The sequence below is a fragment of the Halichoerus grypus genome, chromosome 1 (genome assembly GCF_964656455.1).
Source record: "Halichoerus grypus chromosome 1, mHalGry1.hap1.1, whole genome shotgun sequence".
NCBI classification, from domain to species: Eukaryota; Metazoa; Chordata; class Mammalia; order Carnivora; family Phocidae; genus Halichoerus; species Halichoerus grypus.
In genome coordinates, this window is record NC_135712.1 from 195,498,640 (window position 1) to 195,603,348 (window position 104,709).

The following is a 104,709-nucleotide window of genomic DNA, read 5'->3' on the forward strand; positions in this document are numbered from 1 at the left end:
TCTGCTCTTTTCTACTTGCTGGGTGGGACGCTGCCCAACTCATGACTCGTTGAATAGAGCCAGTTAGATCTTCGAATTTACTCAGGTGAATTTTGTTTTTTAACACAGGTAAGCACAGAATTGCTATATAACCTACTCCTAGGTGTAAACCCAGAGAATTGAAAACCCATATCCACAGACGTTTTTACATCACCATTCAAAACAGCGTTTATTCATAACAGCAAAAATGTGGAAGCAACCCAAATGTCCATCAACCCATAAATGAATAAACCAAACGTGGTGGATCCCTACAATGGAAAATGACTCCTCAATAAAACGGGGATAAAGCACCACTATGGACTACAACACGGATGAGCCTTGATCACATTAAGTGAAAGGAGTCAGTCCCCCTAAACCACATATCGTAGGAGTCCTTCTATCTGAAATGTCCAGAATAGGCCAGTTCATGGGTTCAGAAAGTAGCTTAGAGGTAGCCCTGGCCTGGCGGGGAGGGGAACGTAGGGAGCAACTACTAATAGGTGTGGGCTTCTACTTGCGGTGATAAAAAATGTCCTAAAACTAGATGGTGGTAATGATTGCACAATTCTAGAATTCTGTGATTGCACAGTTCCAAAAATCACAAACCTGTACACTTTAAAAGGGCGAATTTTGTGATGTGTTAACTATATCTCAGGGAAGCTATGATTTTTTAAAAAGAAGCATTACATACATGAGAAAGGAAGGAGCCACACGTGCTGGGTGAGTTACCTCCTGTCTCCAAGTTCCCTTCCCTACAGGTGCCTCCCTCACGTGGTGCTCTCCCCCAGTGCCCAGGACCCCAGGCTCTGCAGATGTCCTGGAGAAAGCCATCTGCAAAATTCAATTCAGAATCCTCTCTTCTCATCGATCTTCCCTTGGCATCCGGGCCACGAGGGTCCACCACCTCTCAGCGCCAGCACAACACTGCCAGGAGGAGCTCACAAGCCTGTGAAAATGACAGTAGCTGTCCAGCCCTGCTCAACTCAGTCGAATTGGCGTCCTCCAGGCAGAGAGTAGCCCCACGGGGCTCTGACCCAGCTCTCAGAGCCTGGCGCAAAGGGAGAACTCAACCTCTGTGTTGCAAGAATGAGCCCATTTTCTAGATATTTGGAAACCACAGGCCTGAGAAGGGCGGGGATCCACCCAAGGCCATGAAGGTCTCCGATTCCCTCCTCCACTCTCTCCCCTGATCACACCCTGGGACCTCTCCAGTGAGAGACAAAGGTGACTTGAGTCACAGAACCACTTCCTAGAGAGCTCTTTGCCAAATGTGTATCAAGAGCTCTAGAAGAGTTGCCACCCTCTGACCCAGCACTTTCCCATTTAGAACTCTGGTTCTGGAGACAACCTGCCAGGAGGGCAAAGGTTAGGTGCCAAAATGTTTCCTGCAGGATAATACATAATGGTGAAAAATGGAGACACTCCAAACATCCATCACTGAGGGATGGCTAGTAAATGGGGACATAGCTCTATGATAGGACAATACACAGCTAGTAAAAATGATGTCTTGGAAGAATTTTAGAATGCTAGTGGGAAAATGTAGGAGAAAATGGCAAATTGTATATGATCCTGACAATGTGTTAAAAATAATAATGTTTTAAAAAGAACCCACAAGAGCAAACATATATTGAGCAATGACTACCTATTTTCAGCCTCACCTGATACCTGAGGTCCAGATGTGCCCTGCTCCCATTTTCCAGCCCCTCTCCAGATCTTGACCCTTGACCCTGTTTTATTTTCTTCATAACAATCCTCATAAATCAGTATTTGTCAAAGGAACGAACCACTCCAACAGTGGTCCTCTTTGGGTGGGATTACACATGATTTTAGTTTACTTTTAAATTTTCTATACCTTCCAGGTAAAGCATGTTTTACTTTTATATTTAGGAGGGGAAAAAACTGTTTTTAAAAGCAAAAGCAAAAACAAAAGTCAACTAAAAAAAACCCTCAGAGTTCTCGTGAGTGAGTTGAACCTTCCTGGGGGGCAACATTATTGAAAGAAGCATTTTCCCAAAAATGCCGAAGGAAATTTTGGGCATTGAGAGAAGAGATGGATTTATTAAAACTTAATCAATTTATAAGCCTGTAGGCGCGCCTGGGTGGCTCAGTTGGTTAAGCGTCTGCCTTCAGGTCATAATCCCGGGGTCCTGGGATCGAGTCCCAAGTCGGGCTCCCTGATGCTCAGGGGAGAGTCTGCTTCTCCCTCTGCCCCTCCCCACCTCTCACTCTCGCTCTTGCTCTCTACCTCAAATGAATAGATAAAATCTTAAAAAAAAAAAAAAGGTCCAAGCCTGTAGAGAGTGCCCACGAGTGGGCCCTCTACTTGACATTGGGGGGCGTAAGGCTGGACTCAAACTCACACAGGAATTATCCCAGGTCCCTGCAGGCCACAGCCCTGGACTGCAGTCAAGGAATGTGTCCCGAGGACCCAGACTGGGATGCCGGTTTCACTGCAAGCCCAGTGCTGGCTTGTGGCCCTCCATGCCCGGGCCAGGCGTGCCCCAGGAGACACCCGCAGGCCTGGCCCTGCCAAAGCAATGCCCAGCGCTGTCACTCAGGAACACAACTGCTCGCGGCCGTTCACGCCTCATCAGTGCCCGCTCAGGGGACGTGCAGGAGCACCTCAGGGGAGCTCTGCCCTCAACGTCACACGGAGAGCAAAGCTAGGACAGGAGGGGGAGCACCCAACGCCTGGGGGTTCGCTCCCAACCCAAAAACATCCCAGGGTGGCAGCCAGGCTTATGAAACACGGGGGCAGCTTTACATAATCATGGGAAATCATGAGAAAAAGCGCCTTCCTAAAAATGCATCCCCCCCACCTCGACGGTATTTTTCTCAAGATGGAATTTTGTTTTGCCTTCTTTGGTTTGTAAGAGTCGACCATGTTCACTGGCACTAAATTCCAACAGAAGAGAAATCTGTAAAGTAGAAACTGAGAGTCCTCCTCAGTCCCATGCCGCAAAATCCCCGACGGGTCTGTCCTTATAGGCTCTTCGCTTCACCCACACAAACCTGCAAACACACACGGACGGGGGCATGCATGCACCCACAAATGCGTGCACGGGCATGCTTTTTATTTATCTTTGACGGAAATAGGATCACGCTCTACCTGCTGTTCTCTACCTTGCTTCTCCTCCGCATCACAACATCTTCCCACCCCGTGCCGAGCTTTCAGTGTGTGGCCGGCTGTAACACACCAGCGCGGGGGCAGTGGGGAGGGCACCCAGCAAGGCATGGACCCCAGGTCTGTCCTGCTCCGGAACCCAAGTCCTAATGGTCTTCCCCATGTTTGCCTCTGAGAGTCTTAGAACCCCCAAACAGCATTGCCTGAGAGTCTTAGAATTGCAGGCCCCACCCCAGAGCCTCTGATTCAGAAGGTGAGATGTGGTACCCAGGGGATCTGCGTTCGGAATAACTACGTCAGGCGACTCAGACGACCTCGCTAGCTGGGGGACTGTCGTGTCCAGTCGTTGGGGCCATTAAGGAGCTACATTTCCCCACAAGGTGCTGCCAATTTCGGCCCCCAGTCAATATAGTTTGAGTAAATGAGTGAGCCCATTGCTCAGGAGGTCAAGTCTTCACTGATCTGGGAAAATGACCAGTCGGGCCCCTGCCAACCCCTGCCCTCTGCCTCCAGACCTGTTTGTAGCCGGGGTTTCCCTCGGGATCAGCTTCCAGGCACGGAGTTCAAAGTCTAAGGGCATGAGCATTGTGGGGGGGCCTTTGTCCTAGAAGGTCCTGCTGCGTGCCACGGGCTGAGCAGCCGGAGGACCTGGACCTGGACCTTGGCCAAGGCACACAGGTTTTACAGGGGTCCACGAAGGTGCTGTGATGATGCTGCCTGCACGCTCCAGGGCAGGCAAGATAGGAGGGAAAGAGTGTGAGGGAGCTCAGTGTGTGTGTGTGTGTGTGTGTGTGTGTGTGTGTGTGTGTGTGTGTGAGAGTCACATGGTTCTGGCAACTACAGCTCCCTCATGCCTGGCCCGGCTCCCGCAGTACCCAGCCGAGGTGGGAAATGCTTGGCCCCACACGGCCAGGCTCCCATACCAAGCGCCTCTGCCCAGCATTGCTGATGGGTCCTGGGATTTCCTTCTGAAATGCAGCTCAGAACTCTGTGGTCAGCATTCAGCTCCAGGCAGCCGTTACAATCCATCAGCACTGTCACCGTGACCAAAAGCTACTAGCCTCGATGATAGGGCTAGGCTGTACGTTATCCCTCAGCACGCCAGGTTCCCTCTCAAGCCCCTTCTGGTGATCCTGGAGGTCCCTGGGGAGCCGGCTGTGGGGACTCCTATGAGGACTTGCTCTGCCCTGGCTGCCCCGAGGGTGCCTTCTCGCTGGGCGCTGTGTGGGTCCTGGGGATGATGGCCCAGCCTCCTGTACAGGGCTCTGCTTTCAGGTCACTATGGCCTTTTGCTGACACCTGTTGCTGGCAGGAGGATGTCTGCACCACCTTCTGGCCTCCAACAGAGCCCCTTTGTGTCTCAACTCCTGAAAAGGCTGGATAGAGGGCGTGGGCCTCAGCAGCCAGATTCCCTCCCCTGTGGTCTCCCTGCTGCTCTCGCCCTGGGTGTAGCTAGGGCAGTTGCTGGCTGTGTGACCTTGGGCAAATGCTGCAACATTATATTTCCATCCCGCATTTACTGAGCACCTACTGTAGGAGACACGGTCATAGTCTCTGGGATAGAGATTTCCTGGAGGTGGCAGAGGACAAGGCGGATGAGAAGGAGGACTGCTGTGGATCCAGGCCATGTGAAGGGTTCAGGAATGGCATTACCAGCTCAGGAAATAACACATGCAAAAGACTCTCAGTGGAGTGAGCTGACTCGGGACCTGGGGTCAGGAGTACCACCTTGGAGATGCAGAGTGTTGGAAACACCTCCAGTCGGCCTAGGATTCTGGTTCTGAAGTGGACCCTGGGGAGGACCCAGAGCCCCTGAAATATGGTTGAAGCCAGGATGAATGGGTCTCATTCATATGGACCCAGGATGAGAAGAAGCTGTCCCCGGGGGGGAGGGAGGGGCTCCATTACTCCTGGGTCTCCAGAGCCACTTTGAGTTTCCTGCCACCATCAGAGACCAGGGTGGGTACAGATTGGCAAGGATTAGTCCCCCTCGGCCAGATGGGGAAACTGAGGTTTGGGATTGGAAATCAGTGCTCTACAGAAAATAGAATTAGAAGACACAGCCCTCTCAAGTGGTTTCAAAGCTGTGTCTTCTTTTAACAAACTGTGAGCAGCCTGAGGGCAAAGGTGGCCCCTTCCAGGCCTCTGACCATGGTACACCCTGGGGATACCTCACCCTGATTCTGCAGCCCTCACCAGCTATGGGGCCAGCCTTGGGTGGGTGGACCTGTGCAGGCTAGCTGCTGTGACATGCCCCTCTTGGGGTCTGACCAGGCATCTGGGAACCAGACCAGTCGAGGAGCAGCCAACGAGCATCTGGGGTGGGGTGGGGGACTCATTGTCCCCCATGACCCAGAGCTCTGAATGTGGACTAGGCAAAGGCCACAGAGGGGACACAGGCAGGGCGTGTCCACTGGTACCTGCCTTGGCTCTCTCAGAGGCTCAGCATCAGGCAGTTCTGGTGCACGCCCCTGCCCAGCCACCAATTTGAGGGGCCCCTCTTTATCTCTCTGTAAAATGGAGCTTCCTTCTGTGTAAGGCATCCACCCTAAAAGGTATCAACCTCATGGGGCATGGGTGTTGAGCATAAACAGTGTCTGTGATGGCAGTCCCCTCCCTACCCGCCACTATGGGGAGCCCCATTGCCCTGGGGGTCAAAGGGTCTGGTAAGAGCAGAGGTGGGTGCACCTGTCCCTACAGACTTGGATCCAAACCCAATAGTCTCCCTAAGGGTCAGCAGTGTTATTAGGCCCTAATAATTTGTGAAAGGCCTACCACTTGTAATTTCTCAGTTAACGTCAGCTGGTAGTATCATTACTACTGCTGTGATTCTCATTTTCATAATCCCCATCCCTCTTACAGGCCCCTAAAGCCCCGGGCTTGCTCTCTTGGGGCTGGGGCTTGTAGATGGAGCCATTCTGCTAGGACAGAGCCCCACATCCACCAGCTCTGTGACCTTGATTGATCCTGCAGGTCTCAATTTGCTCATCTGTAAAATGGGTTACCAATGAGGGTTTCCCCCTCTCAATTCCACCCAGGGCTGCGTGGAGGGGAAGAAGGCAGTGAAGATGGGAGTCAGGCAAACTCTGAGCCCAGCCTAGAACCTGGAGTGACTATTATTATTACTTGTATGTGTAGTCAATTCTGCTTCAGGAGCCTGGCAGCCCGGGGGACGGGCCCAGCAAATGCCGGGGGACGGGCCGCGGGAAGGGAAAGTTAGGCAGGTGGATAGACTCGGGCTGGGTCCCTAGGCGCGCCCGGGCCTGGGCTTCCCGGAACCGCGCGCCGGAAGGCTCTGGCGCAGCTCGGGCGGCCGGGGGGCGGGGCGGGGCGGGGCGGGGGCGGGCCGAGGGCGGCCCGCCGCTGCTCGGAGGCCTGGGGTGATGCCGGCGCCCCGCCCCCCGTGGGCGGGCCCGGGGAGTCTTAACGCGACCCCGCGCGGTGCCGGGCCTCGGCCGCCGCCAGTCGCCCCCGGAGCCGCCGCGCCGCCTGTCCGTCTCCGCGTCCTCGTCCTCCCCATCCTCCTGCCCGCCCGGTCGCGCCATGGAGGGCTACCACAAGCCTGACCAGCAGAAGCTGCAGGCCCTGAAGGACATGGCCAACCGCCTGCGCATCGGCTCCATCCAGGCCACCACGGCGGCCGGCTCGGGGTGAGTGCCCGCCGCGGAGCCCGGGAGGGCGCTGTTCCGGAGGCCGCGGTCACTGCGGGCGCGCCGGCTCCGTGTCGCGCTGCACGAAGCCTCCTCGAGGGAGGCGGCCGGGGCGCGGTCAGGTGGCGGGGACGCGCGCCTCGCCTGGCCCGGGCCGGAGGCGCCTTCCGCTGCGGCGCGCGCTCTCGCCGGGCTTCCGTCCGGTGGGCCGCGGGGCTCCCGCTGCGCCTCGGGCCGGCCCTGCCCCTCGCCGGGCGCCGGCTCCCCAGCTGCTCCGCGGCGCGGGGACGGGGCTCGGGAATCCCGGGCGGGGAGGCCCACCGTGACTGCGCTGTCGCCGAGAGCCCGGCCCTGCGCGGTGCGCTCTGCACGCGCGGCCCTGTGTGGGCGCCACTGCCAACGTTCCACCTTGCGGATGGGGAGGGAAACCGTGGCCCCGAGTTTGAGTCAGTTGCCCAGTGTGACACACAGCGAGAGCTGGAATTGAAATGCAAGCTGCTCGACGCGAGAGCGCCTGTTTTAATCCCTCATTTTGCAGGGAGACTGGGGCCCGGTCCTCTCCCCACCTCACACGACTCCGCCCCTTCGCCGCTTCACGTTCCTGCCAGCCTTGGTTTGGGGTCCGAGTCTGGAGCAGGGCCTCTGCTGAGATGCCAGGCTTGGGGAGTGGGGAGGAAGGTGGCCATGTGGGTGCAGAACCCGGGCACGCGGCGTGCAGGGGAGGTCGAAGATGTGACCTGCGGCTGGAGGCGGGAGGAGTGGGAGGGGAGACTTGCAAGGCTAAGAGAACCGAGGACCGAGTTCCAGGGCCGGGCCCGCTGCCAGATGCACTTTCCCCAAAGAAGGGACAGGAGGCCCATCCCCCAACATCCTTTCCCGCCAGCCTTTCTGGCTCAGAAGGTGCAGAAAGGCAGCTGCTGATCCCGAGGAGCCTCTTCTGAAGGTAGCAGGGACGCTGTTGGGGAGGTGGTTGGGAGGGTGAGCCAGTGAGTTACTTCAGAGGCTGTTTCCCACTTTGTAAAATGGAAACAATAGTAGCTCCCATGCACTGGATGGTTTCAAGGGTTCCAGCGCCACCCTTGGGCCCTGGCATGAGGCCTGGGAGACTGCACTGTGTGGGACTGAAGTGATAGGGGGTAGGGGGTGATTTCCAGGAATCCTTCCAACCAAGCTGTGTCCTTGGAACAATGACAAAATTCTAGCTTCTGGCCAGTGTCATACAGGATATATTATTAATGAGTAAATCCTTTTTGACTTTCAGGATGGGTACTCACTCACCATTTGTGCCTTTAAGACATCCAGTTCTCAGAAGGGGTTAGACCTCTCCTGGCAGGCGGCTTCTCTCCCACCCCAACCCCATGAATGCTTTGGATCCATTATCTCCATTGGGATTTTGTCAAACTTACCCATTCTTTGTGGCGTCGCTTGCTTAGGCAGGGATTTGGCTTACTCGCGGTGCCCTCTCCATAGCCTGGCACACAGTAGGTCCGCATACCTTGTATTGCTTCCTGGGTACTACTGGGTCCCCTTCCCTTGACCATTTCAGGGGGTCACTCACCCCGAAGGGCTTTATTGAGCCCTACTGTGTGCTAGGAACTGTCTAGCCAGGCTCTTGGGGATCTAGCTGGAGAGACAGCGGTTACCTGATTAAGTAGTGTTACATATCTGAGCATCTTGCAGGGCTAGACATGACCTGCAGACAATTACAGGGTCACCAAGCACCCAAATAGGTATCCCTGGCGTGACACAGAGCATCCTTTATTGCTAATCTTGCCTCGTGCATTTTGAGAATAACTGTTTGAGGGAGATGCTATTACATTTCCTGAGACCAGGGTGTTCGGCGAGTTGCCCAAGCTGGTCTTTGGTGGCTGTCTGTTCCGTACTGCCCAGTGAGGGGCTTGTCTTGATTGTAAGACTTCTGGGGCTGGCCAGGCAGGGCCAGGCTGGACAACAGAAGTTGGAAAGGAGAAGACAGGTGCAGTGATGGAGGGTATCAGTCGGGTCAGCTTGAAGGCACTCGGAGAAGTGACCTAACATTACAACCTTAGGGGGCTCCCAAAGGGAAGTTGGAGAGGGGACGACCAGGTGCAGCAATAGCAGATGTCAGTCAGTCTGGGGGCACTCGGAGAGAAATAACGCAACATTACAGCTGTGGGGAGGCTCCCAAAGAAAGGGGTGTGGAGTGGGTCTCCTGGGACTTTGTTAGGTAGTTAAAAACCTACAGGCAAAAGATACAGTTTGTATTGGCTGAGAGTTACATGCAGGTTTACATTGTAATGCCTTTGGAGGAGCTCCCTGAGCTCAAAAGTGTCCAGTCGCCAAAAGAAAGAGAGTGTCTGAGACTGATTCCTGTGTGTTTGCCAGCGTATAAAGACGCAGGAGAGACTTAGAGAACAACCTTGTTTTTCCAGTAGGAAGTAATGCTGCTACACAACCAGTGTCACAAGAGGGGTGGTTAGCGGTGTGTGCGCGCCCGAGATGGCCACAGAGGACTTGGGGGCAGGGCGCTCTTCCGGTCCCTGGGTGTTCACCTTGAGGCCCTGGCCCAGTCTGGGCAGTAGCCACAGCCAAAGTGAGCCTCCCCTAGGATGCCCCTTTTGTGGGGAGCTGACGCCCTGGGGTCTTTCCGTGGTCCCCCCCAGGGGCTGCGCTCACACATTCCGGGTTCAGGATGCGGGGAGGTCCCGATTTCTTGGTAGCTTTCCCGTTCCTGTGCCATCGCTGACCCGATGTCCGTGGAGCTCCGCAGGCCCTCGGCAGTGAGGACACCGGCCTCTGTGTCGGAGGAGCTGAGGGACAAAGCCCTCACAGAGAGCCCTTTGTGGGGGCAGCACTGACAATGGCCGGAGCTGCTCCGGGGTCCTGTCCCTCCACGTGTTGCGGGAACGGTGGCAGGGGCCAGCTCGTCCAGGCTTCACAAAAGTGAAACCTGGTGGCCTCGTCAGAAGTGGCCCGGCTGCTGAGGCTGGTGATGAAGCTTTTCTAGTTCTCATCCACCCGGGCTCGGCTGTGGCGTTGTCCAAACAGCGCTAAGTGTTGGCTGTGGACCCCTTCAGAGTTAGGCCTGGGGGCCGTGCCTTTAACGAGTCCCCAGGGCTCTGACCCACAGTGTTGGGAGGGCTGCCCGGGGCTGTCATGTCTGGCCAGACCCGGCTGGTGGGCACCAGGAGACAGGAACCTAACCCCAGCTCTGTTCTGAGCGGCTGTGCCCTTGTCAGGAAGGCCCTTCCCATTCCAGGGAAGTTTCTCCATCTTTAAAGGAGAAGTCCATAGATAGGTGATTTTTCCAAGTGGATCCCTCAGGAGTGGGACTGGGGGAGTGGAATGAGCAAGCTCTGGGGTCCTGCCACCTGCTCTTATGGGCTTCACATCCTGGAGGCCCATGTGACTTTGAAGGGGCTGGAAGCACCTGCTCCCCAGCTCTGGCTTTTGGGGATGCTTTGGCTGAGTGCTCAGAGGGCCCCTTCATGGCCCAGGCCCCTTTGAGTCTCTGGCCCCACGGAAGCCCTGTCTTTCTGGCCAGAAAGCTGCTGCCAGGGCCTCCTTCTCCTTTGGGGCTGCTTTCTACCCCAGCTTGGTGCTGACTGAGGCAAGAGTACAGCCCGTTGAGATTGCCCCAGCAGCAGCATTTCCCAACTCGGTGTGAAAACACGAGGCTGTCCTAGAGTGACTCAGTTCTTTGCCTGAGTGACCTCTGAACTCAGCAGGGCTGGTGGTCCATGTTTCTTGAAACCGGAAATCTGCTTAGGGTCTGGCTGAGATGTTTTCATGGTTTCTCATCAGCCCTGCCTGCATCGTGGCCCCTGTCAGAGCGCTGATCCCTGGACTTCGTTAGGCAGGCCTGTGGTCACTAGAGCCTCGTCCCACAAAACCCGGAACTTTCTTGTTGCCACAGACCACCGCTATCTGCCCTGGATGTCTGGGGCACTCTGAGGGCTGGGACCTGCCCAGAGGTGGGTCCTTAGGCGGTCTCTGTGCTCTTGTCCTGAACGATGAGGCAGGGTCTGCTCAGAGTTGAGGGGGGCCTGTGGGGGCCGAGGTGATAGACTCCAGCAGCAGGTGGGTCTGGCTGACTAGGGCGTGCACTGTTTGGGCTTCTTGCTCAGAAGTTGCACTTGGAGCCTGAATGAATCTCTGAGGGCTGCACAACTGGACGGGGGAATGTGGACATTTGAGAACTTCCTCTGCTGGCTGCTCCCCATCTTTTATCCTCCTTTGAAAAACAAATCTGCAACAGCTCTGTTGAGGTATAATATGCAAATCATAATATTTTACGTGTACAGTTCAGTGGCTTTTAGTAAACTTAGTAAATTTTTTAAAGATTTTATTTTTTTGAAAGAGAGATCGAGTGCGAGCAGGGAGAGGGAGAAGCAGGCTCCCTGCTGAGCAGAGACCTGACTCGATCCCAGGACCTTGAGATCATGACCTGAGCTGAAGGCAGACGCTTAACTGACTGAGCCACCCAGGTGCCCCATAAATTTAGTAAATTAACAGTTATTTACAATAAGTTTTAGGGAATTTACCACATCCAATTTTTAGGACACTTCATCACTCCTGAAAGGTCCCTCGTGCTCATTTGTACCATCCCCAGCTCCCAGGCAACCACTAATCTACTTTTTGTAAATCTAATTCTTCCGGACGTTTCATATCAGTGGAATCATACAGAATGGGATTTTTGGGGTCTGACTTTTTTCACTTAGCATGTTTGGAAGGTCCTGCATATGGTCATGTGGCAGTACTTAATTTTTATTCCTGAATATTCCATTGTGTGGATATACCTCATTTTATGTGCTCATCAGTTTCTCTTAGCATTTTGCTTGTGTCCTCGCTCTTCTAATGGTAGAATTTGTGACCTTGGGCAAGTCACTTCCCTTCTGTGGGCCTTAGAGGTTCCATCTTCAAAATGAGGAAGAGGTTAGACTTAATCTCTGATACATTAAACGAAAATACTGAACAACTGCCATTTTTCTGGGAACTGTGCCAAGCTCTTTACACACACACACTCCCTCATTCGGCAAGGTTCTGTTAGTATTCCCAAATTCACTGAGGCTCAGAGAGGTCACATCCCTAGGATCTCAGAGCCAAGATACATCATTTATTCATTTGTGCACTTTGTGCCAGGTGCTGTTCAGGCCCAAGACTACAACAGTGGAAAGGCTCAAAGTCCCTACCTTTGTGGGGCTTGTGTTGCAGTAGGATAAACAGGCAGTAAATAGCCATGTCATGTCAGGTGGTGGCAAGTGTAAGTGAGAGGAAGAAGAGGTATTTGTAGATAGTGTGGTCAGGGAGGGCTTCTCAGAGGAGGTGGCATGGGGGTTAAACCTCGGAAGAATCGCTGTGAGGTCTGGAGGCAGAGTCTTTCCAGCTAGGGCAGTTCCGGGAACAGGAAGAACAAGGACTGCTTCCAAGGGTCACTTCCACCCTGCATGCTGGGATTCCCTTCTGAGTATTTTTGTTTAAATAAATATATACCTCAAAAAGAGTGTAAATGATGCACGTATGTTATAAATAATACACCTGGATGTGCCTACCACCAAGCTTAAGAACTAGGACATTGCAGTGCGTTAAAACTCCTGGGTGTCCCTCCTCCTCCAGAAAGAGCTACACCCTGAACTGTGCATTTTCATTCCATTGTTTTCCTTCTCATTTTATAACATTTGTATATTTCCATAAATAGGATGGTCTTCTCCGGTCTGCAGATCTTCTGCAGTGCACTTTGCTCACATGGTATAGTTGTGAGAGAAGGCTGGTGTTGGATCTGTGTAGTTCACTCATTGTCACTGCCCTGCAGAGCATTCTGTTCTGTGAGCGGAGTGTGATTACCCTATTATGCTGATGCACACGTGGGTGCCTCCCGGTGTGGCCACTGCAGACAATGCAAGGACGGCCCCTGTCCTTCCTGGAGCACATCTGAAGCGAGGCACGTGCACATTTGGCTGGGGGAGGGTTTCTGTGATGCAGTTGCTGGGCCTTAGGGAATGTGCATCTGCCCCTGCTGATTGGTTTCTTTGTAACCGTTAAAAGATGACTCGGGTTTTCTATTTCTTCTTGATTCAGTTTTGATAAGTTATTATTATTATTATTTTTTTTGGTAAGTTATTTTTTCCTAGACATTTTTCTGTTTTGAAATTTATTTGCATCAGGTTGTTTGGAGTAGCCTATCATCTGTTAGGCCTGTCCTTCCATTTTTGGGACTTGCCCTTTCTTTTTCTAGATCCTGCCTTATCAGAAGTTTACTAAATTTATACTCTCTCTTTTTTTTTTTTTAGGAGCTAACTCTTAGCTTTTTTTTTTTTTTGGTATATTTGCTTCCCATTCCATGAGTTTCTATTCTTTATTATCTTTCTACTGTCTTTTTAAGTTGTTTCTTAGCTATGGGTTTTCAATTCTTGTGGTTTTTACTTTCTTCGTTGGGTACTACATATTTCTTTTTCACAGCAGATTATTTCTCTTTGTGCTTCTACACACTGAGGCTTGCCTCCGTGAGGCTGTTGTAGGTGCTTGGCCTCACTGGTTTGTTCATTTGCCGAGGAGCCTTGTGGCTCCTTGCGATGTGGGCCCAGCTAGAGTATGGCAGGAGAGGGGTCATTTTATGGAGCTAGCAGCCATATGTCCTGGTAATGGAGAGCAGCCTCGCCAAGGGGTGAGGGACCTTCTCTCTACTCCTGCAGGGAAGCTGTTGAGCAGGTGGAGTGTGTGCTAAAGGGAGGAGAGTGGGAACGCCTGGAAGAATGTGTCTTCCGCTAGGTGAGACCTTTGAGACACTTAGGCCTTGCTCTCCCCATCAGTGCCCCCTTCACAGACTGACTAAGCTGGGACTGGGAGTGTACTGTTCGGGCCAGTGCAGGTTTGGGGCAAACTTGTAGCCCCCTGCGCATCACAAAGGGTAGGACGGAAAGTGTCCTACATCCCCCACGCTGTGCCCCCCCAGCTGTCTAGCCAGTTTGCATCCATGGGTGTGTCACAACACCGGGGGGGGGGCGGGCTCCACCCACAGATGTCCCCCTCCCCCCAGACAAGTTGGGGTCGCAGGGGAAGCCACAGGCCCCATACGCTCTTGGCCCTGAAGGCCCTGTAGTAGGTTGAGCTTACAAGTAACCATCTCATCTTTGGCTCGGTTCTTCCCTCCCTCCCGTCCTCAGGGCGTCACGGTTCGCACCAGCACATGAAGAGTTGGAAGCACCGAGCGGTTTGGCATCTGGTCTTCCAGGAGATGGTGGTGGCCAGTGATGAACTGGCTTCAGATGCATTATCTTAGAGGGCCTCCCCATGCCCCCACCTAGCATCCCCATTTACAAATGAAGGAGCTGAGCCTCAGGGAGGTGAAGCACTTGGTCTGTACGACTTGTCTCTGTGGGTACGAGGACAGGCAAGCAGTGAGGCCAGGATGCGGGCTCTGGAGGGAATAACCTTGTAGGCTCGCCCCTCATGGGCCTAGCAGGGAAGGGTTACTCTTCAGCTTCTGGTGTCTCTTCCTACCTGACCTTCTCCCTCCCACCACATCTCTGGCCAGGCCTGGGCATGCTTCCACCACGTGTAGAAAGGGCTTGTGCCACATCATCGATCCCTGAAGCCCCTGTGGGGGAATGTTGCCCTGGGCTCACCGGGTGGGCGGGGCAGGGGGAGCTCCTGCGTCTGTCTGCCGTCTGTCTGCCCGCCTTCTCCCCTGCGCAGGTTGGCCCACTCTCCACCCACCCCCTTCCCCAACTTCTCCTTATGGGGTCAGCACATTTCTGAGACAGGAGCCTCAGAGACTGGGCTGCCCTGGGAGGCCGGGGAGGCAGGAGGTCAGCCTGACTGGTGTTGACTGGGCTGTCCTCCAGCTAAGTTCAGCACGAGGGACGAGGGGAGGGGTCCCAGCCCCGCAGAGCAAGGTTTCCTATTTATGTCTCCTCACCTCCCTCTTTCAGGCCTAGTGTCTTTTCCCCATGACCAGGAGTTCATAGAGATGGCTAAGTATAAGCTGAGTGTGTGCTGGGAACGTGGTACTAAACCAGCATGGACAGTTCTGGGTTTCTCTACTAATGTGTCTGCGCTGGGAGTGACTCACCCCCTAACCCAGTATGGGGGGCCGACTGGCAGGGGAGGAGGGAGGCGCGTGAACTCCAGGTGCTGCATGTGCCCTTGGGTTTGGCATCGGGCATGTTTCCGTGTCAGACCCCCGAGCAGCCCCGAGGGCTGCACTAAGCTGCATGGAGCGGGCGGCTGGGAGGCCCGTGCCCCGAGGCTGTACCTGTTCACAGAACTGTGGACCAGGAATTCCAGCATGTCCTGGCCCCCCGACTGGCTGACTCACAAGGGTCCTAAGAGACCTCATCGAGTCTCCGCTAAGGTGTGACCCTTGCATTTTCTGTTGCTCATGCAAATTGTTATTTGCAAGGAACTGCATTTAGTAGAGCAAAAGGCGAAAAAAAAAAAAAAAAAAAGGAGGAGACCCCTTGACCCCACCACTCCAGGGCTGGAAGGGCAGCCTCTTGCTTTTGTCAGCAGCCCCTCTGCCCTTGTGACAGGCAGAAAGGGTTGTTGTTTTTCCATGATCGGAGCCTTTGTGGAAGATGAGATAATATGTGTTGCCTTTTAAATTCTGCACAAAAGCTTGGCTCCTAATGGCTAGCCTTTCCCATGCCAGTTGACAAACGGCCAAGTAGCTCAGTGATGCCTCGGAGAGTCCGAAGCCCCACTTTCCCGGCTGCCAACTCCAGGTACTGAGGCTGCTGGGAGCTTTGTGGCCATTCCATGAGCCTTCCCCCTTGCCGCCTGCCCATGGCCTGAGAGAACCAGCACCTCTGGCGGCTGGGAAGGCAGGGTGCCCCTCGCGAGTGGGCAGCGTCCTGAGCAGGGCCCCTGGGACGTAGCTTGCTGGTCAGACAGAGCGGGGCCCCCGCTCCTCGGCTGCTGCTAGAAGCCTAGGATCTAGGCTCTAACCTCTAGCCTCCGCGCTGCCTTGCACGGGGTCCGTTCTGGGCTCTGGGAGAGGGTGACCCCATGCCACCCATAGTGGCGTCCTTAGGACCCCACGCAGCCGTCCCAGGAGTAGGAGTGTGTGGCTCTCTGATTAGCCAGGCCTGTGGCTCCTTGGCATATGCACCCCTAGGTCCCCGTATGTGGGCCTGGGGTGAGCCCTGTCTCCCCAAGGCTCGGGGCCGTGATGCATGGATCTTGTCTCTCTCCTGGCCCACAGCCACCCGACGTCATGCTGCAGTGCCGCGGAGATCATGGCTGTCCTCTTTTTCCACACCATGCGCTACAAGCCCCAGGACCCCCGGAACCCCCACAACGACCGCTTTGTGCTCTCCAAGGTAGGAGCCCAGCCGGCCCCCCTTCACCTGGGCCAGGTGGCGCATGGGCCTGGAGCAGTGAGAAGGTGCTGGCAGCGAGGGATCTCTGAGGGGACCTCCCCCCTGGTGTCAGCCTGGCCCCAGCCCTCCCTTTCCACCCGCACTCCCTGTCTGCCGGCCCGGCCCGGCCCCACTCCTTGGTGCCTTACTCTGTGCTGACCCAGCCGCTATACTTAGGAAATAAACAGCTGAATCCACCGGGGACTGTGAGAATGATCTGCCGGATCTTCTGCCCCTGTTTCATATGAATAGGCAGGACTCAAGTGCAGGTCTGGGGTACAGCTTTGAGGCTTGGTGCACATGTGTTTCTGGGCCGGGCCGGCGCCCCAGGGCCCGCACTTGCTGGCTGGGGAGTGGGGGAGCACTGTAGCAGGCTTTGGGCCGAGGCGCCCGGTCCCACCACTCATGCATGAGACTCCCAGCCAAAAACCATGCCACGGACCCCTGAAATCCACCTGCGCCCAGGCCTGGCCCCGTGGCCTCTGGGCTCCCGGGGCAGGCATGAGAGCTTAGAAGTCTGTCCAAGTCTGCTCCCATGCCAGAAACCGGGGATTAGGGCGGCCGGCTGCCTGCTGGGGTTTTGGCATCGGCGGGCCTCACAGCTGTGCGCCCGCTGCACCTGTCCCAGGGCCCATTCGGCCTTGGCTGTGGTTAGCTTCGGGCTGCAGAGGGACGGAAGGGGGATGTGGCCTTCACTTGCCACCTCCCTGAAAGGGCTGACGGGCTCATCCAGACCCCACTTTCAGTGTGCCCCCAGTATCGGCGCCCCAGCTGACGCCCCCTCCGCCGCTCATCCCCCCCCCCCCCCCCCCCCGCCCCGACAGGGCCACGCGGCTCCCATCCTGTACGCCGTCTGGGCCGAGGCCGGCTTCCTGCCCGAGGAGGAGCTGCTGAACCTGAGGAAGATCACCTCTGACTTGGACGGGCACCCCGTCCCGGTGAGCACACCACACCAGGGGCAACACAGCCCTCTGTGTCCACTTCCTGTTTTTCAGGGCATGTGGGAAGGGAGGCGGGATGCCCGCTGAGAAACTGAGGGTGTTGAAAGTGGGAGAAGAGGGCGTTGAGGTGAAGAAGGAAGGAAGTCGGTGTCTCCAGGGCACACTCTTCACCCCAAGCTGGTGCTTAAGGGCAAGGCCTTTGGAGGCCCCAGCCCAGGGGTCAGCTGCAGAGAAGACCTCTCCCCGGCCCCACACGCCCAGCCTCCCTGCCCCCACGGGGCCGCCCTGGCCTCGTCAGCACAGCTGGGGAGAAGAGGTTCGCCGCGAGGTCAATAAGGGGGTCGCAGCAGGTGCTGGGGACACCCCGGGGAAGGGGCCCAGCTTACTCCCTGAGGTGCTGCCGCCTGCAAGTGTTTGGAGTTCATAGGTTACTATGAAAACTCACCCTCCATCTGGGCACCCGGTGGGGCTAGATGTTTCGTGAGTCTTGTCATGGATGGGGGTGAGTGGGTGATGTGGGAGCCTGAGGTCACCCAGCTCCCTTGTGAGCACTGCTGTTATGTGAACCGCACCCACCGAGACCGTTCCTGGAGGGTGAGAGCTCACAGTCCGGGTGCAGGCTGCCCTGGGGCTGGGCCTTCTGCACACCCAGCCCGCACCTGGATCACCTGCGGGGGTGGGTGGGTCAATGCTCCTGCCTGCTCTTGGCTGTGACTAACTGTGGCCCTCTTGCTATGACAGAAACAAGCCTTCACCGACGTGGCCACTGGCTCCCTGGGCCAGGGCCTTGGGGCCGCTTGTGGGATGGCCTACACGGGCAAATACTTCGACAAAGCCAGGTAAGGCTTCCACTCCCCAACCCTACCCTCAGTAGTTTTGGGAGGGGTCCTCAGTGACCAAGCCTTAACCATTGCCCCCCAGGTACCTCCTCTTGGGCCCCATGGCCCCGTTGTCTAACGAAGCGCCACATGCCCAGGCTCAAGCCACTTGCCTTTATCTTGGGGAAGGAGATTATGTGTTCTGCAGGGTTCTGGGCATCCCCGAGCCCCACCTGTCAGTCAGAGAAGAGACAAACATTGGGGAGAAGGACCAGCAGAGGGTGGGCAGGCAGCCTGGTCCAGCACGGGGCAGTTTGGAAGAGAACCCCGTTGTGGCAGATCTCAGTCACAAGGCTGTGTGGTGTGGCAAGATTTGGCCTGCAGACAGGGATCTTTATTGGTAAGGAGGGGAGAAGAGTTGGCCGCAGACTCTTAAGGAAAGCATGCGTCAGATGGCTCCTTCATTCCTTTACTGACTGGGACCCCGCGCTCAGTGTTTTATAGGGTTTCACCCCGATAAGCCCCCTGAGGGCTGGGTGGTGACATGAGTACACGTACCCCTCTCACAGATGGGAAACTAAGGTAAAATGCTTGCCTCGTGGTGGAGGCAGGATTTGAACCCAGGGTGTGTATCCAGAGTATAATAAGAGTCCCCAGGTTGCTCTGAGGGACCTGTGAGTAGGAGGATTCCTGGAAGAGGGGCTAGTGAAGCCTGGCCTACAGGTGGCAGGAAGGACCCAGCTCTGCAGCTGGGCTTCCCCAGTGCCCTACAGTCCACCCCACTGGCAAGAGAAGGGCCGTAGGCAGGGCAGTCATGATGGTGTGGTGGTGACCGTGGGCCCAGAGAAGAGAGGGACCACAGTGAGCACCTACTTTATGCGGGGGGGGGAGGCGGGGGAGGGAATCCTGAGACCGCTCTCTAGGAGTGGAGCTGAGGCTGTGAGGCCTTCCAGACCCTCTTGGGGCCAAGCTCAGCTCCACCAGAAGTGATTCACCGTGAAGTGAAGAAAGGCACAAAGAATGGGATGTATGTTTAAGAGTATTTTATTTGGCACAGAACCAGAGATGTGAGTTAATTATTCCCTACAGATGCTTGAAGTAATTCCCTGTGAAGGGTCATTTCCTGACCCTAACATAATGGAACAAGCCAGTGTAGGGAGAAGTTTAGCTGGGTTCCCAGCAGCCAGGGTTGGCTAAGGCTCAGGCCCTTGGACTACCTTGCAGGGAGGAGGGGGCGGGGCTGTCCGGGGAACCACCTGCTCCGGAGCTGGGGGCCCGATAGACTAGATCTGGCCTCTGGTCACGTCTCTCCTGTCCACCTACCAGGAGCGTAGGTCAAGCTGGCTCTCTTTCTTTTCTCTTTGAAATAATTTTGTTTGAATTATCGAATACCAGCTCGTGTGAAAAATATGGAAACGCATTAAAAGGAAATGAACGTTTTCCTATTCTCAACTACCTGCCATTTGAATCTCACTTAACATATCCTATTTCCTCCGTGTTATTGTGAGAAGAAACTTACGGATTGGTAACCTCGTGAACTCCTCAGTGGCCAAGCCTTAACCATTGCCGCCAGGTACCTCCTCTTGGGCCCCATGGCCCCATGGTCTGACGAAGCGCTTAGTATGTATACAGTTGTACATTCTTCTTTTTAGAAAAATAGAAAAGTCTAAACATGGTGCACATTTTCTCCCCTAACTGTCAAGAGCTGGTTTTAACGATTGCGTGATGGTCTTTCTGTTTTATGGATCTGCTGTAACCCGTTGGGCAGGCCTGTTGTGGTGGGACATTTGAGGTGCTTTCCAAACACGTCTGGGGCACACGTTAGGGTCCCTTGTCTTCAGGGTAGTTCATGACTGTGGGCCTTGGCAGCCCCCGCTCCAAATCCAGCAGCTTTAATACACAGCTTCTGCAGGCCTCCCCGGCGTCTCCTCGGGGACCCTAGCACGCCCTCCTGACCAGAGCCTGAGGCTGTGTCCACCCTTGGCCCCAGTCTGCCTTCCGCAGCAGGGGGTGCGGGCTTGGGAAGGCGGCCGTGTGTTTCCCTGGAATCTCTTCCCAGGTAAATCGGATTCCCTCCAGTCTCTCTGGCCTTGGTGCCGTTAGGCGGCTCACTCTGGGGAGCTGCTGTGCCAGACGCAACCCCCTGCAGCGTCCCTGGGCCCCCACTGCGGCGTGCAGAGGGGAGAGGAGACCAGCCGCGGGGACAGGCCCCTGCGAGTGCGGGCCCCGAGACCCCTGCTCTCGGCCCAGGCCCCGGGGGCCTGGCCTGCTGGAGGCCACAGAAGGGAGGGCAGGGCAGAGGGAGGATGCAGGAACCTCCCTGACCTGGCAGCCGCAGAAGTGCTGAGTCATGCTGACGGCGTGCCCTGGCGGTCCCTCCCGCCTCTTCCCCAGCTCCAGGGCTGTTGCCTGCTGCAGCGGCAAGGCGGCTGTGTCCCCTCTGAGCCTGTCCCTGTCCCTGCACGAGCCTCACCCCGTGGGGCCACACAGCTGGACGCTGGGCCGGGAGGGGGAGAACGGCCAGGCCCTGCACTGCCCCAGCTGTGTGCGTTCCTGGACAGCAAGGAGTGGACCACACGGGCCAGGCGGTCCGACCTGTGTTTGAATCCCCGCTCGGCTCCTCCCCAGCTGTGTGACCTTTAGACAAGTCCCTTGACCTTTGAGCCTCTTTTCTTATCTCTGTGATTTGGGAGTAACAACTGTACTTACCTCAAGGACAGGGCCGCTCGGCTCAGGGAGCCCCTGGGTGCCACGCGCCGGCCTGGGGATGATGGGGCCATGTCTGACACCCTCCCTGGGGTCCAGAGCAGGCTCTGTTCACTGGGTAACTTGCCCCAAGTTCAGTGCTCTTTTTACCAGGTCCCACTGCCTTTGAAGCCATCGTGGTTGCCTTGTTGACCCAGGACAAGGCCCCTGGGGTGGAAGTAGGGCTGGGCATGAATCTTGGGGTGAGAGGCAGCCTTGGAACCTTGGGGACAGCCCATCCTATGAGGCACTGTCCCCACCATGATCCCGGTCCTCAGCTGCCCTTGTTAGTGACCCATCTCCCACCTGACAGCTTACCCTGGGTTGCCCCTGGTGGCACATCTTGGCCCCCCCAGCCCACTCCTGGGATCAAGTTCCCAGGGCTCCCCAGTACTCCTAGTTCCTACATGGGTGGAGAGAAGCAGACCCACCCCATGCAGGTGGCTCAAGCCCTGTCCCCACAGTGAGAGTAGTTGCCCCCTCCCGCCACCAGTTCTTGCTCATTTTACTAGCGCCCTAATAACTCCTGTTCTCTGGATCTTAGAGAGCAGAACCCTGGATGTGGACGCGGGGTGGGCAGCAGGGACCTGACTGACGGCACTGTTGCGTGTCACATGTCACTGCTACTCCCGTCCCCAGGGGGACAGGCTCTCTGGGAGGGACAGTCTGGCAGCACGGTGCCCCGGGTGAGGGGGGCTAGCTCCTGACCCGCCGCCTCTCCACAGCTACCGCGTCTACTGCATGCTGGGAGACGGGGAGCTGTCCGAGGGCTCCGTGTGGGAGGCCATGGCCTTCGCCAGCATCTACAAGCTGGACAACCTGATTGCCATTCTTGACATCAACCGCCTGGGCCAGAGCGACCCCACCCCCCTGCAGCACCAGGTGGACGTCTACCAGAAGCGTTGCGAGGCCTTCGGGTAAGTCCGGGGCTATGCCCCGAGCTGGGAGCTTTTCAGGTTCAGGGCCTGAGTCAGCAGGAGGCCACGCCCTGTCTAAAGAAGGGGTCTGTTCTTCAGCGTTTGGCTCACAATTTCAGACTTAAAAGTGGCGACCCAGGCCACCAGCCTGGAGCTGTGGGCGGAGGCCCAGTGTGAGTGAGTTCCTTTACTGGTGAGGCTGTGGGACAGGATAGTCCTCAGAGCATCCACATCCACGTAATGTGACTGCACCCTTCCTCGCTTGGTCCTTGGCTGAGGTGGGACGAGGGGCCCAATGTGAACCGGGCCAGCTCCGTGAGGCTAAGGGACATGTGGCTCTTGAGGGTTTGAGCCTCCGTCTGGGGGCCGCCCCCTGTGCCAGCCTGAGGGGGCAGAACAGGCCGCCTCTCTAAGTGGGACACGGGGTTTTCCGACCTTCGCTGTGGGGCGTGAGTGGTTGAGAACTCAGAGTCCCATGTTACAAAGCAGGGAGGTCATCTGGGTGGGTGTTAGCCAGAGGGGCCCTCACCTCAGTGTCCCTCTCCTGCCCCAAATAAAAGCCTAGCTGCTCTTGGGGCTCCAGGGCACCTGGGCCCCCATGCTCAGCCTCAGCTGAGGAGTCTGAAAGACCCTGGGCCTCCGGGGCCACCCTTTGTAGATGAGTCTGCCTGGAGAAGGTCGAGGCGGGGTTGCGGTCCCTGGTTACACAGCAGCCGCGGGTTTGTTATCTCTGATGACTGACCTGATAGGGAAAGCGAGGAGAGGAAATACTCTGTCGACAGGGGAGGAAACTGGGCCGCCCGGTGTCCCAGGAGCCTCCTCAGGCCACACCGGTTGGGGACCTGGAGCATAACCCTGGCAGCGTCCCTGGGTCTGTAACCTGTGTCCTGAAGTCCTGGTTGTGTCACCAGCTTGCCTTGTGTTCTTGGGCAGGTTATCCCAACCTCAGTGTCAGTCTCCGTTTACGTGTCTATAAAATGGGGGCAGCCACAGCGCCCCAGGGGTCGTACTGAGGCTTCGGTGGGTTCGTGTGTGTGTGTGGCGCTCGGCCCGGGGCCTGCACAGAGCGGGCGCTCAGTACACAGTAGCTGCTACTTTATTACTCTTGGATGTGACCGAGGCCCAGAAAGGACTGCCTTAAAGAGAAAGTGTGCCCTGCCCCGGCTCCTTCCCTTACATGTTTGGCGGCCTGGCTTGTTTTTTTCTTTTCTTTTTTTTAAGATTTTATTTATTTATTTGAGAGAGAGTGAGTGAGAGTGAGAGTACAAGCAGGGGGAGCGGCAGGCAGAGGGAGAGGGAGACTCCCTGCTGAGCAAGGAGCCCGATGCGGAGCTCAATCCCAGGACCCTGGGATCATGACCTGAGCCGAAGGCAGACGCCTAACCGACTGAGCCACCCAGGCACCCTGGGCCGTTTGATAAATGTTTCTAGCACCTCACATCCAGCATCTGTGGAGTGACCAGATGCGTTCCCTCAACAAAAGTCAGGCCAAAACGTTCTTGAAGAATCTAACAGCAGACAGATTCCAGACCCAGGGCATTGTCCCCAATGCAGCGTTCAGGAAACACAAGTAGATCAGGAGCAAAAGAGAAAATAAATGAACCAAGCTTTGAAAGAGAAGAAAATCTTAAGAAAGAGAAAGAAAATCTGTTCAGAGGCAAGTAGGAGGAAGTAAAATAATTTAAAAAGGATAAAGAAAAAATAAAACCAAAAGTGGAAACAAAGTCTTCAGTGTTTTGTTTTTTTTTTTTTAAGATTTTATTTATTTATTTGACAGAGAGAGCGAGCCAGAGAGCACAAGTGGGGGGAGCAGCAGAGGGAGAGGGAGAGGCAGGCTTCCCGCTGAGCAGGGAGCCCGATGCGGGGCTCGATCCCAGGACCCCGGGATCATGACCTGAGCTGAAGGCAGACGCTTCACCGACTGAGCCCCCCAGGCGCCCCTTTAGTGTTTCCCAGGCCACAGCCGTGTGGCAGAGCGAGGGCAGCCCTTCCCGGGGGCCCGGCCCCTGCCGCTCACTCTCACCCATCTGTCCGCAGCTGGCACACCGTCATCGTGGACGGACACAGCGTGGAGGAACTGTGCAAGGCCTTCGGCCAGGCCAAGCACCAGCCAACGGCCATCATTGCCAAGACCTTCAAGGGCCGGGGGCTCCCAGGTTCGTCCTCATGCCCTTCCTCCCCCACCCGACCCCTGCCACTGGGCCCTGTGGCCAACCGAGGTGGTGGGGTGTCCCCTGGGGGCGCGTCTCTGAGGTCCCATGTCTGGGGAAGTGCCAGGCCTTTGGCACCTTACACCAGGTGCACTGGGCTGGGGAAGGGGGGGCCGGGGACGCTGTGCCCCGTGAGGTAACTCAGCGGTCCGCGTGGCTGAGCCAGGATTGGAGCCCAGGTTGGGCGGGAGGACCGCGGGTAAGGAGAAAGGACAGGTGTGACACAGTCCCCCACACCCTCCTCGGGTGTCATCTGCACCGCATCCAGCTGTCTGCCCTGAGCGGAAGGGCTGACACAGAGTCCGGAGAACCTGGGAAGACCGGGTTCTCCCCGAAGAGGTAAGCGGGGTACCCTGCACACCGTGGTAAGGGGCTTCCAAGGTCCTGTTGGGCAGAGAGCCCTGAAGGGTCTGGAGGGTGGTTCCTGGCTGGGCCTGAGAGTGGTGCTGCCGCCCAGCACGCAGGCCCCTTGGACTCCGAACCCCTCGGGCGGAGGCGGCCCCAGCCCGTTACACATGGGAAAACATGGCTAGAAGGGGTCAGGCACGTGCAGACCCAGCTTCTCTGTGCCACACGCCCCCCTCTGGCCCACCTGCCCACGTGGACATGCACTGCTGTGTGGGGAAGGTACATGGCTCTGGAACCTTCCAGGGAGGGGGCGGACGTCGAGGAGAGGACTCTGGGGTATTGTCGCCACCTGGCACGGATGCCTCAGGTGTTAGCGCCAGGTAGGGTCTGGAAACCTCAAAGCTTCTGGGGGCTCCTGGGGGCCTATAGGGGGGCTGGGTGCTATGTGGGAGAGTCAGTCCTCGGCTCTGCCTGGGCTGAGGTGACCTCAGAGGAGGGGGCTTGCTGGTCCCGACACAGCAAGGCAGCGTGCCGAGGGATGCCCTGGATGCCGTTCTGCCGCACACCAGTGCACTGGGGGCCTGGACAGTGCTCACCCCGCTCTGGGCCTCAGCTTCCCCTCTAACGGCCAGGCTCCCTCCTGACCACCCATTCAACAAACTGAGCGGGATTTCTGCAGCGGGTCCCTCCCTGCAGGTGGGGAGGTGGTGCAGAGGCTCGTGCGTGCCCCCCTCTCCCCCCCCACACTTGGCTGTGAGCCAGCTCCTGGAGACCTGGCAGCTGTTCGGTGGGTGCCGGGCACACAGACTCCTGGTCACCCGACCAGGGTCACCCAACACAGGGCTCTGCTTCACAGCATTCCTGCCCTGGCCGAGGCCTCCTGGCTTGCCCTCAACTGTTGGAGAGTCAGCCCCACAGAGCAGTTTCCTGGTCCTCGGGAGCTACGGTCTTACCGGGCCCTCTGCCCTCCTCTGTCGTACCCGCAGGGATAGAGGATAAGGAGGCTTGGCATGGGAAGCCCCTCCCCAAAAACATGGCTGATCAGATTGTCCAGGAAATACACAACCAGATCCAGAGCAAAAAGAAGATCCTCGTGACTCCTCCGCAAGAGGATGCCCCTTCAGTGAACATCACCAACATCCACATGCCCAGCCCACCCAGCTACAAAGTTGGGGAGAAGGTACGGAGTTGGGCCTTGCTTTTCTGGTCTGGCTGGAGTGGCCATGATTCTCTGGTTCCCTGAGGCTGGGGCCGAGGTGTGTCTCTGGGGGGCTGGGAAAGGGAGAGAGGAGACATTAGTTCAGGGAGAGGAGGAATCCTAGGTGTTGATCCTGCCATCTCCTCCGTGGGGACAGCCAACTGTGAAATTATATACCTGCAGAGGCTCAGAGAGGGCAAGGGACTGGCCCACAGTCACACAGCAAGCTACTGGCAGCGCTGGGATCAAAGCCCACAGCACCTGATCTTATCCCCTTATCTCTGGCCCTGTAGCCTGAGTCCCTAGGTCTGAGCTCAGGACTGCCCCGTGTCTGGCCTAGCAGAGCCTAGGCAGGCCTGTCCTGCTCCAGGGCCCTCCCCCATATGAACCCACACCAGGCTTCCGGACTGCCTGGCCCTCTGTGTATTCCTGTGCAGGGCGGGGTGAGCTCGGACCTCTGTCACAGGGGTGTTAGAACATCTTCTGCAGCTCCAGTGGCTCACAGCTGGGCTGGGAATCAGGGCCTCTAGGGACTTCGGAGACATCCAGCGTAGAAGTTCCCACTGGCAACCTTACAGAACTTAAATTTCCCCGGGACTGGGTGTTGTTGAACTGCCCTTTTCTACCCTTCTTTTAATCCTTTTCCTCCCTAAAAGCTGTGACCTCCAGGGGCTGACCCAGGCTTCAGGCCACATGCCTACCCCAGTGCTCAGGGCACTTCCCATGCTCTCCTCCCCACAGATAGCCACCCGCAAGGCCTATGGACAGGCCCTGGCCAAGCTGGGCCGTGCCCACGACCGCATCATCGCCCTCGATGGGGACACCAAGAATTCCACCTTCTCAGACATCTTCAGAAAGGAGCACCCAGACCGCTTCATTGAGTGCTACATTGCTGAACAGAACATGGTGGGTGCGAGGGGTGGGCAGGTGGGCACAGGGCCAGCCACAGCCTGGGGCTGAGGTCCGATGGGTGCGTGGCAGGGCTAAAGTCCTCCTGCTCCTCTGGGCTCTGTTGGCAATGCCAGGTGTGTGGTGGAGGCGAGCCCGGGGAGACCCCAGGAACAGCTGGGACCCGGCACTGACCCCAAGTCACTGCAGCGGCGACGGAGAGGCGTGTATGTGTGATGCTCGGAGCAGACGTACTAGATGAGCGTACAGACAGGAGAGCTGAATGGGCTGCACGTGCACACCGGAAGTGCTGTCTGTAGGCCACGTGTGGTGGTCGGTGGGCTGTCTCTTGGGGTAAAGGCCTTCCAGGTGGTAGGGCAGCCCCAGTCACAAGGCTGGAACATAATGGGTCCAGCAGCCATGGTCGTCTCGCCGAGGAGCCCAGCCTGGCCTGCAGGCCCCTAGCACCTGGAGCTTCCTCTCTCTGGAGGCCGCTGGGCCCTACCATATCCAGAGTTCCTTCTCCAGCTGTACTTGGACTTGTCTCTCTGGGGCTTCTGGTCCTGGCAGCTGGAGGGTTCAGACTAAATGGGCACGGTGTGTGGGCTGGGGAGGCCGCAGCAGGTGGCTCACGTCAGGTGGCAGGTTCCAGGGCTGATTTGGAGCCACGGCCTGCCGGGCTTTGGGTCTGGAGCTTCCTCAGGCATAGAAGTGCAGAGGGAGGACTGGTCTCCACAGAGGGCTGGGGTTGGCGAGGACGACGGGGACAGGGTTTGCAGAAGCCTGGGAAGGATGGAACATCTATGTCCGAGCCTCCTAGCCTACTCTGTGAAAGGCCTTCCTTGTTTGCTAGGAAAAAATGATCCGCAGGAATATAATTTTAAAGAATTTTTGAAGTGGTCATTTCAAATCAAAGGAGTTTGAGATCGGACAGACTGTGGAATCCATGCATGCACAGGAATCCCCCGCATGGGAAGAGGAGAGTTTAGTCCCTAGGATGACGGAATCCCCCAACCCTCAGGAGGGGCGTGAGCTCCTGGGCTCCCCGGCCACCCTCTCCCTCCTCTCTGGGGCTGACGCTGTCCCCGTCTGCTCCCCAGGTCAGTGTCGCGGTGGGCTGTGCCACGCGCAACAGGACGGTGCCCTTCTGCAGCACTTTTGGGGCCTTCTTCACACGGACCTTCGATCAGATTCGCATGGCGGCCATCTCTGGGAGCAGCATCAACTTCTGTGGTTCGCACTGCGGTGTGTCCATCGGTGAGTTGAACGGGCCAGGAGGCTTGCACCTGTAACTTCTCCAGGCTTCTGCACCAGGAGGTTGGGGGGCGGGGGCCGGCCGGATTCCATTCCATGGGTGAGGGGCTTACTTCCGCTGTGTCCTGTCCCGTACCCCAGGGGAAGATGGGCCCTCTCAGATGGCTCTGGAAGACCTGGCCATGTTCCGGTCAATCCCCACTGCAACGGTCTTTTACCCAAGTGACGGGGTGTCTACAGAGAAGGCGGTGGAATTAGCAGCCAATACAAAGGTTGGTCACATGGCCGTTCGCGACGTGGGGCTGGGGTCAGCATGCCGGCGCGGCGCTGGCCGTTCACTGCCCCACGGGGTGTCTCCTGACCTCGCCGCTGGTGCCTGTGGCTTGTGGAAGTTAGACCAGGAAACACAAAACACACGCCACGCTTTCTGCTGCGTGGCAGACGTTGCCGACCGATCGCTGAGCCCATGAGGATCCTGGCAGCCCGTGTCTGTCTGGCTGTTGATGCCTAGCTCCTCCCGGAGTTGGGTTCTCCAAGACAGAGAATGAGCTGGGAACTATGAGCCACAATGTCACGGACCAGAGCACCGTGCGGGGCGCAGCCCCACTGAGAGACCAGCGTACCTGAAAGAAAAGCCGTTTTCCGTGTGGGGCTTGGGGCTGGCAAAGCCGCGGGGCTGCTCTCCCTCAGGACGAGTGTCCGGAGGGGGTGCACACTACAGAGGACAAGACTGTCCCTTTTCCGGGGGGGGGGGGGTAGCCGGCATGAGGTGGGGACGCTGGCGTGGTGGATGTTTGCGAGTGAGAAGCAGTGGCCTTTCTAGAAAGAATCCACTCCCCAAGGCTGCCCATGCATGCCACGTCCTGTCATCCTTTGTCACTGTGTTTCATTCTAGGGCATCTGCTTCATCCGGACCAGCCGCCCAGAAAACGCCATCATCTATAACAACAATGAGGACTTCCAAGTCAAGCAAGCCAAGGTCAGTCCTGCGCACGCCCCAGTGAGACCCCAAAGCACGTCTGAAGCCAGGGCCTGCCCCCGGCCACCAGTCCCTGAGCCTCACTGGCCCCGGTGTCCTCCCCAGGTGGTCCTGAAGAGCAAGGATGACCAGGTGACTGTGATCGGGGCCGGAGTGACCCTGCACGAGGCCTTGGCTGCTGCTGACCTGCTGAAGAAAGGTGAGGGGGGACCCAGCCGGTCTTAGATCAGGGGCCGACGGCGTACACGGTCCTGGGAGTGAGAAGGAATTTCATTCGATTAAATGCTGATAGTAATAAAAGGCACCTTGTATCAACACAGGGCGTGAACTCACGACTCTGAGATCAAGAGTTGGACGCTTAACTGACTGAGCCACTCAGGCGCCCCACTGAAGCCACCTTTTGAGCACTTTTGACTGTGCGGCCAGTGTGATGGGGAGAGCCGGGGCTGCGGTGGCCACAGGCCCTGCCCCTGCCCCATGGCCCTGGGGTGGAGGTGCCCCAGCACGGTGGTCCGATCAGCAGTCCTAGAGCCTGCCAGTAGGCCTGAACTGATTATTCAGCATCTCCATGCCTCAGTTTCCCCATCCATAAAGTGGAGATAATGTCACCTTCCCAGGAGGGCTGTCCTGAGGATTTAATCCATGTGACCTAGCATTATTATTATTATCATCAGCATTGCAGGCTCACAAACGTCACGTACTGACACGGTAGGGGACGTAGGAGCTCCACAGAGTCACAGCGGCCGCCGCGGTGTAGCCGTGCTGAGCAGGAAGGAGAAGGCAGACAGGGGTGTCCTTGGGAAAATGACCTCAGATGCGAGTAGGAATGATAAGCAGAGGCCCCGGGCAGAAGGAACCACGTGTCCAGAGCTCCAGGGAGCTGGAGAGAAGCCAGGGGAGGCCCAGCCCTGTCAGGGATGGAGATCCCGGGGGAGGGCTTGAGGAGGCATGGCAGAGACGGACTCGTCCTTCTGAGGCCGTTCGGCTGGGTCCTCGCCCGACCTGGCCCCTGTACCTGCAGCCGCAGCTCCCCTCCCCTCCTCCGGCGAGCCCCTGGCCCTGTCTCACATCAGACACTGGGAACTGTCCTCCGGCTTCCCCTGCATCTTCAAAGGCGTCTGGGAAGATGAAGTGAAGCTGTGTGGGCCCCTGCCAGGCCACGCAGTGTTCTTTGATGGTCCAAAGGCTGAGATCCTCTGGCCCCGGATGTGAGGGGAGAGAGAAGGGCATTTCTCTTTGAGACCAGACGCTCCAGAATCAGTGGGTGCAGGATGCTAGAGGACATGGGCATCACAGATAAGCAGAGGGAGGGGGCAAGCCACTGGGGGGGCTGCCCAACACCACCCAGATGATGGGAACAGAACGACAGCTGGTCTTCCCAGGATAGGGATAGGCCCAGGCTTTTAACTGTGTGACAACTCTTGGGACACCCCCACCGACCTCACCCATCAAGGACACCCCCACGGCACCCAGCGCCTCCCCCTCAGCCACGCCCCTGTTTTCTCTCCTCTCACAGAGAAGATCAACATCCGTGTGTTGGACCCCTTCACCATCAAGCCCCTGGACAGGAATCTCATTCTTGAAAGCGCCCGTGCTACCAAGGGCAGGATCCTCACCGTGGAGGACCATTACTACGAAGGTAACAGGCCGTGGGCCAGAGAGCCAGGGGCAGACGGGTCAGGGAAGGGCTGGGGGCACAGGGCCACAGGCAAAGGGCCGCAGAGGGCTGCACGTCCCTCCTCCATCCTGCCCCAGGACGGCAGCTGGGACCTGGCCTCCTGTTGGCCCCAGGCTTGGCCGGGGACCCAGCAAACTTGGCTGCTGGCATGGCTCCTTGGAGCCCCTGCTGTCCTGGGAGCCCAGAAGGATCGTGACTTCGCTGCTAAGAGGAGAAGGGCAGCTTGTGTGCCTGACAGAGTTGAGCGTTCAGTCCGTTGTGCAGAAATTCTGTCTTCTACGGGTCCTTCGCAAAGCAGCCCTCCGCAAGCACACACCGCCCCTCCTCCAGGGCAGGATCCGGGGAGAGAGATGGGCTCAGACTGTGGGGTCAGGTACAAATGCTCATTCATCCAGGACAGCTTCCCAGAGCTTGGGGTTCAGAATGATTCAGAGGCCACATTTGGGCTTAGGAGGACGCATAAGTATCATGATCGATTGATGATGTCTGCTCTGGCTGCGGGCACGGGGGAGGGTGGTGGATGTGCTGTGTCCGCCCCCCTTGGGTAAGGGAAGAAACTCGGGTTGGCAAAGGGCCGAGGACGCCGCACCCACTGCCCACCCTGCGGCCGCGTCAGCTGACTCGTCTCCTTTCCTTTACACAGGCGGCATAGGCGAGGCGGTGTGCTCTGCCTTAGTGGGCGAGCCTGGCATCACCGTCTCCCGCCTCGCTGTGGGCGAGGTCCCGAGGAGCGGGAAGCCGGCCGAGCTGCTGAAGATGTTTGGCATCGACAGGGACGCCATCGCACAGGCTGTGAGGGACCTTGTCGCCAAGGCCTAGGGAGGGTAGGGGGATCGAGAGGGGGGAATCTCCACATTCCTGAAATTCTGGCAAAGGTGCTCAAAGATGTACGGAGAGGAGTGATAAAATATATGTTTTGAGAAAAATGAATTGGCCCGGAAGTGTTTCTTTGAGGAGAACGCAGCCGGTGCTGGAAGAGGCAGAGGTGAGACGTCCGAGTCTTGGGCGGTCACCTCCCCTGGGCCCAGCGTCTGCCCTCAACCACCAGACCTGCTGCTCCCCCCCAAGCACCACCGGGAGACCTTCGGCTGCAGAGGCTGGAACCCACTCTGGCCTCACCCTCAGCCGGCTGGCCCCCGCCTCCCCTTCCTCAAGGCCCCACAGCCCTGTGGTCAGAGGTCCCCCCCCGGGCAGGGAAGTGCATTTGCTTATAGGCCCAGCTCCTCCCCATAGCCTCCCGAACCAGTGACCTCAGAGGAGCAGAGGGAAACGGCAGTCCCCATCCTGGGGAAGGGGACCGTCAGGTTGGGTGGCATCAGAGCGGCAGGGGGCGAGGGAAACCGGGAGGCCCGGCTCCCGCCTGGTACCACCACCCAGAAGTTCTCAATCCCTTGTGCAGAACTGCCTCCCCTCGATTTGCTAAAGCGCAGGTCCCCGGGCCTTGCCTCTGCTGCCTGGGATCCCATCTGACAGCTGGCCCAGGAGCTTGTCACACCGAGAGGGGCTGGACGCCGCGGGGTCTCACTCCTGTGACCGCAGGATTATAGCGCCCTCTGCTGGCCGCGCTCCGCCGCCGGAGGCCTCGCTTGTGGCCAGACGCACCAACGCTGGGGAAAGACTGGATGCTCCCGGCCACTGGTGGGGGGGCCCCAGGAAATTAGCGCCCTTGGGGAGGAGGAGACGCATTTGTAGACATGTCCGCTTGCCCGTCCAGCTATCTGCTCCAGCAATATGAACCAGTCAAACCCACAGAGGGTGAACAGCCCCTCACAGAGCCCCTCAGCCTGGTGTGGCTGTACTGGGGGCCGTGTGCCCGCCTTCAACACCACCAGTTCCAGAAGGAGCCAAGAGCAGGGCTGGCCTGTTGTCCACCTCGGGGCCAGGGCTTCCCAGCCCGCTAGCATTAGCTGGAGGTGACCAGCACTAGGCAGGGGGGTCGAGGCAAGCGCCAGGCGGGCCCAGGGTGCCAGGCGCCGCACCAGGCCCACGTGGGGCTGGGGGGGCAGCTGTCAAGCCCGCTCTTCTTGCATGGGAAAGTGAGGTAGAGGGGAGGACAGTTCACAGCCAGAGCTCTGGGTCCTGACACAATTCTAATACCCCTTCTTGTATAATCCAACTAAGAACAGTAAAACCATAGAACGAGGAAATGCACAGCGGCGGTGGGTGCGCCACCTGGTGGCCATGCCTGGTACCGCACCGCCTGGTACCACGCTGCCCGGTACTGGCTGAGGTCAGCTGGCCCCACACCTGCCGCAGGACACACTCCTGGTCCCAGTGAAAGGCCCTCCCCAACCAGCTGGCGGAGGCGGGAGGCGGGGGACCCATTACCTCACACCACACAGTCACCACATGACGTGGCTGGAGGGGGCGTGGGGGGTCCTTTCCACAGTCCCCAACCTCGAAGGAGGCTGCAACTCGCAGAGCCTAACTAAGGGTGACAAAGCCTGGCCGAAGCCCTGCCAGTGTTCTGCTCCCCCCCGGGGCTCATCTCCCCAAACCTCAGTTTCCTCATCTGTGAAATGGGGCTGGCGGCACCTCGGAAGGCTGCCGCAAGGACGCGGGAAGGGGCGCAGGAGTAACCCCGTCGGCCCTGGGCCAGGGAGCTGGGCTCCGAAGCCATGGACGCGGACTCGGGGAGCACAGGCTCCCTGAGGAGGTGCCCACTTCCGGGCACCGTGCGGGGCTCTCAGCACATCGACGGAGTCGCGCGGCCATCACCACGGTGAACTGCAGGACACGTCCATCCTGAAAGAAACTCCGTGCCCTTACCGGGCAGCTCCACGCCGGCCTCCTCCATTCCCGGCCACTGTCGTGGGCTCTCGGTGGCTAATCCGTCCGCCTGTTCTGGACGTGCCAGTGAGCACGACAATACGCTGTGTGGCCTTCTGCTCGGGCTTCTTTCGGTTGGCGTGCGCGCCGGCGTCCCCCGTGTGTCGGTGCTCCGTTTGTTTTTATTGCCAAATACTACTCTGTCGTCGGCGAGGCCAGATTTTATTGCTGCATCCACCAGTTAGTGGACGCGTGAGTTGCTTCCCCCTTCCGGCTATTATAAATAATGCTGCTGTAAGTATTTGTGGTGGGGGGTTTTCACTTCTCTAACGGTAGAATTATATATAAACTAGATTCTATATACTTAGGAGTGGAATTGCCGGTGACCCTCTGTTTAACTTTTTGAGGACCGGTTCGGTGGCTGCACCCTTTTGCATTCCCGCCGGCAACGCGTGAGGGGCCCACTTCGTCTACATCCTCACCGCCAACATTTGTGGGTCATTTTTCTTTTTATTATTCGGTTGTTTGTGTCCCCTCAAAATGTGTATGTTGAAACTCTGAAAATCCCCAGGGTGACGGATTTGGAGGTGGGGAATTTTAGAGGTAATTACAACTCAATAAGGTCATGAGGGTGGGGCTCTCAGGACGGGATTAATGCCCTTTTAAAAGGGGAAGGGCTGACGTCACCCTCCTGCAAGCACCCGTCAGGAAAAGGCGATGTGAAGATGTAACTAGAGAGCCATGCAACACGGAGGACACTCACCAGATACCAAATCTGCCAACAGCCCCATCTTGGACTTCCCAGAACCAGGAGAAAGAAATGTTTGTTCAAACCAGCCAGTCTATGGTCCTATGTTATGGTAGCCCAAACTGGCCAATTGTAGGAGCTCTATATATATTCGGGATACAAGTCCCTTATTAGATTTATGGTCTGCAAATATTTTATCCCATCCTCTGGGTCTGTCATTTTTAAAAATCTTTTTTTCTTCTGGATTACAAACTTACAAGAAGTTACAAGGAAAGTGTAGTGGTCTCCTGACCCGTCGCCCCGCTTCCCCCAATGGTGGCATCTTACAGAACTAGCCCATTTCCAAACCGGGAAATAGACATTTTCACAATGTCTCAGGTGACTGCAGACTTTCCCAGCTTTCACCAGCATTCATGCCTTTCTCATTCATGGGGCCTGAAGCTTTTCCCTTCTCCTCTCTGCTGTGAGGAGGATGGGAAGACAGGGCTGTGAGGTGCATCACGGCAGCTGGGGGGGCCGCATGCTCCTTCCCCCCAGTGAAGACCCTGTGCTTCCTGGGCCTAAGATCACACAGACACCTCCTGCTGCAGAGCTGGGGTCATAGCGGTACCCCCGGATCCCTCCGAAGATTCCCTACCAGATGGCGTGTTGTAGGTAGGGACTCAGGTCCCATTACAAGGAAAACCACCACCTCAAACAGCCTCTCCTGCTTCCCAGGCTCCAGGCTCCAGGGTTTTGGAAGGTATTACTTTAATAACTGAAGCATTTCAGAGGCAGGCTCCAGCTACACCCCCCACCAGAGGATGGCCTGCCTGGGGCTCCCTTGTGCCCTCTCTGTCCCCCTCTGGGAACGGAGAGAGGTAATAGGAGATCAAGGGGACACTGGGCAAGTGCCCTGGGCAGGATTCCAGAAATCACTGACCCTCGGGAATCTGGGGGTTATGGATCTGCGGATTGGAAGTACAGATCACAGAAAATAACTAAGCACAGGAAGTGGGAAGAAGGCACAATCCTAAGGCTCCTTCCCCTGCCCCAAGTGGCAGCTCAGTGGGGCCCCCCAGGCCAGGTCTCCTGCTCCCACTGTCCACTCCAGAGAAAGGGGGTCACCCAGACACGGCCCCTAGGGCAAGAGGAAGAAAGTTTCCCCCGAGTTGGGTGCTGCCAAGAGGCCGAGGCAGCGGCTGCTTGTGGCCCAGGCTGGGCGCACAGGGCATGCATGTGCGGGTCCCGGCCGACACGCTCTAGGCCAGGCACAGTCGTGAGAAGAGTGAGCCTTGGGTCCAGCAGGAAAGGCTGGGGGAGCTTTCCAGGGCTGTCCTCAGGGTTGAGCGTCCTGCGACTGGCCCTATGGCCTGGGCCTGACCCAGGAGGTGTCCTGCTCCCAGCCCTTCTGGGACCTGAGAGGGACAGCGTCAGCGGCAGGGAGCCCAGGCCCCTGTGTGTCAGTCAGCTCGGGCCGCCACCACAAGATGCCTCAGGCTTGGGGCTTAAACAACAGAAACGAAGTTCTCACAATTCTGGAGGCTGGGAGGCCCCAGATGGACATGCCAGCCGGTTTCTGTGAGGGGCGATTTCGTGGCCTGTAGATGTGGCCTGCTTCCCTCCGCGAGCGTGCACCTGCGGTCTCTTCTCTAAGGGTGCTAATCCCGTGGGGTCAGGGTCCCACGCTTCTAGCCTCACTTAACCTCACTCACCTTCTTGGAGGCTCCATCCCCAAATCCAGCCACACTGGGGGGTTAGGGCTTCAACCCAGGAGTGTAGGAGGGACGTGGTCCAGTGCGTAGCAGCCTCCACATCGGCCAAGTTCACAGCGTACCAGCTGCTCCGGCCCGAGTCTCCATCCCTGCACCGAGAGGGAGTTTACTGGTACATGAGTTATACGTGACCCGTCTGTATGCTCTGGTCGGCGACTCCAGATCTGAGCATTCGATAAATACGCTTGTCACATCTTTTCGCAGCAGGGGTGGCGGGTGGGGGGCAGCTGACCAGAGTTTTAACAAAAACTTCCAGTCCGTACGCCACGCCTTAAATTCAGGAGGCTTCTACCGCTACTGCTCCATGCTCCAAAGGCTGGCGGAACCACCACCCAACTCGGAACTGGATGAGGAGCTTTATCCCCACGAGAGGGTATTTGGAGACAAGCCAGGGTCCATGATGGCAGGAGTTGGGTTGGGGGGGGTGTCTAAAGTTTGGACCCCACCTGGAATTTCACGCTAGCTGATCTCAAGCGCACCAGCTCAGCAGCTAGCCGGTCTGGCCATCCGCAGAGGTCCGGGTTGCGTTGCGAGGGGAGCAACCTGCGCCTGCAGGGCCAGGGAGGGACGGACTCATGGACCAGAGACGCCGGGCTGCAGCAACGCCTCCTGGCAGTCACACAGCACCGAAACTGCAACAGACATGCTGGAACAAAGAGGAAGCTTCCAGGCAGCTCCCCCCGCCCCTTCCCGTGAGGCTGCAGAGGGCTCTCCCCCACTAACTCCAGGTCCTCTTGAGTTTACTTCCTAAGTGACCCAACGTGCCACCTCCTGCCTCATCCTGGTCCAGAACTCCATTACCTCTCCCTGCCCAGGTGACAGTCAGCGGCCTCCAGCTGCCTCTTGACCTCCTTCCATGCCCCCAGCTCATTCTCTGTGTGGCAGCCCAAGGAACCTTCTAGAACCTGGCACAAGCACTCTCTTGTTCAACGGCCCCCTTCCCACGGCTCCCACTGGATGAGGCCCAGATGCTGGCTGAGGCCCTGAATGGCCTCCTCCTGCCCCCCCTCCAGCCTCATTTGAAACCATCTCCCCTGCGCTGTCCAAGCCCCAGCTCCAGCCTAGCCTCTCTTGGTTCTCTCCCACTTCCTCTTCTGCCTCCTACCCCTCCCCCGTCTGGGCGGGTGCCTGAACACTTAAGGGCTGAGGAAAACACAAGTCAGTGTGGCCCAGGAAGAGAACAGGGACCAAAGAGGAAGAAGCCAGAGCTTGGTGGGGGTGGGGGGTGTAATCAGAAGAGACTTCTGGGAGGAGGCGGCATCTATGGGACAGACTGGATTCTGACAGAATGAGCTGTGTGTAACCTGGGGGTGGGTGAGGGCTTTCCAAGAGGAGGGCACAGCCTGTCTGGGCAACAGTAAGCATCTAGTTTGACTAGAGGCCTCACGGAGGGGTGCAGTGACATGCCCTTGAACACTCACGTCATCATGCTTGAAAAGACTTCCAGTTTTACTTTTGCAGGAAGAAGAACGTCTTCCTTTCCTTCTCCAGTGTTTTACTGAATGCTTTCCGTTGCCCAGGTTCTGTGCAAAAAGGAATCCAAAGGGGAGCCAGCCCCAGTCCTCACCTTCCAGGCCCAAGGCTTCCGGAAGCTGGCTAGTGAACAGATGGGAGATCTCCACAGACATTGAGCCCTAGGCCCCAAGCCGTTCCCATGTGGTTTTCCTTCACAAAGACAACTCAGGCTAAAAATCTCCGAAAGGAGTTAGCTAGACCAAGATGAAATAAACGCAGAGAGCACTGGAAGTCTGAGATTAAATCCAATCTGGAGTCATCAGACTTTCCACAGGGTCCTGAACCTCCCACACCAGAGTCCTCCATCTTTCTGCTCGCCTCCCCCACACACTGAGAAGTCTGCACACAAGGCTGAAGCACCGTCATCATTTCCAGGGCCGCTCACCCTCTCACCAGATAGCTAATCTCCATATCCTGGTGGTGAACACGATCTTCCTCCACTCTGCTGCTTCTCCACCCCTTATCGATCCTCTCTTCTGCCTCAAACACAGTAGAATAACAGAAGGTGGGGGGGGCGGTGAAGGAGAAAGAAAAATTTTAATATTTCACCAGAAATTTAATATTTTCATCAGAAGTTGTCAATAAACGACAAATCAGATGCAGCCTTTCTTAATGAAATCTATCTGAATTCTCATGCTTCTGAGGGTTACCTAGAAAATGGCCTTCCTTAGATCTCTGGCTAGGAGAAATCTCTTCCTCCCCCACCCCCTCTATATTTCTTCCTTTCATAAGGGAATTATATTTATTACTATCATGGCGAAGTGTTCTGGACTGTGAAATCCTTAAATCCTGTGTAATCTTCTGGTTCATCTTTATTTTTTTTTTTAGAGAGTGGGAGAGAGAGAATCTTAAGCATGCTCCATGACCAGTGAAAGGCCTGACCCGGGGCTCAATCTCATGACCCTGAGATCATGACATGAGCCAAAATCAAGAGCCAGACGCTTAACCGACTGAGCCCACCTATGGGCCCCTGAATTTTACCTGATTGAGCATTGGTTATTTTTTTTAATTCCCATAAAAATTATCAGGCTTTGTTCTAGGATGTACTTTCTGGGTACTCTATATAGTAAACCCCAAATCATGAGGTTCTCCATTCTGGGCTTCTAGGAACAGGCCCTATTCCTAACCTGTGTGAGTTCTGAGGATCGTTAGCTCCAATCCACGCAGAGGGTTCTTTCCGCCAGCCTTGGGTCCTTTCCCTACACGCCTGTAGCTATGGGCACTCAGCTGAGTACTCGGAGAAGATCCTCGGCAGCTCTGCAGTCTTCTCTCTCTCTCATCTTCCGTGGGCTACACTGTGAATTCTAGTCACCTTGGCTTCCCTGAACTTCCAGCTTCTTCTTCTCAACTTGGGGAGCCCCTTGGGCGCCACCTGTGTTCCCCCTCTCTATCCTCGGCCTGGGGACCGTCTCCGGGCAATAAAGCGACGGCAATCACAGGGTTCACCTCCTTTGTTCCCCATCTCCAGGGAGTACTAACCTTCATTGCTTGATGCCCAGCATCTTGAGAACTGTTGCTTCATTGATTTTATCTTGTTTTTTAAGGTTTTTTTCAGGCAGGAAGGTAAATCCAGTCCCTTTACTCCATCTTGGCTGAAAGCAGGATTCCATATCATTTATTTGGATAAATGAATGGTGGTAAGTTTGTATGATGGAATATACAACCACGAAAAGGAATGCTTTAACCAGAAGATTATATATTGCATGATTCTACTTATTTTAAATGTCCTGAATAGGCAAATCAATTGTCAGAAAGTAGATTAGTAGCTCTCTAGAGTTGGGGTATAGGAGAATTGGGGGTAGTGGTTAAAGGGTATGGGGAATCTTTTTGGGTGATGAAATGGTTCTAACAGGGATTGTGGTGATGGTCACACAACTCCATGAACACACTGAAAACCACTAAATTGTACACCTTAAGTGGGTGGATTGTATGGTATGTGAATTTCAAAGCGCTCACAGAAAGAAAAAATGCACCTGAGCTACAGGACTTGGCAAAAATCAATTTTGAAATCATGCCAAGGGGATATCCAGGGGCAGAAGGATCCTCGGTACACAGATACTGTTCATATGAAGCTTAAAAACAACTCCCCAGACTATGTTCAGGGACGCAGAGAAGTGCTCCTCACTCTGAAAGCAGGTTCTGGTCCCTCCAGAAGAACACAGACAAAAGGAAGAGGCTGTGGGCTAGGGAGGGAGGTCTGAGGGGGGGTCTGGGGCAGAATCCTCTATACTTTCCTCTATGTCTGAGAATTTTCTTAATAGGATTACTTGTCAGATCAATCATGGCACATCCGGCTGACGTCAGTCAGGTGCACCTGCCCCCTGTGCTGTCCCCGCCCCGCGCCCAGGCTCTGACGTCCCGTCACGGACGCAGAAAGAACACCAAAAGTTTAAGAACCCAACCTTTGCCGCTTGAAGCTTGTTTTTTGCTTCCTCCAGAGTAATGCAATTTTGCAATCACCCTTGCACGTGCTGGGTCTCCCCCAACCTTCCGAAAGTCCAGGAAAACCTACCGAGCTCCTAAAGACAGCCACCAGTGGAACCGTGTGGAGTGTTCCTCTGCGCCTCCCCCAGGGCCGCTCTGCCCTCTCCTGCCTGCCCTTCCCCATTAGCACAGCCACACCCCACCCCCCACTCCAAGAAATGCCAGGCTCCCAGTAACCCCCACCTGCAGGCCACACACCCAGCAGATGCTGGTTGAACCACTTCTCGAAGCCATCCCCTTACCTCCAGCGGGTTTCCCTCTCGGAGGGCTCACCTTCCAGCCAGCCTCGTGCAGGCTTGGGGCTGAATCAGGCCTGGCCCTTTTGGCAGCTGGGGAGCCGAGGGCCCCACCACAGGTAGGCGGGGGCTGGGAGCAGGGCTGCCACTCAGAAGACCAAGTAGCCCTGGGCCCTGCATATACAGGGCTCTGCCCAGCTCCCAGGCCTCTGCTCTCTTCCATCCCTCTGCCTGGGACTGCTTCTCTGAACCTAGCATCTCACCTGCTCATTCTTTTTAACTTTTAAAAACTGAGATGTCACCTCCATCAAGAAAAGCACATAGAACAGATATACAGTGTTAACAAATCATTCTAAAGAGATACCTGGTCACCAGCAGTCAGGTCAAGAGACAGAACGCCTAGCTGGTCTTTAAAAAACACCTCTAGGGCTGCCTCAGTGGCTCAGTTGGTTGAGCGTCTGACTCTTGATTTCCACTCAGGTCAAGATCTCAGGGTCTTGAGATCAGCCCAGGGCAGGCCCCGTGCTCAGCAGGGAGGATGCTTCTCTCCCTCTGCCCCTCCTCCCTCTCTCTCTCTCTCTCTCTCATATAAATAATCTTTAGAAAACACCTTTAAACATTATGAAATGTTTTGAACGTCAAGATAGGCACAGAGATTAAAATAGCATCCACAGACCCTCCACTGAGTTCTATGAACCTCTAAAGGTTTTCCTTACATACATAAAACATTTGCTTTAAGAGGCAAAACATTACAGCCCTTCGGGTACCCTCCAGCCCTTCCTTACCCTCCAGTGGTGGCCAGGGTCCTGGCCCAACATTCCCACCACTGCTCTGTGAACTTGTACCTCACACAGAAGTGCAGCCTGAGCTCGGGCTGCATGATTTCATCACCCTGCACACTCGTCCTTCCCCATTGTGCTTTGCCTGCAACAGGGGTTTGAGATTTTATCAGCATTGACGCAGGTGGCTTTTTCCCACAGAGAAAGTGGATGAGCCAGTATTCTGCTGCCCGAATTCACCTGCAGCTCCTGATCTCATCTCCTGTTGAGGACATTCGGGCTACGTCCAACTCAGTATTCCATAGACTACGAGCCAATGCACATTCTTGCACCCGTGACTCTCAATGTCACCACCACGACTTTCGCCAGCACGAAAACTCTGGGTCTTCAGTACTCCCAAAGAGTGCCAAATTGCCTTCCAGGGGGAGGGGGCCAATGTACATCCCCAGCCTCGCTAACAAGGACCCACAGCTTCTTCGCATTTCAGCAATTAGCAGACTATAGGTGTTGCAGGGACCTACTTGTTCTATAGGTCTCCAGATTAGATATCTCTCTCTTCCTCCAGAAGGCCTTTCCCGGTCCCTGCTGCTCTCCCAGGAAGAGCCAGCATGTTCTCTGTGTACCCACAGCCCAGTGGGCGCCCCACCCCAAGCCCCGGTCATTGTCTCCTTCCGCACCTGCCTCCCCCAAGAGACCATGAGGCCTGTTCCTTGCTCCCTGCACAGGCCCCGAGATGCAGCAGCAGTTACTGAATGCTCACAGAATGAATCGAGTCCAGCCTTCATCTCAGATCAGGACCACAAATGTACAGGAAAGCCCCCAGCGCAGGATCTGACCTTAGTAGATACTCTAGAAACATCAGTGCAACCAGCCTGTCCGCAGCCCAGATGCCACCCGCAGCACATGCATTTGGGGGCCTCCAGCAGGGTCTCCAGCTCTGCCTCTGGAACAAGCTGGGGAGGGGCATGAGGGCTGAGGGGAGACTTTAGTGTGGGCTGTAAGACCCAATAAGACAGGGCAGCGAAGTCTCTGGGCGCTGGCTGTTCTTTCTGCGGCAGCCTTAACATCCCACAGAATTTCACGACAGTGATAATTACTGCCTTTCATATCATTTGGCTTTAACTTGAGCCAAGAATGGTGGCATTTGACATTCAAATTTTCTTTTTCATAATTTAAATCTACACGAGACCCACTCGCCATTCATACCATTCTTAGACACTCATTTTCCTGCTGTCGAGCTGGCTCCTGGCCCAGAGCCCACAGCGAGGGCAGGAGCGGAGCGAGGACCCTGCTGCCGGGTCTGGAGCCCACTCCTCACTCGCGGGCCGCAGCTCTTCGCTCCCAACCAGGGAGACTCTGTCCCCTCCCTTTCTACACGATTCCTGGACACTATTAGCCAGGGCCCAGCCATGCCTTGTACTCAGAGCATTGTTAGGAGACAAACACGTAAGGAGTAAAATGTTCACGAGCTCAGAGTAAGAACAATGGGCTTAGATTTCCTGAGTAGCCACCGCGTGCCGAGCTGCACGAAGAGTTTTCCACGCAGCAGCTTCACAGCGTGGAGGGCAGGTTACGCACAAGCTACCGGTGAAACGCTGAGGCTCCGAGAGGCCGAGGAACAGCTGGGGATGGGCAGGCAGGTGTAGACCCAGCTGGGGCCCCACACCAGTACCCTATGAGTTGGTCATCAGCACTGTCAGCTGCTCACCTGATCAAAACGGCATTGGATATCCAGCTATCGACAAACCTAAACCAGGGTGTAAAGACAATCTTTTTTTTTTTTGAAACATACGTTGTTTCCAAATGGAGCATTCGAGAACATTTAAGCTTAACAAAATCCGTTTTCGATTCAATGCAAGCCTTTTGTGAAGTGTGTTATTTTTAACTTGTTATTGACGCAAAGTGCGCCTAATTCACTTAATTGTTTCTGAATTCATGATTTAAAACCCAGGAAGCTGCTTGGAGAGGCCTGGCCAGTATTATTGATGGCAGGTTTGTACTGGACTCTGGCCAGCCGCAGCTGCCTTGCTCTTGAACGGGGTCCCAACCCTCAGCTGAGGCTTTGGGCCTCTGCCACTTACCAGCTGGTGGACATTGTCTTCTGAGGTCCCTGGACTTTGGTCACCCGCCGCTGCTAAGTCCACAAGGCGGGACTGGCAGCCTTCCCTGCTTGTGCCTACTCGTCACCCTGGGCCCCTCCCCACACCAGAGCAGGGCCAGGGGAGCAGAGAGGGAGGCGCAGGATGGTGCTGGGGGTCTAGCAAGGGCTCAGTGGACGCCATGCTCATTCATCAGCGTTTACTGACCGCCCACCGTGTGCCAGGCTCAGGGTGAGCCTGAAGTAGGCAGAAAGGAGGAGCCACGCTGTTGTCCTACAGGAGGGGGAGGTTTGGGGACACACCTGGCTGTTCTGAGGGTCTGCCTTTGTCCCAGCCTCTGCCTCCCCGTGTGACCTGGCCCAGCCCCTTTTCTTCTCTACCTCAGTGTTCTATCGTGAATCCATGGAGACCCCCACTGACGATCCATGATCCCTGAGGGTCCTTCCAGCTCCAAGGCAGCCTGCCTGTGCCCCATCCTAGCTGCCCTCCACTGTCTCTGCCCGTCACTGGGCTCACCTTCCCTCTTCCTGGGGCCTCTGAGGACCGGGACAAGGGACCCGAGCGCTCTCCCTGATAGCTCCTGAGCCAGCCTGGGAGAATGCTTGTGTCTGTGGAAAACATCACAGCAGAGCCTCAGCCCGGAGCCGTTGGGCAAGTTGTCCTTAACCTCTCAGAGCCTCAGTTTGTGGATGTGAATCCTCACAACAGACTGTTATTTCCTCATGGGGCTGTTGTGAGGATTCATTGCCTTTGATGATGCAGGGAAAGTGTCAAGCGCAGTGCTGGACCCAGAGTGTCACCTTCATGAGCTCTCGAGACACACACAGTGGGTGCTAGATGAGCCCTGTTGAGTGACAGCTCCAAATGATGCCTGTTGAGCTCCTGGCACAGAGTAGGCGCCTGTTCTATGAGGGCATGCATGAATTTGGGAACAGAGCCCAAACCGCCACCCCACCCCCGGGGCGTGCGTCCACCATCACAGGTGCCATCAACAGAAAGCTAACCTGCCCCTCTCAGAAGATGAGTAAGGAAAATACCTTCCCCAGAGGGCGTTGAGCTTTGCATGCTGCTTAACGTGGGCTGAGCGGCTAATGGCAGGGCTTTCGGAGTATGTATTTCTCGGCAGGGAAAGAGAAGAAACTGGGGGTTCTTCTAAGGCCGCTGAAGATGCCTGATTTGGGGACTGGTATTAAAGTTCCAAAGGTTCAAATCACTGAGGCTACAGCTGGCGAGGGTTGGATTCGATCATCTGAGAGACCCAGGGAGTAGCCCAGTGCCCCAAACCTCACAGGTCTGGCCTCACCTGGGCCGTACTGACTCAGGCCTGGCTCCCACCTTTGGGGGGTCTTCCTTTGCCCCTTCTTTGCTCCCAGGTTCCGTTGTTCAGTTGCGTGCCTCTCCCCTTCACCAGCATCAAGGAGATAAGGAGGTGCCTGGGAGGGTGGTCAGGACTCAGGAAACAAAACTGGATTTCCAGCCTCTAGCCTCACACAGGGCAGCCTGAGGTCACCTGCTGGGTACCGTCAGGGTGCAGGAGGGAGCCAGGTCCCAGCCAGCTTGGAGGGGCCAAGGAGGAGGCAGGTGCATGGTGGGTTGCAGAGGGGCAAACCCCCAGCCTGCTGACCAAGAGCATCAGAGGGAAGTCCTGGAGCCCACTAGCCCCTCCCACCTTGGCAAATGCGACACACCTCATTTCCTGCTATTAAAACCTGCAATAAACCTCCCAGCTCATATCAGCTCTGCACACCTTAATAAGGAATAAATTGAGGAAATGTGACCGAAATGTCGGGATGAATGCCAGAGACTGGATTGGAGATATGGACTAGCCCCGGGACCCTGTTAAAGGTCAGGGTAGATATCTAGATGTATAACCTTCGCATCCCTGAGCCTCTGCAAAATTGTCCTCCAACACCTGCTTGCTGGAACTTTTCCCCAGGGACTAACTTTTCCCCAGAGGTGGGTTAAGAACACAGCACAGTATGTGGTGAGAGCGGGTCCTCCCTGGCCTGAGCCAGCAGCAGCACCCGCCAGCTGGATGACCACCAGAGGGCGCTGTAGCCCAGCCAGCCCGGGGCCTTCTCTCCCGGAACCTCTGGGACCCGGGGTCTGGGAGGTACAGGCTGGTGACTTTGCCTTCCAGGGTGTGGCCTGTTCAGCGCAGCGTTTCCTGACTTCACTTGGATGACCGGGCAAAATGCAGATTCCTGGCTCTCGATCCCGATGCAGCTTGGACCCTCCGGGGAGCTCTGAAAATACTGATGCCCGGTCCACCTCTGGAGATCACCTTTTTATTAGACCAGAGGCAGCCCAGGCATGGGGGTTCCAACGCGCCGCCAGCACTGAGACCTGCTGCTTGGAACTTGGCATGGTGGCCATGTCTCATCGGTACGCGAAGTACACCGGATTTGGGAGCCACTGCCTTACAGGGACTTGCGCGGTCATTCATTCACTCATTCACTCATTCACCCCTCTCTGTAGCCCCGCCCTTTGCTTCCAGACCTCTGGGTGCCTTCCTAAGCTGGCACATGGAACTACAGGGTGGAATCATTCTGAACCTTTCTCTCTAACTTGCTCGTTTTGGTCCCTCGACCTTGCTGGTATCCAGTCAGCCTCCCCCACTGCTGGGCTTTCTGCTTACTTCCCAATTAATCTCTGCAATGGCGGGCATCCTGGGCCAGCCTCCTGGGGCCTGTGGGTGAGGGTCCTCTGCACAGCTCTGCCTAAGAAGGGGGATGGCTGGGACACGGGGCGGGTGCCTCGTAGGTTTTCATCCAAACTGCCAAGTGGTCCCCCCCCGTAGTCCGGTGAGAAGCCCAGCTGGCAGGCCCTCCGTCCGGAGCATGTTCCATCCCGTTGAGGGGATGGAGTCACAGTGGCTGCTGATTACGGAGCATATTTGTGTGTCCATGGGGTACACTTACAGACCTCATCCTCTCCCACACACAGCGGCATGGTTATCCCCATTTGACAGAAAAGGAAGCTGAAGCTCTGGGAGGTTGGCACTCACTGAGGTCACCAACTAGGGACACTAGGGATTTGAACCCAGAACCATCTGACAGCAGAGCCCATGCTCCTGCCCCCCCAGCCCTCCTGCATCCGTGTTACCCTGCCCAGCTCTGACGGCGGGGCCTGGCGTGCAGTGAGCCCAGCGCTCCACCTGGCCCTGGCCGTGGGGGCCGAGGGCTCTGCTGTTTGCACACCTGCTTGGTAGGTGGAGGGGAGGAGGCTGCCTGCTTCTAGAGGACCCCCAGATTCCAGGGAAAATGTGGCTCGGGGCCCAGCCACGAGAGGCATTTCCTGAGGCCGTTGGGTCAGGCCTGGCACCTCCCCAGCTCTGAGAACAGGCCCGGAGGCACTCAGCCTCCAGCCTCCCAGGCAGCTGGGCGGCATCCCGGCGGCTGCTTCCCCGTCGCCGTCCCCCGGCTGCTTGAGGTGGGCCTCACAGGCCCAGCCCCTGCCCTTTCTTGGGCTTTGCCTGGCACCGTGGGGGACCAGCATCCGTCCTTAAGGGGATCCCCAGACCAGGAGCTCCTCAAAGCAGCAGGATTGTCTCATTTTATAGATGAGGGAATTGAGTCCCAATGAAAAAACTTGTGGATGGCAGAGTGGAAACTCAAACGCCAGGCTCCTGACTCTGGGCACCACGTTCTCCCTGCCGCCCTCCACTTACCCCTCTCCACACAGGAGGAAGCTGGGGTTCTCGGGGCAAGGCTCTGCTTTGGAGCTGATGGACAATGGGGAGAGCCTTGGAATTCAAACACCAACCAACCGTATTTTTGTTCTAAACCCACTCTGGACAGCCCCAGGGGAGCTCTTGGCGCCTGTGTCGGGGACACGGGTGCCCCAGCACAGCCCATGCCCTGCCGGCTCCCCCACCTGACTGTGAGCCCAAGGGACCAAGCCTCACTTCTGGGCTTTTCCCTGCCGTAGAGCAGAGCAGGGATTCGACGAGAGTGTTTCCTGAAGAGGATGGCTGGTGGATGGAGAGGGGAGGGGGACTTTAGCCTGTCTAGGGAGTCTGCCCCGCCCATCCCCACAGCCCCCTCCCCTGGCCAGCACCAGCCCCACCTCGTCCCACCTCTCTCCAGCCTTGGAAACTTGTACCTCAGCCCAGAAAAATGAACTTGCTGGAAGTCTGCTGCTGGCTGTCAGGGCCAGCCAATCAGGTGCTGGGGCACTTGGCCCTCTAGGGCTGGAGGGCCAGGGGCTGGCCCAGAGGGGCTGGACCCTGGAGAGCAGGGGAACAGAGGGAGGGGGAGCCAGAGAGTGGGAGACCCTGAGGTGGTGGGAAGGGAGAGCTGCCCAGGCTCAGGGGTCAGGGCCGCCACCCCTGACTCCTGGAGCCCCTGTCCTCACTGCACCGCGGGCACACTGGAGCATGGCCCTCAGCCCCGACACAGCCACTCAGCATTTTCTCATCCTCTTCTCCCTCCCTGCTCCCCTCCCCTTCCCCAGGTAGCAAGGACTCTTGAGAAGTAGATTCTAGAACTCTAACACAGGCTCTTCTGTGGCAGGGACAGGGATACAGAACAATGAGATGTGGAGTTCCATCTAGCATCACCTTGCCTTGTCCCCATTTTACAGATGAGGAAGCTGAGGCTTAAGACGACTGACACGCCCACGTCTTTTGGCTACTCTGGGATTTGAATCCAGATGGGCCTGAGGCCTGAGCTCTATTTCCTTCCTCTTCCCTGTCCTCTTCCCCAGTCTGGGCCAGCCTCCGAGCCTCTGCTCACGCCTCTCTGCCCGCACTCTCCTGACACATTGTCTGCATCTGGGCCCACCTCCTCCCATCCATCGCCCCACAGACACACTCAGGGATCCCTTCAGCCACCCAGAAAAGCCTTCTTCTTCAGGCCCAGGGCCCCGGAGCCACAGGAAACCCATAAATACAAACACATTTGCATGAAAACCCAGGGGTCTGTGTCTGTCGCTCACAGCTCACTCAGCTTCCAGGACAGAGCTGCCAGAGGTGGGAGCAGCTTCCTGGGACAGCCGTGTCCCAACAGCCAGGTCAGTGCCATTCGGTGTTTATTTAGACACACAGATAAAAGAACCTGGCGGTTCAAACAGTTTGTGATCCTTTTTCGTTTTTTTGTTCCTATATATACATGTGTGTGTGTGTATATGTGTGTGTGTATATATATATATATTTTAAAAAATCAACACATCACCAGTCCCCCATACGTTTCTTCTCTACTGAGCAATATATACAGCCTATTATATATATATGTGTGTGTGTGTATATATATATAATATATTTTTTCAATAGATAACTACATTCAAGTAATGAAACACAGGATTTACAATTTCCCTCTGATGGCAGAGGAAAAGCAAATTCACACACAGTTCACAGAAGTACCGTAAGAGCCCAGTCAGACAGGAGCTGAGGCCCCTCTTGGGGGCCAAGCGGCGGCAGCAGCAGGAACCAGACAATCACACTGTTGCTAACTGTGGGAGGCGGGCAGGTGCCGATGAAGGGGGACGCCGCCCGGCCTGCTCTGCCCAGGCTGTGGTCACGCTGGCTGACCCAGGCTCCCCGGCTGGACTGGGCTGGGGGGCATGTCTGGAAACCTCACTTTTCCAGGAATCTCTCAAATTTGGGGTTCACAAAGGAGAAGCCAGCGAATGCTGTTTGGTCCATGGAGTCGATGAGGTTCTTGTCAGTGTAGGAGAGACGTGCCTTCTCGTTCAGGAACTCCTGGTCGAAGTTGCTGTAGTCTCCAGGGGACTTCTGCGGGCAGAGGGAAGTGGCACATGAACGGGACCCACGGGGCGGCCCTCCAAAGGTCCCCAAGTTCCCGAGACTGCCTCCCACACACCTCAAAATCCCTGTGGTGCTGGGCCAGGCCAGAGCTGGCCTTATTAAGAACAGAAAGAGAGACAAACCGTAAGAGACTCTTAACTCTAGGGAACAAACTGAAGGTTGCTGGAGGGGAGGCTGGTGGGGGGCATGGAGTAACGGGGTGATGGGCATGAAGGAGGGCTCGTGATGTGAGGAGCACTGGGTGTTATACGCAGCTGATGAATCACTAAACTCTACCCTAAAACTAATAATACGCTATATGTTAACTAACTTGAATTAAAAAAAAAAAAAAGAGAGAGGGCGAGTACAGAAAAGGAGTCTCTCCTAACAGCCTAAGAGGAGCCCAGCTGGACAGTGGATCATCCCCCCAAGGGGATGAAGGAAGCCAACAAAGAGCCCTGGGCCTGGATAAGGAGAGGTGGCATCATCCTGAACAGGACTCCAGCAAACCACAGCCCATGAGCAAACCCCACCCACCACCTGTTTTTATAGGCCCCAAGAGCTGTAAGAACAGATTTCACACTTTTAGTGCTTAGGGAAAAAAATCAAAAAGGAGATTAATATTTTATGACATGTAAACATGAGATGAAACCCAAATTCCAGTGTCTGTAAGTGAAGTTTTATTCATGCAAAACTATACCCATTCATTGACATATTTTCTATGGCTGCTTTATTGAGACCGTCTGGCCTGCAAAGCCTAAAATATGTACCATCAGACTGTTCCAGGAAAAGTTTGCCAACTCTCTGCTTCTGAGGATACAATGAAATGGGAATAGAAGAGATCTCAGGCCGGTGGCCTTTAGGCTGAACTAAGCAGGCAGGTACAATCATTTTGACTGGCACTGGGTTTTAATGAGATTTGAGCCAGTTACTTTAAAATTGGGCAATTTGATGTAAAAATCCAGATTTCTGGCTTCTTTTGAAAACTGGCAGCCTTGGGCCCGTTGCCCGGCGTGTGCACTCCTGGTGTGGAGGTCCCCTCGGACAGCTCGCCCTAGGCCCCCGACCATTTCCCACGGACCCACACACCTGCCCTGTGCTTCTTGGTGCAGAGAAAGAAATCTACCCCTCTTTCTATCAAAAGCAAGAGACTGCGAGCAGACTGTGTGATTTTCCTCCAGCCAGCCTGGCCCAGTAATAAGGTGCCCGGCCCAGGAGGCCCCCGAATTTCAGCTCCCTGGAGCTGGGGAAGCTCTCCGGCCTCAAGGGACAATTCGGGGCACATTACACAAGCTGCCGGGGGGTCCTGACAGAGAGAAAGCCAGAGGGAAGAGCTGCGGTCAGAGAAGGGCCACGGAGTCCAACTCCTTATCTGAGAATTCTGGCCCCAACCTGCCTCTCCTCTCCTGCTGGCTCCTCTGTAGATTCCAGGCCTCTGTGGGAACATCCCTCCTCCATCTGGTACGCCCCCCGGCTGCCCTCCCCGCCCCGCCCAGATCCCGCTTCTTCTCAGACCCACTCCGTTCTTTGCATCTGGGCTCCTGCTGACAGACTCCCCCGGTGACAACTGATCATGTGTGGTCTTGCGACAGTTCTTGCATTGTTGTCTTATATCATAAACGATCATCAGTGCGCAAGCTTCTTATCTCTCCGAGGAGCTGGAGCTCCTCTGGCTCTGGGCCTCCTGCTCTGTGCTTTGCACCCAACACTCAGCATTTCCAAGATGTACTGGAAGGTGGATTGGGTGGATGGAGGGAGGGAGAGGCCTTAACTCTGATTCCCAAAGCATAGTACCCTGCAGATGGCGGCGTTAAAGAAGGTCTACTGACGGGTGGCTGGATCTACAGTTCCCACTGTTTGTTGACTTACTGACTGAGGGGGGTTGTGCGGTGAGAACACAAAGGTAGAGGCAGAGACAGAAGGTGCCGGGGCTGCCAGGGAAGCAGGCTTGCTGGAAGAATGGAGAGGAGGAAAACATGCAAACGAAGCAAGAGGAGAGGCAGGGCCTGGAAGGCAGTGGAGGGCAACAGCAAGTGGGTGGCCCCCACAGGAGTGGGATCACCTACCACTTTGGGCTTGAAGGGCGGCTCCACGGCCCGTTTCTCCAGCAGAGTCCAGTTGATGGTCTTGAAGAAGGGGTGGATTTTGATGTTCCCGTTCACTCCCAGCCTCTTGGTTGTATCCCTTTCAAGCAGCTGCAATCCAGCAGGGGCCCTGGTTAGCCCCGAGGACGTCGGGAAATCCAGAGCCTCAGCGAACCCCAAGCAGGCCCAGGGGTGTCCACGCGGGCCTAGCCCAGCCCTGTAGCCCAGCCCAGGGCCTCTGAACCTGAGAGGGTCCTCTCTGGCCTGCTACCCTCCTGGGTCCCCCAGATATAATAGGCCATGCAGGAGGCCTGCCGGGACTTTCTGCCGTGGGCCTGTGAGCAAAAGCAGTGGTGTTTACCGGGTGTTCACGATCTGCCTAGCACAGACCCGAGTACCATACGTTTATGTTCCCTTCCCCAAAACTCTGCGAGGCAGGTTCTCCCACAGCCTCCATTTGGCAGATAAGGAGACAGACTCAGAGTTTAGCTTCAGGTCTGTCTCCTGACCCTAAGCTCATAATCACTACCAGGCTGATTTGGCGTGGTGGACTCAGGAGCTCCTGGGAACGTGGAGAGCGAGCAATACCCCCAGTGTGTTAGGACCAGAGCATCAGTGAGGCTGCCATTCCAGAGACGAGGGGCTCCTAGCCTACCTATGACCCGCATGTCTGCTGGGCCCTGCCCCAGCCAGCCTGGCCCAGAGTCTCCCACCTTCTCCAGGATGTCCTTGGACTCCTTGGTGATCCAGCGGGGATAATGCGGTGTGTCCACACGGATGGACTCAAAGAGTTCGTCCTCATCATCACCATGGAAGGGGGACTGACCAATGAGCATCTCGTAGAGAAGGACTCCAAAGGACCACCAGTCCACGGAGAATGAGTACTTCAGGCCCTGCAGGATCTGGGGCAGGAGAAGGGGGGCCAGAGCTGAGAGGAGCCCCCGAGCAGGAGGCCTGGCCAGGCTTCCTCATCCTCCCACCTGTGGCTCGGGACTGTCTCCCACCCTCTTGGGACAAGGTATCTGAGCGGGCTGGTGGCCGGGAGGATGCCCACTCACCTCAGGGGCGATGTAGTCAGGAGTGCCACAGAAGGTGCTAGCCTGTTTGTCCCCAAATATGTTCTCCTTGCACATCCCAAAGTCGGCAATCTTGATGTGGCCATCCTGGTCCAGCATCACGTTGTCCAGCTTGAGGTCCCTGAGAGGGGGCAGGAAAGGGAGTCACTGGGGGCCAATTCCCCTCCTCTCCTCCCAGCCCCAGTGTCTCCATTTCCAACCCTGTAAGCCTAGGACCTCCCCCAGGGGACAAGGGAATGAGGAAGAGAAAAGGAAGCCGAAAGAGAAAGAGGTGCTAAAAACAGGTGTTTCCTGCAAAACACCTGCTGGTGTGCCACGTGCTGAATACACACCACCTGACTTCCTAAAGCCCACACTGAAGATCAGAGAGGTGACGTCACTCGCTCAGGGTCACCTAGCTAGCGGTCAGCCGCGGACGTGGCCCTGGGCTCAGGTTTGCCTGACTCCACAAGGGCAGGGAGCAGGTCTGTTTTACACAGTTTGTGGTTTCAGTAGATAATTGATGCACATGGAGTACTAGAAAAGGGCAAACAGCAGAAGTCCATCTTCACTAACCTCGGTAACCAGGCCCGCCCCAGAGCAGTCCTCGGCACGGGCAAGTACACTACAGTGTGCGGCTCCCCCCAGCACCTTCTCAAACCCGAGCGCCAACATTTGATCCACACTGTCCCGTGGGTTCCATTTCCCCTTGACAAGGCATCTTGGCTTTGTCCCACATCAGTGCCCAGAGCTCAGCATCAGCCTTATTGATGGGGTCCCTACTCATTCACTGCAGGATGGGACTGTCATTTATTGGGCGAGAATTGATGGAAGCCGGCCCTACTGACAGCTCAGATGGGGCTTGGGAGCAAGACTGATCGCTCCCGGGAAGGGAGACGGCGTCCCAGGCAGTTCCGCGCTCCCACCAATGGCGCCAAGTATGGGCAACGAGCTCCCAGTCCCTGGCGCTGGGCCAGCCTCAGCAGAGGGGCCACAGGAATCCGAGCAATGGAGCAGGAGGCTTAGGCAAATACCCAACTAAAGCCTGACTCCGAGTGGAGATGGGGCCATGGCCGGGCTGGGCCTCACGCAGCGCATTTTGGGGGATATGATGGGGTTGGAGCTTTCCCTCCTAAAACCCCCCCAATACACGCCCCCCCCACCCCCGCACCTGTAAATGATCCCTTTGCTGTGCAGAAACTGTAGTCCACAGACTATCTCGGCTGCATAAAACCTGGAGGACAGAGAGAGACAAAGTGTTCCGGGATTTCTATGACCAGTTCCTGCTTCTCCCTGGGCCCCCATCCCCGCCCCCAGGGTCAGGAACTGCTGCAAATAACTCCATGGACAACCTGGGCCTGATTAAGCACGTCTTGTATCAGGCAGGAACGGGCTGGCAAACAAGGCTAAAAAGAAAATGGTGAAGGAAAAGCTCCAAATGAGACAATGCTCTGTCCTAAGAGTGTATACCTTTATGCAGATACATATGCACACACACACAGTTGGGGGGTACATGCCCGTCTGGGGGCCACACACCAGGGTCCTGTGTTGTACAGCATGACCATCTGCAAGGCTGCCCAGGCCAGGCTCAGGGAGGGGACAGGACCCTGGCACGTCTGTGCTGTGACACCAGCCACTCACTCACCATCCATGGCTTCCCATATGCTGGGGACAGTCCCAGCTACCCCAAGTCTCCCCATCCCCAGCTCTAGCCCAGGCTGACTTCTATGGGGAGAGGGAAGAAGGAACAAATGGTAGACCAGCAGTGCGCTCCCCCCCGCAACAGGGCCCTCACGTACGTGGCACGGTAGAGCTCGAAGCGGCCTTTGTCCTGGATGTGGTACATCAGGTCCCCCCCATTGAGGAACTCCATCACAAAGAACAGGTGGTCCTGCGGTGGGAAGAGGGGTGAACAGGGGCACAGCAAAGGGCAGAAGGTTCTCTACTGAGGGCCACCGAGGGCAAGACCCAACAGGAAGTAGGGGACACCTCTGCCCTGGAGGACCCGGGGGCAGGGGGGCGTGGCCCTGCCCCAAGGGGCCGAGGGAGGGGCTGTGGCTCCAGAGGCAATAACAGCGGGAGAGCCGGGCACCTTGGTCTGGAACGTGCAGAAGAGGTGGGTGAGAAAGGGATTCTCCCAGGCGAGTGCCAGCACCCGCTTCTCCACCATGGTGCACTCCACATCATCGTCGATCAGAACCACGTCCTTCTTGAGGGCCTTGATAGCAAAGAACTCCTTTTTGCTCTTCAACTCTGCGAGCAGCACCTGATGGGTAGGCAGGATGCTGAGCAGGAGAAAGCCAGGCCAAAGGGCCAGGGCACCACAACCCCACCGCATCAGGAAGAAGCCAGGTAGGGTGGGGATACAGGTGCCCTTGCTGGGCCCAGGTCCCCTGAGCTGCCCCAAGGCCCAACGGCCCCTTACCTTTCCAAAGCTGCCTTTGCCCAGGACCTTGTGGAAGGTGAAGTTCTCAATGTTGCACCTGGTGCTGCCCTCCCAGATCTTGCCGTAGGTCCCGCTGTCTGCCCAAGAGATGGTGCTTTAGACTCAGGTCTCTATCTGCCGAGTCCCCTCCCTTGGGGCCAAGGGGTGGGGTGGGGTGAGGGGCCTCAGAGAAGAAGGGGCTCCCTCTCCAGAGGTGGTGCCTCCTCTCAGGTCTTGGCCACGGAGGGAGGTCAGGCCCCCATCTCGAGTCCTAGTGGGGAGTGGGGGCTTTCCTGGGGGAAATGGGCCCAGCTTCACCTGGGACAATATCTCCAGAGACTCCTGGCTTCCTCTCAAAATTCTGGTAGATTCCAACAGCCTCCGTTTCTGATTTCCGGGCGGGTCTCTGGAGGACGGGATAGAGGTTGGGGAGCCAGACAGTCAGTCATACCATCATCAGAACTCCCAGCCCAGAGGGAGGACCCCCACAATCCATAACTCTACTCTCAAAACCAATGGGGGCCAGCAGGGGCAAAGCCCAGGACCTCCAGGTGGTGCACGTGCACGTGCACGCACACACACACACACACACATGCACACTTCCTGTGGCACAGGGACACCTTGATGGTCTGGAAGGCACCGATTACAAACAAAAGTTTTGTACACTGAGCCCCACCCTCCCAACCACTTACTCAATAGATTGTTATTTGTGTTGCCTTCGCTTGTAATTGATTCTAGAATTTTACCTTGAAGTTTTATGGCATTCCTCAAGCCCCACCCACACCTCTATAAACACCCCCACGCCCCCCCCCCCAGCCAGGGTTCCCACAGTGCCTGCCCACCTGGCTCACTTGGTTCAACGCCTCAGCCAGGAGCTTCTGGTTAATGCCGCAGAGGTTGGCTACCTTCTTCTGGCACTTATGGTGTACATTCATGCCGCAGTCTGGGGGGAAGCAGACAGGGCCATCAGGGCCCCTGCCTGGGCAGGACCAGGCAGGCCACCAGCAGGCTCCGGAAGAACTGTCCCCCTTCCCCCAGGCTCAGCCAAGGGCAGGGAGGAGGGGAGGAGAAAGTAGGAGGAAGCAGACCTTTGGTGGGGTCTGCTGGGTTTCCTGTCTTTAGAAAAAAATGCATCTGAAGCACCATGAGCACTTCAAATTTTTCATTATTTAAAGAAGAAAAAGCAAAAGCAGAAGCTATGAGGTCTAATTCTAAACCCTTTAAAGAGTGTCTAGGACAACCTAGACAAGTCACTTTCCCTCTAGGGGGTCTCCTGTTTCCGCCTCGCTACAGCCTGGGGAGGGGGCGGGGGTCTGTGAGGCACGTTTGCTGAGCACCTGCTAGTGTGCGTCAGGCCTCGGCTGAACACCTTCTGTCTGCTTGCCCCTCACGGCTCTCTGGGCCCCACTCAACTCTGACCCTACCTTACCCATGAGGACACTGAGCTCGGAGGGGTGGGGCCGCCTGGTCACACAGCAGGTAACCGGGAGAGGCAGAGGTGGTGGGGCCAGTGGAGAGGGGCCACCGAGCCCCCCTCCTCCAGCCACGGAGCCACGGCTACATTAGTTAGTCAGAGTTTACGAGGTCTGGGTGGGTCGGCGCCAGCGGGGAGGGCCCTCCTGCCCTGTCCGAGCCCCCAGAGCTGGGGAGCACGCACCTTCACATTTTAATCCCTGCTTCACCAGCCCCCAGAGCAGGCTGCCACAGTGGTCACAGAAGGTGGGGCTCATGTAGTTGTAAACCTTGAATCGGTGCGGCATGTCAATGTTGAAACGTTCTTTCTGGAACTGGGGGAGCGGGGGCGGTCACAGGTTGAGGGTCACAGGCCAGCGTCAGCTCCTTCCTCAACCCCTAGCTCTCCCCCAGCCCCATGCATGGCAAGATACCCAAAAGGGCTCCACCGGGGACTGGGCAATCCGGAAGTCTCAGGACGGACCAGGAAAAATGGGGTGAAGGGTGAGCTCCACGGGGAAAGGCTGGGGAGAATCCCTCCCAGGTGGCCAAGCGCCCCCCCCGGCCCCCCCCCGGGCCCGGCCTCACTATGGTGTCCCGGCTGTTGGCTGCAGTGCCCGTGCACCGGCCGATGATCTTGTCGATGCATTTCTTGTGGATGGCCGCGTTGCATTCTTGAGGAGGCACAGGCCGGGAGGGGGATGGGAAGGCAGCAGGAGGGGCAGGGCTGTGAGCGGGCGCCACTGGGCCAGTCCAGCCCTCCTCTACAAAGCCACTGTTCTCCCTGACCGCCCACCCCCTCACCCCACACAGGCCTGGGGCCCACAGCTTGCTTTTTCTCTCCTCCTGCCTGCCCTGGCAGGACGGGCCTGGGAAGAGTAGTGGCAGGGAGGACAGGCCAATCCGGAGGATCTCAGAGATTAGGGAAGGCTCAAGGGGGCCTAGTGGGCAGCTGGGGGGCAGCAGTGAGGGGCATGGAGTGTCGCCGCAAGAGGACCACAGGCAGGACAGCAAACGGGTCCCAAGCTCTCTCTCATGCTCCTGCACACACACACACCCCCAACACACACACACCCAACCCAAAGACCCTGGGACATACGTACTGATGCATAATAATGACAGTGGGCTCTCTGTATAGAATTGTTACTATGTGCCTGTCACCTAAAATGCAGCTTTATATGTTTTATCCCATTTGATCTTCATAATGGTTACTATCCCTATTTTACTGAGGCACAGAGAGGTTAAGTCATTCTGCCTAAGGCCCTCCAGGTGGGAAGTAGCAGAACTGGGATTCGAACCCAGGCCATCTGGCTCCAAAGCCCACGTTCAGAGCCACCGCCGTGGGGTGTACGTGTGTACCCGGACACACACGTACCCCCAGAGAAGCACGCGCACAGCCAGGGGTGTACTGGAAAAGGTCGAACAGCCTGTCTGGGGGAAAAGAGCCGCGATGGGTGGCACTGGCGGATTTCTGTGTACGTACGACACCAAGGCCCATCTCAGGCTACCAGGGTGACGCTCCCGAACGTGAGGGGTGGGGAAGCGACACAGGGAACTGGCTTCCGAGAGCAGAGCAAAGCCCGCCCGTGCGCCCGCGGGACGTGGCTCTCGTATGGACGCTCAGACGTGGGAATCTCCACGCACACCCTCAAGCACACAGGGCGCCCCCGTCCAGGCACACAGTCCTAACACAGGGACACAGGGCGCTGGCAGGCACGCGGGTGTGCAAACCGGGCCGAGGAGACACTTACGCCTGCATTTGTAGCCTTGCTTGTTGAGACCCCTGAAAGACAAATCCCCAGGCGGGGTCAGGGCTGGCTATGGGGCCCTCCCTACCCCCACCCCACCCTCAGCAGGCACAGCCAGCCCTCACCAAACAAAGTCTTTGCACACAGAACAGAAGGTGGGCTGTCTGAAGAAGGTGGCAATAAACTCATGGTTCTTGATGTAGTGGATTTTGGCCTGTTTGATGGCTCCACGGCGGTTCATTGTTGGGAACTTGGCCTCGTCTTCACCACGCATAGACTGTTTGCAATCTGGGGACCGTGGAGGCACGAGAGGTCAGTCCCAGCCCCCGGGAAGGACAGCATTCCTGGAGTCCCTCCCAGGGTGGCTCCGTGTAGACTGTTGATAGGGACTGCTTCTCTAAGCTTCTGCCCTGGCTCTAGCCTCTGAACCTACGTCCCCAGCCCAGGGAGGGTCTTACCTACATCTTCCAGGAAATACTGCACAGACATCAACACCTTGGCCTGGGGTTGCAGGTCCAGCTGCAGGGGTGAGGGTTGGGGGAGGGGGGCATCAATGAGGGCGGGCTCCAGCCAAGCTGGACTCAGAACCCGCCCCCATGGTTGGTCCCCCAAGCCCACGGGAGTCCTGGCAGCCTAGCCAGACACCTGTCTGCCCAGTGTGGGCATAGCCCTACCCTTGAGCCCCGCCCCCACCCCCACCCCAGGGGTATTATTACATTTGGGGAAGTGAAAGGATCCAGCCCACACCCAGCCCGGCCACATGGCCCAGGAACAGAGTGGGAAGGGAAACTCCCCACCCCCTCCCCTGGCTGCCCAAGGATCTTAGAATAGAGCCCCCCGCCCCCAGCCCCTGCAGATGCAGAGACACGGACACATGCATGCTGACACCCCCGTGCCGGTGCTCTCTGTGGCGGGGGCTCTGCACGCCCAGTCTCCTTACACAGTTCTGAAGGCAGGACCTTCACCGCGCCCAGGACCCCCGCCTGGTGCCTGACGTTGTTCCTCGGTGGAGTGGACAGAGAGCACAGCAAGTATCTCTGCCTGACCCGCCAAGGGTTGGTACAGCCCTGGGTCAACTTCTCTCCTGGCCTGGTCCCTTCATGCCTCCCTGGAGGCTGACCAGAGTCCCTGAGGGTCTAGGATCTTTTCCCATGGGGACATCTTGGCTGCAGGAGCCCACATGTAACCCCAGGGGGCAAGAGACGCCCTGGCAGTGCGGACATCCTGTGGCCATGAGGGACACAGGCCACGTGCGCGCGTGGAGGCCAGGCTCCGCCAGGGGAGTGGTGGCCCTCGGCCTTCCCCTCCTCCCGCCTTCTCACTGCCCAAGACACGTAACTGCTGCCTCCTGCCTGCACCTGGAATATCGGTGAAGGTTCCAAACAGAACTCGCAACAATGGGTGCCTCTGAGAGGGGCCTGGCGCCTGGGGGGGGGGGCAGGAATCCCCCCTACGTACATTTTGCAATGTCTTACCATGTGCCTATCCTGCTTCTACGAAACTAAAAGGGAAAAAAGTAGTCGCCGTGGCGAGGGTGGCTCTCTTCAGCACCTACCACGTGCCCAGCGTTCCAGTAAGCCCTTGGCATCCAGGGGCTCATTTCCCCTGAACAACTGACCCTGAGGTAGGGTCTTTTCCTGGCTTCCCTTACAGGTTCGCACACAGGCTCAGAGGGGCTGGGACCCATCAATCGCAGGGCTGGTATCAGCTGCACAGCCGCTCAGGAGGCCAGACAGGGCCCGCACACGTGCGTGCACCACTGCGGCCCGCACGCCCTCACCCACGCCCCGTGCACACGTGTGCGTGCGCCACTGCGGCCCGCGCGCCCTCACCCACGCCCCGTGCACACGTGCGCACGCGCCACTGCGGCCCGCGCGCACTCACCCACGCCCCGTGCACACGTGCGTGCGCACCACTGCGGCCCGCGCGCCCTCACCCACGCCCCATGCGCCCTCACCCACGCCCCGTGCACACGTGCGTGTGCACCACTGCAGCCCGTGAGCCCACACCCCACACACACACCTGCGCCGTTGCAGCCCGTGCGCCCACACGCCACACACACGTGTTCGCCATTGCAGCCCGTGCGCCCACACACCACACACACGTGTTCGCCGCTGCAGCCCGTGCGCCCACACCCATGCCCCGTGCACACGTGCGTGCGCACCACTGCAGCCCGTGCGCCCACACCCCACACACACACCTGCGCCGTTGCAGCCCGTGCGCCCACACGCCACACACACGTGTGTTCGCCGCTGCAGCCCGTGTGCCCACACCCCACACACATGCGTGCGCTGCTGCAGCCCGCGCGCCCTCACCCAGAACTCGGCCTTGCCATTGTTCTTCTTACAGCGCTCGGCCAGCACCGACACGCCCACCGTCACCTCGGACACCGGCTCTTCAGCTGCCCGCATCAGCACGATCTGGATGACACGGCCCTCGTAGATGTGGGCGTCGAATGTGGACTTCCACTCGGGGTACATGGTGGGCTTCTTCTGCACCAGCGTCTTCCCGCGCTCTGCAACACGGCCAGGCAAAGGTCCGGCTGGGGCCCCTCTGTCCCACCCTCCCCCGACTCCCTACAGCCTTCAGCCCGGAGAGTCGGCCTGGCTCCCCCCCCACCCCATCCCCCGAGGGCCCTCCTGAGGCTATTTCCACTCCTCAGCCTTCACAACTGCGCTCTGCTCACCTCTCCAGCCTCACATCATCGCTAACACTCCAGAACACGGAATTGTCAGCAGCTCCTCTAGGATGTCCCGCTAGGTCCCACCTAGGTCCTGCTGCTCCCTGGTCCTGTGACCCTCGTCCTTTGGCCCCACTTAGCTGTAACCTCCCCTCGTGCACTCATTCAGTGAACACACACCGAGGCCCCTTATGCCAGCCACGGCACTGGAGGTGAGGAACACGGCAGAAAGAGAAGTTAAAACCAGTGCCCATCCCCCGAGAGCCCAGTCCAGGACAGAGACACGAGCCCATTAATCCCTCAAGTAAACATTAAATCACAGCTGGGATGAGACTGAAGAAGGCAGGGCCAGGGTTCTAGACCTGGTCTGGGTCATGGTCAGCTGGTGTGCCCCAGCCTAAGGGTCAGGGAATTCTTCCTGGAGGAAAGGACAGCTCAGCTATGACCTAAGGGATGAGTCAGGGGTTCAGCAGGTGAGGGCAAAAGCCAGAAGGAATGGTGGGAGATATTTACCTCTTTCAAGAAGACCTCCCTGACCCCAGCTCTGGGCTTCCCTATCACAGGACTCAGTGTCTGGCTCCCACACCTGCCCACCTGAACGTGAGCCCCATGAGGGCAGGGCCAAGTCAGCCCTGGAGCATGGCAGTGTCCTCAGGGCCCAGCACAGAGTCTGACACAGATGGACATGAGGAAATTGTTGGGTGAAACCACCAGTGTGGGGAGGGAGCCAGTGCTGGGGGCTCTATGGGCACTCGGTGGCCTCTACCTACGGTCCTGCATCCATAGCAGGGCTGGGCAGGGAGAGGAGCATGAGGAAGAGAAGGATCCCTCAGAAGGTCTAGGGGAACAAAGCACAGGCCCTCCAGGGCCTCCTTACTGGGCCCCAATTCCCAGTCCTACCTGTGCTGAGCGCCTCTTTCATCTTCACGGCACAGAAGGGCTGGCTGGCCTCATCGGTGGGCTGCAGGGAGCCCAACTCATAGGAGGTGAAGGCGATGCGCAGGAACGGTGCCATGTAGGGGCCTGCAGTGGGGCTGCCAAGACAGAAGGGGTGAGGCCGGGCAGTGAGGGACGGCCCTGGGAAGTGCTCGGGTGCCCCCAGGGGTTCTCACCGCATTGAGTTTGGCCCCCATGGTGTGCTGACAAGACACTAGTTCTAGTTGCCATTGGGAAACCTGAGAAGTTTTCTAGAAGTCTGGATCTGTGGCATCCCTGGTAAGACTGCTGAATGTGACGTCAAGCCCACTGGGCAGAAGCTGCCTGGTACGGCCCCCTTTGTTGAGTACCTGCCAGTCTACTCCAGGCCAGGGGCCCCCTTTTCACTCCTCTCCAAACCCTTCCTGGGCCCTGGAGGTGGGAGTCTGTGACCCCAGGTCATTTATTTGGGGGGTCATTTAAGGCCTCCTTTAATACCCCACTGTGGTGCACTACCCCGGCCCAGGTACCCAGCATGTGCCGGCCAAGACGGGCAGGACAGTAACCCTACCTCCCTGCACCCTGCTCCTTGCAGCCCTTCTTGGGTTCAAAGTTTGCTCATAACTACTCAGGCAGACCGACAGGGCCAAGATGACCATCCCCACTTTTCAGAATGAGAAACTGAAAGCCCGAGGCTGAGCCAAAGCCTAAAGCCGAGATTCCACTCACAAAGCACCCACTCCAGGGACGCCTGGGTGGCTCAGTCGTTAAGCGTGTGCCTTCGGCTCAGGTCATGATCCCGGGGTCCTGGGATCGAGCCCCACATCGGGCTCCCTGCTCAGCGGGAAGCCTGTTTCTCCCTCTCCCACTCCCCCTGTTTGTGTTCCCTCTCTCGCTGTGTCTCTCTCTGTCAAATAAATAAATAAAATCTTAAAAAAAAACAAAAACAAAAACAAACAAACAAAAAAACCAAAGCACCCACTCCATTCAGGGAGCAGGGCAGTGGAAGGGCCCAGCCACACCCCTCACCTTCTGAACCTGAGCCCCTTGGGGGCAGGTGCCTCTCACCTACAGAGACTGCCTGCACTCTCAAACTAATTTTTTCCAAACATAAAACTATTTTAAAGTTGAACGTACACTGACTTTGTTTTTTAGACTGCACGGGTCAGCCCCACGTTCCCCTATTCCTCGCTGTTCCTCAGATCAAGGCTCACTAGAGGAGGCGACCCTGAGGGTCTTCTGGGTTGTCCTTCCCGGAGGATGGTCACACGAGCAAGCCCACAGGTGCACATGCACACTGGCTCTGGGCCACACACACGAGGACGCTCCGTAAGTGTGGTTGGACGAACGCACACGCACACGCACACGGGTGTGTACTCACTCCTTCCCGAGCAGAAGCCAGCACGGCGGCGGTCTCACACACGCATCCCCAGCCCCCCACACACAAATGTGCACACGCAGCAGCCCCCCAGCCCCTGGGATGGCTCCCCCAGCTCCTCCACAAGGCAGCCGGAGGAACAGCGGGCTCTGCTGTTCCCAGCCTAGATGAGCTCACAGGAAACCCTGACCTCAGCCTGCAGCCCAGCCCAGGGGCCCCACCAGCCCTCCGCGGCCAGCAGTCAGAGGACAGGGGAGGGGCCGGGCGAGGCAGACCCACCGTGTCCAGGCCTGGCTCCGCCTCAGCGGGAGCGACAGGGGGTGTGTAAGCTCACATGGGAGCCCAGGTCCCAAAGCCTTCAGCCTAAGACCAGCCAAGCCAGCTACCATGACCTCTTGGTTGGCAGCGGGGAGGAGCGGGCTGTGGGCGGCTGCTAGCCCCTCCCTGGGCTCGAGCACGTGGAGTGCATGAGATGGTGTGTAGGAAGGTGTGCAGGCGTGGGCCTGCGAGGACGTGTGAGTGGCACATGGGGGGCACTGAGCTAACGTGGAAGACAAGGGCAAGCTGCACAGGCCTGGCTGGCTGGGTGTAGGAGTCCGGGTGAGTGTCCCAAACTCTCAGGCCAAAAAGGACACCGTGCCCCTCCTGCCACCCTGCTGGGCCTGGGGTTCCAAGGTGCGGAGTTCTCCCTGGGGGTTCCAGAATGATCAGCAGGGCCGCTGCACAACACACACATGCCACAAGTTTGCATCCACAATCCCAGGGTCTGACCGCAGCAGACATGGCTGGGCCTTGTGCTTCCCAACAGGATAACCTTGAGACCCGGGTGGGGCACTAATGGGCTCTCTGAATGTCTCAGAGGACGAGGGCTGAGGGGGCAGGCAGGGAAAAAGGAGCAATAGTCATGTGCAGGAGACCTGAGCTCCTGGGAGAGAGGGGGTCAGGGTAGCCCAGGCGGCAAAATGACCTGGTCATTTTGGCCAAGTGGTCAAGCTGCCTCCCCAAGGCCTCCCCCTGGGGCCCAGTCCAGGTGGTCCTCGGACTCCATGACCCCTCCCACCTCTAGGTCGCCCAGCAAGAGCTGTCTGTGAGGACCGCCCCGGGGCTGCATGGAGGAGACGGAATCAGAGAAGCCCCGGGAATGGGAGGCAGAGCCCAGCCCCGCAGGCTGCCAGTCAGACCTGCCCTCCAGCTCTCGGTGAGCAGAGCAGCTGCTGCTCAGTCAGAAGCCACTGGAAGGAAACCACAACCATGGCAAGCCCCAACTCTGGCCCCAAACCCGTACAGCCAGGCCACAGTGCCATGAGGAGGGGGACCCAGGTGTTCCGTGGGCTGCCCTGGGGCTACTTGGCAGTGACCCTCGGGTTAGGTCACCCGGCCCCAACTTCCTAGACTAAACCTCTGCCCAACTGCCCTGCCCAGACCCCAGGAGGGAGACAGACACCACGTGCCGGCGTCTTCTTCCATCACCACGTGACCCTGGGAGAGGTCTCGGGCCCTGCGCACCGAGTGCCCCCCCTTCACAGCGGAGCCTGCGTTGCCCATCTACCTCGCAGAGAGCCTGAACACTGGTGGGGAAACCAGGGAGTGAAGAAACGGCACAAAAGCAAGGTGCTCCGATTATTTATAGCCCCCATGCAAATAGGCCCAGGCCCACAGGCCCCAAAGGGAGGCCACTGGCTCAGCCTCATGCTGTTCTGCAGGACCACGGAGGGGGCAAGGGCACACCTCCCACGGGCCTCCATGGGGACCAGCTGAGGCCAGCCAGCCCTTTCCCAGCCATCAGTGGGCTCTGGATCTCTACCGTTCTGCTTCTCCGGAGGCAGCTCTACGAAGCAGGGAGGACCAGCCAGAGTCAGAGGATCTGGGGGTGAGTCTCAGCACCCCCACTTACAAGAAGGATCATCCTTCCCTGAGGCCAACACATACCAGATTAACCTCATCACGGCATTAGCTCACTCCATCCCGTGCTGGTTCTGGAAGTGGGTATTTTACTGATGAGTAAACAGGTGCAGAGAGGCTAAGTGACTTGCCCAAGGTCACACAGCCAGGAAGTGGTAGAAGGATTAGAATCCAGGCCTGCCTGATGTTGCAGCCAATGTTCTTTCCAGTATGCCATGCCAGGAAGAATTGATGAAGGGAAAGAGGGAGCAAAGGTAGAGACAGAGAGACATGCCAGGAGCAACACACACAAACACAGGACAGAGGAACCATGGAAAGGGGTAAGGGCACCGGTCTCCTGGTGCTCAACGAGAGTCTGTTCACCCAGCCCCCTGTGGGCTGGTCCTAGGCCTGACCTTGAGGACCTCCTCCTTCTCTGTACGAGGATGATACTAACCCCTGAACTGCTCCCTTCCCTCCTGTCCCGGCCCCCTGGGCCAGCCTCTACTGCTTAAAACCTGGGGAAGGCTTGGCTGGTCTAGATTCCAGTCCCAGGGCATGAGGGCCCACGGACTCTGCCCCCTCCCGCCCCTCCCCACCCTAGACGAGCCACCCAGAGGTAAGGAAAGGTAGTGCTGGGCCGGACCAGAGCAGGCAGGTCGCCTCCTCCAGGGCAATGGAAACCTGTTACCAGCCAGCTCAGGGCAAGTTGGACACGGCCAACCTTGAAGTGGCCAGAGTGACCCTGATGGTTGGAGCTCCCAGCGCGCAGAGGACAAGTGTGCATGTTGCACGTCTCCACATATATGCACGTGAGTGTGTTCCAGCAAAGGGGGTGGGGTGGGAGACGTGGCCTGAGGGGTGCCATCAGGAACAGAAATGTATTTCCCAATTTTTCTACAGCAATCACGTGTAACTTGTTTGATAATAGTTTTATAAATGGTGAAAAATAAAACCCAAAAGTCAAAATGTATCCAAGAGATGGGCCTTTAGAGACTAACATGCACATCTCCTCTTCGTAGGGAGGTGGAAACCAAGGGCAAGGTCCTTCGGGGAGAGTCCCCAGGCCCCCAGATCCAACCTGGTCCCCTTGACCCCAGCCCTTCCCTGGCATGGGATTCTGCCTCACAGGCCACAGGGTGGGACAGAGGAGCAAAGTGGGGCCCTGAGAAGACACACCTGGCCAGGCTCTCGGGGAGTGTGTGCAAATGTGGAGGGAGGCTCTCTTAGAAAGTCTGCTGGGGCAGGCTGAGGTCAAGCAAAGCAAGCCAGCCAGCAAAGCTGAGGCACCTGCTGGGTCTCCTCATCCATGAACAGACCCCTGGGGGTGAAAGATGCACCCCTCCCATGCAACCTTTCCTCACACATACCTGCCCAACCTTGGGGCCAGCCCTTGCCGCCTGCCCGTGGAAGGCACCATCTGCTGCCTGTCAAGGCTGGCTGGTGAGGGCAGCATCACTGGGGGGAGTTCAATGTCCAGCCCACATGGGCCTTGAAGGATGAATGAAGGAGGGAGGACACATGAGGCCCGGAGAGTGGGAGGGAAGGAGAGCGAGAGGAATTGTGATCAGTAGGAGGGAGCCGGGCTGGCTCGGGCAGAGCTGCAACAGGGCAAGGGGGCCTGGCTTGACAGGGAGGCTGGCCTCCCCAGATGGCCTTCCCAGACAGAAGCAAGTCAAGGAGGCCACAGGGGTTTCACAACCCAGGAAATGGGCTCAGCAAGAAGAGCAGGAGGTGGGGGAGGGGGAGGGCTAGCAAGGCCCTTCTAATGCCCTTCCACCGGGGCCTGTGCTCTAGCCTCCATATGCCCAGCCCTGTCCTGGGAGGAGGCCCAACTACGGTCTCAGGTCATGGCCAAGTCCCAGAGCAGGGGATGCTCCCGACACCTGCTCCTCCCCAGGACTAGCCCCTCATCCCCTTGCGGTGCTCCTTCTTGCCCCCGCCCTCATACCACACAGACCAACCCACTGCAGTGAACTCTCCTCCTTTTCCCCAGTGACCCCTCCCAGTTGCTACCACTCCTGGTCCCTCCCCAACCCATGGAATCTCCTGGGCTCCCACTGCCCTTGGAGAAAGCCCAGACCTCAGTCTGGCCCTGGCCTGCTCTCCACCTCGGACCTCACCTCTGGCTGCTCTGTGAACTCCGGTCTCTTTCAAGCCCCCTCTTTTTGCATATGCTATTCCCTCAGCCAGCATGTCCTCCATAATTCCTATATATCCTTCCAGACAGTTCTAAAGGCCATCCCTGGGGAATCGTTCCTCCCTCCCCCAGGAAGCCGACTGCTCCCCCACCTCATGTACCCCCCCCCACCCCCCGCCAGGTACCCTGTGCAGTTGCCTGGGAAGCTCATGCTGAGGACCCGGGTCTGTTCTCTGGGCACGGTCTCTGTCCCCGGCTCAGGCTTCTCAGCCCTGGCCACACATCTGAATGCCCTGAGGAGACATTCAAAAATCCTACTGCTGGGCTGGCCCAGCCCACTGGGATCCAGTGGGAATCACAGGTGAGGCCTGGGCAGCGCGAATGAAGCCTTTGCACTCACAAAAGGGGGGGCGACACCCTGAGAACCAGTGAAGGACTCGGGCCCTCTTCCGAGGAAAACATGCGCTGGTGGCGACATAACTCCGCACACGATGGGCTGGGGGGCTGTAAGTTCCAAAGGCCCCGCCGGCAGGCACCAGTGACAAGATGCACGGGGCCATGGGACTCACAGCTCGGTGGGGGACAGTCACATAAACGTGTACCTAGAGAGCGATGTGAGTGCTGCTCAGACAGTAAGTACAAGGAAGGGAGTGAGAGGAGCTGGGGTGCAGTGGGGATCAGCATGGGCTTCAATCTGACAGGCATGCAGGGGTGCGGCTGGCCCACCTGGCCTGAGGGGCTGGAAGGGTCCGAGGGCAGGACTTGGGACCAGCTGTCACGGGCTCACACTCACTCCTGCCAGCACGCGGTAGGGGGCGCGGGGAGGACAGGCCCTCTTGGGGGCAGAGTCCACACCAGGCCCAGGCCCTGAGTCACTCAGCTAGTCCTAGGACTGGGGAAGCCCCGGGGTCAGCCACAGGGAGGGCTCCAGGTACCCCCGAGGGAGGAACGAAGGCCCCTTCGTGGTAGGACTGAGGACAAGGGGGCCTCTGTGAGGAGCTGGGGTGGGGGGTACACGGGGGCCTCTCCCAGAATAACCACACATGTGCGCACACACGGGCACACCCACCAGCCCAAACACAGTCACACATGGGGAACCCTGCTTGCAGCTGGACGCGCGCGCACGGTCGTAACCACAGGCACGATGACTCAGTGACACACACTAAGAAACACTGCCCCCCCCACATGTTGACAGACATCCGGGCCCACGCAGGCCACCCAGGACTCTGACACCCTCACGCGTTCCCCACCACAGGGAGCCCCAGCTGCACACGGCACACCAACGAGCACAAGGTACACACGGGCAGATGCTCCAGGCTGACGCGGGCACAAGTGCACCAGCCTGGAAGGACCCACACGCATCTGACTAGGCGCTGGTACCAGGGAGGTCCAGATGGAGCTTTTTCTAGCACAGCCCTTGGGAGTAATGACTAAGGAGGGAAGGGCAGCCGGTGACACCGGCTGGGCGTCCCCGCTGAGGGAGGCAGAGAGAGTCCCTCCTGGCCCAGAGCAAAGTCCAAAGTGCACACGGGAAGGAGTGGGCCAGTCAGGCACATAGCTGGGCAGGCCTCCCCACCCACCTGTCTGAGGGGACGGCGGAGGCCGAGGACAAGGCTAGGGGTCACAAGTGGCGGTCACAGGCCTGGTACGCCGGAGAAGGGGAGGGCGTACACCTGTTTCGGGTAGGACGGCCATGCCAGGCACCCCACACATGACCTCCATTGAGCTCCAGACTCACTGGGCAGAACGTAACAAAGAGAGATGGAGCAATTCACCCAAAACCACAAAGCCGATGGGGCAGCCCCAGGGGAGGCACAGAGGGACCCTCCAGTTCTAAACCTGGAACTGGCCACCTGCCTCCTGTGGGGTGAGGGCAATGGTGTGTGCTTGGGCATGGGAATGGCTTCTCCGCCAGCCTCCACAGAGGGCAGCCCCAAGTCTGCTCCTCCACCCTGTCCCTCTGTACCCGTGGTTCTCCCCATGGTTGACAATCTTTGCTTGGGAAAAGGTGAGATGGCCACCGAAGGCTTCTGCCGCCCGTCCCCACAAGGTGAGCAGGACCCAGATCACACCTCCCCACTCTAGGGACGGGGAGAAGCTGGGAGAGAGGCACTGCCCGGGTGTGCCATCCCACGGCAGGCAGTGAACACGGGAACCTAGGAGTGGGGGTCTGGGTGTGGGATGGACAGGCCTCGTTCAGACCCGATCTGCCTTCGGTGCCCTGCGAGCTTGGCCAAGGTGCTCTGGCGTCCTCGGCTGTAAAAGGGAATGATCTTGCCCTGCCTAGGAGGCTGGGCTGAGTGCAAGACCATCATCCTTATCGCCACCGCCATCCTCTTACCTGGCCCTCTCCCCACCTGCCCCACTGCCCATTTCCAGTCATCCTGTCACCACAGGTACCCCCAAACTTCCTTGGATCAGTGGGTAAAGGGGCTCTCTCAAGCCTCCCACCCTGCAGCGCCCTGCTCTGGAATGCTGCTCTGGGAAGAGACCGGGCTGGGCAAAGGCAGCTCGAGACCCCCGGCCGGCCGTGGGCTGGCTGCCGTCTCTCTCAGGGCCTCAGTCTCCCTGTCTTAATAATGGAGAACCCAAAGCTTTCTCCAGCCCCGGTACTGGAAGCCCCTGCAATCCTGTTATCTCCCCCCACCCCTGCCCTGGCCCCACATCAAGCAGACAGCTGATCCAGCCGCTCCGCTGTGCCTGTTTACCCAACAAGCCGGTGACATGACCCAAAGCTTCCGGCGCTGTTGTGAAAACAGTGGCTCAGCCACCACAAGCCTGCCCTCCTGGACACCTTGGCAGGGACCTTCGAGGGACAACCATCCCAGCCCTGTGTCCAGGGCCTCTCGAACTTCCCTACCAAACACCCACCGAACCCCGTCCTCCCCAGCCCAGGTTTGCCTGCTACCTCTTGACTCTCGGGTCTCCGCTTTCGGCCCAGGCCCCCCAACTCCAGGCCTGCCTGTGGGCCCCCTCTGCCTCCCCAGCCTCATCAGGCTCGAGAGCCACTCAAACACATGTGAAGCAGGCCTCCTGGTGTTCCCCAAGCAAGTGCCACCTCATCTCCTAGAGGGGCCAGACACTGTGGAGGTGGGGGGAGGGTAGGACGCTTCCTCCCCACGGGGTACCACTCTCAGTTCTGTCCTAAAGTTGTCTCTTCTCTTCTCTCCACCATTGCCCCCATCCTGTCCCCATCACCCTCCCCAGGATCTGCACCCACCTGCTTTCCTTCCTCTGATCCGGCCCCATAGCCCCGCTGCCCCAGGGACTAAAGCAGATCTCGTCACTCCCTTTCCAGTAAGCCCAGATGCCTCTCCTGGGGCTGACCCACCCAAGCTGCTCCCATTACCTCCCTGACCTCCTCGGCCACTGCCTTCCCCTCACTCCTCTGCCCCAGCCACAGTGACCCCTTTCAGTTCCCTGAGCAGCCGGGTTCCTTCCTGCTTAGGAGCCTCTGCACTTGCTGTTCCGTCTTCCTGCCCCCTCCCCTGAAACACAGCCTGGCTCCTTATCATTCAGGTCTCAAATGGAAACTCCCTGATATGCCCATTGCACAGATGAGGCCACAGAGGCTCAAAACAGTCCAGTCGCTGGCTCAAGGGTACACAGCCAGTAAATATCAAGTGAGAATTCGAACCCAGGTCTGTCTGATGCCCGCAGAGGTCTTGCTCCTCAATCTCCAGCATGCCCTCACTCACACTTCTAGCCCAGGCCCCTGCCCCTCTCCCTCCCTCCAGTCTCCTGGCCCTTACCTACTCTACCACCATCATTATCACACCAACACCCGAGGCCCCCAGCCTCTTGGCCCTGGATAGCAAAGGGCCTTCCCCTCCCTGGACTGACCCTCTGCATGTCCCCAGGAAGGCAGGTCCCTGCCACCAGCTGCCAGGTGTCAAGGATGTATGTAGGGATATGTGTGCAGGGGAAATTTCTAGCCCCGGATATCCACCCCCTTCCCAGTTCACAGGCGGACTCCAGGGGTCCGAAGGGTAGGCAGGCTGGCAGGAGGGCTCACCATCCACCCCTCACCGCCAGCCTCAGCTTCTCCAAGCCCAGCGTCCTGCGGGGGACCATGGTGGGGGAAGGGGCCCAGGGGAGGCCTGAGGGGGCAGCAGGCAGCTGCCTTTCTCTTCCCTGCAACCAGTTGTCATGAGATCTATTTTTCTCCCTTTGAAAGGGAGCGAGGGGGCTGGGCTGCTGAGTGGGCACAGCTGCTCCACCCCGGAGCTCCTCTCCTCAGAGGACATGGATAGAACACTCCCCGCCCTGCAGGACTGCCCCTGGGAGGCGGACGCAAGGGGGAATGAGGGAGCCTGAGACCTGGCTTCTTAGCCGGGCTGTGCGGCCACCTGGCCCTGTGACACTGGGCAGGTGTCCAGGTCTTCAGACAGTAATAACCCCATAATCAAGACCACTTGCTGTTTTTTGGGGATAGTTACCACAAACCGAGTGCTAAGTGCTTTACATAACTATAGTTTCTACTCTTTAAACACTAATAAAGTGCCAGGCACGAAGCTAGCTGCTTTGCATACATTATCTGTAGTTTCCGGCACCAGCCCATGAAGATGGATGCTATCATTGTCTCGTCTGTCAGAGAAGAAAAATGAGGCACCAGGCCCCAAAGCCACTTGCCCATGTTCATTCATATGGCTGCTCGGAGCTGCCTGATGCCAGAGACGCAACCCAGCGGATGCCAATTCACACAAGGCGGCTGCGCCTGCCAGAGTCAGTGCTCTGAGCCTCAGGGTAGAGCTCGGAGGGAAGGCGGAGCTGGGGTCCTGGGGGCTACAGGGGAGGTCATGGCTTAGCCCCCGAGCCCTCTCCTTGGGCCTCTGTCAAGGCCTAGTCAGCCCTGGCAGTGGGAAGCCTGGTCAGTCAGCCTAACCCACTGGCCAGGCGCTGCTCCCCTCACAGGCAAAGCCAGGGCGGGGCAGGCCACAGACAGAGGGCTGGTCAGTCCCACTCTGAAACCACTTCCTGGGCAGCCCAGGGGAAGTGAGCCTCCGGAAACACCTCGGATGGACAGGCCTCTCCTTGGGCCCAGGCCTTGGAAAATGCACACACCGCTCTGGGAGAAGCATCCTGCTTGCCTCCCGGTTGCCAGAGCCCAGCAACTCCGCTTCCGCCAGGCATGGATGCTACGGGGGACAGAGGGGCTGACTGGACCCCCATCTACCTGCGAGCACCTTGGCCCCATGACCACAGGCAGTCCACTTCCTCCTCTGCGGCGGAGGCCACAAACAGTGTCAGCACAGCTCACATGGTCCCTCCCCCTCATCCCCAACTCCTCCACACCGAGTCCTGGTCAGCCTGGGGTCTGGCCCGGGTGAGCAGGATGGCCGGTGAATGCCTGGGCAGAGCCCGCCTCCCAGCATGGCCCAGCCCCCCTGCAGCACCCGTGGTCACCGCCACACCTCAAACCTCACCCTCAGTGCCAGACGCAGGCTGGGTTGTGACCCTGACCTAGGACCCCCCACTTCCTGACCCGGAATGGGCAGTGTGGTGTGTGTGGGCAGGCTTCTGTGTACAAGGATGACTGGGTGAGCATCTGTGTGCGTGTTTGAGCGTGCCTGTGGGTGAGTGCATGTGAAAAGCTGCGGACGTGTGTGTGCATGTGCGGTGTGTGTGTGGGCACTCGAGGCTTCGCGGGCATGGGCGCCAAATGCAGCTCAGGTTCTATGTCTTCGTGTGAGCATACCTAGGTCTGCGCGGGCAAGGTAAGTGATGTCTGAGCTTTGAAAGTGGGCTGACTCCAAGACTAACTGGTTGAACTTCTTAGGGAATGAGGCTCTGTGCTGGGAGAGGGTGGCCCCCTGACCTCAGGTAGCAGAGGCCCCCAGCCAGCCAAGGACATGTTACCTCCTACCCTCTAGGTTTGATGGTAAGTTGAATAACCAGCAGACCCAGTGATGACCCTGCCCTTGTTCAGCCCCCACTCCCATCCCAGAAGCCAGGACCCTGACCTCCTGCTCCCCCTCCCCCCAGACTTAAGATCTGAGAGCCCAGCCCCCACTGGTCCATTCATACCCCTCCCCAAATCTGTAGGTGCCCAACAGCCAGTAGGGAGGGGAGTGGGGGCTGATCAGGGAGGCCTCCTGGAGGAAAGACCACCTTGGCCATCCCTCCCCACTGTCACTCCCTAGGTTCCAGGTGCCCTCAGCAACGCCATCACACCCCCAGAATCTTGTCCACTGGACTTTGGACACTCAATGGATAACTCACAGGACTGTTTTCACTGCAACGAGGGCTGAAGGCGGCAAGTCTGGCCCCAAAGGAAGGAATCTCTAGTTTTATAAGGGGCCTGAGAGAGTACAGCCTTCCCTAGTATTCCAACTCACCCAGAATCTGGGGGTTGGGGAGGGGGATTTTTGAGTCTCTCCTCTGCCCCAGAGAGGCTGGGGAAATGAGGGAACTGGGGTGTGGAAGAGACTGCAGGAAACCTCTTTCCATTCTCAGTTTGCTCAGAGCAACCATCAGGTCCCCTGTGTGATGATGATGGAGACAGCCTGAGGCCAAGCCAAGGGGCCCCAGAAAAGCTGATGTATCCCCCCTCAACCCTTGGCACATACACCACCGTCTTTTTAACTAACCAGCCAAGTGGCACCACTCCTCACCCCAAACTGCTGGAGGGCCCAGGCCTCTGAGCTCCAAGGCAGGGAGCCCTCATAGGCCAGGCAAAGTGCTGCCCCCTCCGGGCACCCAGGCCCCACACCCAGCCCGAGGACTTCGTGGGACCCTCCCCCCGCCCAACCCAGCCCCTACCCCCAGCAGAAGGGGAGGAGCCCAAAGAGGAGGGCCGCCCCATGCACGCTGTCCATATGTCCATCTGTCCAGGAGGATCCCGTCTTACCTGGGGCTCCTGGCTCCCCCTTGCCCTCAGTCCTGGAGCCTGCCGCAGGCCACACAGCCACCACCGGAAGTAGGCCTGCAGCCCTCACCTGGGCCAGTTCCAGGCAGACCTGCAGGAACGAGAGGAAGCAGCTGAGATGGGAGCCCGAACAGGCTCTCCCCATCAGCTGGCCCGGTCTGGCTCAGAGATCTCGGCCTCTTTGGACTCGGCTTTCTCTTCTGTGAAATGGGGTGTTGGGCCCAACTTTTCCAAGGCACCGGCTATGTGTCCTCTCCATGCTAGGGGTTGGATCACTGTGTCTCAGCCCCCGGAGCATTTCCAGACTACAGATGTACTGAGAAGCTCTTCCTAATCTCTGTCTGCAAGAGGTCGCCCTGTGACTTAGGAGACCTCGTGGCAGTGGGGGCCACTGCTCTGTGGTCTAGGGCAATTTCTCTGAGCCTCTGTTTGTCGTATCTTCAAAATGAGGAGACTACATCTCCCCAGGTAATTCTGAGGCCCCAGTGACGTGGCCTGACAGCCCCTTTGCTGGACTCACATTGGGAGTACCGAATGAACAGGGACACTTTCTTATTCCTTGTTTTGCACCTCCTAGTCCAGGTGATTCTCCCATTAATATTGGGCCCGTTATATAGCTGAAAAAACTGAGGCTCAGAGAGATCCTAGAAGGAAGGAATGGCAAAGGCAGCAAGGTATCCCAGGTCTCCTGGCTGAAAGACCTGAGCACTTTTCCTGCAGGCCAGGCCAGGCCTCCACAAAAGATTCCCCTCCCCAGATGGGAGCTCCTCCTCCAGCTGGAGACCCCCATCACCACTCCCTGGGGAATGAGGCACCCTCAGGCCTGTCTGTACATTATTCCTAATTTTAATTTAAACTCCAATTAGCTGTGGCAGCTAAACGGTGTCAGTAGCCTGCAGCCAAGCTCCAAATCACCCCCCAGCCCTATCTCCCTGATCAGTGCTGCTGAGACTGGGCAGGCGTCAAGTGGGCTGAACAGGGTTCACGGGGTCTCTGCCAGCCATCTGCCCTCCTGCAAGCAGTCTGGTCAAGGGCACGGGATGGGCAACAGACACATCACAGCCAGGAAACTGGGTTGGGGACTATCTGGGCTTTTATTAGCTCAGCTCCACAGAGAATGGGGACCATACAGTTGGGGGCGGGAGTGAGTGGTCACCAAGTAAGACTTAGCATGTGCTAAGCTCTGCCTGTGGGCCAAGCCCGTGCTAGAGGCCCACTGACATAGGACCTTGAGTTCTCACAGCAACTTCTTCTGTTCTGCAGATAAGGAGACGCAGCCTTAGAGAAGCCTAGCTCCAGTCCCTTGCCCATAAGAGGCACAGCGAGTATTTGAGCCCACATCTTTCCTGGGTCCAGAGCCCTGGGTCTTGGTCACAACACTGCAAACCCAAAGACTTGCCCTGCGGTATCCCTCAGCTTGGGGGAGTGAGAGATGGGGGCCTTCCCCAGCCTCCCCAGGAACTAGGGCTGGGCTTGCGGAGCCGCGTGCACCAACAGCCTCACAGCCTCCCACATGCTCTCACACACTGGGGCTCTCACCGTCCCCCCCAGCAGTGTCACCCCGGGGTGCAGGCACCACACTCCCGGTTCCCCACAATCACAGCGGCTCCCTAGGACCCAGACGGGCAGTTTCACACAGTCAGACTGTGAGTCTCCCACCAGTCACACACTCACCCCTGCCAGTCTCATCCCAGCCACAGTTCGGAACACACCAGATCCCTTACACCACCCTATCGCAGGTACAGCTGTCCAAACACCTCGACATGGCGTGCGCACGCACACACGCACACGCACGCACACGCACACACACACACGCACACACACACAAAGAGCTGCCCTCTACCGGCCTGTCCACCACACCCCAACTCAGTCCACAGCAGGAACAAGGAAACTCAAGGGACCCGTCCCCTCCCTCAGTGACCAGGTCAGCCTGGTCACAGCAGCTCCGTGGCAGTGGGAGAGGAAGAACAAGTGAGTGTGCATTCACACCCACACTCATACAGACACACACAAGAGCATGGTGGGCTGACACTCCAACACCACTGGCTCCCAAAATTAACAGCTCAAATGTATATGGCCAGTGGGTCACCATGACACAAACCAGTGTGCAACACAGGACCCTCCAGACACACAAAGACACACACACATACCAACACACAGAGCGGAGTCTGGTGACAAAGAACACACCAAGACATAGTACATGCATAGTTGCAAAGGGCACACAGAGCCTCAGGACACCCAGACATACACACGCACACACAGGCAAGTCACACCATGTGGAAAAGGACCACAGACACAGTGACAAAGAACACACATGGAGACACAGATACATAACATACCTACGTGCTCAGATACAGGCGACTCAGCACAAGGAGTCAAGTCCAACCGTACAGGGTAGGGACCAGAGAAGGGGACGCCCCCCACCCCACCAAATCCTTTTGACCAGGTGGAAGTGGAGGGGCTCAGTGGGGTTCTACCCACCCAGGCGAGGACAAATGGGACAGTCAGAGAAGTGTGCCAGTTCTGACGGTGTCCACCTCCTGCCCCTTCACCCCGGCTCTCCTCCACCCTCTCCCCTCACCTGGCCGGGCCCCCACGCGGGGGTGGCGTCTGGATTGCGGAGGGGCCAGGACCGATGGGACCTGGAAGGGGCCACCAGGGGAGGGGACTCAGAGGGGCATAAGGGCGGGGCGGTAAGAGGGGGTATGGTGGAGACTGGAGCCACGCCCAGGCCGGAGACAGATGGAGAAAGGCAGAGAGAGACACCCAGACTGAAAGAAGAGAGAGAGCTAGGAGGAGGCGCCGCGCGGGCTGGGCCCGGCAGGGACCCAGGGGCGGGGGGCGGGAGGCGAGGCCGGGCGGGGGGCCCGGCCTCCCGTCCGCAGTAGAAAAGAAGAGGCGGCGGGACCGGCAGGGGGCGACGAGCGTGGGCCGGGGGCGCGGCTCCGGGAGGACAGGATCCAGGGGGCGGCGGGAGGTGCGGTGGGGGTGGGGCACGCGGAGGGCTACGGACTGACCGATCCGAACTAGAAAGACGCGGACGCGGGAACATAGAGGGGGTGGGGTCAGATGGACCGACCGAGGGCCCCGGGGATTCGCGAAGGACGGGCGAACGCTCCGAGGGTCTAGGGCACACACGCGGGTGGAGGGGCCGGGAGCAGACCTACGGCTGAACGGAGGGACAGACCGACGGACGGGGGACGGAGGCACCGGCGGGTCTCGGAGCGCGACGGGACTTTGGCTGGCCGCGGCTCAGTTTCTCAGTTTCGGAAACGGGAACCGGATCGGGGAGGGGGAAGGGAGGGGCGGCGCGCCCTAAGGGTAGCCCGGATCCCACGTCGGGGCCCGGCCCTCACTCACCTCCCGCGCACCGCCAGGCGCCAGGGGTCGCGGCGGCTGGGGTCCAGCTCCGGGCGCCGTCCCCGGGCGCGCGCGCGGACGGGGGGTCGCTGCGGGCCCGACCGGGACGGGCCCGTAGGCCGGTGAGTCCCGTCCGGGCCTCAGCGCGGCGGGCGGATGCCGGGGGTCGCTCCGGGGATCCCGGTGCCGCCGCCTCCCTCTCCCGCGCCGCTGCACACGGAAGTGCAAGGGGGCCGGGCGGCGCGACCTCACCCAGGTGCCGGCCCCGGCCCCGCCCCCGCTCAGGGCCCGCCTTCACCAGGGCCAGCCCCCCCCCCGAAGGCCCCGCCCCCGCCGCAGCGAGGAAGGGGGTCCGGGCCTCCGGCTCCCGGTGCCGGTCCCTCTCTGCCCTCCCCGGCGCACCTCGGCTCCCACCCGCCCTAGCCCCTCAGAAGGGGCCCCACTTTACGGAGGGCGACGCTGAGGCCCGCGGGAGGGGGGCGCTCTCGCTCAGCGAAGCCGGGGAGGCGCCGGCGGGGCTTCCCCAGCTCCCAGCGCCCACGCCCGGGACTCCCCACCGGCCAGCTGGCCCGCCGCGCCCGGCCTCCCTCTCTCTCTTCCTGTTGGCTGGAGTGCGGACGCGGCCGGGCCCGGTGCCCGCCGCCAGGCCGGCTGGTCCCGGCCGGGCCCCTGAGAGGAGCCGGGAAGACTCCAGGGTGGGAGGCTCTCGCTGGTCCGTCGCTGCTGGTCCAGCGATTCTAGGAGCAGCCCCTACCTTGATCCCCCAGTCTTCTCTCCTGCCCCCACTTTCCAGAGCTCCCCACCGGCCCTAGTAGGCGCCTGAGCTTCCTTTCCATACTTGAAACTGGGTTGTCAGGCATAACTCATTCATTCACTCACTCATTCATTCACTCATTCATTCACTGGGTACCCTCTGGACCCAAAGTCTGGGTATGGAGAGGAACCCAGGGATCCCATGAACTTGCCCCAAAAGCTCAAAAAGGGAAAAGCTGATGGGGCCATAGTCCGAAGAAATTTCATTTTTCCAGAGGCAAAGAAGAGGGTTCCAGATCCCAGGCCTTCTGTGAGATCACCTAGAAGGGATGGAGAGACAGCTATTCCCATCTAAAGCCTAATGGTTGGAAATGGGGGGCAATTCCTGAGGACGCCTGAGTTGATCAAGGGGCTCATGGCCTAGAGAGGTCATGGCTAGGACTTTGGTCTCAAGGAGCAGGTGGTGGCCGCTGTTCCAATCGAGTGGGCTCCTGAGAGAATGGATGGGGGCAGAGGGGCTGCCTGTTGTGCAAGTGAGAAGACCCTGGGTTGTGGAAGATGGGTGGGGAGAACGGACCAGGCCAGGTGGGTCACAGGACTGTGGGTGGATGGGGAGGAGGAAGAGTCTAGTGAGACCTCCAGGGATGGAGAGCCCTGGCAGAGATGTGGATCCCAAAAGTCTGTTTTAGTGGGGGGGAGGGGGATGGTGGGGGAGCGGGGGCGGGGGTGCTGGGCTGGCAAGAGTAAAACTATGATTCTTCCTACCACAGAGAAAAAAGAGGGCCCTGGTACCCTATACCTGGGAAGGGGGACCTGTTTTGAAAACTGGTGTATGTCCAGGTTCCTAATCCTGATGCCCCATTGGGGTAGGCTCTTTCCACCAACCTGGACCCCTCCGGCCACATGGAATATCATTTGGGAAATAAGCCTTATGTCTTACCCTTCACACATGCTGTGTCCTAGGCCCAAATGCCATTTCCCACCCACCCCATGTCTCTGCCTGTCTTGGTTGTGTCCACTCACACACCACTTCTTCTTGATACCAGCTGTGAATCCAGAGCACTTCCCTGAGCTAAGGGACTGTATTCATCAGAGTGTTTTGTGTCCTGGTCCTCTCACCCTCCACCCCATGGCTTCCCTGGGGTTGGGCTGGAGGGAAGGGTGATCGAGGTGAGCTTCTGGGGACTTTTGCCCACCTGGGATCAAGTTTCTGTTCTGGCTCCTTCCTCCAGGTCCACAGTGGCCAACTTATCCTCTCCCTCAGCATCAACAATAGGCCCACCTTGTGCTAAGCTGGATCCTTTGGGATCTCCAGGTCCAGCCACCAGACCTTTGCTCCCACACCCTGAGGTTCACCTTAGAACATGAAAAGGAAGAATAATGGCTGTCCCTGATGGAGCCTCCCCAGTGCCAGGCCCTGTGCCCAGTACTGGACGTGTTCAATCCACTCAGGCCTCAAGACCCCACAAGGTAAGGGCCACTATTAGTGCCACTTTGGCTGAAGAGCAAACCACATCTCAAAGAGAGGCGAGGCCACTTGCCCAGGGGTACACAGCTAGTGAATGCCAGGGGCAGGATTCAAACGAAAGGCTGCCCTGCTCCAAAGCCCATGCTTTGTATCAGCGGTTCTCAATCTCAACACTCTTGGCCTTTGGGCCAAATAATTCCTTGATGTGAGGACTGTCCTGTGCCTTGCAGGATGTTTAGCAGCACGCCTGCCCTCTACCCACTAGATGCCAATAGCACTCCCTCAAGTTGTGACAGATAAAAATGTCTCCAGACACTGTCCTGGGGGGGGGGGGGCAAGGAAGCAAAATCACACCTTCTTGAGAACCATGGCTTTAGAGCAGGGCTGGTAGCATGTTGTGGGAGCCAGAAAGATTTAAATTAGACACCAGGAAGTACTTTCTGGGCCCTCAGGATTATGCAGACACATGATCTCAGAGGCTGTGAGCACACACTGGCCTCAGCCAATCTTTCTCTTCTGGAAACTTCAAGGGGAAGTGTGATGCACCTAAAGAGGGGCAGAGAGGCTGTAGCTGTGTGGGCACAGTGTGACAAGGACAGGGGAAGAATGCAGGAGGTGGGCTTCCGTCCAGAGACAAGCCCTGCGACCAGAGGCCCCAGGGAGAACAGGCCAAGCTCAGCTGGAACCACTGTGTGTGTGGTGAACTGTTCCTGAGTGCCACACTGGGCAGGCCAGGGCAGAGTCCATACAAGCTTGCCTCTGTGCCCCCAGAGCCTGCCTGCTCCCCACCTTAGAAGGGTCTACTGAGGCCTGGGAGCAAGCCCCGGCTGTATCACCTGCTAACTGTATGACCTTAGGCAGGCGGCCACACCTCTCTGCTCATGACAGACCCATGTCAGGGGCTGAGTCAGGGTTAGGTGAGATGAGGTGTGGGAAACCTCAACCAGGGTGGACACCTGGTGAGCCTCAGCTCACACTGGCCAGGGCACAGGTACCGTCACTTTGCTGAGTCACAGTCTGTCAGCCTTGAAGAGACTTGATGGCCTCTCATGACACCGGGTGTAAATCCCCAAGCAGGGATGGGCCCCTAGCAACCACCCAGAAGTGGTACTTTCTCTTCTTCCTCCTCTGGGTTTGCAGCCAAGGAAGCGGGCCCATCATGGATAGTGGTGGACAGTGTCCAGACTCTGACTCCTACTCCTGGCACGTACCCAGGGCTATTCCTCTGTGGGCTCCCTGGAGGGTTTGCCCAGAGGAGGGCTGGCTTGACCAGTGCAGCTCCTACCCCACCCAAAGGCCATGAACCCTGAGGGCCCCCAGGCCCCTCCACAGGAAGTCCAGGAGTCAGCAAGCCACCTAGAAAAGGCCTGAACCTTCCTCTGTCCCTGGTGCCCACCTAGCTGGGGGGCAGGATAGGGTCTCCCCCCACTCCTTGATCCCTGCCCAAAGTTGGTCCTTGTCCTGGCCTCTCTGTCCCTCGCTTTCTGCTTCTCTGTATCATCATCCCTGTCCCTAAAGCTTTTTTTTTTTTTTTAAAGATTTTTTATTTATTTATTTGAGAGAGAGAGAATGAGAGACAGAGAGCATGAGAGGGAGGAGGGTCAGAGGGAGAAGCAGACTCCCTGCCGAGCAGGGAGCCCGATGCGGGACTTGATCCCGGGACTCCAGGATCATGACCTGAGCCGAAGGCAGTTGCTTAACCAACTGAGCCACCCAGGCGCCCAGTCCCTAAAGCTTTGACTGCAGGCACCATCCTCATCACACCCAGAGTGCTAGCCTGGCATGGGAGAGTCACTCATATTTCAGAGCAGGAGGCCCAGACCATCAGGGATGTTGTGTGTGGGCCATTGCTGGGGAATGGCAGAGCCAAGAGGGTTCTGTTGGCGGTAGTACAAATTGAAAGGGCACTGGATACATTGTCCAACCTGTGGCCACACCTCAGGCCACCAAGATGGTCATGAGCAGGGATTGCAGCCTCAGGCACTGGGTAGGGGGCAAGTAAGTGCGGTGGCCTTGGGAACAGTGCCACATGGTAGGAGAATGCCAGGCCAAGGGCCAGAGGGGTCAAGTTCATATCCTGGCTCTGACCTGGACCTGTGACTTAACCATGCCTCAGCTTCCTCACCTGTGGAATGGAGATGATAAAGGTAATACTGGCCTGGTGGGTGGTTGGGAGGATGAGAGAGACCAAGCTCATGGGGTACTAGGTGTGAGACTCAATCCGTGTCAGTGTTAACTGCCAAAGAGTTGGTGAGGCCCAGCTAACAGTCCCCAAGTTCTGTCCTCCATAAATTCGTGCTTGGGTGAAACTTGAGAAGTACTTGGGGTAGGCAAGGGGAAACGTGTTTTCCGAAAGCGTGGGGCACAGGGCTTTGCTGGGGCTCTCAAGAGTATGCAGCCCCTGGCCTGCCCCAGTCCTATATTGACCATGGCACAGCCCCTGCCCACTGAGTCCCCACTTCTGGCTCTTCTGCCCCTCTCCCCCCAAAGGGGTGTGGAAGGGGACTGAATGGACATCAGTGCTGTCTGAGTTAGAAACAGAACAACAGCTTCTCCCTGTCAAAGAGACACAAGGGAGCCCCCAGCTCTTCCCCATCACCACTTCCACCTCTCCCCCGCCCCCCCCCCGCGCCGCCCCAAGCAACAGCACCCTCTGCTCCGATCTGCTAGGTCTCACACTAGGCTCTGACACCCGGGCTCGCCAGCCCCCTCGTCTCCTCGCCTGCCCATGCCTCAGTTTCCCGCCCCCCCACCCCCCGGAAGCGGGCCGCTCACCGAGCCCAGCTTGGTCCTGGCCCGCGGGGAACGGAGGACAGTCCCTGCGCGGGAGAGCGGCCCTCGCGGCGGGGAGGGTGGGAAAGGACCGCAGACACACCGGCGTCTACCGTGAGACACACACACCCCATCCGCACCCAGACCGCCGCGCGCGCCCCCGCAGGCACGTCTCCGTGCCGGGGTACCGACTGGCCCCAGGCCCCGCCCCGCTCCGCCCCGCCCCGCCCCGCCCCGCCCCTGGGAAGCCTCTCGGAGCCGCGCCGGAGGCCCCGCCCAGCCCTGTGACGCGGGCCCGGCTATAAAAGAGCAGGCTCTATTCCCGGGTCGGGCTGCCACCTGGAGGCTGGACTGGCCCCGCCACCTGGGTCCCGGCGCCGAGCGGCGCCTTCGCCTCCTCGCCCTTCCCCGCTGCCGGCTCCGTCCAGGAAAGTCCGGGAGGCCTGAGTACGCCCATCTGATGGATGGCGCAACCGACGTCCTGGGAGTGAGGGTCGTCCAAGGCACCGCAGCCTGCCCCCTAGCTGGGAACCTGTGACCCTGACCGTGAGGACAGGGGTCTGGATGGGGGATGAGAGATGGGGAGGGAGAGTCACAGAAATCTAGAAAAGTAATGACACACATTGGCTGTTCTGATGAAAAACAGCAAATAAGGAAAATAAAGACAAGCTTACAGAGGAAAGTAGAAGTCTCCCATAATTGCTCGGATAATTTGATCTCCCCAGACAGACCTACTCTCCACACTGTGATTATATCTTAGAAATTGTTCTGGTGGAGGCCACAATCAGGACAGGCTTTCTAGAGGAGATGACAGAGCGCTCTGGGGCTCAGGACCCCTTAAAAATTTTGCCCTGGGACCAGGATGGCGGGATCCTGGGCTCCTGATCCAGATTTCACCCAGGGTTTGCCAATACTTCTGAGCAGGATTGTGAGCAGGGGCAGTGGGCAGTGCCCGAAGAGAAGTGGTTGGGCCAGTTGGACCAGCAGAGCTTGAGCAAGTGCCTGCATACTCGCATAGCCAGCACCCTCCATCCCAGGTCCTCCAGGGGTATAAGAGGCCCCGGGGCACCAGGATACCCCTGCCAACCCACTCACCTTCCCCCCGCACGCTGCTCATCAAAATCTCTGCCTCTGCTCAAGCTGTGCTTTGCCCCTGGAATGCCATTCCGTCAAGCTCTTAACCCTCTAACAAGGCCCCCTACAAAAAGTCCTCCTCCAGGGAGCCTCCCAGATGCCTGCGCCTCACCAAGGAGGTCCTCTGCTTCCTATGAGCCCTCCCTTCAGGTCTACCCCCCCCCCCCCAGACTGTCCAGGGCCTCTCCTGAGGCACCAGCCACGTGGTGCCGAGGCTCTGGAGTAGGAAGAGCTAGCATGCAGCCTCCACACTAACTGGCTGTGTGACCTTGAGCAGCTCCCTTGGGGCTCCTTACCCCTTGGGGCTGCTCTAGCCTATGCCCAGGGCTAGAAACAGGCCACTGGGCTATCCATGTCCACCTCCCCCAGACTGTGAGCTCCCTTGGCTGAGACACGCCTCTACCCCAATGGCCAGCAGGCTGCAAGGGGCAGAGGCAGAGGCTAGCCTCCCCAGGGAGAAGAGTCTCACCCTCAGACTACTGCCCACCCCACCACCTTCACATGCCTGAGCCCTGCCTCTGCCCACAGGCTTCTGTGGGCAGAGCCTGTGGCCACCTTGGCCACAGCAGCTAGGCAGGCAGCCAGGCTGCTGGGCAGCAGGAATGGTGAGCCCTTAGGGCGAGAAACACAGCCAGTTCCCAGGCTGGCCCCTTGAGGCCTGTGAGCACTGGGCACTCATCCCAGAGCAGTGGAGGAAGGGGAGGAAGAAGGCTGGAATTTCTGGATAATGGATGACACTTGGGTCGAGGGCTGGGGTACACAATCTAAGCCCCTGGGGTACACAATCTAAGCCCTCAGGTGGGTTTTATGTGGGGCCCTTTACATTCCCACTCTAGGCCAGTGGGGTGAGGACTCAGGCCAGCTGAGTCCAGCTGCACCAGGCTTCCCCAGGATGGGCACTGGAACTGAGGTCTTAGCTTCGGGTACCAAGCCCAGAATCCCAGGAGCTGCCAGGTGTGGGGGAGATCTGGGATCATGCTTGGGGGCCTTGCAAAGAAGATGAACTAGACTTTCAACTTGGCCTCGGGTTTCACAACCTGGAAGCCTGAGAAATTCATGCTGATGTCTGCTCTAGTTCCGTCGTGTTGCAAAGCCACCATGCTGGTGTGTCCTCTGGGGTGGGAGGGTAGCTCCCGCGTGTGTATGCACGCATGTGGGCATCACCCCTAGCCTTGCGGACATCTCTCCAGGGCAAGCCAGGAGGGAGGTTGAGACAAGAACTCAGGGAAAGCGTGAGTGGGTTTGAATGCTGGGCCTTAGGGGCTGCAGTGGGAGTGTTCTGTGGAATCTGACTTTGGGTTCCTGTGTATGCACCTAAGGGCCAGATGGTGTGTATGCATGTGGGGGGGGGGTTGGTAGTTGGAAGGAAGAGAGTGGCAGAAATGCCCAGCCTTCTGTCCTGTTCCTCAAGGCCCCTCCTTCCACACCACCCTCGTGAAGCCTCTGGAATCTAGAGGAGAAGGCCCCAAGGAAGCCTCCACTTCCCCCCAGGCTTTCGAGAAGGCAGGTGGTGGCCAAACTTCAGCCCCTGTGGGGGTGCTGTACGTGTGCCTGGCATAGCCAGGGTACAAAGGAAGAAATATGAACTTGTCTTCCCTGAGACAGAAGTTTTGTTCCAGAAGAGGGGGAGGGGAGGAAGGATTCCCAGAGGCTGGGATGGATCGAAGTGGGCCTGCACTGGGCAGCCCTCTGCCCTGTTACTTAGTCTGCTCAACTCCCCCCCACACAGCGGTTGCCACCCCAGCCAGGCCCCAGGTCATGGTGGAAGCTCATACAGGTGTTTGTCCCCTTGGTACCTCAGTCTCCCATTCTGACTTCTCCATTCATTTGTCCCCACTGTCGCCCACCCTGGCCAGGCCCACTGGGGTCTCTTGTCTGGCCATCTGCAGTCTTGTCTACTCAGGACTCCACCACCCCACCCTCAACAACTTTTTCTCCTCACAGCAACCACACAATACTCCTAACATACCAAGAAGTGGACACTCCCCACGCTGAAGCTGACCAAGGATCTCGCAGGACAAAGGACAAAGTCTAGACATGACCACCAGGCCCAGCATGGCTTAGCCCCCCAGCTCCAGTGAAAGGAAGTTCTTTCAGTTCCCACTGGACAACATCCCGCAATTTCCTACCTCAGGCCTCTGCCTGTGCTGTTCCCTTTGCTTGGTACACCATGCCCAGCGAACTCCTTCTTAGTCTTCAAGTAGGTCCTAGCTTCACTAACCTCCTCCAGGAAGCCTTCCCTAACCCCTTATACCGGGTTAGGTAGACCCCAGACATCAGGACAGAGTGTGCCTTCTATCCCTGGGGAACCACACACCCAGGGCTTGGGGTATGGTCCAGCTGCCAAGCCCCAGCTTCAGCCCCCAGGTCTCTGAGGAAGAGAGAAGAGGGTATCAGGAAGAAGTGATGGCAGGGGACAAGCAGGGGGTTTTAGGCTGGCTCCTGGAACCCTGTCCCCCCTACCCCTTGGGGCCTCACCAGGTTGCTGGTACCACCAACTGTCCCCTGAGTCTGCTTCTCCAGAACTTCCAGGTCATGGGTTACCTGGACCTCAGGCTCCCCCACTGATCGTAGTCCCCTAGCTGAGCCCCAGCTCAGAGGAAACCCTAGGAGCTGAGGGCGGGCCTGGCCTCCTGTGTCTTGTCTGATAGGAGGTAGGCACAAGGCAAATCTTCTGGAGAAAGAGTAACCAACCACTGGGCTGGGGTGAGCCTAAGCGCACCCAAGTGAGTGAGTTTGTGTCGGGGTGGGGTGGTGGCAGATCTGAGGCTGACACGGGCCCCCAGTGGACATGCTTGAGGAAGTGCCTGGGCAAGCACCACAGGCTGGAGGCTTGCCTGCCATGCCTCTGACTCTGACCAGCTGCCGGATCCTGGCAGGTGCCCGCCCCTCCGGGCCTTGAGGACTCCAGCCGTACAACGGAGGTGACAGATTGGTACGCATTACTTTGCCACTAGGATGATACTGGCTCCTGCCAGGGACAAGCTGAGCCATTCAAAACAGCCTCTTGTTGAATGCTTAGGGCAACCTGCAAAGTAAGGGTAGCACCAGCTTACAGCGGAGGCCACTGCCTGGGGCTGCTTGGCAGGTCAGGGGACAGGGCCAGGCCCCCAGGTCTGTGTGAAGCTATAACCTCCAGGTTTCCAGGAGGATAACCTGGTGGCTTTAGAGGCAGGGGCACCTCATGGTTAAGCCTGAGTCCCAGGCAGCTGGGTTTCCCTCCCTGCTCAGCCCTCAGTGGCCGCGTGACCTCAGGCAGGTGGTTCAGCTTCTCTGAAATGCAATGAAGTGCTCATGAGAGACCTAGGTCTCCATGGTCACAAGGATTAACTGACCAAGTGAGGGAAGGAGGAAGAGGATTTCTGCCTCCCTTATCCCACCTCTCCCTCCTTCCTGGGTATGCATGAGGGTCTGCAGGGGTGGGGGGTGGCCGACATGGGAGTGCAGTTCTAAGGGGTATTGAAATCATGTCCTGCCCTTTGGCCCAGCCACACTCTGCTCCCCCAACTTCCACAGAGAGCCCCCAATTGCTGTCTAATTGCCTGCACCTGGGTAGAGCAGGCATTCTGATCCCACCCCACAGATGAGGAAACTGAGGCTCAGGTGAATCCTAGCTCTAGGCCATACAAGTTGCTGGAGGAGACTGAGGCAGGAGCCCAGGGCCCGGCTTGGCCACCTGTGCTGCAGAGGGTCCCTGGCCCCTTCCCTAGACTAAGGATGGGTGCTGAGGTGGGGGCTGGCTCTCCTGCCCAGCCTTGGGTTCTGACAGGGCCACGGCCAGGACAGCTTCTCAAGAAACTGGAACAGGGCAGAGGTTTACAAGACTGCTTGGGCCGGACCCAGATGGCATCCTGGACTTTGGCCCATGTCTCCACCAGAAGAGGGGATGGAGTCTAGCATGATTTAGGCCAGACACCTGTTTTCCTCCGGCTGGCAGGGATGCTCAGCTGGAGGATCCCTGCGGCCGAATGCATGGATGACTGCCTTCTAGAAACCTCTCTTCCCTTCCACACGCCTGTGGGGTTCCCAGCTCACAAGGCAGCCCGGGACCCTGAGCCTGAGCCTCCTGAGACCAGGAGCAAACATTAGTAAAAGGACCTATCCTTACAGCTTCTGTTGGAGGGCAGTGTCTAAGCACAGGGGGCCCTGGTAGGAGGTCAGGGGTCCCCCGGGATGATGGCGGCTGGCCTTCTGCGCAGGGAGCTCAACAACTCAGCTCTGACCTTGCGCAAGGCACCTCTCCTCCTGGCTTCAACTCTCTTATCTATAAATGGGACTTTTTGTGACCCTTCAGAGACTCGGGAGGGGGTCCAGCACAGTGCCTGGATCAGATGCATCCTCCATAGATCACTGCGACTTCTGTTATATGATTTAATTTTGTTATTACCAGGGTGTATTGGGGGATAGGACAGGGAAGTTTCCATAGCCTGAAGCCCTCTGCATAGAATCTAAGGTTTTTAGAAGCTTAATGCAAGCCATTTCATCTAACTCATCTAACACTGTGTCGTGGGAGACTAAGGTCCCAATAAGCAAAGCGACTTGCCCAGGTTACCAGCAACAGACTTCAACAGAGTCCAGAATAGAACATAATTCATTGTTCTTTCCTTCTGTGATCATTTCACAAAAGCACCTACTGTGTGCTGGGCCTTGAACTGGTGCTGAGGAAGCCAGGAAGGCTCCACAGCAAAGGTGCCCTCGGCCCCGGGCCCAGAAGGACAAGGACGAATTCCTTCCAGGGTGGGTGGTGGGAAGCAGAGAAGGCACTCCAGGCAGAAGGAACAGCCAGAGCAAAGACTCCCAGCTAATGAACTCATGACATCCAAGGCCAATTCCAGGAAACAGTGAGGGAGGCCTGTGGGGCTTGTACAGGGTACCCCAAGGGGCAGTGAGGGGCTCTCATTCTCAGTGCCTTGGGCTCCATGCAGAGGCCTGCACCTGCATGTAGGCCTGTGCTGAAGACAGTGGGAAATGAAGCCTTGGGGAAGGGGTTTTCCAGGCAGGCATGAGAGAGCAGATCAGGAGAATAGTGTTCCAGCAGAGGACACAGCAAAAGGGAAAGCCTAGAAGTAGGAGTGGCGGCAATAAGCACCTTTAAATGAATGGCTAAATGAAGGCATGGCCTTTATTGATCATATTCATGCTGCCTGGCTTTCCTGGGGCCAACAGGGCAGTGACCAGAGTGCCCTGCTCCGTGCTGGTAATGGCCCAGGCCGTGCAGGGGTGAGTCACAGAGAGGACTCCACTGGCCCACAGGCCCAGCTTCCCTCCCCCGAGGCAGTGCCTGAGGCTGACGACAGCCTGCTCCCTGAGCACAAGGTCTGGCCACATGAGCAGGCACGAGTGGGTGTGGGTCCAGGGAGCCTTCGCTAATCTTTGCCCTTCCGACCTTTGCTCTGGGAGCTTGGCGGCTCAGCCCTCAACAATGGGCTGCTGGGAACCTGACCAGCAGCTCATGGGGAGGGGTGTGGGTGTGTGTAGGGGGCTCCTGGGCCACCTCGAACACCCTTCCTCTCCTTCTTGATTCTGGAACCTTTGCCCACGGTCTCGGACTCCCTGGTACCACCATTCTGGCATGTGACCTTCTTGGGGCCGGTAGGGTTGAGACTTAGACCGTGTATGTCTTTGTTCCTTCCCTAGATGCAGGGTCACTCCCTTAAGGGCCATGTCCGCTTCTCCTGGTCACTCCCAATGCTACCACCCATGTGGCATCCCTCATGAGGGCCAAGTACACTGTAGGCACTTAGCGAACACTGGCTTCCCCATGGTGGCAGCCCTGAGCCCAGAGACCGTGCTCAGAAGTGTTTGTCCTCCACACATGTCTCGGCTTCCCCAGCTCAGGGTCTGCCCTGGAGGCACCTTTACTCCTAGCCACGCCAGTGCAAGTCACGCCAACATCTTCCTGCATAAGACCAAGGCCTGGGTGGCTGAGGGGAGGGGGAAGGGGGGACAGAAGGGAGGAGGACAAGGACAGAGTCCACTGTGGGTCCCCGGCTCCCCAGCCCTCTCCATACTATGGCTTCATACCATGTCCAAGAGTGCCCTCTGTGCTCCCCATTGGCTTCCCCAGCTGCCCGGGCTCCCCAGAGCAGAGGTGGGTCTGGAGAGACCATGAGCTCCTGACCCATTTGCACCCTGCATTCAGAGGTCAATTTCTTTGGAAGGACCTTCCCCCTAAAGAAGTCAACATTTAACCATACTAGGCCATGGCCTGCTGGTGTGGGGCTGCCCAAGACACTGTCTGGGCATCAGAATAGGACGTGACGGTAGTTGCCCCTGCCCAGTGCCCCAGGCTGTGCCAGGAGAGACTTACAAGTGGCCCAGGATAGCTGACTCTGTCTGCAACGCAGAGCTTGGCAGGCCCAGGAGCCACAGGGCTGCAAGGAACCCCTGCTTACCCCATCTTGCAGGGCCCCTGGCCTTCAGGTTCTGGGCATCCCAAGTCCCCGGCTCCAGGGCCACCAGCCTACATGCCTACCAGTCTTGGAAGGGGTCCCCTGGGAGTCTGGGTAGACTCGACTCTGCAGAAGATGTGCGGCACGTGAACGTGGTCTCAGATTAGAAAAATAATAACAGTCATTCCAGCCCCCGCATATCAAGTGCTCGCGACCTACCAGGCCCTGAGCTAACACTCCATGTTCTTTAAGTGACAAGCCTCTCACAAAGCCCTTACGATGTGGGCGCCATCAGTAGCCCCATTTCACAGGAGGGGAAAGGGAGGGCCGGGGAGGCTGAGTGACATGCGCAGGACACAGCCAAACGGAGCCTCACACCCTGCACTGCTCCGAAATCCAGGCCAGAGTTCACAGCCACTAGGCCAGGCTGCCCTAAAGCCAGAGGAGCGAGGGTGGGACAGTTGGCCCCCGGCCCGGGTAGAGCCAGACAAGAGATGGTGTAGAGGCCCTGGCAGCTGGCCAGGGAAGGACGGAGCTCCCCCTCCAGAGGCTTCTTCCCCAGCTGCAGAGACTGGTGCAGGCCCTGCCTATGTGGCCTCATGGGGCGGGTGTCCAAGGGACAGCGGGAAGCTGGGGGAACAAGGGCAGCACACTGGTCTGGGGACCTCGCACCGGGCCCTCTGGGTCCTGCCACCTCCCGCGGGGCCTGCCCAGAGGGGCCATCCTGCCCAGCCCTGCCTGCTCTAATCCCACAAGATTCTTCCCCCACAATTTGGGAAGCTATGTGAGGGCACCTGGCCCCGTGTGCCCCTCGCACCACCCCCCCACCCCCCGCCCTAGGCCCAGAGGGGATGCCTGGGTCTGCCAGACGTAGAAGGAATGGGCCTGCCACTACCCCCCACCCCCACCCCCACCCCCCCCAGCCCCCCAGCCCCCGCAGCACAAGGCCCCGCCGCCTGGGCCCTTGCCTGGATTTTATCTCTGGAATTTGCCTTGGAAAACTCTTGGTTCCTGCTGACTGGTGAGGGCAGAGCCAGGCCTGCCCTTGTCCCTGAGCTCAGGGTCTCATGCACACTGCGGGGAAATCCTGATGGGAATCTGACTTGCCACTTGCTCTCTGTTATTCTTTCCCATTCTCTTCTCCCTACTCTCCTTCTGGCTCTTGCAGGTACACTGGGAAAGAGGCCATGCATTCATATTTCCTTCTCCACAAATGGTAACTCCAAACTGACCTTGTTGTTAGTAATCAACAAGGAACCCGCAACCCTTTATTTAGTCCAACTCTGTGCAGAGAGCCGAGGAGAGGTGAAAAGAGGAGGGGGCAATTCTGCCGTGGGCTAGTGTGCCCCACTTGGTGCTGGCAGCAGGTCTTGCTAACTGATCACAGCCCTCCTGGCTGAGCCCGAAGGGATACAGCTCCAAATCCTTCCTAATACAGTTTCAGGGAGCCTCAGCAACCAGCCGGAACTGACATACAAGTCGAAACCCATTGACCTTCCCTTCTGCAGCCCACCTCCTGCCGAGGATTGAGGCCAGGGTCGGGCCAGGGCTCCTGTGCCAAGCTATCCTTGTCCTGTCTCACCTTGCACTGCCTGTGCCCTGATTTCCTGTCCTCGTTCTGACGCCTAACACAGGATGGAGAGAGGGCAGACAGGATCGTCTGTCATTGCATCTCAGGTTCCTGTGAGGCAGTGATGGCCTGGTTAGGGACTTGGCCCCAAAGTGGTGCAGTGCTAGGCACTGCTGCATCCCAGCACCTTCCACGGCTGCCTCCATGTGGGAACCTGAGACCCTCCCCAGACACACGTCTTCTCAGAGCTGCCCTGGGGCCCAGGGAGCACAGTCCGCTTGCCTGGCTTCCTGCCCCCAGGCCCTCACTGTGCATTCCCTCCCAGGTTAAGGACAAGATCCTGACCACAGACTTGCTTTTTGTAGTCATTCAAGCACATGAATTAACGCCTACTGAATGCCAGAGCCTGTAGCAGGGGTCAGGGGCCTCCCTGAGTGGAAATAGAAGGTCCCTGACTCAAGGGCTTGAGGTCTGCAGGGGAAAGAGGTGTGTTCCCAGATGGGTTATTGAGAAAGCATTAGACTCAGGATCAGACAGGTGGGAGGTCAGTCCCAGCACTGCCACTCGGGCCTCAGTTTTCTTGTCTGTAACATGAGGATTAAAGGTGTCTGGTAACACCTGCCACACAGACTTATTTAAGGATTAAACAAGATAATTTATTCCATCTTTCAACACTATTTGTTGAGCGCTTACTATATGCCAAGCTTTGCATTCAACTCAAGGGATGTGATTGCTCTCTTAGAGCTGACAGAAGGAGGGAGAGCAGACAAATCACCAGGAAAAGACCAGACAGAGTGAGCAGAACCCAGATAGGGGAAGCCTAGGCACTGGGAGAGCCAGAAGAACCCCTAACCCCACCCAGAAAATCAAAGAAGGCTTCCTGGAGGAGGCAAATCCTGAGGGAGGAGAATGAATAGCCAGGCTTAGGGAGAAAGGTGTTCCAGGCAGAGAGAGCAGTCTGGGCAAAGGCTAAGTAGTGAAGATGGTGCACGGGAAAGTGCCTGGCAGTGGGCTTCGACGTTTGTTGAAAAAAATACAAGGCAGGAGAAGGGCCCAGACAGGGTGTCCTAGGTGCTGGATGTGGGACAGATGAACTGGGTCGGGTGTGTCCAGGGAGCTGCATTATTTACTGTCCCAGCTATAAAATATTTACATGGGCTTCCTGATGATTTATGGTGTTTGCTTTCCTACCTCCGGGCTCCTGGCAGGTAAACCACGTGCCCTAGGGCTCACCCTGGGAGGAGTCCTGAGGCGCTGGTGCCAAGCCCCCAACTGGGCCAGGAGGAGGGCTCTGGTCCCGCCAGCCAAGCTGTTCAGCAGCTCTGAGTTCTAATGAAGTGTGAGCCCCACAGGCCTGAAGCTCTCACCCGAGTCCCCAGGGCAGAGCCAGGAATCCAGGGTGACAGAGGTCCAGGCTGCGAGGAGAGACAGGCCCAGACAATGGCCCGGTGCTCACTGGCTGTGTGGTCTTAGACAAGGTGCTGGTCCTTTCTCCCCCTGTTTTCTCCCCCTGTAAAATGGGGTAAATAGTAGTGCAGTGTTTTGAGGACATTGAGATCACATGGCACAGGATGTGAGCTCAGTGACAAGAAGCTTGAAATTCCTACATGTTTCATTAAGTGTCGCAAAGGGTAATATTAGGATAACTTGTCAAATGTAGCACACCTCAACTCTTACAAAGTGATTCAAAAGTGTTTTATGTGGGAACTGGGTACGTTGTAACCTGCTTGAGTTGAGAGCTGAGGCTGCAGAAACCTTAGAGGGGCCTGACCTCAGTTTGCATGGGAGGGAGACCAGCCTCCTTTGCTCAGCACCTCTCTTGGAGTCTTTCTAGAGAGTGGCCCAGTTTCCTGTTCATTTCTGGAAAGGAAGAAAGAAAGAGCCCCAGACAGTGTGAGGGTAGTGGGGTAAGGGGCTCTGGTGAACCTCTGTCCAGGCCAGGTTGGTCTCCTCTTTCTCCAAGGAGAAGCAACCCCTCAGACAGAAGACAGAGCCCCCAAAAGCTGGAATGGCTCCTGGCCCTGTGGGTGGGAGGTCTAGGCCATGGAGGATGGGATCTCAGGCTCTCGCAGATCAGGCTACTGGGAAAAGTGGGCACATGATCAGGTGGGCTCCAACCTGGGACAGCAGAATGGACAGGGCAGGAGCTGAGCAGGGATGCTGAGGTCAGCAGATTCCTGAGAGAGGCTCCTGGAGACTCGTGGTCCGGTCGTGGATGTGGGCCAGGGTCTCCTTCCAGGGCCCTCCTGGACCTGCCTGATCAACCTCTCCATTGAGCAGTCAGGTACACTAAGGTCAGAGAGAAGGGATCAGAAGGCTACATCAGGTCAGAATTGGGACTGGAACCCAGGGATATCACACCCTTGTTCTAAGAGTCACAGATCTGTGGACTTTCAGAGAGCAAAGGTCCTCAGGGACCACGTGGTCTGACCCCGGGTCACAGTGCACAAAAGAGGAAAGTGCCTATCCTGGTTTGCCTTCCCCAGCTCTGATCTTTGTCTGTGGGAGGGGGCCAGTCTCTTCAGGCTGCATTCCCTGCACTTCTGCGTGGCTTGGTTTAGCCTGTGGGGGTACCACGGGGGAAAGTGGACAGAGACGAGAAGAGAGACACGTTAGGCTCGTCTCCAGCTGTGGCTGCATCTTCTCCACAGCCTCAGATCCCCCTGGACAGAGCCAATGAGGTTTTAGTTTCCTCCGGATGACACGGGTATCAGTCAGGAATACTTTAGTGAGAATCAGCTGATGGGTTCCTTCAGTTCACTGCATTCCCAGACACCTCCATAAAGCAGAGAAGCTGGCACAGAGCTAGGGTGAGGAAAGCAGATCTCCAAACGGAGAGGGGGCTGAGGAAGCAGAGAGTGGGCTGCCACAGGCAAGCCCTTTCATCCTGGACAAGTGCCCTCACCTCTCCGGACTTCAGGGGCCAGCAGGAAAAGAGAAGCCACTCTATGTATTTCAAATAGAGGGAATTAAATGCAGGGAATCCGTGACAGAGGTAATGGAAGGGTGGAGATGTTATACAGGCAATGGAAAGGCAGCCCAGAGAGTAGCACCGGCAGGAAGCCACCACCATCCCCAGGCTAAAGGGACAACGGGTGGGGGGTGGCATGCATGTGCTACCCCCAGAGATCCCCTCCCCAGAGTTCAGCAGCCTGTTGGATTTTCCCCGTATGTTTCTCAACCAGGGTGTTTGTGGCAGCAACTTCCCCATTTTGCAGACACTTCCCTCCCTCGGCTGCAGCTCCTAGGGCACACAGCTCTCTGGAGAATGGCTGCTTCTTCTGCCCAGCTTGTTTGGAACTGGAGAGGTTGGGACCTGTGCATCACCCCTACAGCATCCAGAGGGAAAGCAGGGTGCCTGCTGGGCCGAAATGCCAGGAACCTGGGGAGAGGGCTGAAGACTGAGGCCCTCTGAGCAGGGCCCTGGAAACCCAGAAAGTTGAAATCTCCATCCCACCGTCTAAACTCCAAACAGCGCCAGCCCCTCGGGATCTTGAGGCCAATGCTCATCAACCAGTGGACCCATAAGTATTTATTGAGCGCCTACTGTGAGCCAGGCATCGTTATGTCACCTTGGTTTTACCTGACTCCAGACCTGTGAGGTGGGCATTATGATATAACCCCATTTTACAGATGGGAAATGGAGCCTCGGAAGGATTAAGTCACTTGCTCAGGGTCCTGGGTCCCTACGCTACGATGGGGCTGTGCTATTTTACATTTATTCCCTCCCAGACCTGAGGTATAGATGTGGAGAACACTTGGCATTCACCATTTCAACATCAGGGGTTTCAAGTGTTCAAGAGTAACCCCAAAGGTCGGGATTTTCTGTCATTTATAGCACGGCTGAGGCATGAATTTGAACCTTGCCTAGGTCAAGGCAGGTGGTGGGAGGCTGATTTGGAGGCTTAAGTAAAGTAGGCTGAGCTCTTCGCTAGCACCCTGTGGGACGGCATGTGGGCTATCAGGCTCTGGGGTCAGGTTACCCCCCACCCCCACCCCCACCCCACTACAGTAGCCTACCCTTTATCTCCTCAGTTGTAAGATGAGATACATAATCCTGACCTTGATGGGTTCTTGTGAAGACTATGATCACATATGTAAAGGTCCCGATGCTCCCGGCACATGGTAGGGGCTGTGAGGACAGTGATGTTGATTGTGGCCTTGCAAATGGTGGACCCATAAATATTCATGGATACATGGCAGGCCTTGAGGCCTGAGTCAGAGGGAGCTCCAAAGGCAGGCAGGGTGATTCTAGGAGGCGAGGGCAGTGAGGAGGGTCCATACAAGTGAAATGTGAAGGACAGACAGGCAGGAGGGGCTGAGGTATGTGCTCAGGGGCTCTGGCCATTGGGATCCCAAGATGCCCGGGTGCAAATGGCAGCTCTGCGCCTTCCTGGTGGTATGACTGTGTGCACATGACTTTAATGGGGCCTCACTTTCTTCTATAAGCTGGAGGTATCATCAACACCCATTTCCTAAGGTATGTGGGGCAGGTGAAGTGCCTGGTACGTGCCTGGCGTAGGCTAAGTGCTTAGCTAGGTCTGTAGTCACTGTTATCCAGCATCCGTGGTTACTAGCATGTTCATGGCAGCCAGACAGGAGCTCAGGGGCCTGAGTAGAGGCTGATGGTCCTCCATGGCTCCAGCGGCTTTTCCTGGAGCCTGAGGCCCACTTGCTTCTCAGCTTTGGCCTTCTCTGAGGGAACGTTCCTCTGGTTTCCCATCACTTCCCAACAGACTTGGGTAGGGGAGTGGCCGATGCCCCCTGACCGGTGGCACTTCTGACAGTTTCATGCACCCCGACGAGGTTGAGCAGGAAATGGGTCTGGATACCCCACCGTGAGTAGCTGGCTCCCCTGCCCTGGCCTCAGCACTCATGTCACTCTGCAGAGGCCCTCCCTGACCACCCCACTGAAGCAGGCCTCCGATCCTATCACCCTGCCTTCCGGGATCTAGAGTTATCTCATCACCTTGGTTATCCACTTGCGGTCTACCTCTCCACCCTGGGATGAATGCTCCTTGAGACAGAGTCTTATCTGTACCTTAGCTCCCAGTTTGGTGTGTGGCACTTAATAGGTACTTGATAGACATTTGCTGAATGCACAAAGGAGGGATGACCAGGGACGCAGAAGGTGTATCTTGGTGGGAGGCACAAGAACCTCGGATGGAGACGAGAAGGCCTGAGTTCCCAGGCTTGCTCCTCCCCAGCTGGGTGACCCTGGGCCTCAGGCTCCCCATGCGTACCATGAAGTCTTTGGGGAGAAGAGATCAGAGATCCTTTCAGGTTCCAACATTTATGCCCCCAAGGAGTCCCTGCCAAGCTGCAACTTGGGGAAGCCTCCTCTGCCACTGGGTAACAGGAAGTCCGATGACAAATGCAGCCAGGTCTGTTTTGAAATATGTTTTTGGATTGGCTATGTCTGAGCCATGAGTGACTAAGCCCAAAGAATTCTCCCTTTCCTCGGGGCTGCCTTCCATAGCACGTGACTTGGGGCACCCCCCCCCACACACACACAGGAGCACACACACGTGCACACACGCACTCACGCACTCTGTATGCACAACTCTTACACCTGCATATACACACTCACAGACACCTGCTCAGACGCGTACACCACACAACACAGGTGAACACTCGCCCACATATGTACTCTGTACATCCTTACTCAGATGCATTCACACTCACACATACACATGCAGAGATGCTTACTCACACATTCACACATACCTACTCCTACCTGCACACTTACACGCACACGCTCACATTTACCATCACACACGCTTACTCATGCAGTCATGTACAAACTCATTCAGTCACACACACATGCACACATTCATACATAATCACGCATACCCTCTGTTGGACAAGCCCAACCCCCAGCTGTCTGGCAGCTTGTCCTTCTAGACCCACACAGGCCTGGCCTCGTCTGGTGGCTGCTCCCTCCTATTTTCCCTCTTGGTTCTCTTTATTTCCTTAGTCATGATGAGCTATTTGGAGAAGGATCTATTTTCACCCTATCTGGAAACCTGTTTCCCCTCGGCCATGAGCTCTGCAGATCAGTGAGAAGGCTCCAGCTGCCATGGTATGGGCCAGGAGGGCTGAGGCAAAGCCAGGATGGAGACCAGAGAGCCACAGAGGCCGGAGGGCTTCTTGGGATGGTCTTACTGCCCATGCTGGGGCTCCATCTCTGAAGTTCTTTTTGGGTAACTCTGAACTCAGGGCAGCTGCGCCCCACAGAGGGGACTGTGGCTGGGGGAGTCTGGCACCCCTCTCTGCTTCCATCTGACCTAGGGTTGTCCCTCGCTCCTTATCAACCTCGCCTTTCCTTTTTTTTAAAGATTTTATTTATTTATTTATTTGAGAGACAGAGACAGAGCATGTGTGGGGGGAGGGGCAGAGGGAGAGAATCTCAAGCAGACTCCATGCTCAGGGCAGAGCTCAATGTGGGGCTCGATCCCAGGACCCTGAGATCATGACCTGAACTGAAGTCAGACCCTTAACCAACTGAGCCACCCAGGCGCCTCGTCAACCTTTCCTTTCTCTAAAGGAGTCAGGCCTTCAGAGATCATCTTGTCCCTCACAGTTTTCAGATGACAAAACAAAGAACATGAGTTATATTTAGAGAACATTTCCTCTGCCCCAACCTGTGTAAAGCCCTTTATGTACATCATTTCATCTCAGCCTTATAACCACCTTGAGAGATTGTGCTAGTATTCTCCTATTTCACAGAGAGGAAAACTGAGACTCGGGGTGCGTGGGTGGCTCAGTCGGTTGAGCATCCGACTCTTGATTTCGGCTCAGGTCATGATCTCAGGGTGGTGAGCGGGCTCCGTGTTCAGTGGGGGGTCTGCTTGAGATTCTCTCCCTCTCCCTCTGCCTGTCCCTCCTGCTCGTGCCCTCTCTCTCTCTCTCTCAAAAAAAAAAAAAAAATCTTAAAAAAGAAAACCGAGGCTCAGGGAGGTCAAGGAACATGCAGAGGGCACACAGCAGCGGGCGCAGAGCAGGGTCCTCCTGTCTTCCTATTGCTCAGGCCTCAGTGGAGCCCACAGCCAGCACTCAACCCGCAGAGCTGCGTGGAGATGATCAGGGGCTACGTGGCTGGCCCTGGTTGGGTAGGAGTAGGTTTAAATTGAGAATCCCTGAGGGAGCATACTCAGGGGGTCCCTGCCACTCCCAGTCAGCTCCGGCTGCATGATATTGATCACACTGGTGGGAGGGGTGTCAGGGCAACCAATGGGCAGGGTAGCCCCTGGGAGGGTGCATCACACTGACAGAGCCTCTGAAACCTGACGCCCTTGTCCAATCTGCGCCTTCTCCCCTTGTTGGAGCTGCGTCCCTTCCCCCACACACATGCTCCAATGTGACAGCCCTGGGAGGCAGGGCAGGGCGAGCTTTCATGCCCCAAGCAGAGACCTTAAGTATGTCAACACATAGTAGGTGCTCAGTCACTATTGGCTAAAATAAAAAGAATTTTAAAATGGGCAAAGGATTTGAACAGATGTGTCTCCAAAAAAAGACATGCAAATGGTCAATAAGCACATGAAAACATGCTCAACAACATTAGTCATTAGGGAAATGCAAATCAAAACAACGACATACCGTTTCATACCTGCTAGCGTGACTGTGATTAAAATATGGACAATAGGGGGGCGCCTGGGTGGCTCAGTCGTTAAGCATCTGCCTTTGGCTCAGGTCATGATCCTGGAGGCCTGGGCCCTAATCCTAACCCCTCATGGGGCTCCCTGCTCAGCAGGGAGTCTGCTTCTCTCTTTCCCACTCCCCCTGCTTGTGTTCCCTCTCTTGCTGTGTCTCTCTGTCAAATAAATAAATAAAATCTTAAAAAAAAACAAAAAACAAAAACATGGACAATAGTAAGTATTGGTGAGGATGGAGAGACATCGGAGCCCTTCTCTAATCCTGGTGGGGACATAAAATAGTGCAGTCACTGTGGAAATCAGATTAACACAGAGTTAGCCCAACCTCACACCTAGGTACCTACCCAAGAGAATTGAAAACATATATGTCCACACAAAAATCTTTATGCAAATGTTCATAGCAACAGTATCCATACCAGCCAAAAAGTGGAAACAACCCAAATCTCCACCAGCGGCTGAGTGCATAAACAGAATGTGGTCTAGCTATACGGTAGAACAGCGTTCAGCCATAAAAACGGGTGAAGTGCTGATACATTGTACAACATGGATCGTTCTTAAAAAACACTATGTTAAGGGAAAGAATCCAGGTGCAAAAGACCTCGTTCTGTACAATTCCATTTATATGAATTGCCCAGAATTGGCAAATTCAAAGAGACACAAAGTCGATTCTTGGTATCCAGGAGCTGAGGAGAAGCGAGAAAGGGGAGTGCCTGCTAATGAGTATGGGGTTTCTTTCGGGAATGATGAAAATGCTCTGAATGAGATCCTGGTTGACAGTTGCACAACTCTGGGCATATACTAACACCCACTGACTTGTACGCTTTAGAAGGGGTGAATTTTATGGTACAGAATTATGAAAATAAATTATATTTAAAAATATTTAAATAAGCCTAACAACAACAACAACAAAAAGTCAAAAGAATGTCTATGGGGGTGGGGGACGGAGGTCCAGGAAGATGCAATGCTTTGCCAGGGTCACAGGGAGAACTGAGGTCAGCCCTGTCATTGCGAATCCAATGGAAATGTTGCTGACAGCCCCTGTGTGTCAGGCACGCTCATTCCGTGTGCCCAGCAGTGTGGAGGCCTCGGCATGCGTTATCTCATTTCATTCTCGCCACGACCCACGTGGCAGGATGCTTGTTAACCCCATTTTACAGATGAGGAAGGGAGACTCAGAGAAGTGAAATGACTTGCCCAAAGGGCATTTGACTTAGATCAGTCCATCTCCAAATGGTAGGGAAAATGACTCTGGGAGACCCTTTGTTGTCTGTTTTGTTTTTTATCATGGCAACCAGCACCGTGAACACAAGAAGAAAGATAGGAATGCAAGGGGGTGGTGCTGCTGCAGCCAATAGGCTGTTAGGGCCCAGGGAGGGGACACTGGTCCCCAGTTTGGGATCCTGGCCCTTCTGCAGGGGCAGGTGCTTCTAAGCAGCCTCCAAGAAACCAGCATAGTAGAGTCTGGGGCAACTCTCCATGCTGGGCTGCTGGTCCAAAGAGCAGGACACACAACATTGCTCTGGCTAGGGGCCTCTGCTGGCTCCAGGCCAAATTCTTTGGGGTTTTGGAGAAATAAGGGCTGCTCCATTTCACCTCTGTGTGACCTTTCTACGTGTGTAGCCCTGGGCCCCAAGAGCCAGGCCCCAGGGACAGTCCCTTCCCACTTAGCCCATGAGTAGCCCTGGGTGTCTGTGCCAATCCCAGGTCCGCCGTATGCCAGGGCATCTCCTCACCGGGAGCTTCACGAAGCGCTTAGCAGCAGCTTTTGTAGGAAATGGTAAGGGGGGCGCCCTGAGGTCCCGCAGCTTGGGCCTAGTCTTGGCTCTGCTACCTGCTGGCTGAGTAACCCTAAGCAAATCACTTTACTTTCCTGAGCCTCAGTTTCTTCATCTGTAAAACGGGGGTAATAACAAATAAGATTATGACATAACTAGTATAAGCCCACCTCATACGACTGAGGAGAGGATGAACTGAGGTGCTGGGTGGCAAGTGGGGGCCTGACTCTACATTAACCATTATTACACTTATGGGGGCTATGGACCCCGAATCAGAAAGCCCGAGGGCGGGCTCCCAGAGCAGCACACATACGTGTGTATACTTGTATACTTGCACGCATCCACACCTTCATGTCCTCACACGTCGCATGCTCTGCACGTGACCATACCACACTCTCTCGTGTCTACACTCACATAGGAGCTCACAAACGTGTGTCCATTCGTGCACACGTGCACACACAGCCTCATGCAGACTTTATATATCTGAAGGCAGACCCTGGCAAGCTCACACATGCAAATGCACGCTCCCCTCCCCGCCATGCATAGGAACACATGTAGCTGAATTTGTATTCATTCACACATGCATGCCCACACCCGTGAACTTGTTCTTCTGGGAGCCACCAGCCCAGCACCAGGGCCCAGACCAGTCGCAGAGCTCTGAACTCCAGGGCAGTCGAAGCCAATGCCTGGGTCTTCCAATGGCCTCGGCCAGTTCCCTCCTATGAGCCCTCACTGCTACTGCTCTCTCGGCCCAGCATGGCCCTCTGTTTGACCAAGCCCTCCTGCCCGTTCGGGCACAGCTCAAAAACAGCCTCTGCAGGAAAGCTTCACTGATGCCCCAGCCGGAAAGATCTGAGTCCTCCCCCTGAATTCTCCTGGCCCGTTTTTTCCACCTCAGCCTGCCTGGTATCACTCTTGCGTTCTCCTGGAGAGGGACCCCGGGCTCTGAGAGCGCAGTGATTGTGGCTCATTCACCCTTGTGCCCCCTCCCAAAGCACAGCACAGGGTGGTGGCTCCGAAATCGAGGCTGCATTGAACTGCACCACACTGCGTGCATGACAGGTCACTCTCCTGTCTCCGCACAAGTCCATGCCCAGAGGAGCCAGCAGAACCATGGGCCTATGGCTGCTCACCCTTAACGCATGGGCAGACCCTGGGACCCCAGGGCTGCACCGTACACCCTTCCTGGCAAGGAATTTCCCCAAGGCCCTCACCCAGGCACTTCCTCCAGTCCCTGCTGCCCTGACCACTGACCCACAGCCCAGTCCTGACAGCAAGACCCCTTGCAGGCTGGACAAGCCTGGGGGCAGATCTCAGGACTTGCTTTGCCAGCTTTAAGCAGACAGACTCTTTCAGTTCATCAAAGGAGGCAGTTTTCTGTTTTTTCTTTTCTTTTTTTTTTTGTTAAGATTTTATTTATTTATTTGAAAGAGAAAGAGGTAGGGAGAGAAAGCATAAGCGGGGAGGAGAGGGAGAAGCAGGGTCCCTGTGAGCAGGGAGCCCGATGCGGGGCTTGATCCCCGGACCTTGGGATCATGACCTGAGCCCAAGGCAGACGCTTAATGGACTGAGCCACCCAGGCGCCCAAAAGGAGGCAGCTTCTGCAGGGTGCCTGAAGAAGTGCCCTTAGGCAGTACTTCTCAGAGCCTGGTCCACTGTATCAGAACCACCCAGGGTGCTCGTTAATGCAAATTCCCAGGCCCATCCCAGCCTCTTGAGTTAGAACTGCTGAGGTGGAGCCCAGGAATCAGCATTAACAATGAACACTCTGGTTCAGTCCTGGTTTGGGGTCTGAGAGCCACAATGCCGGAGGCAAATTCCAGCACCCCCATTTCCTAGCCCTTGGGCAAGTCCCTTAACCTCGTTGAGCCTCAGTTTCCTGGTCTGTAAAATGGGGATAATAAGGGTGCCTACCTTGTGGGGCTGCTGTGGGAGTAAAATGAGATCATGAAAGCGAAGTGCCTGACACCGTGCCTACATGGGCTCAGCAAATGTGGACTAGTAGTTATACAGCCATGTTCTCACGCCTGGGGATTTCTGAGGGAGGGGCAGAGCCTTGAGGTTCTCCTTCTGGGAGGGGCCCTGGGGGAGGTTCTTGGGGCAGCAGGAAGCCTTGGGAGGGCAGGGCCCTCACCCGAGACGCCCGCCACCTACTGGCTGGTGCCTGGGATGGAGCCCAGCTCAGCCTCCTCCACTCCCCTGAGGCCCAAGGCACAATTAGCCCTAGCTTCCCCGCTACCTCGCTGCCCGCTGGCAGTCCCCCCTCCCTGCCCTGCTGCCTGGGGAGCCTAGCTGGCTTGGTGTCAGCCCTGGCACTCCCTCTAGCTTTGTAATAAAATAGACTGCTTGGGTCAGCTTTCCTTGGCAGGGAGGCCACCTGGCACAGAGGGCAAGATGGAGGGGGGCAGCCTGGGGAAACAGCTCCTTCAGTGACCACCAATTATAGTCTGGTGTTCTCCAGGGATCACTGGTTCTCCAAACCAGGTGACCCCTGGGGAAGAACCCTTCTCATCTTCCCTTTTTTCCTAGTGCTTCACCATTCATTTATCCATGCATTCATTCATTCAATATCCAAATGTCTACTGCATGTCAGGCGCTGGGGCTCGACAGTCATCACCAGGATCGACAAACGTTTTCTGTAAAAGGCCAGACAGTAAATGTTTTCAGCTTTGGGGGACACACTATTCTGCTCTTGTAGCACAACAGTAGCTGCAGACAGTATGCAGACAAGTGGGTGGATGTGGCTGTGCTCCAATACCACTTTACTTGTGGACACTGGAATTTGAATTTCATATACTTCTCATGTGTCATCAAATATTCTTCTTTTGATTTTTCCCGCAACCATTTGAAAATGTAAAACCCGTTCTTAGTTTGTAGGCTGTACAAAACAGGCAACAGTTCACCGGCCCTGAGCTTAGCCCTCTACACAAAACCTGTGGATTGTGCCACGCCCTGTGGGTGCCAGTGCTCTTAGGAGAGACAAGGCCTTTGGGGAGGCTCAGCACGGAGGTGAGGGAAGCCGCAAGCCCACTGCCACTCGACCACTGCAGTCCTCCCAGAGTCTATCCCCTTGATGCCACACATGTTCTCTGTGATTTAGATATGGGGACTCTTAGGTCTCCTTTGGGACCTGAAGCTTTTTGAGGGCAGGAACATCTTCAAGCATTTAGAGTCAGAAAGCATCTGGGTTCAAATACCAGCTTGACTGCTCCCTAGGTGAATGACCTTGGGTGAGTCACTAACATCTCTGTGCTTCATTATCCTCATCTGTAATACCCACCCCAAGAGTTGTTGAAGGGGATAAAGAAGTTGAAACATGCATGTGCAATGCACACACGAGTGCCTACCATGGAGTTGGTGGTCCGTGCTCATTGACCCTTAGCGCGGCTCCTTTCCCCACCCACCCCAGCATCCAGTATGGCTCTGAGCACAAAGTGCATGCTCAGTCTCTCCTTACTAAGTCCTAACCTCCAGAATAAGAGAAAAAGGCCCTCAACTCTGTGCCCAGGAACCCCTCAGAGTCTGTATCCTGGACTCCCCTGAGGCTTTGCTCTTTGGACTTAGCTTGGAGCATTTCCCTTTTGGCTTCTTTGCCCCCAGCAAAATGATCTCCTCGTCCCTCCTAGACCAGCCCACCAGGATGCCCAGGGTTAGGAGTATGTGGACATGAAGAGCTCTTGGTTGGTTCTGCTTCAGGGACGAGCCATGGAGGAGGCGGCTGCTTGGCTGGGAATAAAGGGTGCAGAAGCCTACCTCGCCTGCCAGCTCAAGGTCCATGGGGATGGGCAAGCTGCCCAGGTCAAGCCCTTGGGCATCTCAGCCATTAGGCCAAATACATTAGGCTGACCCTCTAGCACTTTGCCCTCCTCTCTAGGCACACGCCTCTCCCAGGTGGTTGCCTGATTTACCCTGCCTTCCAGAACAGCATGCCCCCTCCCCCTCCAAAAGCCTCTCTTACCTTATCTGGTTTCATTTTTTTCATGGCACTTATCACTATGTGAAATGTTATTATTGGGACTGTTTCAGTCAGTCTCCCTTCCACTAGATTCTAGGTTCCTGAAGGGCCAGACTTTTGTCTGCTTTCATTCTTATGATTACCCTCACAGAACAGATAGATAATATCTATCTATCTATAATATGAGCATACTGAGGTTATCAGGGTAGTGAGTAATGGAATGAGGATTCAGGGCCAGGTCTGTTTCATAGTCAAACACATTCTGAACCTCTACCATTAGACACAGTTTGATGACTGTGGCAAGATGGAGTTGGGGAGGAGAGGGCATAGGCCTTGAGCCCTGTGGTCTGTTTGCAACAGCAACAGCAGCTGTCACACGGCAGGAAGCATTTATGGAACTCCTAGGAGCCTTCTCCCGCACTGCTGCAGGAGGCCAAGCCAGGTGGGCTTCACTCTTGCCTTCTTAAAGCTCATGTGCTGTTTAGGCAGAGACACATATTCTAGCCTCTTCACTGCAAAGCAGACTGGGCTAGAAGCTATAAAGGTCACAAAGTGCTTTCCAGGTGCTTAGGCTGCTATAACAACATACCAAGGACTAGGTGGCTTAAATAACAGGCATTTATTTATTGCAGTTCTGGAAGCTGCAAAGTCGAAGATAAAGTCCTGGCTGGTTTGTAGATGGCTGCCTTCTTGCTGTATCCTCATATGGCAGAGAGAGAGCATTCCCCTCTCTCGTCTCTTCTTATAAGGGCACTAGCCTCATTCATGAGGGTACCACGCTCATGACCCATTACCTCCCAAAGGCCCCATCCCCAAGTACCATCACACTGGGGATTAGGGCTTCAACATAAATTTTGGGAGGACACCAACCTTCAGTCCATAGCAGGTGCTGACTGTAGTACTCAGGAAAGTCAGGACAATGGGGTCTGGGAGAGTGGTTGGTGGGGGATGCCATCAGGGATGGCACTTTGGGCAGAGGGCAACCGGGAATGAAGGCCAAGGAGATAGGGCTG

General features: G+C 57.1%; 2 protein-coding genes and 1 long non-coding RNA gene across 4 annotated transcripts; 1 reads left to right on the plus strand and 2 right to left on the minus strand.

The window, feature by feature from the left end:
• Positions 1–6,571: 6,571 nt before the first annotated feature.
• Positions 6,572–31,036, plus strand: TKT (transketolase). The gene is made up of 14 exons (XM_036102555.2): positions 6,572–6,792; positions 15,974–16,091; positions 16,955–17,068; positions 17,813–17,910; positions 21,360–21,551; positions 23,589–23,707; positions 25,096–25,289; positions 26,049–26,213; positions 27,296–27,452; positions 27,591–27,721; positions 28,345–28,428; positions 28,534–28,627; positions 29,945–30,067; positions 30,750–31,036. Exons 1-14 carry the CDS (start codon positions 6,686–6,688, stop codon positions 30,923–30,925), a joined length of 1,872 nt encoding a protein of 623 aa, XP_035958448.1. The 5' UTR covers positions 6,572–6,685; the 3' UTR covers positions 30,926–31,036.
• Positions 26,181–36,470, minus strand: LOC144382540 (uncharacterized). Its single transcript, XR_013449609.1, has 2 exons — positions 35,824–36,470; positions 26,181–35,466 (listed from the first exon to the last, which is right to left on the minus strand). It is a non-coding gene; the product is annotated as an uncharacterized LOC144382540 (long non-coding RNA).
• An 11,034-nt stretch (positions 36,471–47,504) lies between these two features.
• Positions 47,505–76,426, minus strand: PRKCD (protein kinase C delta). Of its 2 annotated transcripts, none has more exons than XM_036102557.2 (19): positions 76,223–76,426; positions 72,845–72,953; positions 60,581–60,714; positions 59,316–59,515; positions 57,459–57,519; positions 57,126–57,288; positions 57,004–57,035; positions 55,841–55,926; positions 55,458–55,587; positions 54,652–54,743; positions 54,119–54,206; positions 53,801–53,898; positions 53,468–53,641; positions 53,175–53,266; positions 52,547–52,609; positions 51,379–51,517; positions 51,034–51,222; positions 50,303–50,431; positions 47,505–48,224 (listed from the first exon to the last, which is right to left on the minus strand). In XM_036102557.2, the coding sequence occupies exons 3-19, from the start codon at positions 60,693–60,695 to the stop codon at positions 48,066–48,068; spliced, it is 2,010 nt and encodes a 669-aa protein (XP_035958450.1). In that variant the 5' UTR covers positions 60,696–60,714; positions 72,845–72,953; positions 76,223–76,426; the 3' UTR covers positions 47,505–48,065. The 2 variants fall into 2 exon arrangements, with proteins under 2 accessions (XP_035958450.1, XP_035958449.1); XM_036102556.2 differs by having other exon boundaries at positions 54,643–54,743; positions 76,223–76,425.
• Between the last annotated feature and the right edge of the window lie 28,283 nt (positions 76,427–104,709).

Coding starts and splice junctions, on each gene's coding strand:
- TKT (XM_036102555.2), top strand. CDS start 6,686: ATGGAGGGCTACCACAAGCCTGACCAGCAGAAGCTGCAGGCCCTGAAG. Junction 17,069..17,812: donor TGGACGGGCACCCCGTCCCG/GTGAGCACACCA, acceptor TTGCTATGACAG/AAACAAGCCTTCACCGACGT. Junction 17,911..21,359: donor AAATACTTCGACAAAGCCAG/GTAAGGCTTCCA, acceptor GCCTCTCCACAG/CTACCGCGTCTACTGCATGC.
- PRKCD (XM_036102556.2), bottom strand. CDS start 60,695: ATGGCACCGTTCCTGCGCATCGCCTTCACCTCCTATGAGTTGGGCTCC. Junction 57,520..59,315: donor ATGGCAAGGCCGAGTTCTGG/GTGAGGGCGCGC, acceptor TCACCCCTGCAG/CTGGACCTGCAACCCCAGGC. Junction 53,267..53,467: donor TCTGCACGTTCCAGACCAAG/GTGCCCGGCTCT, acceptor TTCCCACCGCAG/GACCACCTGTTCTTTGTGAT.